The 118614-nt window shown below is 41.7% G+C and overlaps 6 protein-coding genes across 29 annotated transcripts; 3 read left to right on the top strand and 3 right to left on the bottom strand.

Moving 5' to 3' along the window:
• The first annotated feature begins 7335 nt into the window (after window positions 1–7335).
• On the top strand, window positions 7336–7802 carry LOC137783096 (gonadotropin subunit beta-1-like). Its single transcript, XM_068572880.1, has 2 exons — window positions 7336–7515; window positions 7596–7802. The coding sequence occupies exons 1-2, from the start codon at window positions 7351–7353 to the stop codon at window positions 7800–7802; spliced, it is 372 nt and encodes a 123-aa protein (XP_068428981.1). The 5' UTR covers window positions 7336–7350.
• Window positions 7803–14223: 6421 nt separating this feature from the next.
• Window positions 14224–20952, bottom strand: arl14ep (ADP-ribosylation factor-like 14 effector protein). Its single transcript, XM_068574833.1, has 5 exons — window positions 20790–20952; window positions 19498–19693; window positions 17587–17715; window positions 16739–16779; window positions 14224–14671 (listed from the first exon to the last, which is right to left on the bottom strand). The coding sequence occupies exons 1-5, from the start codon at window positions 20858–20860 to the stop codon at window positions 14443–14445; spliced, it is 666 nt and encodes a 221-aa protein (XP_068430934.1). The 5' UTR covers window positions 20861–20952; the 3' UTR covers window positions 14224–14442.
• A 494-nt stretch (window positions 20953–21446) lies between these two features.
• On the top strand, window positions 21447–35392 carry nr1h3 (nuclear receptor subfamily 1, group H, member 3). Of its 7 annotated transcripts, none has more exons than XM_068577422.1 (12): window positions 21447–21663; window positions 23161–23241; window positions 23774–23975; window positions 26275–26357; window positions 26719–26961; window positions 28564–28830; window positions 28913–29118; window positions 30004–30183; window positions 30479–30578; window positions 30871–30984; window positions 31146–31240; window positions 32047–35392. In XM_068577422.1, the coding sequence occupies exons 4-12, from the start codon at window positions 26315–26317 to the stop codon at window positions 32191–32193; spliced, it is 1395 nt and encodes a 464-aa protein (XP_068433523.1). In that variant the 5' UTR covers window positions 21447–21663; window positions 23161–23241; window positions 23774–23975; window positions 26275–26314; the 3' UTR covers window positions 32194–35392. The 7 variants fall into 7 exon arrangements, with proteins under 7 accessions (XP_068433523.1, XP_068433547.1, XP_068433499.1 ...); XM_068577446.1 differs by having other exon boundaries at window positions 23161–23291; window positions 23774–23970; XM_068577398.1 differs by having other exon boundaries at window positions 23161–23291.
• Window positions 35393–36231: 839 nt separating this feature from the next.
• madd (MAP-kinase activating death domain) lies at window positions 36232–83239 on the top strand. Of its 18 annotated transcripts, none has more exons than XM_068577302.1 (36): window positions 36233–36534; window positions 44216–44415; window positions 45466–46104; window positions 48793–49096; window positions 50115–50246; window positions 50702–50815; window positions 50920–51000; window positions 53194–53250; window positions 54046–54218; window positions 54523–54758; window positions 54844–55000; window positions 55446–55549; window positions 55658–55845; window positions 56097–56236; window positions 56601–56740; window positions 58177–58275; window positions 66148–66256; window positions 66373–66559; window positions 67239–67389; window positions 67684–67887; window positions 69251–69301; window positions 71027–71130; window positions 71232–71315; window positions 71995–72153; window positions 73068–73188; window positions 74080–74142; window positions 74933–75053; window positions 75150–75255; window positions 75348–75458; window positions 75538–75645; window positions 76000–76164; window positions 76262–76334; window positions 76892–76998; window positions 79485–79554; window positions 81565–81611; window positions 83098–83239. In XM_068577302.1, exons 2-36 carry the CDS (start codon window positions 44357–44359, stop codon window positions 83209–83211), a joined length of 4878 nt encoding a protein of 1625 aa, XP_068433403.1. In that variant the 5' UTR covers window positions 36233–36534; window positions 44216–44356; the 3' UTR covers window positions 83212–83239. The 18 variants fall into 18 exon arrangements, with proteins under 18 accessions (XP_068433395.1, XP_068433386.1, XP_068433403.1 ...); XM_068577258.1 differs by having other exon boundaries at window positions 56097–56353; window positions 71232–71312; XM_068577242.1 differs by having other exon boundaries at window positions 56097–56353.
• Window positions 83240–86248: 3009 nt separating this feature from the next.
• On the bottom strand, window positions 86249–106571 carry bbox1 (butyrobetaine (gamma), 2-oxoglutarate dioxygenase (gamma-butyrobetaine hydroxylase) 1). Its single transcript, XM_068572991.1, has 8 exons — window positions 106500–106571; window positions 105391–105836; window positions 102244–102358; window positions 91105–91303; window positions 90274–90379; window positions 89927–90123; window positions 89047–89213; window positions 86249–87782 (listed from the first exon to the last, which is right to left on the bottom strand). Exons 2-8 carry the CDS (start codon window positions 105793–105795, stop codon window positions 87622–87624), a joined length of 1350 nt encoding a protein of 449 aa, XP_068429092.1. The 5' UTR covers window positions 105796–105836; window positions 106500–106571; the 3' UTR covers window positions 86249–87621.
• A 1452-nt stretch (window positions 106572–108023) lies between these two features.
• Window positions 108024–110881, bottom strand: fibinb (fin bud initiation factor b). Its single transcript, XM_068577228.1, has one exon. The coding sequence runs from the start codon at window positions 110349–110351 to the stop codon at window positions 109728–109730; it is 624 nt and encodes a 207-aa protein (XP_068433329.1). The 5' UTR covers window positions 110352–110881; the 3' UTR covers window positions 108024–109727.
• Window positions 110882–118614: the final 7733 nt, after the last annotated feature.

Below are 118614 nucleotides of genomic sequence, written 5' to 3'. Positions count from 1 at the left end.
ACTTTTTTTTTTTCTCTTCTTCTTTTTTTTTAGGGGCTGCGGTCTCGACGTCTTTCTTCCAATTCAACAGGATCTATCTCCACTTCAGCCCCCGCTGCTGCTGCATCGCTCCTCGTACGCTGGCAGCAATTACCATTGAAGAACGAAACACACACACACACACACACACACGCGCGCGCACACACACACACACACACACACACACACACACGCACTCACACAAAGGGCAAACAGAAGCAGGTGTGCGAGCGGCGCGTTGGCGCGACAACGACGGCTCCGCGCGGCGGTCACGGCGAAGAGACGCGACGCGGCGGCAAAAGTTTATCCTCACGCGGGCGACAGGCAGCGGCCCCGCGGTGGAGTCTGAGCATCGCGCATCTGTCTGTCTGCCCGCCGCTGTAGCCCTACCTATACACCGGTATTCCTCCTATTGTGTGTGCGTGCGTGCGTGCGTGTGTGTGTGTGTGCGTGTGATTGTGGTGGTGTTGGTGATGATGGAGAGCATCGGTGAGAAAGTCGTCCGTGTACCGCAGCGCACGCAAGCGGTGCTCGGTCCTCCCCCAGTGGACGCAGCCGGTCACTGCATGCGCGCACCGTGACTGCAGTCTCACACCCGAGCCTGCTCTGCCCTTCATCATCACTGCTGGGTGGCAACCGGTGTCCTTAACCCCCCCCCCCCCCCACACCTAAGGTAATCCACTACACAATTCCACTATTCATTCCTCAAGTAGTCGATAGGAGCAGCTCACAGGAGGTTTCAGTTCCAATCTATCCTTCCAAAACAGTTGCAGTCTTTGTTTTACCTTTCAGAAATTCTAGAAGAAGTTGCCCAAAATAGTTATTGAGCACCTTTTTTTCTATTTTTTTTGTCTTTATCAAATATAAAACCCACACGACCAAACAACAAGATTTCCCCTGAACCTGCACGAGATATAAGATATAAGAAAGCTGAATACTTTTTTTTTCAGAATGCTTTATTCTTGAATAATATATTTAGGTGTGTGTTAAAAACATTCAAACATCTCCTCACATCTGCAATTTCCCCCACATTAAACAGGACAACTCAGCATAACTCGCGTGTTTTCTGTCACTCCTTTGATATTTGAAGAGTAAACAGAGCACTTAAACAGGAATGTCAACCATTTTAGGAGGAAGTTAATTAATTTGTTTGTTATCTTTTTACTGCGTCCCAGAAGGGTTTAGTCAATAGAAAACCATAAAGGAAAAACCTGCTGCTCAGATGAGTGTAACAAGCTCTTACATTACGCTGCGATGCAGCTTCATGTGTCTGCGACTGTGGAGGTTTTGCTTTGGACAAATCCTCAGCAGCATAAAACATGACAACGCGTGACCTTTAGGACACGAATAAGGCTGTCTTGCCCTCTTTATTCTCGCCCTCTTCATTTCCTCCCCAGTAAAACAAACGCCGTAGACTCCTTCTAAGATCCACCGTGATGAGTAGACCGCGCTCATCGGAAACAATACGAACAGTCAAGCTCCCTCGTGTGGCTTAAAAGTGAACTGCAGACTTGAAAACAACATAAAAACTAAATATATTTGGGGATGCTAATAATGCCATCTCCAGGTCCCTGTTTAACAACAGCAGTTTCAGGACGCCTTCAGTCTGTGTAATTTGAACCATATAATGTTTCACACTTTACTGACTGAGCTCTTTATTTTTCACTCAACGGAGACCTGAAATAATTGGACTTTTTGAGAGTTAGAAGACTGTAACGTAGTCGGAACAAATGACTACTCCCATTAATTAGTCAAACAATGCACTACTGTTGGAAAAGCAATGAAAACCACACAGACAACCCACTGGATTGAATATCATGGTGATTTGTCATTGATGTGGCCACTTGTTTGTACAGTTGGTCTGTGGCTCCGTCTCGTGGGAATAAGGACACTTAAACAAAAGGGAAGGTTGTTTTACTGCACGGATTAAGCAATATAATGATTAAAGACCAAACAATTACAGCGTGTGCCGAAGCGGTCACAGCCTTTTGCCGTAAAGACAAGTGAAGCAGAGATGTGTGGCTTTAAAAAAGGCTAAATATTACCATATATTGTCTTGTAATGTGACATGCTTGAAAAGCAAAAGCCAGTATTCCTGAAGCTTCCGAATAAAAAGAGAAATGATGTGAATATTCTTATTATAACAGAGAGGTAAGAGAAATATTCTCAGAATGCTGCGGAATAAAAAACAAGCAAAAGTGTCCACTGGTTTGTAGGTTTGAATGTCGACCAAAAATCTCAACCATTTACCCCTGTTAATATCAATTTGATTAAGTATTAGAATTACCGCTAGACCTAGCGCTGCTGCTGGAACATTCACCCCGCTGTTTGGCTCATGTTCTGTCACCAGCAGCATGAACGCGTGGCGGAGTATGCTAGTTAGCTGTCCAGCTAGCTGTCCAGCTAGCGAGCTTGTTGATTTCACCATGCTTTTATGCTACGCTAAATAAGCGCCGACCTACGCCGTGACGAGCGTGTGTGGATTGAGCATTAAGTTGTTAAATTGTATTAATTCACTCTCGTCACCTCACTTGCTGTAGGTCGGTTTTTTCCGGAAGTTAGCCGGCTACGAGAGTCGCAACGGGACGCATAAAAATGGCCGCCGCTCTGACTGCTGTGCTACGTCAATTTGGACGGGAGTGTCTCTTCCACTCCTGTTTTTTTTTTCTGTGTTCTGTCGCTTCCTGTCTCTTACCTGAATTCCTCCTGAGCCTGAACTTTTTTGCTAGAAATGTTTAGGCTAATTCAGGAGCTCCCCTGAGAGTATACTTTCAGATTTGTTTATGAATACGCCTCCAGATGTTTGTGCTGTTCCCCGAGCATCATAACTTCATCATAACATCATACCACTTTTAAAAACACCAAAAAAAACTGACATTTCAGCACCTGGCGAGGTAACTGTTGAGTCACTGTTATTGATCTAGCGCTCTTTTGCCACCACAGATTTATTTGGATCACTTTTTCCACGCCACGGGACGGTTAAACTATCATTCATTGCGCCTTTGAAACCACCCAGGTATAATTTGACTGTGCAGATGTTTTTTTTTTTTTCTGCAGGTATACCACCGCAGGGCCTGGTGCTGGGACACAGAGCAATCTGCAGATGAAACCTAATTCAGTCCATTTGATTCAGACTATCCGTTTGACTCCAAAAACTCTAATTAGGACGAGAACAGGCTGCTATACTCCAGAGCAGATAACGGATGCAACATTCCTCTAAGGAATCCTAATCATTCCCTCGGGTGCATTTGAAGCCTCTAGTTGTAATATTCCTGTTGGGATATTTCTGGTTCGCCTGTGCAAAGTCTCCTTCTAAACGTCTCAACCACTATGCTTCTATTTCATAGACCTGAAACAAACTGTAAAATCCAATGCGGAGGCTTGTGCTTGTGAAATAATCAGTACTGCTGACAGTGAAAGTAACACCCACTGGTTTATTTTTTAAAGAGCACGTCTTCTCTCTGTAGTTTATACTCAACATTAGAGGAGCTTCTTTTTTTTCTAGTCTGCACAACATGCACACGTCGTGCACACTCCACCACTTGCTCTTCACCGAGCATCCACCTCAGTCAGCACCAGGGGGAGTTGTGAGGTCGGTGATGATGAGAGGTGGTGGAGTGAGCATGGAGGGTGCCTTGTTGTGCACAGGTTTGGATGCACTTTAAACTGAAGCCAGAGCTGCTACACCACTGAGCATTGTCGACGAAAGCCTCCTGCATCTTATCGAAACACAACAAATCCAAAAGCGTAGGAAGATGCAAGAACATACATTTATCTCAAATTCGCCCTTGTTCGAATGTATGTTTACGTCTGCAGATGAGGCATTATCTACTAGTGAATTTAGGAAGAATCTACAAACGTGAATACACAAGTATTGCAAAATAAACACAAGTGTATGTTTTTGATGTTTTCTTACCACTCGTCTGAAAGGACACATGAGAAAAATAGCACACATTCTCAAAATGCATCATTGTATGGTGAACAATGTGTTTTTCTGAATACCCCCCCTAAGGAATCCTGCTGGGAGGAGGCGGGGCCTCACACTCAGGGCCACGGACAGCAACAGTGCATGCGACACGAGGAGTCTGCAGGGAGCAGGTGGAGGAAGTGAGGCTCTGCAGAGACGGGGCAAGGTTTGACTGAGTGGGGTCTGTGCATGTTGTCCACCCAGTTATCGCAGTGTTTAGTGTGAAGAAGGAAATTATATATATATATATATATATATATATATATATATATATATATATATATATATATATATATATATATATATATATATATATATATTTAAAAGCTTAATGACTGGTGACTCAAAATTGTGCACAATGGACATCTTTATGTGCAGCTCTATATAAAGCTTGTTTGAGCTCTCACACCCAAATGAGGTTCTTTTTTATCGCGGTGCTTAGAGTCATGAAGCAGAAAATCATCGTTGGCACAGAAGCCCTCACCTCGTCCATCACGTTTTACATTGACTCCTAGTGGACATTAACTTGACCTCAATGCTCACCAGGACGAGCTTTTTCAACGCCACCTTACTGCTGTTTTCTTGCAGAAACACAAATTCACTATTTTGTAAGACTTTTTAAAACACTTTTTAAAAATCCTATACCGTGCCATTTTCAGATTCCAGGCTCACTGTGATTAAGGTGTTTCTATAATTGACATGTTTTCCATTATGCTGATTAATCAGCAATGACAAGCAGTTCATTGAAGAACAAAATGCAGGCTAGTAATGATGCAGTTCAGTGCAAGGAAGTGGTGCCTATAGCGCACGAGGGTGGCGCTCTGGGAGAGCCTTTGTTTGAAGGGAAGGTGGAAGTGATGCTGAATGCTGCAACCTGGAGGCTATAGGCTATAGGCTGGACCCTGGATGCTGGATGCTGCAGGCTAGAGGCTGGAGGTTGGAGGCCGGAGGCTAGAGGCTAGATGCTGGAGGCTGGAGGCTAGAGGACGGAGGTTGGAGGCCAGAGGCTAGATGCTAGAGGCTGGAGGTGGAAGGCTGGATGCTAGAGGCTGGAGACTGAATGCTGGAGGCTAGAGGCTGGAGACTAAAAGCTAATAGCTGTATGCTGGAGGCTAGAGGCTGGAGGCTAGAAGCTAGAAGCTAGAGGCTAAATGCTCAAGGCTGGATGCCGGATGATGGCGGCTGGAGGCTGAAGGCTGGAGGCTAGAGGCTGGATGTTGGAGGCTGGAGACTAAAAGCTAATAGCTGGATGCTGGAGGCTAGAGGCTTGAGGCTAGAGGCTAGAAGCTAGAGGCTAGATGCTAGAGGCTGGAGGCCGGATGATGGAGGCTGGAGGCTGAATGCTGGAGGCTAGAGGCTGGAGACTAGAGGCTAGAGGCTGGATGCTGGAGGCTAGAGACTGGAGGCTAGAGGCTAGAAGCTAGAGGCTAGAGACTGGATGCTGGAGACTGGAGGCTGAATGCTGGAGGCTGTATGCTGGAGGCTAGACGCGAGATGCTGAATGTTGCAGGCTGGAGGCTGGAGGCTAGAGGCTAGAAGCTAGATTTTGGATGCTGGATGCTGGAGGCTGGATGCTGGAGGCTAGAGGCTAGAAGCTAGATGCTGGATGTTGGATGCTGGATGCTGAGTCTCCGGTGGCCACAAGGGCAGACGGAGCGGCAGTGGGATGAACCGTGGCCGCTGCCCAAGTTCTTCCATGGTACTGTCTCTGCAGACCGTCCGGCTCGTGGTGCAGTGCTGAACGTTTCACTGAATGCAGCAGAGTACGGAAGTCCCACCAGGAGCAGGTTTGGAGACTGATTCAGCAGTTTTGAAACACACACAAAAAATAACTATATTCACTCCAGGGCTGCACTCATGTACAATTTTTAAGGTACTTATACTTTACTGAAGTAGCTCTATTGGACATTAGTTCATACTAAAAGTATAAAGTGTTCTTTTCGGTTAAACTACCCGACAGTACACTTCAACCGACATTGAAAATGCATTAGTGCTAAAGATCCAGTAAAGTATGACAATATAATACTCTTTAATTCGGAGTAATTTTACAATTAATCCTTTCAATACACTTTGCTGATTACTTGTACTTTAATGCAGAGCTTCTTTTTTACCTGCTGGTAATATTGATTCAGCACAGAATCTTCCATTGTATCCAAGAAACTAAAACTAAAACCATCAATAACATTTTTTTAAAGTTTAAAATAAATTTTGAAGTTGTGAATTTAATACAGGAAAAAAGCTACTTATTTTTTAAACTTTTGCATCCCATCATGAGAATACTTTTTTTTTTGATATGGTGATGAATGGCTGCACTACTATACTCACTATGACACTCTCATCTTCCAACAAGCAAAACGTACTGACAGAATGATTTGTAATGACTTAAGAAATAGCATATTTAGGTGGTTTGAGGAATAAAAGTCATTTTATCCTCAAGGTGATTCATATCGTCTGCCACCAACAGCGTGAACAATTGAAGATGGAGCGTGGCAAGTGACTCACTTCTGCTGCTTATCAGTGTTTTCCATCTCACTGCGGGGGCAGATTTATTTTGGATTTTTCTGTGGTCCATCTAATCCTTTCACTCGTGTAATCCAAACAAGATGTCTGTCGATACCGACCCACTCCTCCTCGCGTGGAAGGAAAGGCCTTGAGCGGAGAGAAATCTCCTCAACTGTTGAGGGAAAGATGTGCTCGTAAATCTCAACAGGTGGGTGAAAGAGCACCAAGCCCAAGGTTGGATAGATTAAAGGGATTTATGAGCAGCACTATTTAAGTAGCGGAGGGGACAGCCACGGGTTGACAGCTGCTACAGATGTTGAGAGAGTGACAGAAGAAACCAGACGAGGTACGAAGCAACAACGGAGCTCGACAGGTACGTCTTTCTGTTGACTATCCATGTAGGTGACATGTAAACCGCTCTCGTTCTTCACGTTTTCATAATATCATGAGTTATGCACTTGATTTTTAAGTTTTAATAAATCAAGCTTTGAGCTGTGCTTTGAGCACCAATAACATGGGTTTTGGGTTGGACAGATATTTCTATTCATAGCCGTGACAAATGAAAGCAGAAATGGTGAGATAAGTATGCTTTAGGTGACCCAACCGTTTAAGTCCTGCAAGAAAGTCTACAGGGTGAATATATTGTGTGTGTGTATATATATATATATATATATATATATATATATATATATATATATATATATATATATATATAATCCTGGCTGTTCTACATGAAATCCAGAGATGATTTCAGTGTGTCCTTGTAACTGCAGAAGTATTTTAAATAGACGCGGTTTAAAGTACCTGACGCCCGCGGCCTGTTCACCTCCTCCGGCAGGCGTCTGCGTTGCACCCGTCAGAGGATGCAGCTGGTTGTCATGGCAGCGGTGCTGGTGCTGGCGCTGGCGGGGGCGGGGCATGGCTGCAGCTTCCGCTGTCGCCTGACCAACGTCCGCCTCCCCATGGAGAGCTGTGGCAGAACCGAGTACATCCACACCACCATATGTGCAGGGCAGTGTGAGAATCAGGTATTTAAAATGTACCGCCCACCACTCCCCACATAAACTCCATTCACATCCATGTGTTTAAACATCTACTGTCGTAACAGGACTCGGTCTTCATCAGCAAAATCAACTCGCCCGAACAAAACATGTGCATCGGGGACTGGGACTACGAGGTGAAACACATCAACGGATGTCCAGAGGGCGTCACCTACCCCGTGGCTACGAAATGTGACTGCAAGTCGTGCGACCCGGATGAAAACACAGACTGCGCGAGGTTCAACGGAGACGCATCCAGCTGCCTCTCCTTTTAAAAAAAGAAACCTTATTGTCTGTCCTACCTTTTTTTGGACTTAGTGTCTGTGTGATTTGGCACCGAAATAAACAGGTATCACTTTTGGGGTTTTGTCATATTTTCACGCGTTACATTATGTTTTAAATGTGTGCTTTTTTTTCTTCATATCTCGGCTGTCTCTCATCAAAATCACACGTTTTCATCTGATCTGTTCTGCACCTCGAAAGTGTTTGCCGACGCGGACGAAATTGTCTGTAGATGTTGCCTGCGAGATAGTGGCTTTAAAGTTGTAAAGGCCGATTGAGAGATAAATGTCCCACCAACTGTTTCTCTTTTCTGTCCTGACCACTGACCTCTAAAATTCAATAGTCCGGCGGTCCAAGTTTTCATGCTGAGAAAGGAAGTTTGTCCTCTTGGAAAAAGAGCAGGCCTCACCTCTTTTTTTCTGACAGGTGAAAATGAAAATAAAGAGTATGCAGTGTCTCCAAAAGCTCCAATAAAGTTACTGGCTCCCTCTTCATAAGGTGACACTCCATGAAGTGTTTCTGCACTTGAGCCATAATTAAAACAGGCAGCTGGTTTTAACATGTGTGATGTTATTGACACGTTTTAGTTTTTTTCATCCTGCTGTTAAAGGAAGTGTTTGTTCGATTTGTATACAGCCTGATGTTAGATGAGAGGACCTTTGCGAAGGATACGAGATTGGGAGCATTTTTTAATCGCTTCTCAACATGGCGGCTCGCAGCCAACACCGGTGCTGACGTCGCAAACAATGCAAGTGAGCTAACGTGGCGTCGTAAATAAGGAAAAGCTCTGATAACGACAGACAAAGAGAGAGAGCACCTTCATTCTCTGGTAGTTTTTACTGCACTGTAACCTTCCATGGACAAGAGCTGTTTGCTGCCGTATTAATGCCCTGAATACCTTACAATGTACCTTGGGTAATTGTTAGCTTAGCAGGAAAACAACTGTAGTTCAGGACATGACCCCCCCTACAACTCTTTGCTTTTACAATAAACTAACAATATCATGTTTGAAGTGAGCTTTAAAGGTGCTGGTAGTTTAGTTTCTTTACCTTTTACTAAGGCAAACTGTTTTCAGTCTTTACACTAAGCTAAGCTAGGCTAAGGGCTTCCGAGCTGTAGGTATCAGCCAACAAGCATATTCCCCAAACAGTACAGTACATTATGTGTCTTTTCACACTATATTACGTCCATACTAAGATTGTTTGTCCCTCATTAGCACTTTTCCCATAATTCTGTATGATTGGCCCTGTGGCACAGGTTCATGTTTAAGTTGCTTTAAACAACAGGACCTGCTAGCTGCCTTTATTGTGCGTTTTAGCTCGAAGAAGACTTCATACAAGCGCTCAACAATTATGTTAAATATGCTTTCATTTTGGGCCAAAGTCGAACCACATCAGTAAAACCAGTGCATGCTTTTGTTCCATGGCATTGCAAAATAAAAACATACACAACAATTATTGATGTTAGAGGGGAATGTCAACGAAATTAAATAGTAGTATGCATGTGCATAGTGCCAAATAAAACTAAGAATCCAAAAAGGCAGAGGTGATGAACATCTTTGCAGGGATATGAGAAGAATAATATGTCATCTCGCCAACCCTGAAGTGCCCTGCAGACTGTAATAGTTTCTTTAATACGGTCTGCTAAAGGCTTGTTTTTAGCCAAAGCGGGTGCAGCTTCAGAGTCCGCAGCTTGTTCGAGTAACGGCGTAATAATCCAGAGACATGGATAGACCTGAGGCCTGCTGATGACGGAGAACTCACTCATTAACACGAGAAGCTGCTAATCACCTCCAGTGTTGTGTGACTTGGCTACTCACCAGTTTTATCCTCACGTGATCTGCTTCAGCGTGAATCTAATTCAGGTGTAATGTGGTGTCAGCGGTATTGGCCTGAAGGAATTTCATTGAGAAAATGATCATGTCGTGATTTGTATGAGGCATAGAAGTGACTGCCGGGTAGCTGTTTCCGAGCAAGATGTCTTTTGTTGTTCTATGAACAGAATGAGGAGAAAATAAGAGCAACACCAAATGATGACGGTCATATTGACGGCACCCGTTGGTTTGTTTAATGATATTCTGAAGACTCGAGTTTGTCGATTTGTCCGTCGCCATCTTGACTTTTTGCAACCGGTGAACTGATGTGACCATATTTGTAATGTCGACAAGTGACGTAGAGACGCTGTCAATCACTTTGTAGCCCCGCCCTAAAGCATCCCCTGCTTCATGGTCTGTTTGACTCTAAATGACCATAAATTGACTAAATGAACATCATGCTGTATTGAAGAAGACTTGAAACTAGAGATTGAGACATACACTCATGTTTACAATGATTACTGAGGGAATAAATCAAGAGAGAAGCTTTAACACATGAAGCATAGACTTCTATACAACCAGGGGAATCGACCCCTTGTGGTCAGGAGAGAGAAAGAATGCCGCTTTAACACATGACACATAGACTTCTATACAACCAGAGGAGTCACCCCCTGGTGGTCAGGAGAGAGAATTCAAGTTTTAAGAAAGTTCCACGTCAGCTTCACTCGGCAGAACCATAGTTACTGTTACAGTTGTTTTTAATAATTCATCTTTCATTAGACATAATCAGGGTTATTTTTTATAAACTTTGGAAAGTTCTCTCTAGGACCAAAGAAGACATTCTCTGATTTGTTTAGCAGCTGAGTAGAACTCCTTATAACAAGTAAATTTAGTGCCCTGGTGGATAATTAACAGCTGTGCAATGTGTAACTTTTTTGCCTTTAAGTCTAATCTGGAGTGATTTTGAACGTGTGCAACTGGAGAAAAACTTGTATTTAAAGGGCGTCGATATTTCAGCCTGCCAGTGGTGCAAGGGTCAAAGCCAAAGTGCTAACAACTGAGACAATCAATGGAATGATTAATGACAGAACATAAAGAAACAGAGTGATCAATGGCAGAAAAAAAGAGCTTGTAAAAGAAACAAGATGCAAGTAGATTACTGAGTATTATTCGACTTTAAGACAGCAGCATATACCGAAAGAGTTCAGAGAATAAATGTGCTGGACGAGTTTTCAGATTGCGGTTTGGAGGTGAAGCAGTCGAGACTTGATGGAGCGATGACCGACCCGAGACGCTCGTAGGAGTACAAACTGGCATGTTGAGATGGACTGTGGTCCGAGGGCACTGCTTTCTTTGCCTTTGCTGTATCGCAACATCCATATTTTTATTTCACAAACACCCTGAGGTGCACAGCCAGCAGAGGGAGTGCAGGACAGATGAAGCAGAATAGTTCCTCTGCAGAAACACTGGCAAATAAAAGGCAGGAGAAGAGCAGAAAACCTCCACCGGTGCTAAATAATAATCCCCAAAGACATCATTTCAACCACTTACAGCTTTGGTGAAATTAAATTAATCGATTCCCAAACGCTGGAGCTGAAAAGCTGGATATTGATGTCTGTGTCGGCTATAAAAAGAGAGACATTGATGACAGGAATCCCATATCTTAATCGACGCCAAGCTCCAATGAATTATTCTTGATGGTCAGTAATGACCAGCGACTTTAAAAGGAAATCTGACGCGTGAAAATGTAAACTTTAAATGCTAAACAGACAGAACCAGGAGATGAACTGGTTTTAGGGCCGGACGTAGTGAATATTCAATTTAGTTTTTATCAAATTAAAAAGCAAAAAAATTGTTAAACAAAGACTAATCACAAGTTCTCATAACCTAAAACGAGATCTTAAGTGACGCCTTAAAGGTACCTTTACTATATATTTGATATCGTACGCAAATATTGTTTTTTTAACCTGGTGTTCTGCACCTTATTGAACTATATTTGTTTATTGTATATTATTTTACATTTGCACTGTTCCTATACTTCGTACTGCTACTGTTGCACAACACACAAACACACACGTATATACATATATATATACACACACACACAATTGTACACACACGAGTGAAGATGGAAAGCCCTGTTGCTTCCTCTTCTTTAACATCCTTCCTCCCTCTTCATACATTTAGGTCCAGCCTGAACTCCTCTCAGAGTCTTCCTCACATCTGCAACTCTGTGAACGCTGCGGGCTGAAGATCCGCTGACAGATTTCAGTGCATTCGGGTCGTCTTGTTTTTTTATATCCGGCCGCTCCCCTGGAGGTTTGGCGCTCCCTCCTCACTGATGGCTGCTGCAGCCAATATTTAGATAGACGTTTTATCAAGTTTATAGACGAGTGTGTCGCTCTGCTGGGGGGAGGAAATGGACTCAGCCGTGTCGTGGATTGTGTCAGGTGATGAGGAATTCTTCCTCGAGTTGAATTTCATAAAAACTATTAGAACATCGATTTTTTTGGGGAGGTTTTATACCTAACGATCCAGAGCAAACGTTTGTGTTTTATTAATGGCTGTTAAAGTCACACGGGGCTTTAAAGGAGCTCATGAATATAATGGTTTCTTTATGTTTATAGTGTTTTCTTGTTTTTTTTGGGAAACATTTTCACAAATAACTTTTGTGAATGAAAAACACCACAAAAGGGTTAAAGTTGTGAGACAAAAACATGTGGTTCTGACCTGTCAATCACAGTAAGCCCCGCCCTAAATTACACCCGGCTTTATGGTGTTTTTGACTCTAAATTGACCATAATAATAGTTTATTAAGAATGTTTGGTTTGTCTCTTCTGGGCTACTGTAGAAACATAGGGCCTGACTGTCTGAATAATATAAACTGCTATGGGAACAAAAACAGACTTTTATAATTATCCACTAAAAACCTTTAAGAATACATCCAATAGTTGCTGCACACGGAGCGTTTCCCACCGAGGAAAACACAAAGCTGAACTTGCAGTCCGAAACAGAACTTTAATGAAACGACTCATTGGCGTCGACTCCTTCTCTGCTCTCACCGAATTGGTTCTTATAAATAATAATGAGCTTTATTTGTGCATGTGGCTTCTTTTAAAAAGTGGCATATCACAAACACACATCTGGAAAACAGAACAGCCCACTAAAGTTATTGAAGCATGGTTATTGTGATTTACCAACAATCTACGTTCCTTTTAAAAACTAAAACATCCACCGTGATGACAATTTCTCAAAAGTTCCCCGAAAAATGAACAGGACGTTATGGATGTAACCCCCAGAGTCTGCATGATACTTGATCTCCAGCAGAGCTCAAGGACAGAAGGATGTGTATAAATGAGACATTACTGTCTGAGCAGGTTTGCAACTCTTTCTTTTGCCAGCGTGATGAACTGCTGTGTCACACTGCTCGTCTACTGCCTTTGGTCAGTGTGTGTGTGTGTCAGTGTGTGTGTGTGTGTGTGTGGGGTCCTCCTAAGTGTGTCCAGTCTGTGATAAACGGGCAAGAAATAATGACCCAGCTGAAGTAGAAATTAATTACATTTAAAAAAAAAAAAGGGATGACCGTACCGTCGCTTTAATTAAGGTCTTTATCAAAAGGCCTCCGTATAGCGCTGCACTGGCGATGCTTTATTATGACACTCATAATAGAATGAAGGGTCTGCTGTCATTTAGGAGGGATTACCTCCCCCCAACACACCACGGCCTCACGACTAAAGGTTTTCACCCCGGACACTTTAATTCCTCTGATTCATTCTGTTGATTTAACTTCGCCGCCCCGAGGTGGAAACTGCTCGTGCACGGCCTTCAAGCTGGAGATCGTCTGAGTTTTTCCTCTTATCAAGTGTCGAAACCATTTTTCTTTGAAATGAAACAAAACAAAACATTGTTTCATCTGACGTTATCTTTTTAGCGTTTTTTTTTTTGCAGATGAACAGTGACAATCAAACCCCCCGAAAATGTTTAAGTGAAGATAAAGCAAGAAAAGAGATTGACCAAAAAGGCTTGAAATCCCATCGTTATGAAGCCACGCCCACAATTATTTAAATCTAATTAATCTCATTAAGCAATGCAGGGCCTAAAGGACCTTCCTCATCTAGCTGTACTTTAAATACCAGTCCCTTACATGTGGAACACTCCGTTCTGAAATGGTAGCCATCTATAAACGTTCACAGGTCAACTTCATCGCCTCCCTGCTGCGCCCCCTATGGTCGGCCACGGTACTGGACAAATGGTTCATTCCCGTAAACGAGATATCTCAGGAACACCTTGAGCGAAACCTCCACCAAGAAGAACTGATTAAAGTTTGTGGCCAAAGGTCACCGTGACCTCAAAAAGAACTCAATAATTCATATGCTACTGATGAATATTCCAAACATTTAAAACTAAATCAGTCAATTACATGCATGTGTTGCATGTTGAAGCTACAAATATGAAAAAACATGAAGGATTTGATAAACGTTAAAATTTTATTGAGTATAATAAAAAAAAACACATGTATGCTTGCTTAAAATTCAAAAGTTATGCACAAAAAAAAAAATTGTAATTGTTTCCTTTTTTTTTAAAAACAAAATGATGCATGAACATATGACTCCTTTTGTTATTCAAAAAGGTCACAATAAAACCAACTGAGGAAGAACAAAATATAAATAAAGAACAAAATAAAACAAGAACTTTCAAAAAGGAAAGCAGATCATGTATTTACATCCAGCAGAAAACTTTCTACCACAGGCAGAAAATCACAGTTTTGAACGGCAGCTAAAAAGCAGAGGCGTTTTTGGCCTCTGCTCGCCCGCCGCTTCCTAAACGACAAACTTGTTCCGGATGATCTCTCCGCCCTCCACCTCCACCTGCTCGTAAAGCCATTTCCTGTCGCAGCGGCACTCGACGCCGCACTTGCGCGAGCCGCAGTCGGGGCACGGGTAGAAGCAGCCCATGCAGTCCACGTCCAGGCAGTCACACATGTCCTTGTTGTTGGAGATCAGTTGGCCTTTGCTGTCGTACACTCGGCTCTTGGCCCCCGTAGCCTGTCTGTGGGGACCAAACACACTCATCAAGCTTCAAGGACAACCGCACTGGATCCTACCGGATCGACACCATCAGATTGGGAAGTTACTCCAGCTGTTGATTTGTTGTCGACATCATCATCTGATGGCACATTAACTTCCAGGTCCCTATGCATTCGGAGTGGCGATAACTCAGAATACACACACTCATTTTGTATATCCTTGAGAGACAATGTGCTCTACTGCGCCCCCTGAGGACAGATGTGCTACTCAACAAACAAGCAGGAAGGCCAGAGGAGTAAAAGTAGAAACGACAATGGCCGTGTTTGCCAGATTCAATCGTTCTTAAGGACATAAGATGGGTTTGGCTAAGAAGGAGCGCTAAGATACGAGTGTTTCCCAGACGCGTTCTTAAGATCCTGCTGAAGAAGCTTTGTAAGGAGCTCTGGGAGCTGTCCACCCCCGTGTTGCTGAAACTAAATCAATCGATGCCAGGCAAATCAATCACCCACCACTTTATCAGCGCATAAATCACACACAACAACCTGTGGTCCCCACACACAGGTGCAATGAAGTTACGCGTGCGTGCGTGTGCGCCATCCACGACACTAACCACTCGGGGGATCGCAGCTGGCATGAAATCCACGGTAGACCTGGCGGACCTCGTGCCGTGTGGTGGGCATTCTGATGTGCAGGAGGGTCGGTGTCACGGCTGTCACACTCCGTGAAACCGATGCCTCGCTGAGGCCGGTGCCGTCCCCCCACCACCTCCAGGAAGCTCCCCACTGCGTAAAAACGCAGGCGTTGGATCTCCACACGGGGAAGCCGGTACTTGGACTGGACAACTTGGTCCGACAGCACATCGAGTGGGGAGAAGAGCTGACGCACATATGCATTCATGTAAACTATCTGGCTTTGCGCACGGCGACGCTGTTGGTTAGCAGCGAGAATATGCTGTATTGCAGCCGTGGTGTCTCACGTGCGTGGACTTCAGCAACGCCTTTCGACGTGGAGCCTCTCTTGATGAGGTTCCAGCCGAGTTCAGTTACACCTGTCAGTTTCCCTGATATCTATGAAATGCCACAGGGTTGTTGATGTTTTTATAGCTAATGTAAACCTATATGCAGATGCCGAATGTGTGTGAAAATGCTATAAGTGATAGTAATGATGATTCTTTTTATTTATGTAGCTACAGGAACACATGGGCAATTCTTTATTTTTATATGTTTTTTCTTTTCTTTTTCTTTTCTTTTTCTTGTGGGCTCACATTCATCATTACGCATGGTTTTAGTATTCGGCCGCAGTGAGCGTTTGGTCGCTAAGAAGGCTGTTAAGAGTGGGTCAGACTGATCTTACATGTCCTTCGACTCTGGGAACGACTCTGGGAAACACGTCCTTCTTTCACAGTGGTCTTAAGAGCACTCCTAAGAAGCTCTTAGCGCTTAAGAGCATCTTAACAAATCTGGGAAACGCGGCCAATATCGTCACCAATGTTTGGAACGTTACTGAAAATTTTAGTTATTTGTTTTTTTAAATGTAGAAATCAATCATGACACTAATTATTTGACACGATTGACTTTCTTTAGGAGACAAAACACTTCAGTAGAAGCTGTATTAAGAAATTATATGAAAAGATGCAAACAGCAAAACCTCCACTGAGAATCAAACACTTCATTCTATTTCGTTCATTGGGCTGAGAAGTGTACGAATATGCCTCTCCAGAGATGGATTTTTAACTGTTCAATGTAGAAAACTCAGCATTTGCTCTTTGATTTTAGATGTGACTCCATTTTTCTGTCTTGTACAGGAGCCGAGAACATCTCGGCGTACAGACGCTGCAAAGAGAAGAGAAGTGCGTCACGGGGAACATTATAACCCCAGAGATGTACGACCTTTTTTTTCCTTTTGTGTATACTTTTCTGTGTTTCACAACAGAAGTCGTGCGTTGGCCACATCACAAAGACGAAGCACATGTACCATCTCGAGCTCAAGGACAAGGACACACATCCACTGAATAGCAGAGAAGAAATGCTTCTATCTTACAGTTCAGCAGAACACACACACACACACACACACGCACACAAACACACACCTGTCAATTGGTTGTTTTCCTCCGCGTCCTCCTCGTCCACCCTGTGACAAAAGAGACAAAAAACATTTTATAAATTGGTAGCCAACGCAAATGATCCCCAATAATAGTTTCTGCATGTTTTAAAGAGACGTTAATCACAAGTACAAAAGAGGCATCTAAGGAAAAAGAAAAATGCCAGATTGTGTTTTAATGCTAGTGGGACATTTAATGATTCAGTTGAACCACTGGATGCTGGAGAATGTCGTCTCCTCTGAAAAAAACTACCTTTTACATTTTCACACATTAGACTGCACCAGATGCAACTTTTAAAATCCCTGGAGTCTGATCAACTATAAATGTATATTTACTCTGACATAAAAAAATGATATACCCATATATACAATCTTGGAACTAAATATTTTGCGATGCTCTGCAGTTGTTAATTACTTAATTACTCAGACAAACATACAGCGGACTTTAAAGCACTTTGTAACAAACATTATTAGACGCGTTTGTCTGTGTGTCATTCATCTTTTCTGCGTTTGTGTGTTGAGATTTATTCCTGAAAATTTCTGGAACTCAGGCTAATGTTTGCAAGTGTTAATGTATGTTATTGTGATGTTTGGTCTTCATGCAGAAATTCCCCGACCTCAAAGACAATAAAGTAATGAGGAAGGGTTAACGGTATTCGTAGGGGTGGCGGTGTGCAATTGCGGCCAGTTTTTTAGCTTGTGTGTCGTTTTACTGATTGAATGTTTGTTTTTTTACCCAATGTACTATTGAAAAGTCACCCTTCCAAAAATATTTGCATGCAAGGCAAAGCAGAAACCCCTAGTCCGATACTTTAAAACGGTAAACAGACAACTCACCCTCATGCCGCCTCTCTTTTCTCTGCGTAGATTGACGGCTTCTCTCGCTCTGTCTTTGTCCGCTTGTGTTCCGATTGGACTCACAGCCACCGCCTCCTTCGGTACCACCCCTCTTTTACGAAGTTCAATCTGGGGGACATTTAGATATTGAGTCAATTTGTGTGTGTGTGTGAGTGCGCGTGTGTGTGTGTATATGTATATAGATAGATATCAGTGGTAGGCCTGCTAAGCCTTCTCTGCAGGCCTAAACAGAGTCACAAAGTTATAGCTATTTTATCATTCTTTTTTTTTCACAGATACACTACATGTATTAGAAATATTTGTCATTGCACTGCTCCTGTCTTCCTCTGTTGGCCTGCAGCGCTGCTCCCAGTGCAGGTTTTTTAAGGAGAGTTCTTATCCAATCAGATTTCTCCCCTCTGTCTCTCTGGAAGCAGAGCAATTCAAGCTGGCCTTTGCAGATTAAAGTAAACCGGGGTTTTGTCGTGATTGTCAAAGTCTTCAACCAATCAGATCTTTAGTTTGACATGCTGGGTGTAGTCTTTGACCAGCAAACTGGCACTGGACATATGATTGGTCAGTGGGACAGCTTGACTTCTGTCAACAGAAAGTTAGTTGGCTGCTAGTAGAACTCAGTAGGGGGGCATTTTAGGATACACTGAGCTCCTCCTCTTCTTTCTCTCATCTCCTTTCCCCTCATTTTTTCTCTCCTTCTGGATATATTATTGTCTTTCAATGCGCATTACTAACTCCACTCCTTTCCAGGAGCCTCTGTGCTTCCTCGCCTCAAGTTTCCATGGACCATGGATGTCTGGAGCTGGTGCTCCCTGTACAAGGGTTTTTACTGTCTTTATTTGGGTGAGTTTTTCCCTGATCGATGTGAGGTACTGGGACAGTGATGTCATGTGTACAGATTGTAAAGCCCTCTGAGGCAAATCTTGTATTTGTAATTTTGGGCTAAACAAAATTGAATTGAAATGAGTAGTAGTCAGAGAAGTTAAGACATTATTAGTTGTTTTTTTTACACTCAATGGTTGAAGGAAGAGGAGAAATGGACTTGCTGGTGGATTTACTGAAGACGCCTTTCTCACGCAGGGTTATGGGCATGTTTGGTGGTGACGATCTTAATAGCAACCGCCGCTGTCGAGTCTCGGACATTTTCCGCGCTAAAACGGGAGACTCGACTGTCCTCACTTGCATGCATGGCCATCGAGAAGGACCCGTTCCTGGGACTGAAACGCACCGATAAACTGTACAAAGGCATCATTGAACTGTTTCTAACAAAGAGAAGCGGATATTCTTTGTCTTTAAGTGAGCAGCATCTGGTGAGTCAACTGCTTTGTATTTTTACATCTGCAATAGCGTTGTCTTAATGTGTCTATGATGTTTGTAACGAACCTCCGTTACCCCCGTGAGTCCTGGGCAGCACAAAGGGCAACACGCCAGGATTTGCGCTTTCTTAATAACTTTCATTCATCAGCTGTTGATGAATGGAAGTTCATCAACAGCTGATGAACTTTCATCCCAGACTCGCGTGCCCGCTCGTCTTCTCCTCCGACTGTAACAGCTGTTGCAGCTACGTCGCCTCTGTTCCCCGTTCTCTCCCGTTTCTAAGACGCTACTCCTGTTTTAACGAGGTGACATACACACACACACATTTGTGTGTATTTGCTTTTGCCCCCAGCTGAGATGGATTACACCTCATCTCGGCACATGTTCCCTGAACCACACAATCACCCAGCTCCCTCTGCAGCTGAGCCAACCCCGCCTCCACAGTGTGGTTTTTATTAACGATAGGAGACAGCAGAAAAGGCCTTAGCAGAAAATGCACGACCCGACACTGAAGCTCAACCAGGAAGACTTGTTTGGACTGAAAACCAACGGTTAAAAAAGGAGGCGTTCACACAACACCTTTGATGAATCATGGCCCTGGGTGAAAATGGTGGGCACCGCGTCCTCCCTCAGGAACTGTTTGCCGTTGTAGTCCCTGAAGCAGTCGGCCCGGAAGTGCTCCGAGCAGAGGCAGGTGTTGGCGGTGGGGATGAAGTTTTTCATCGCCAGGCTGTTCACCCATTTGCCGGCGAGTTGAGGCTTGCTGAGTGGGAACCTGGTGCACAGAAGACAGAAGAGGTGGTTTGGTTGCTAACCAGGCAGCAGGATGAGAGACTTCCAATCGCACCTGTTGAAATGACATGACAGCCAACAGCCTGACAGAAAACCGTGCGCCAAAGCAGATAATAACAATTACACAATACTTGATAAACAAATTCAGAGTATGTTTAAAACAATTATATGACACACACACACACACACACACCTCTTCTCTATGTTGAGTTGCCTCTCGTTAACCTCCCAGTAAATTCTGTCTTTGCACAAATGTTAAGTTGCAAGTATTTTATTTTCTTACACCTTGTGTGTTGTTTCAGTGTAGTAATATATAGCTATCCTGTTTCAGTCTCTTCTTGTCTGCCAATAGTCGCACATCCTTTTTGATTACTTTCTTTATATGAGACAATCACTTTGTCATCTGATGCCACAACAGGCGACCTTTACTATGTATTGTAGTTGTATTACAACTTGATATTTTTCATAGCTGCTATATATATATATATATATATATATATATATATATATATATATATATATATATATATAGCCATATGTATACACACACATATACATATATATATATATATATATATATATATATATATATATATATATATTTATATATAGCCATATGTATACACACACATATACATATATATATATATATATATATATACATATACATATATATATATATATATATATATATATATATATTTGCATATGGCTATTATAACAAAACTTTGCTTTCAGGTCAATTTAGCCACAAATATGTTTTTATAACAGGCAAATGTTTAAGCTCACTAATTGCACGACGTGGTATTGTGTCATAATGGACGGTAATGCCATAGTTGTATCGGTAAATAAATATATACGGTTATTATAGCTCATCTTGCCAGGAATAGCATTAACGCACGTGCATCAAGTTATACAACCGAGGAGCGACTTGTTTTAATGTTGCCTTGGAGGAGATTTCATATCAAATAGTAACCTGAATGCAGATTTATTAATGTCGGTTTCTCTGTTGTACTTTTTGCATGAAGTTTGCGGTTGTTAAATCGTTGGTTCCACCCGTTAAACCGGTGAAAACTTACCTGTAAAATCTGATTTCCGACCCTTTGACGAACTTATTGTTGCAGCCTATTGCAGCGCAGATGACGGGCATGGTGCCAAGGATTGCAGTTTATTTGTGAAGAAACAACAATGCAAGGAAAAACGAACAGACCAGTGGCGGCTTGTTATCGTTTTTTGGGTGTTTTTTTTTATTTTTTATAATTTCTTCCTCGACGGAATTGAAATGTGGCTCCGCTTAAACTTCCGGTTTTGTACCGAAAGCGGCTGCCCTCTAGTGGGGGTGTCCTCATTGCTGAAGATAGAGAGTAACCGTGAGCTTTATATTCCAGTTATCAGAACAAGCTTTAATAAACAACACCATAAAAATATCATAAAAAGGTCCTCACACAATCTACATGCGAAACAATGGATATATTTATATGATTGACACATCCGATGTACGGATGAAGATATGGCGATAATGATCCAATCATAATATGTACGAATAATGACAAGAACCATTCTTTATGAACATAATACTTTTTATGAGTGCATTTTGCTCAAAATTACAATTAAGTATAGTAAAGTCAATTCCTCCACTGTCAGCTGCCTGCGAGACCAACCACTGGGCCTTTTAACCTCATTTGAGTACTGAAATCCGCTTCCCGCTGCGCGCGCCGCTTTCTCGGAGCCGCCGAATCACGTGACATAACTCCGCTGTCCTGGCTCGCGAGCTAACATGCTAGCTCTCCGGTTGTCAGAGCCGCTGTCAACAGCCACCAACGGACGGAGCAGCGTCCCCCCGACTAACAAGCAGAGATAGTTGCAAACTAGCCACGTCTCTGGCAAAAGCGAACTGATTCCAGCCCCCGGTTTAATCGCTTGTTGCCGTAGCCGTTATGTGACGTTCGCTCGGTGAGTTGAACTTGTTTTAAAGGGTGTCGCTGTCGAGTGCGGGGGTGTTATAGCGACCGATATTGGCCTGGTTTGGATTTTGACTTTGGAGCTAATCTTACTTCACGTTTTTAACCGCCACCTGTACGGGGTTTGCGAGCCAACTGCTGGTGACGCACGTTGCGTCTGAACGTCGTCGCCGTTTGTTTTGTCGGTAAACTGAAGGTCGGCTAACTGTAGCACCGGGTCTGTGGCCTAAACGAGAGGCAAACCTCGTCAGTATCGACGCGAAACTCGCCAAATGTGTGTTGTTTTTTTGTTTTTTTTGCCGAGATGTGACATGTCGTAAAACAACACGATTGTGAAATTAACGCGCGTTTGACATGTGACAGTGTTTTTGTTACATGTTGTTGCAGCGTCTTAAATGTCCACCTACACGGTGTTTGCCTGAGTAGTCTTCTTTTCATGGGGTGTAACTTAACACACGTGACATATTCTGCACCTGTAATCATTTTTTGTTTATTTAGTTGTGCGGTTAATTCCCAGCAGAGCTTCCCCAGCGTTAACAAGGGTCTCCAGTCAGGAGAAGTGAAATCATCTGGGTGGGCCGTGAAAGAGGAGTGCAGTTCTTCTTCATCACTGGGTTTGTGTGGGAACTTTGACTCATTTTGTGACTCCTGAAAGCACTGACTCTTTGCTTTCACACCAAGTTGTTGCTGAGTAAGGAAAGTCCACTTTTGTGACATCCGTTGGTCCCCTTTTTGAGAATAATAGAAAGGGACGTTTCCCACTCAGTCAACCTGATCCGCGTTTTTATCATCACCGCCTGGGAGGCGTTTATGAACGCGTCTTTCTCACGATCACTGGCCTGCCAACGTGGTCGCTGACATTGTTTAATTTGTATTCAGGCTTTTGGCCGATGGACTTGGCAAAGTGCTAGAACTGCGACAGTGTCGTGTTGGTCTTTTTAAAGTCAGAAAAATGTCATAAATGACCCACCAACGTTTATATGTGAAAGTTGCTTTTTTTTTTTTTTTTTTACTCCAACCTGCGTCAAACAGTCTCAAGAAAACTTTAAACGTTCTCATTTGAGGAGCTGGAACCAGTCCTTTGAAAATGACGAAATTGTGTAAATGGTCATCTAACTTGTGCTGATAAATTTGCTGTGAATTGAGTAATTGATCTGCAATAGTTGTTAAACAATCTGAAATCGGTCTTTACATTTACCTTTGCTTGTGCGATCAGTTATCTATTTTGTGGTGGCACATACATTTGATTGAATTATGAATTCTGATGGAGGAAACTAGTTTGACTCGTTAAGACCGCATCTTCTCTTTTAAGCTTGATGCTAAAATGTAATATTGACTGAAGAAGATTATAATGACTAAACCTGTTTTCTGTAACGGGAGAGTAGGTGAGATTACTGTAAACTGTAGAGAACTTTGAAGAAAAAAAAGAGGCTTTTGGTGCCATTCAGTGCTTTATTGATTTGGTTGGTGCGTTTCGTTTCATTTTCAGCTTTTCAGGGAACACGCTCACGGACAAAGGTGACTGGCTGATAAGATGCAGGGGACATTGGACTTGTACAGAGAGATCAACGTGAGGAAGACATGAGCTCACAGGGAGAGTAGAAACGCTTTACGACTAAAGTATGTCGGTTCGACCAATAAAACACGATACTTCTTGAGTATAGGACCCATTGTGTCTGTAAGACGGACTTCAGAGCTTTAGAAGTCCAACAAGCTTGGACTGAACTTGCTGTGCCGACATGACATTTGATGTATTGATCTGTGGTTCCTTAATGTCTGAATTTTTTATTTGTTCTAAATCTGGGTCAATATTATATATCGTTTTATTAAGGAAAAAAGGGCTTTGAATGGTATCAAGCTTTGCAGATTCACGGACCACAGTGTTTAATTTAGAAGCAACTGGAGAAAAGATGGGGTCATCCTGAGGAGGCTGTTTGAGTAAAATGGGCATTTAAATTTATTTTTTTTTTAAAGTCTGGAGCATCACAGCCCTGTGGGGATTTAAGAGCATTGCAAATGACCAATAGTAACCTCTTGTGTTCACTCTCTCACCCCTCCCTCCCCTCTCTGTTTTCCCTCCCGTCTCCCATTGGGCTTTGTAGAAAGAGACTCGTCTTCTTCCTCTGCTCACTGTCTTCAAGATATCGAGTCATTACATTACCGTCCGATAAGTCACAGGGGCTTTGGCGTCCTCCTAGCACATCGGGTTCTCCATCAGCGACGGTGGTATCGACAGGCGGAGGTTGTGGACTCTCCTGGGCAGAATGGACGGACGATAAACCAGACATCGACTTCAGAGGTCAGGTCAGTCCAACTGTCACAGTCACTGATGCAAACTAGCTTGAGCTTCGTGAGGCGTGGTATCAAAATGTTGTCTTTTTTTAATTTGTATGGTATCCACAGCAAAGAGACTTGTAACAGGCTCGTAACAGGCTTGTGGTTTTTAATGGAAAGGTATTGGCTTGTAGGATTTCTATCTTTCTTTCCAGCAAATTTGCGTCTTTATATTTTCAAGACACACGTGGTTAAAAATGCACCGATTTGTCTCTTTTAATCCTGATTCTGATACCTTAGGGTATCGGCCAATGTGAGCATCGATCCGATCCTGGTGTTTAATCAGTAAACTGTTTGTCTCACTGTGTGGAAGAGACTGGGCTCATTCTTTTAAGTGTAAGGCAACATTGGGCTGCACTTAAACATTGCTTTCCTCACTCTGTAAAACGCATGACGGATATACATTTTAATTTAATGTATTCTTGAAATAATAAAACGTACAGCAACTTAGATAAAAAATAGAATTACGTTCCGACTTTTAAACCTCTTATTTTTAGTTCTTCAACATATTGGTCAAAACTTACACAGAAATTATAATTCCAATATATAATGTATGAATATACACAATGGTAGAATTAAAGTAATGTATCGGTGCGTTCATGAAAATAGTTTTGTACTTTGCCTCGTATGTGTGAAAGCTTTTATCTTGGACGTCTGGAACAACAACAACCGCTTTACTATTGTTTCTAGGAGCTTATCAGTTGGCTGTCACCGCAATCGTGGCTTATTCATGCATTTATTGTAGGTAATGGGGAAAGTCCTATTTAATCCCAGTTCTTTTATTTCCTTGTATCTGTCTGGTGTTGAGCTCCACCTTCATGCATGATTGTGTTGTTGTGACTGTCCAGAATAATCTCATTGGCAAGTTTTTGTTCCAATACCTTTTAACTTTCAATACTTGTATCATATTGCAGGGCCTGAGATTGAGTTTTATATATCGCTGCCTAGAGCTTTTGAGCTCCACTGTTGACACAGCACGTTTACATTGTTGGTGATCGCAGTGATATTGGGTTATTTGTGACGAAAAAGTGACATCAGAAACGGTTGCGTAATACAAACTGTGTTTTTAGTTCCCAATCCTCTGTCTCTGAACAAGAAGCATGCACGAAAGGAACGGGACCACCAGCAAGAAGCTTGTTGGGTAATAGTACCAAGTTTAGGTTGTGCGTTTTGAAGGCTAAATTATGAGACATGGATTAATTACATCCTGAAGCCCTGAAGTGATTCATGGTCTGTCGGCTGTCAGATTGCTGACATTTAGAAAACAAGGTAAATCCAGGAAACAAATGTTTTTGTTTTTTGTTTTTTAAAGAAAGTTTCAGACGTTCTGAATAGTTTTGTAAAAGAGTCGGAAGATTGTTCATATTCATAAAATATATTTTTCACACTTTTTATCTAATAAGCCTATAGTACAAAGGTGATGTCCATTAGTGGCAGCAGGACCTCTCAGACAGTCAACATGATGATGATGATCATGATGATGATGATGAGAAAAACGGATGCTTTCTTTGTTGTTGCAGGACTGCTTCATGGTAATAATCCATTAATAAATTACTTTAATTTTTCAGGTTTTTCATTCAGTGTTCTATAATTTTATCCACCCCACTTCTATCTGTTATGTATGTATGTATGTATGTATGTATGTATGTATGTATGTAGCATCCCCAACTACAGCCTCTGAAATGAGCTTAAAGTTGAATGAGCTCTGAACATTAAGACCTGTTGAAGTCGACTGCAACAGCCTTCGTTAGCTTGACACCATAAACTGGCAATTGTTGTAATAGAGTTATGAAGTTGTCATAATAAATACAATGTTATATTAATTTTCCATTTGTCACAACAAATTGCAAAAAGTCTTTATTTTTAAACCCGGGGTTTCTGTCTCGCTGGCGGGTTAAGAATAGCCAAGAACCAGGCATGTGTGTCTGCTGAATCAGTTTCCTGAAATGCGCCCATTTGTTGCACATGACAAACTTTCATTTCTGCTTTTATAGCCGGTCGGCTTCCACGCGCACACATTTTCGTGGCCCTGGGTTTATTCCAAGTTCTGAGATTTTGGATCTGTCCTGAGATTTTGGATCTGTCCAAGAAGCGGATCACACATTTTAAACTCTCGTCACGGTGATTTCCGTTCTGAATGTACACGCTCTTCACGCAGGCGGTTTCAGGAGCTCTACTTTACATTCCTTCCCTGTTCATCACCCAATTAAGACGCATGTCTGTACTTTTGCCACCGTAACGGAGTACTATTGTTTCTTTTGTCGCGCAGGTGCGCGTTGATTTCGTAATGACAAGCTGCTGTGCAGAAGATGTCCACGCTGTCTGTGACTGATATCCCAGATGTTGGTCATGGTAAGAAGAGCCGCTTCTGTGTTAGTCCAGTATGTGAGATCCAACCGGACGGGGGTTTAGTCACGCTTAGTTTTAAAACGCCATGAAGTTAGCATTCTTTTCCTTTTGCATGCTCCAGAGAAGGCTTTCTAGCCTAGGTTTTTTATTCCATCATCTATTATGTTGCACAAAAAAAAGATTTATATTGCAATCAAGACCATGCATGGGTTTCCTGAATGCCTCCACCTGTTTGACTTCTAATATAAGTGTATTTTCTTTTCCTGTGAGGATTACATTGTGTTGTGTAGCAGCTTCATATTGCGTTAGAGATGAGCTGAGACATTGTTTTGAATGCAAATGTGTTTTTTGTCCCCTCCGTCAGATGAGAGGAAGGTGTTTGTCGGGGCCTCTGAGCTGCAGCTGGACTGCATGGTTGAGGAGAGCGGCGGAAGCATCGCAATGAAGCACGGCGGCCTGCTGTCGCTGGCTGACCTCTCCCAGCCAGATGACTTCCCCGCCCCCCCTCACAACGGCCTGCCGCTGACTGACATGAGAAGCCCTCTGCCGGTAGAGCTGAGCGACATTAAGCCGGATCCGTCTTCAGGCGACACACCTGCCAGCTTAGGTGAGAGAGAACTACTTGCAGCTGAAATGTTTTTCTCCACAACTGACAGTAAATTTGGGATATTTAAATAACAGAATAAATACAGCATATATTAATTCGCTGAACCCTAAAAGCCGGCCGGATTGAAAAGCATGGGTTCTTCAATCGCCAAAACAACACCATTTGTTGGAGCGCGAAGCTGTAAAAAAAAACAACTGCAGAAATTTGTATCTTTCCGACCGTCCTTGAACACATCATGTTTGACAAAGGCTTCCATCAAAAAAAGCAGCCAAACTGAATTTTAAAATATTGCTCCATCAGTGGTAATACTCGTAGACTCTTACCAAAATGTTATATATATTCCAGTGCTTTCCAATTTTTGTAAAATGAATTGACAGAGAAATTAAACTTGATCTTTTTTTTAATTTTCTTTTTTATGAATTTATGGCATTCTAACTTTCACACAACACAATACATTTTTGAGTCCTGTTTTTTGTCACCGTGATTGTGTTGTTTCCATAAAGATGCAGGACTTTTTAATATTGCAGTGAAAATCTAGGCCATGGAGAGAAAAATTGTGATGGGAACAAAACAAAAAACGCCCCGAAACTGCTTTGTGGTGGAAAGGGTCAACCAAATAGCACACATCCTTTTTTGTGGGAGTGTCCAGTTTCATATCTGGAAAAACAGGTAGTTTCCAACAACAATCATAATTCAAGGACAGCTGGACATCACTGGGTGTGTCATTCTGAAAGTGAACATTCGAGTCCTGACTTTAATTTCTCTTGGTTAAATGGTGATCATAACATTTGATGAAGTGTGTTCTCCAGCACATTCCCAGTCTTTGACTTCTTCAGGCTCTGGTTGGTTTCTGTCAGTGAGTTTAATTGTAACTTCTACAGACCGGACAAACCAAACTCGTATTACATAGTTTCTCTTGCATTTCTTTGAAATCTCATTTCCAAGAATCTTAATTGCAGAATGAGATTTTTCAATTGAATTTCAATAGTTATATTTAATGTGCTTCTATCTATTAGCCCTGCAATTATTCTTTATTTTTATTACACATTTGCACATTCATATGGGACGTGAACAAAATACTTTTAATCAACTTCAATGCTTAGTTCCCATATAATTGGTTGAACCCTGTATAGTTGATTTCAGACCTCTGACGCATCTTTTTGAAGTTGAATTGGAATCAGATCGTATGAGAGAGTTGAATAAACCTGTAGCTTGGTGTGAATATTATGTCGCTAACTCTCTCAGTTGCTGAATACTTCATGTAGTCATGTGAATTTTAGCCACAACACTATTTCTTTTCATTTCAAAACAAAATGTCTGGATGCAATCCGTTATTACATTATATGTATGACAGAATGTTCTGGACTTAAGTTAGCGTTGCGTTTACAGTCTATGCCGTTATGTTATCTATTGAATGTTTTACATCCAGGCTTGTCTGTAACTGATCTGCCTGGAAGAACTTATCTTTTTCCTCATTCAAATAATAGACGCCACTGTGGACACAATAACCCTCTGTGTAAACGCTGCAGCTTCTGAGACTCATGGTGGAAAAAGTTTAAAGTTCTTGAAATGGTTCATCCCCTCTTTTTCTAACGTGTGCAGATGGGCAGCCGGTGAAGAGAAAGAAAGGCCCGGCGCCCAAGATGCTGGGCAACGAGGTGTGCAGCGTGTGCGGTGACAAGGCCTCCGGTTTCCACTACAACGTGCTGAGCTGCGAGGGCTGCAAGGGCTTCTTCCGACGCAGCGTCATCAAGAGCGCCGCGTACAACTGCAAGAACAACGGCCGCTGCGAGATGGACATGTACATGCGGCGCAAGTGCCAGCAGTGCCGCTTGCGCAAGTGTCGGGAGGCGGGCATGCTGGAGCAGTGTGAGTGTTATTTAAATAAATGTAATAAAGTACATTCTGTCGACTCCGAGGTCGAGCTGAGCGTCTCCTCTTTGACCCGCAGGCGTGCTCTCGGAGGAACAAATCCGACTGAAGAAGATGAAGAAGCAGCACGAAGATGAGTCGGCCCGCACATCGGCGGTGGTCACGCCCACGCCGCCGCAGGAGATGGTCTCGCTGGACCCACAGCAGCAGGAGATGATCGAGAAGCTGGTGTCCATGCAGAAGCAGTGCAACAAGAGGTCGTTTCTCGACCGGCCGAAAGTGACGGTCAGTGAACGTTGCGTAGGAGAGGACGAGAACCCGTCTTATTAGCCGGGGAAGTTATTGCGCCGTTTGGCCATGTCTCCGAGTCGGCGTACTGAATTTAGCAAAGACGTCGAACACGAAAACCTCAAATGAAAGTTGTCGTGTGAAAGTCGACGAGTTAGACCGCTCAGTCGACTTGACATTTATTAAGTCAGCCAATTTTAAAAAAAAAATGTATATAGTGTTGGTAATCTTGACAAACTAGCAAATAAGAGTGCACTGGATTTTAAATATCATCTGACATAAAAACAAAAGCCCTGTGTTCACAGCTTTAGCTCCAAAAGCTGCTAAACATAGCAGGAAACCTGCCAAGTTGGCAAAACAGAATGACCCATCAGTTCTCCTTCCAAAGCCACTCCCTGAAAATGATCAGATTGTAAACTTATCCTTATGATCGTGAACAATGAATTGTTAGGACTCAGTGCTGTCAGGATCACAGCTCGTGGAGAAAAAAAACTGACAATAACATAATCTTCACTGAGAGAATTTATAATGAGATGCTTTTAGTGAAGCTGTTTCTATGGTTGATGTTCTGTACTGTGACTGCTACTTCTCTCATCAATACTCTTTATTGGTTCGGCTAAATCAATACTCTTATTGATTCTATTTTATTACTGAACAATTGCCTGCTGTAGCAAATTTTCAAGATTTTTATTATAATGATAGATAAACTAAACAACTTTGCTACAGCCCGTTTTGTAACAATTAACTTTTAGCCGAGCTGGCACGCCGTAAACGTAGTCTGCAGATGGAGCAGAATAAAAATGCTACTTGTACATGTTTACATTTTTACTTTGTGGTTTTGGGCCTTCTATTTATTCATTGTTTTGTGTGTGAATCCATCAGCCGTGGCCACAGAGTCAGGACTTGCAGAACCGGGAAGTGCGTCAGCAGCGGTTTGCCCACTTCACCGAGCTCGCCATCATGTCGGTCCAGGAGATCGTGGACTTCGCAAAGCAGCTTCCTGGTTTCCTGGAGCTCACAAGGGAGGACCAGATCGCTCTCCTGAAGACGTCAACCATTGAGGTTCGTCGATGATTCCCGGGCAAAATGTTTCTTATAGCTGCTTAAAGTTTGAAGTCGACACTTCATTGACTGTTACAAATGCCACAACGTGAACAATGGACTTAAACATTTTTTGGAATGGTATTTGCAGTTTTCGCAGGCAATGTGCAAAATAAGTTCATAATACATTTTGGAATGGAGAGCACTGGTGGACGTTCTGCTCCTCAGTTATGCTGTTTGGAAAGCTTAGTATCTTCCTAAATGATTTCTGTCTGTATTAATATTCCACTCACTAAGATGTCTCCGTCTGCCTCAGATTATGTTGCTCGAGACGTCTCGGCGGTACAACCCCGCTATAGATAGCATCACGTTTCTAAAAGACTTCAGCTATAATAAGGAGGATTTCGCCAAAGCAGGTGCGTTCACCTGTTTCCTCTTGGATGTTTATGGAATATGAATTTCTGGCATCATTTGATTGCTTTGTCTTTTACGCTGTTATTTTCTTTATTTGCAAATGTTCTTTTTTCCTTACCAAAGCATGTCTAAACATACAACACAGAGACAGTCACCATCAAATATTAAATGAAACATATTAAACTCATAAATACTGGATTTTGAAAATGAGATATGTTTTAATATAGAAAAAGAAGCGCATGTTCTCCTTTTTAGAGTGTCTTTTTCTCATGTGTCCCCCACTTGCCTCCTCAGGGCTGCAGTTTGAGTTCATCAACCCCATCTTTGAGTTCTCCAAAGGAATGAACGACCTGCATCTGGACGAGGAGGAATATGCTCTGCTCATCGCCATCAACATCTTTTCTGCAGGTCAGAATTCCTAAACTACACAACAATGCAGAGAATCCTCAAAGTGAGAATGTATTCAAGAGTTGAAGAAGCTCCTGGAGATTCTCTCAGGGTGTGTTTACTGTTGCATTTGAACAAAACAATCCGTAATAAAAGTGTCTGTCTTGTAAATCTCTGTTCAGATCGGCCCAACGTGCAGGATCACGAGCTGGTGGAGCGGTTGCAGCAACCCTACGTGGACGCGCTGCGCTCCTACATCATGATAAAGAGACCAAATGTGAGTTTACGTAACCTCTCCTCTCTCATGGCCGATGTCGTGTCGGCACAACCTGGTACCCGATGTGCCTTTCACCATGAAAGGCACATCGGTTACATTAGGTTACTTTTTAATTTTTTTCCGAGGCCGGAGAGGAGGGGCTTAAAGAGTTGTATGATCAGTTGTTTGCCACACGGAAAAAAGTATGTTTTGGAGAAATGAATCTATTGTAATGCTTAGACTTGAACGCTGTGTTACTTTAGCACACGACACTGACAACAGAGCTGCAGTCCAAATTAACCCAAGAACACTAACGTCGGGTGATTTTCACTTGTGCGATTGTGGTTACGTAATTGTAATTGTGTTGCTTTTGTCTGAGTTTTGTTGGTGTAGCTTTATGCTGCTCACTGATGTTATTGAAGGTAGGCGTGTCTTATTGAAGGTGGGTGTGTCTCTCTGCTCCAATCCCTGGTTTATCAACAGACACATGTTCGGGTAAAATATACCCGAAGTTGGTGATAGAGGGTAGAAACATTTCGGATGGGTTCTCTTTTTTTCTGTCACAGGACAAGGCCCAGGAATGGGGGGACCAAACAACAAGTTCATAACTCCATTATTTAAATTTTTAATCATGTTTTATTGACCATTCCCTAATTTTCACCTGATTTTGAGCAGGTGTATCGGGTACATTATATCGGGTAAAATATACCCAAAGTTAATGATGGTGTTACTATTCATAAAGTTGGTGTTCTAGGGTTCAAAGTAGGGCAGGAAGGCTACGAAAGTATTGTTTATTCATTTAACATGTTGTCATGGTTTCCCCCCAGGATCATCTGATGTTTCCCCGCATGCTGATGAAGCTGGTGAGCCTCCGTACGCTGAGCAGCGTCCACTCGGAGCAGGTGTTCGCCCTCCGCCTCCAGGACAAGAAGCTTCCCCCGCTGCTCTCTGAAATTTGGGACGTCAACGAATGACTGCGGACCGCGATGTCGCACTCTTTGGAGCAGGCGACCGGCAGGAACACTGACTCCTCTCTGCCCGTGTGGTCAGGGATCGGATATTGCAGTGAGATTGTTTTTTCTTTGTTTTTTACTCTTGTGGGAGGAAGAGAAAAAGGAGAGCATCGTCGCCCTTTTGCTCTCAAACAGACTACAACATGTTTTTTGTGTTCACGAGGACAAACATGAACACCTAGTTTGAGCCTTTTTGTTGTCTTTACGTCTTGTGTAGATGCTGACATGATTATGGCGATTATTAAATACCAGCATAATAAGGCTCCTTAGCCAGTTTTCTTTGATTTGATATTTGCTGAGTTCTAGTGCAGTTCTAGTCACATCTTCTAACCATTATTATCTAAGCGGGTTCGTCAGGATCACAGCTGCACATTCAGTTGAAATAGTGATATCCTTTTTGTTTTGTTTGCAGTCGTGCAATAGTTGGAGATGAATGCAGAGTTGAGCAAGAGCAGACATTCGCACACGATGCTGTTTACTTCATTGGCGTTGGGTTAAAGTGGGAGCTCATCCGAGTGGCATTGTGGGTTGTGATCTGGCAACAAATAGTCTGTGTCCCTGTCGTAGTAAGTGCAGGAAAGGCAAGCGGTCGACGTTGTCGCTCAGGTAAAGTAACGTGAAAATGGACCTCTGGGCGTTAGAGGCTTCTTCGATCCCCGAATATTTTAGTTTCCTCCCGAGTGCATAAAGGGGCTTTTTGTTGGTCATTCTTAAATGCCCATTGACTTTCATGTAAATTGTATATTTATTTTCACAAGGAAAACAAACACACACTTACACACACAGATTGTACAATCACATACTTAACGCACAAGAGAGTAAAACCCATTAAGAGGAAACTAATGCTGCCACTAAGTCTTTATTTTACGCAGAGCGCTGGTGACTTGAAATCGGCGGTACTGACGAGTCTTCAAATTCCATGTAAAGATTATTTAAAAAACAAACAAAACAAAGGAAGTCAAGCTACCGTCTCTGTGACCCACCTTCTAAATATATAAGTGGAAAGAATCAAATTCACCTATAATGTCATTATTGTGTATGCGAGATGTACTTTTTATTCATTAATTATAAAGTGGTTTATATTTAGATTTTTTTGTTTTTAAGCATTTAATGGTGTGACAAATGTATAAGCGACGTTCATACAGCTTGAATGGGATGTAGAGGATGTGACTGCCTTTTTTATTTTTAATAATATTACTGTGTGAATGACGCTGAATGTCAGGGAGGAAACTATCTGGATCTGAAGCGTCTTACTGAGCACCAACAGCTTTAACTAGTCCGATTTAGGAAAAGCCTTGTTTAGAAACAAATGTACCAAAATCTCTATTAACGAGGAGCAGAGAAAACATTACACTTGAGTTATAATAAACTTTGTGACAACATAGACGGAGATTTTTGTGCTCATGCAAGTTTATTTAATGGTTTTAGGGCTGAAAACCAGACTTCATCGTGTGTGTGTGTGTGTGTGTGTGTGTGTGTGTGTGTGTGTGTGTGTGTGTGTGTGTGTGTGTGTGTGTGTGTGTGTGTGTGTGTGTGTGTGTGTGTGTGTGTGTGTGTGTGTGTGTGTGTGTGTGTGTGTGTGTGTGTGTTCCAGGTGCTTCACCATTTAAAGTGTCTGAACACGGCTTTTACCAAGTTAAAGTTCAAATCAAGCGTTTTACTAAATTGCATTGCTTCTTTTTTTTCACCATTTGCAGCTGCAATTTATTTGGGTTTTAAATTTCATAAACCGAAATGGAACATTAATAGAAATACAAATACGCAGGACTCTCGCAACAACAAGGGGCACACGTGACGTTCTTAATTATACCAGCAGCCAGGCCGAGTTTTGATTTGATCCAAATCAATTGCTTTGATCATTTTTTTATTTAAATCTTCTACATTTCTATGTCTCTCTTTTCATCCAATAATGGCTGTATTAAATATTATTTTAGTTTTAATTTATGACCTTTTGTAGATCTGATGAATTTGTAATTGCCAATTTAAATTTAAAAAAGGTTTACACAGCAGACATTTCAAACCCCCTCTTCAACATCTGTTTTTTTTTTTAAATTGTTGAGTCAGCAGTAACTGCCTTGGTTGCGTTTGCCATTCTAGAGTATATGAAATAGATTTGTTATTTTTCTTAAATTTTTACTCCGTCTTTTTTGCGTCAGTCTCTGTTCTCTGGAAAAATCACGGTGAGCGCCACCTATTGGTTGGTTGAACACAAAGAAGCAGAAGTTGTTCTTCCTCATTCTTTGTTGTAATAACCGGCCACAAAAACAATAGTAACCGGAGCGGTTTTCCTTCCTCTTTCTCAACCAAAGCAAGAAACGCCTGACAAAAGAACTTTTGAGAAGGTTTGTTTCTTTTTCTTCCTGCTCTCCAATTGAAAACTGTTTTTTATTATTTTATTTTTAAAAGAACGACGAGAAGATCCTAAGTTCCATTCCTGTCTTTAGCTGTGTGACAAAAGTTGCCTGATGAAAAGTCAAACTTAATACTAGTAATCTAAAAAATGACGCAGAAGAATTTCTTGAGTCTGGACGGAGTAAAAGAAGTGTTGTGACGTGTTTTGTATAGAGCGGTTTTTGCCTCAAAATTACATAACTTTATTGACGCTCAAATGATTTTATTATTGATTTTCTTAAAACCCTCTAACCCTTAACTAATGTATTTTTTTTATGACTGGTCAATAAATATTAGAAGCATCTGTGTGCAACATTTTCAGTGATTTTAGTTTTTTGGGAATCCTTTGTTTTTTTTCTGCTTGCAGTTTATCTTTAGCCAAACAATAAGCATTAAGTTGTTTTTTTTTTTTTGTTTTTTTAAAAAAAGAGAGAAAGTAGGTTCTGTATAATTTGGGTGAGTTTTCCAACATGCCCCAACTGAACCGCAGGTCTCCTGATTCATGGTGTGCTGTTATCAAACAAGAAGAAACAAAAACCCTTTTTCTTTCTTGAGTGTACATGTTATGTTAAAGCTGTCGGTATCAAAAGGTTAATTGTTCTGTATATACTGTAATTGTCATCTTTTATCTAATTTACTTCCCGTCTTCAGAGGGCGACACTGTAAACATTGTTGATGTATAGAAATGCAAACCTATTTTAATACTCGTAACTCACGAAGACCTTGTTTTGTATGTACAGTATAAATTAAAGCTATGCTGTAGTGCTGACGTGTTTGGAATTGTAATCACTTGAGATTTTTTGTATTTGGTCATAATTTAAAAATTAATTTGCTAATTTTAGATCGTGTCAGATGGGCCCTATTATAATATAGTTATTTGTAATTGTAAACCATGAGTGGATGCTGTACAAAATATGTGTACCAGTGTCTCATAACTGGTACTAGTATAAACGCAGCTAGTAAAAATCTTAAAATTTAGGTCATTTTAGACTATCACAAAACATTGTCAACAGCTCAGGGCCCTGAAAAACGGCTTTGCTTTGAGGAAACCGATGCAACCACAGACGCATTAGTCCCTGTCTGCATTTCATTTGTGGTTAGGTTTGTTTTCTTCTACACTGAATAAACATTACCAGAATTCCCATTTTAGGGTTTTTGGTGCAATTGAAATAATTGGGAGAGAAATGTTGATGTCTACACATAAGTTTTGAATTTTAAAATGATAGGACCCCTTTTACAGATTAATGTACCACGTTTAGAATATACAGATTAAACAGTATTGGCATTGGCTAGTTAGTACAAGTAATCGCAAAATGCAGTTTAGCATCAGACCTGAAGTGCTAGCTATATAGGGGAAATTAAATTAACACTAAGGGGATATAAATATGCTTAATGGCGGTATACCTAAAAAAAAAAATCATTTCACACTGATAATAGAAGTTGTGAATTATAGTTTCTGAGGTGGCTCTTTTAGGGCTGCAACTCCAAGAAGGGCTTCCTCCGGCATTGTGAGGGGATAAACACGACCCGCTGACCAGACTGATTATTGAGTGAACCGCCGCCACCACACGACGCTAGTCCCCGCGGAGGGAGCGCATTCACTGGGCTTCGTCCGGCTTGATGTTTGCTTCCGTTAGGTCTCGATATGCGGAACTCCCTGTCGAGCGACGTCGACGATGATGAGGAGGATGTTGTGAAGGCAGGTCTGTGACTGACTGAGCCGAGAGGCGGACACACTCGCCCGTTTTCGCATCACCTATTTACGCAGTGAGCCCGTGAGAGGAAGCCGCCGCCTCGTTTTCAGCAGACATTACGAACGTTACACCGGAGATATAGAGAGAGGAGGCTGGACGGACACCTCTGTGACCGCGGAGGGGTTCCCATCCCACCCGGGCCTGATGTGAGCAGGAGGTAGGGGTGTTCCCACCTAACGTCTCTGCTATTTAAACCAATTGAATGCATTCGTGGCCACTGCTTTTTGATGTTACCACTGTTGTTTTCACATTTGACAGGCTTTTATTTTACGAGATACATCGCTGGAGCTACTGTTAGCATCTCACGCTAGCTGCTAACGGTAGCTCGAGCGACTTATCTCGTCAGTTAACGCTAATTGGCTACTCTTACTTGGCGTTAGCTAGCTAACGTTAGATGCTAACCAGTAGCTTGATTGACATGTCTAGCTAGTTAACGTCTGTTCGTTAACGTAAGCTATCTAACCTAATTACGTTAGCTGCTAACAGAACCTTGAGCGATTTTAGCTATAGATAGGTCGTGACGTAGAAGCCCGTTAAGCTAGCTAGCTGAGTGGAGGTGAGCGGCAGCATCTTTTAGGGGTGAACGTGTAGGACGAGTTAAGGGGCCTGACAGCTTGTCATAAACTCAAGCTAGCTCTCCTGCAGCGACCAGGGAGGTGTTGACACCACGTTATCTCCGTGGTATCTCCCTCGTTGTATACTTCCCTCTAATCTCCACACACACACCTCGTTAGGTGGTAACACACTAACCTCGTAGCCTACGTCTAGCTGTAACAGACACCCGTTTTCTGTTGAAACCGTGTCGCTTTGCAGCTGTATTGTTTTACACGATGTCAAACCCAGCATCTCTCTCTCTCTCTCTCTCTCTCTCTCTCTCTCTCTCTCTCTCTCTCTCTCTCTCTCTCTCTCTCTCTCTCACACACACACACACGAGATAAGGACAGTGAATTTAAATCTAAAAAGTAATGCAACTCAATTTTTTGCAGCTATTTATGTATAATGCGTAGTATTTGTGTGAACAAGAGAGACAACACATTATAATGTATCATATTTATCCGCAGTTTTTTGCAGTAAATTGTATCTATATCGATATTATAATGTATCATAAATGTAAACATAAAACAGAGGACCATCCCACTTTGCACTGGTGGGGGACAAATGTGTCACCTAAAGTGCAGTGCTCTGTGATTTTTATATATTGAGTCAAAAGGCCTTCAGGTTTTGGGGAAAGCATGAGTACACTATATCACCACAATCGAGCAACGTCGTAAGCAAAACCTTCCTTGTGCATTCTACATTTTAACATGCTTTCAGGTCAGAAATATGAAAGGTCTATTTTTAGTACCAAATATTCAGACTCAATTTAAGCAGACATACATGTTGGATACTAGCTTTATATTTCTGACTTAAGACAAGATAATATCAGCTTCATTGATCCTGATGTGACATTTGATTTGGATAAGAATATATGTAAAACAAAACACAGCTTTTTTAATTCGGAGTGATGCAATACAAAGTAGAAAAGAGACAATAAATTTGACAATAAAACTGACATATACATCTATAAAAAATGGATAAAGTCGTGGGAAGAAAACATTTTGGTCCATTACCGTTCTTGAATAAAACAAGGTAGGCATGTCATTAATGTTATGCAATGCCTTCTCACTTTTATGTGACAGTTTGCACAATGTTACACGACTCAAATATTAACACATACTATTGTTTACAAATGAACCAGACATGCTTCTGTTTTGGGATGAAAAATTTGTTCACAAGCTGGATAAAGTTGAACGTCTTTTGTACATTTTCTTTCAGGAATATATATGTAACTAAGCGAGGGAGAGTAATAGTATGATTCTTTAGTCAGAGAGAGCCTGGAAAGATCCACTCATTTTGTGCTCGCAGGTTTTATTGACGGGAACCAAATGGTTCGCCTATCTGTTCAATCAGCTGTGGAACATTCTACGATTGGATCAATAAGGAACGCATTGTAATCTAAAAGGGAGAACGCAAAGGATCAATTTACTTAATCCACACTTCATCTCTCTCTCGTTTGTGTGTCCTCTCCATCTCGACATACTGCCGATCAGTGCAACCGTCAACGCTCAAGGCCCGTGAATCATATCTATTTCCTCTCAGAGCTTATATAAGCAGTGATGCTGCCCGTGGATCAGATTCATCTGCTGTGTTCACCAACATTGTTATCTTTCCTTTTGAAGATTGTAGCGATTTTCTTTTATCCCGTATTTCTTTTTATTAGAAGGGAGAAACAAAGGTTGAATACAAAGCTCGTTGCTTCAATCATTGAAGTGGCGTAGTCCGTCCACCCTCATCTAAAAATAATGCTGTGGTTCTGTTTCCTGGTGCTGGAAGAGTCTGCCTCCTGCTCTGCTGCCTCATAAAATAGCAATTTTGGCTTTGCACCAGGACGCATTTGTGTTGCCAGATCTGCATGTTGATTCATTGTCGTGTGTGTGCACGTGCGTGAGACGCATCCTCATCCAACAATATCTGCCTTTAAGTTATTATTGAGGTAAAGATTGTGAAATACTTAGTTAGGTTAAGGCAAAAGAACCACTGTGGATCTTCGGAAAATATCATTGTTTAGGTTCAAAATAACCACGGACGTTTACTGAAGTACACGAGTTATGTGACAAATAACATCAACGTTAAGTTTTAGTTTCACACAGGGAACAAACGCTCTCCTGGCTGAAAGATTGTCTTTTGTTAGACTTGATTTTTCCATCAAGTTGCTTGTATGTTATTTTAATGATGTTTGGAAAGACATGGTTTAAGTGAAGCCAGGTGTTGCCTTACGGATAAACAAATGATCCCAGTCTCTTTTCGCCACAGTGAGGCATACAGCTTATCAATTAAACACTGGTATCTGATCGGTACACGCTATCGGCCGACACCTAAAGACTAAAGTTTCTGTATCAGGACTCATCCCTGCTGTCCAACACACTCATGATATAGATAGAACGTGTTTCAACTCAATGGTACGTTTTATCAAGTCTCTCTGAGCAGATCTACTTATTTATGTAAAGTAACAGTTTACTTGGGTCTAGTTCATTTACATGCAGATAGTGTAGTGTCAGGCTCGCAGTATATTTGAATATTTAAACTAAATATGACGAGAGCTGACATTAAGCTGACTCAGTAAGACGTATTTTAAGCTCTCCGAGTTGTCTTATGGCACCGCACACATCAAATACTGCTGCATTGGACAGTGTTGCTCATTCATAGTTCTAAAGTTGCTCTGTTTGTATATATTTTGTTGCTATTGTGTCGGTGACAATGTAGCAATCGTCGGCTTTTCTTCTTCTGGGATCTATTCTGTAATTAAGTAACATTTTGACCATTTTACCATCGTGCTCCATTAGGAGTCTAATTCACTTCTGTATTATGTCCCTCTATGAATGACTCTCTTACTCTCAAGGGGAGCTATTAAACATAATTAGACCCATCATGCATCTGAAGCCCTCTGTGATAAAGTCACCCCTAATGGACACAGCTGCGTCACATGGCCGTGGCGTGGCTGCCAGGGTTAATGACGGACAGTAGGACGTGTGACTGCAGCGCCCAACTGATTACTTGCAAGCAGTCCGTTCTTCTGCCTCTGTTCTGCTCGTGTTGCATGAAATGTGACATTTGCTTACGGTTGACGTTAATTCAAATTTAGTCATGTATTTCACAAGTCACCCCCATTGGTGGTCTGAATGTGTTTTTGAATGTTTAAGACACCCTCACAGCTACCTTTCAGACAATAGGCTCAGTAAAGTCTGTATTTGGTCCAGAATCATGCTATCAATAGGCCTATTTATTTTTATGTGATACTATATTGATCTCATGCTCTGTTACAAATGGGTCTCCATGCTTTTTTCCAGATGTAGCCTCTATAATTTGGGGGAAAGAGTCAGAAAGAATGCAAAGAGAAAATATAAAACGTGCAAAAACACCAAACAAGATGCTGATTTGCGTATTACAAATAGTATCACATCGTAATTGCAATACTACTACCACTGTATGCATGGTAGGTAATTTGCGGTGGAATTTTTACTTTTTAAAAATGGCAACATATTCACACTATTTCAAATATTACAAATGACCAAAGGTTCCTGGGTAATACTAGTGCAAAGTACCTAGTTAAGTCTGTTATCTGTTTTTTATTCATGCAGCCATCTTGACCAGGACCCTCTTGTCAAAGAGATTCAAAATATCAATTGGATTATTTTCTGATAAATAACGGTTTGAATAATGACATAAAACACACACAATCTATTTTATAACATAGCCTAACCAGTGGGTGTTCCTCATGAGGCGTTATAGTTTTAGTTGTAAATTATCTCGAGAGAGAGAGAGAGAGAGAGAGAGAGAGAGAGAGAGAGAGAGAGAGAGAGAGAGAGAGAGAGAGAGAGAGAGAGAGAGAGAGAGAGAGAGAGAGAGAGAGAGAGAGAGAGAGAGAGAGAGAGAGAGAGAGAGAGAGAGAGAGAGAGAGAGAGAGAGAGAGAGAGAGAGAGAGAGAACTTGTCTAAAAACCATGAAGGATTGGTCTACTTATTCTGCCTGTGAAACACATCCAGGGGACAATGACACAACCACCAACATCTTCTATAGCAGCATTGAAGCGGTAGAGTTTGCACAAAGTCTACACAGATTCCATTTGAATAGTTATTTATTGTCCTTATTTTTGAGTATAAACCCTTAAGTCTTCCTACTAATTTGAATGCATTCTCAAATAAGTAAACATAATAATGCTTGAAGAGCAGATTTTAGTTTTACTGAAGTCGGCACATATTTGCGCTCCAGTCACTTTCCTCCCGGATTACTCTTTCAATTGGAATTTACTAAATAGCACAGTCTATGAACCACTGGTTAAATTATGCATCCATTATCTTATCAGTGGAGGGATAACAACCTTTAAGAGCCAAGGAAATGCTGCTCAGGGGATAGTGTTTGCTTTTCAGGGTGGAGATTGTAAATGCGGTGTTTGTTGGTGTTGGGTAAAGGCTGCTGGCCGTGGCATGAAAGAAGTTTCCTCTCACTCATCACATGTGCGTTACAGTTGCTAATGTGGGCTTATCCATGCTGTCAGATATGTTTCAACACCCCTATTGTCCCGCCTGTTATTATACTGCCTTGATGTTTGACGTATAATATCATAATGAACATACGTTTTGGTATTCAGCAGTCTTAACGCGTGAAAAGTCGGCAGTTTTTGGTGCACATCCCTCATTGACGTAGCGAGAGCTTTTCTTTGTAGAGCCGCCATTTTACGACAACGTTTAACAATCATGCTGAAAGAAGTCTGTTGTGGGAGAGACAGGCTGACCGCTTTCTCAATAAGCCAGACTTCACTGCAGAGATTAGTGGTTCTTTGTTATTAAATTGCACATTGTTTTGCTCTTCCGATGGCGCTTTTTTCCCCTGTAGATGTAAAAAAAAAAAAAAAAAGAAGAAAAAAACACATTGGTGGTTAACGAACAGACTTGAAGCAGTTCAATCCTGACCTCCTTGTTTGGGGGGCGTGGCAGCTTCCTTCTGCATTTTAGTAACGTGTCCCATTATTGCGGCTAATAACATTACATGAAAAAGTGTTGGTGTAAATAGTTTCAGTAACAGGTCTTGAGGCGAGCATAATCTCTCCCTTGTTTTAAATGGAGTGCTTTCTCATCACATGCACAGCCCATTCAGAGCACTGAGGCGATTAAGCACCTTTGCACAGCTGGCTTACTTATGATCATGTGCCGGCAACGAAGCAGCCAAAATATAGTTTTTTTTCTATGGTAAAAATGTTAAGTCAAGATGAGATGGAGAACTCCCTTTTTTAGGTCACAACAACATTCAGAAAAATGACCCTTTTTTATATTTTGATCAAAATCCAATCATCTTTTCTTAATAAAATATCCGCTAGCACTGACCAGTTTCCACCAATGATATCATGTGTGGGTTTCTCCTGGCAGCAAACCGACATTCTCAAAGTTCCCTGAGCTTTCACTGCCAATTCTCGTAGTTAAAAAATGTTGGATGTGCACAGACGGTCGAAAACTTGCCGCACATAATTAACGTAATGTCAGAAATTGTCCATCCGGCTGTTTCTAATGTGATGAGTACAGTTTCTTGTGAGTGGGATGATGCTGGACTGAGTAGCCATCTGTTGAGGAGCCAGTGGAGTCTGCTGCAGTTACCTTACAGAGATTAAAGAGCCGTAGTTCAAGCTATGAAGGGGGATTATTCCACCGAGGCCCCTCGGCTGCTTACCATGTCACTGAGCCTCGACAGAAAAGTCTTCAGCCTCTGACAAAAAAAAAAAGCAAGCGGCTACAGAAAAAAACAACACTAAAGCACTTGCAACCCTATCAAAGTTTTATAGAAAAGTACCATTTTACTTTGCTTTGTTTTTAGGGACGCATTCGCAGCCTTTATTATCTTTGGTTGACTGGACATGCTCGTGGTAGGCTTGTCATGTCTGACATCTTTTTTTGTGCATCCGCCAGCCTTGTCCTCACCGTCGGCCGTGTACCTGTCTGGTGCAGATGCTCCCTCTGTAGAATGAAAACGCCGATGTGACATCATTGGTAATTGTCTTTCATTTTGTGTGAAATGCAGTTGTGATATTTCAACGGCATTTTTCCAGCAGAGGCCAGAAGACATCTTGCAATATTAGCCGACTTTTTATCCTGGGACTAAATGAGTTCAATGGAATGAGTTTTTGTTTGGTTTTCCAAGAAGCCTCAATCAACCAGCATGCAATGCTGTTATCTTTTGTGTCTCCTACAATCTGTCATTGATAGTTTCGTACACATAAACCCACTTCCCCTGTTTTGAACAACTAGAAACTGCACAACGCAACATTGATCTCTGTCTGCTCTCATGTTTTATAACTGATACAATTCAGTTATAAATCTGTTCAAGGCATCAGTCCTCTTCAAACTTACCTATATTTAAACCATCAACTGTCATTTAGAGTTGAGAAGTAGTTTTAGTATTGGTACAGGGAAAGTTCAAACCACTTCTAACTTGAGTAGAATAATACGGCACACAACTTGTTTTGTAGTCCTCGACATAAAACCCGCCGCTATTAATCATGATACCACATTTGGCCTAATTTTGCAGCTATGTTATGCAGTGCTTGGGACCAGAGTTCTTCACAATGCATCCACGTTGTTTAGCATTCATTTACATGCAAATGTTTTTATCTTGATTTTTATCCTAAAAGTATGAATACGTGTGTCAGAAATGGCTTTGATACAGCCTCAAATGCTGGATTGGGTACTGACAAGGATGCAAGTCTATGCACAGATTTCCCAGTTATCATTTGTCAGCTCATTTGCTTTACACAGGAAGAAAAACAACAATGTGTTTCACTCGCTACACGATCCGTTCATTCTGACCGATTGTCTTTGCACATGTGCAAACTAGCACGAACACTTTTTTCTTGATAAGGCTGCATTTTATTCAACGGTAACGCTAGCTCTTGGTGAGCAGCACACAGCCCAGCTGGGCTAAATAATCGGAGCTAACGGTAATGGAAATTTTCATGAGCTCCATTAAGTAAAACTGAGTAGTGGGGGAAGGTAGATTATAACATTATCATGTGTTTGAATGTAATCTTGTATTTTTTAAAAACCTAAATTAATACAGTTGTTTGAAGGGTATCTTTTCACAGCAATATTAAATGGATATTCAATATACTTGTTTTAACGCTCTGTCATCTGATTGGTACTCTGTATCTACCGATACACAAGTACAGGTAATTCAATCTGTATCGGGAAGGACAAAATTCTATCAGAAGATCTTTTCATAAAAGAGTTAAGAGTCTTTTTCTTGTGTTACAGTGTGTCCATCACAATGATAATCAAGAAGCTGCATTTCAACTTTACACCCGGACTCTCCCAGATGTGATGGGAAACCACCACTGACTCAAAAGGAAACGTAAATCCTGGATGCTGTGACGTACGGGACGTGTTCAGCTCAAGATGGAGAAAAAGAAAATGTGCCCTCGCCTTCTGGACTACTTGGTGGTGGTCGGCGCACGGTCGGTTCCTACTCCAACTTCCAGAGGCAGTTTTGGTTTAATGGAATTTCCTACTCATTTTAGTCATGAGGGAGACTGTGAATATGCTTAGTCTTGGGGTCATACTAAATATAACACAAAATAGCACAATGAAAAATGATTGCACAAGTCCTTAGTTTGTGAGCTCATAAAGCACAACATTTAGCTTGAACCATGACTTTGTGGCAGTAAACTGTTCACCTTTTTTTAAGTATCGACAGTTTCCACAATTTACTGCCAAGAGTCGTACAAACCAGGTTCAAAGGATTTGTAAACCACTTTGTGGCGTGTTGGCGTTCGATAAGCAGACAAACTGGACTTCCTGGTAGTTAAATCATCTTCTACCTGTTGCCTGCAGAAGCTCAATAACATTTTGCCCATGTGCCTCTTTGCACTGTTTTTGTAAAAATCAAAAGATTTAGATTCTCTTGATTTTTCAGGCTCGTCTAGTAGTTTTGGAGCTCGTCATGGTTAAACGTTACGTGATAATGATACTCAGAGATCAACGTTTTTAAAAGATTAACATCAGCAGATTGATGCACTTAAACACTTCTATGCTACGCTAGCTAATAAAGGTATACTGAATGTATACACAGGATTGTATTGTCTAATCATACAAACAATACATAAAATAAAGAATCCTATTAGTGATGGACCTTTTTTGTTCAGAGTAAAATCCTTTTTAGTTTATCCAAAACAGCAGATTGACACATTGTCATTTCCACTGTCATTCCACTTTTTCAACAATGTCTGAATCTGGTTTGGTCGAGATAAACCCATAGTTTACAGCGTTAGGATTCGAAATATCGGATAAGGAAACCAGAGAGAGGTTACTATAATTGCTTTTTTGTTTATTCTTCAGAGTGCAGTTAGTGACCGTGTGAGCTCCACTGTCGCTTTGACAGTTTGACAGAGTAGCCCCAAGGGGCGGAGCTTACCTAAAGGGTCAATTAAGCAACATAATTAATGAATGGCGCAGTGCTACAACTGCTTTTCGAAGTCAAAACTAATGTTTCTCCATCCCTTCTCCAGGCAACCAAGTAGTGACAGTGTGGCCCAGACGCCTCAGCTTCTCCGTCGCTACCCGCTGGAGGACCACCATGACTTCCCGCTCCCGCCAGACGTGGTGTTTTTCTGCCAACCAGAGGGCTGCCTCAGTATACGCCAGCGGCGGGTCAGCCTCCGCGACGACTCCTCGTTTGTTTTCACGCTGACGGACAAGGACTCGGGAATCACCCGCTATGGAATCTGCGTCAACTTCTACCGCTCTTTCCAGCGAGGGCACCATCGCGCCCGCGGGGACAAAAGCGGCCACACGGAGGCGGCAGCGCAGGCGACGGAGACCACTAGCGACGGGTCTGATGGAAGTGGCGGCCCTGCCTCCGCCTTATCGCCCCCTAACAATGCTGACTCGGCAACTCCACCTGCCTCTGGAGAGGAGAGCGGACAACCGGGTGCTGAGCTGAACGCCGGCAAGTCCCCGCAGCACAGGCGGAGCGCCGCCAAGATGGCGGCCAGGAACCGCAACAGCACGCTCACCTCGCTGTGCATACTCAGCCACTACCCCTTCTTCTCCACCTTCAGGGAATGCTTATACATTCTTAAGAGGCTCGTGGACTGCTGCAGTCAGAGGCTAACTCAACGAGCTGGGCTCCCTCGCACCACCCAGAGGTGAGGCTTAAGACGGCACCTGCTGCTCTTCTTTAGTGCAGTTCACGGTTTTGGGTTTTCTTTCTTTCTGTTTACCATTTCACCTTTGGTGCACATTAAAACATGCATGTGTTTACGTAGTATGCATTTTAGATGGCCCTGCTTATAGCTATTTTGGTTTAAAGGTGGTTCTAGCAAAACAAACTGTAGCAAAATCTTGTTGGTTACTGTAAAAAATACTAACCACAGTCAAGCTTGCCAGATAAAGAATGCTTATTGCTTTTAACACGGCTTCACTCACAATGTCAACTCGTTATTGGGCAAATTGCTACGAGTTCATTCACATTACCAAGGGCATTAAACCTTTTGCTTTTAATGAAACCATGTCATTTACTTCTCGCCGTCGGTTTTTTAGTCCTTGAATTTGACTTAACGACCGTTTTTTATATTGTGGACTGTAATGAACTTGATAGCCTCTAGCAAGTTCGGGAGGGGGGGGGAGTAAGTCTCGGTCAAAGAAATTTACCCGTATAAATCTGTACATGTATGCACATCAATACATAAACAAAAAAAGAATGAATAACATGCTTAAAAACGCAAAAAAGAAGGTGAATACGGTTCATGCTTGATTCGTCTTTATTAAATAGCCTCACTGCGTTTGCTGGCATTGCATTCCGATTATTGACGACAAACACAGTCGCTCCTAATCCTTTTCACTTGTTTTCACTGTTCACTCAAAAGCTAGAAATGTTTCCAAAAAATAACAAAGATTTGTTTCTTCTACAGTGTTTCTCCCCCCCTGCCCTTCTCCCTTCCTTCCATCTGTTTCTCTCATTGTCCTCCTGCTATCTGTATGTTTGTGTTGCACAATTAATACCAGGGCTTGTGTCTGTGGCTCCAGGCAGTTTTGCAGGCCATCTGCAGTTTGTCATGTTTTCACAGTGCGCTTTATGCTATCACACTCCACCTCCATGATAAATACCGGCAAGCAAAATATCCACAGTGCTTTTAAAATGTTTTATATTCGAGCAAATTATATTTATTCAAATGCTGTCGCTTCAGCTTTGGTACAGAGGCAGTTTTTAAGAAAAATTACCTTTTTAATAACTGATACTTTAGCTGCTTTATAGTTGTGCACCCGTTCTATAAAAAGGAATGAGTTCAAATTAACTTAATGTAGGAGCTGCATGTTTCACCCACTTTATAAAAAGGAACGGCATCCAGCACAGTGCTGTGCTTATTAGACTGGAGAACCCAAGAGTTGATGGTTTTTGTGTGGTGATTTTTCTTCTAAATTAAACCGCGTTGATTGATTCCTATTTGGTTCCTGCTGCAGAAAACGCCCACAGCCAAACATACACTGTGTTGTGGCAGTATTACGCTCTTGGATATCCAGGGTGAGACAATAGATTGCAATTTTGTCACAAAGTGCTAATTAGGCTGTCATTTCACACTGGCTTAGGCCCAGTATGCTTGTTGGTCACCCAACGTGTTTTCCAGCCCTCTTATTTATTTATTCATTTATGTATATATATGTATGTATGTATTTATAGCTGTATAACCAGTGTAGCGTTTACCCTCATTATCCCTCAAATGCACAGATAATTTCATACCCTTCTTTCCTCTGATAAAATGCTGCAGCTGATATCATCATCAATATAGATTTCCCCGACAGGCTCAGAAAAATGTTATTTAAGCCATAGGCCGAGCAAAACTGAGAACCTTCTCCCTGTATATGGTTGGTTGAAAGGTTGCGTGGCAATGACAAAGAAGCAGGAGCGCCATTGCATAACGGCTGCGAGCACCTTTTATTCTATGGCGGTTCTGACAGATTGAGGTCTCTGGCTGCCTTTGGGTAGCAGCTGCAGTTGGTGGGAGGGCTCCAAAGGACTAATGATTTATCTCCCTCCTTACCACACACACACATACACACGCACAGTGTCATTATACCCTCTCTAGAGTGTATATTCTCACTGCGTGTGTGTGTGTATGTGTGTGTAGAATGGAGGTTTTGCACATCAATATTTCGGTGATTGCTTAAGAGCCTCTCGTGTATAAAATCTCATTTGTTCGTTATATTAGTGAGTTCGTTGGCCTCGTAGTGCCTGTTTGCTGCAATTAAATTAACAAATTGTTAATTCCCAAAAATTACTGTGGACAATACATTGTCATTTGTTAAGCTTAACATATTTTGCATATTGGTGAAACTGTTTTGAAAATAGGAGTCACTGTATATTAGTGCTATGTATTGGCAATAAGATACATGTGAAATAGGGGTTTTGATTGAATATATTGCGATACTTTTGGCAAACGATTTATTATCTAATTTTAGGAAAACTGTCGTAGTACAATAGATTAAAATAATATTGCAATACTTAAGTGTATTCATATTTTTCTTATACCTGTTCAAACTGCCACTATAATAGGGCCAAATTATGTTATTCATTCATCAGAATCTTAAACTATTGAAAATATTAGTCTTAAAGTTCATCCAACAAAAATGCCAGAAATTCTTATTCTCGCTTCTCAGGTTTGATGGTATATAGCTTCTCTCTGTTTTATATCATGATACATTTATTATTTTTTGTTTTAGATCAGTGGTCTGACAAAGGACAACTCTTGAAGGTGTCAAAAAAAAAATTGATAAAATGTCTAAAATAATTGCAAAGGAATCCCTCTGGATACACGCTCTGTTTTCATCCTTCACAGGGACACCATGTGGCGGGTGTTCACCGGGGCGCTGTCGGTGGAAGAGAAAGGCAGCCAGCTGCTGGCGGACCTGCGGGAAATTGAATCCTGGGTGTACCGGTTGCTTCGTTCCCCGGTACCAGTGGCTGGTCAGAGGCGTGTGGATGTGGAAGTCCTGCCCAATGAACTCAAACGGGCACTCACCTTCGCCCTGCCGGACAACTCCCGATTCTCCATGGTTGACTTCCCCTTGCACCTGCCCTTAGAGCTGCTGGGCGTGGACGCCTGTCTCCAGGTCCTCAGCTGCATCCTGCTAGAGCACAAGGTAAGGGACGGGCAGAGCGATCTGGTTCTTAATACGTAAGGTCTGAAGTTAACGGTTCTGCTATCGGTATTTTAGAAGTTAGAGAGTGAGATCTCGTTGTAAACTTCCTCTCTCCGTCTCTGTGCCCGTGCTTGCACAAAATTATGCTTTACGGCAACTAATACCGACTCAGCACAGCGCACATCATCGCAGAGAGAACACGCAATGTAGTTGAGTAGATTCTGTATTTAGTGCGCTGTGATTGGTCAGTCGTTTGTTATCGAAAGCAGCCTCATGTCCACACTTCACTTGTTCAAAGACCCTACTGCGAAATATCCTGAGTGACCTTCATTAGGCGCTTTCTGTTGGACGGAGGCCCACTAAAGCCATTTCACTTAAATGCAGACAAAGAATAATAATTGAGGCTGTGCATCAATAATATTTGATGCACAGCCTCATTTTCTAACTATTCCAAATCTAAAACTCAGCGTTGCAGCTTCAGTCACGATTGAAGTCCAAACTGCCTGTTAAATCCTGGACAATTTCTCTGCTTTTTTTGTTTGGCAGTGTTTCTCAAATACAGAATTTATCTGGGCCACCTAATTAAATAGATGTTCCATCAACCGAAACATATTTTTTTGTTGTCCCAGACGACCTTATATCTATCAAAAAGTCTTCCTGAATGGGGTCGACCACCGTGAATACATTCTCCACCTGTATGAAACGCTGCCATCTTGTATTCATCCATTTAGTCTTTTTTTCCCTTCTTTTTTTGAAGGTGAATTCAATGCATTCATTAAATTCAGTCAGGCTGAACTAAAGTGATGCCTGGAAGCGTTTAGAGTTACTTCACTTTCAAGCACTCTGTGCTACAAAATGAATTTTTCTTAAAAGCTCATTTTTTTATGTTGCAGCTGCAAAATTGGCTGTACATTTACTTTAGAGATCAAAAGAGGAAATATGGATCGATCTACTGAGAGATAAGACAACAAGGTATCTGTGTCTCTGTCAAAATAGATGTTTTTTTTATCTTCCTCAGGTCATTCTTCAGTCCAGAGATTACAACGCTCTGTCTATGAGCGTCATGGCCTTTGTCGCTATGATCTACCCTCTGGAATACATGTTTCCCGTCATCCCCCTATTACCAACGTGCATGGCCTCTGCCGAGCAGGTAAAACTTATGAATACATTTTGTGCTTTTTGGCAGCTCTCATGGTTAGCGAGGTTGCCTGCGACCGCAAGATTCACGGTTCGATTCCTGGTCTCCTTATAGTTCCCATAGTTCGCATGTTGAAGTGTCCTTAAGCAAGACACTGAACCCAGGTTGCTCCCCGGGAGCTTCTCAGCATCCCGCTGCTCCTAAATTCCTATGGATAGGTTAAACGCAGAGACCTAATTACATGTGTGTGTATGTAAAAATATGTAACATGCACTAAATCAACTAAACCAGCCTGAACATTTTGAAACCATAAAATTAGTCTGTCGAGCCGAATAGTTGTCGGACCCTTGTCCACTATGATTGGCCAGTCTGCGTTCAAGGGCGGGGCTTGGAGAAGGGTGAATTGCAAATGCTCTCCGGCGCAGTGACATGAAGTTGTGACTGACCGGTATGTTTTCTCCCCACAGCTGCTTCTTGCCCCCACCCCTTACATCATAGGTGTACCTGCCAGTTTCTTCCTCTACAAAGCAGATTTCAAAATGCCCGACGATTTGTGGCTGGTCGACCTTGACAGCAGCAAGGTTGGTGCATCGACACGCTATTCCGCAACGCCCTTCTGATCTTGTTTTGTCTGTTATTTTAAAATGTTTTTTGTTTTACAACTTCTTTATTTTCTTGTTTTCAGGTTATCGCACCAACCAACGCAGAGATTCTACCACCTCTTCCAGAGCCTGAAGCAAACGAGCTTAAGAAACATCTGAAGCAGGTACTGCATGTGATTTGTGTCGGTCCTCTTGAATTGTTACCGGTGGTGTATAGTTTTATTCTGCTGCTCTGTGGCAGCTGGGGCTCAGCACTAAACCAGTGTGTCTACTGGCAACCACATGAACCCAGGTGCTGCCCTGGAGCCGACCTTTCAATGCTATTTACTGATTGCTTATATGAATGTAAAACTTCTTTTTTCAGCAGTGTGGAGAGTAGGGGCTTCCTTCTTCATCACAGTTGTATGTATTGTAGATGAGTGTGAGCATTTGAAATTGGGCTTTGTGGTGCACTAACATAAACAAATGTTTTTCCTTTCTTTCCTGTTTTCTTTGCATGCTCAAGCTCTTGGAGGTAAAAAAAAAAATCAGACCCTAGGACCCCCCCCACCCAAGCTAAACATTTAGCAATGCTGCTAGTAACTAACTTACCCCTCCAACCCAAATAATCTAACGCAACTTTAGAACCTGGATCTGATTCATGGGAATATCTCACAACACGTAGCATTGAAACCACTGATGTGACGAGTCGGTGGGCGTCCAGTTACAGTTAGCCATGGCTGCACTTATAGTTGTCATTGGCTGTTGATCAGATTTCCAATTCATCCTTGTTTTTCCAGAGTGCAAACTTGGATGGATAAGAAGTTAATTATCCTAAACCCTTATCTGAAGGACTACGGGACCAAATGGTTCGAATCAAGCGTATTCTTTGCAGTGTGCTGCATCTAAACCACCAAATTGAACGCAAACCTTTAACAGAGAACTACCTAATAGTTCAGTTTAAACCACTTACCTGGATTCTCATGTACCGCACTAATTTGCCAATTGTGCTTTCCTGTTCAGATCATAGCTACGACAGTTGGCGCAGTTGTACAGCTTTACCCAGAGAAAAAACTTTTATGACGTTGGGTGCTTTTCTACTTGGAGTTGTTGTTCTTTATTTTTTTAATTTGAGGCGTGTAACTCGTTTCACCCTCAATTCAAAACTATTATAGAAACGGCTCTCCTCAAAGCCACAAGACTCCATTGACAAAAACAGAATTTTATGTTGCAGAACACTGTAACTGCCGGTGCACTTAATTGCTTGGTTTGTTTGTGTTACTGTGTGAATTTGGGGGACGCCACTAACCCTTTAAAACACACACATCAGAATTTCATACAACCCCACTTTAAGGAAAAAGAAATGTCAGTGAATACAACCAACACAGACCTTTCCTCAACCATGCTCACATACACCCATTTATTTTTATACGCCTTGAATCAGAGCCGGTTCATTCGCGCTGTGTGTGTGCGCGTGCGTATGCGTGTGCAAACGAGAAACATTACAACAATAATATCTGCGATTGGAGAAAATGTCGCTGAAGATAGTTTAAGTGATTATGGGAAGACTGTGATGCCAAAAGCAAAATGTTGCTCGTATGAGTGTCCCTAAAAAATACTTGCACTGAACACTGAATAACAAAAATAAATTGGTCCCAAACAAGCGACTAATTTATTTTACTTTGACAAAAACTGTGGTTGTGTTATTTCAGCTTTCATTTTGAAATGGGTGCTTTATTGTGCAAGTATTTTATCTGTGTTTCTGAAAAGATCTGCTGTTTTCGTATATGTCATCACCACTCCATTGTAACCACTGGCTCGTCCCAGCTGGTCACCATGGACGGCCTCCATGTGTCTTTTATTTTTCTGTAGGTGAAGTCTGGTTTTTGGTCACATGTGTGCTTGTCTGTGTTCCTCACCGTCTTTCATGTTGAGCATAGAAAAAAAAGAAATTTCTTCTTTCCTTATATTCCTCTCTTACTTTCTTGCTCTTACTGGCCATCCATCACTTTCTCAAAACAAACACAAATGTATATTTTCTTATCTCCTTTCTTCAGTGAATTGTAGAATATGAAACTAGAAATGCAGAGACGTATCTCGTCTGTGCACAAAAACAAATCGCAAATATCGTCAGCAAGTTTGATTCATTTGGGCGTCGCCAAAATGGACTTATTTTGCTGTCAGTGAAAACAAAGCACACAAATGTGTGTGTGTGTGTGGGGGGGGGGGGGGGTCTGCTGAAAGGAGACTAAGAAAAGAAAGGGAAAGGGCCGTGTTGTTGTGACCCTTCCATCATGTGCTGTTCCAGTGTCAGTTCCAAGTTGTCATCCCAGGCCTTCATGTGACTCTCCTCGCATCTCTCTTATCCCCCTTCCTAGTGTCTGGTTAGGTTGACCGTGATCACCCAAAAGCAGATCTTCTCCTCTGAAAATAAGGTTACTCATTTCTCCTCCTGTGGAATGTGTAATGCCCCTGCACGGAAATCTTCTCTCTCTCTCTCACATTGTTTTGCTTGTGACTACAACTCGTCTCCTGCCCTCGGAGGCTTGGGATAAACTGCATAATCACAGGAATGTTGTGGACAGGGTTTATATTTTAACACACTGCTTAGCTCTGGCTTGAGCATGACTGAATGTGCGCGCATCTATCTTGGCATCAGTTAGTGTTCTTCGTGGTTAAAAAAGAAAATTAAAACAAGATATGATGAAACTAACTACCTTTTTGACGGAGTTTTAACATCCATCCAGACCCGGCAACTAAATGTTCCATAATGCTAAGCTAAACATGTGACTCTTGAGTCTGCAGCAGTTTCCCCTTAAAGCAAACCATGCATATTGACTCCCTTCCTCTCAGAAGTGACACACCCACTGGAGGCATCAACATGCACAACAACTGAAATCCCTCAGCTGCTGTTTGCAAAGGCTAATTGTAAAAAAAAAAAAAAAAAAAAGGAATGTACGGGGGAGGAGTTACTATTTAGATTCATTTCATTGGGTCATCCCTTAAACCAGATTTTCCACGTTAAGTCCCCATCACTCACTCACTCTGGCCCTAATTATTTCCTCTCAAAACAAAGGGAAATATTTATATTATGTTACGTGTATAAATTTATTTTTTATCTAAATGTTGATGCCGATTGTGGGAGTGGTCCACTGTTTTGTTTTTTTGTTTTTTTGTTTTCAAATCCACTGCTGTGTTTCTTTAACGTGGGTCAATGTCACCTGTTCTAGGCCTTGGCCAGTATGAGTTTAAACACCCAGCCAATCCTGAACCTGGAGAAGTTCCAGGAAGTTCACGAGATGCCTCTGCTCCCTCCGGGACGAGACAAAGCCTCGCCGTCCTCCACGGAGTTCAACCCTCTCATCTACGGCAACGACGTAGATTCTGTGGACGTGGCCACCAGGCAAGATATGAACGTTTTTTTATTGGTCCATTGAATGAAATCTATTTTTGGATCCACCGATATGTAATTTTAGGGCCGCAAACTTGTTTGTATGTGCTCTTTACTGTGAAGCTTGTAGAGGCAACAAAAAAGTGTGTGTGTGTTTGTGTGTCATGTAATATTCGGCTGATTCCATTATTGGAACTCTCCTTTTATTACTTATCCGTCAGTATATCAGCCACCTATGTATTGTGCAATCCTAATTCTAATTCCATATATTTACAATAAAGAAAAAGATATTAAGCTAAACTAACTTTCTCTACAGGGTCGCCATGGTTCGCTTCTTCAACTCCCCAAATGTTCTCCAGGGGTTCCAGATGCACACTCGCACCCTGCGCCTCTTCCCTCGGCCCGTGGTGGCCTTTCAGTGCAACTCGTTTCTGGCGTCTCGGCCACGGCGCTCCTGTTTTGCAGATAAACTGTCTCATACCCAGGCGGTGGAGTTCTACGGAGAGTGGGCTCTGAATCCCACCAACCTCGCCTTTCAGAGGATACACAACAGTAAGGCTTGTACATGACGATGGTGTTCTGAACCGTGTTCAATCAAAGTTTTTAAAGCTTGATACACTTTACCCTTCTGTTTCAGACGTGTTCGACCCCTCCTTAATCGGAGACAAGCCCAAGTGGTACGCGCACCAGTTACAACCAGTGGTCTACCGAGTGTACGATGGGAGCTCCCAGCTGGTGGAGGCCATGGCTGGTCCCTTGGAGGATGAGGGCAACGAGTCTGACCCCACGGACAGGTAAAGCTTTGTTTACATTTTGTAATGAAAGAAGTAGAGCATTAAATGCATTATAAAGAGACGAATGATTAAATATCCTGTTAGTAATATTCTTTGCCTGCTAAATATTTACTCAAATGTAGATTAAGACTTCAGCTTTCTAAAGTATTAAGAAAAAAATTGTGCTTCTTTGTAAAAATCCTGTAACATGTTGTTATTGCTTTTATCAGTGAGCTATTTGTGATAATTGCATCTGAAAACAGGTTTACGGCTAAGTACCTCGACTACTTGCGTAGGCTGTTTCACTTGGGCGAGTATAAACTACCTTGAAGAAACCACAAGATGCTTTTTAATGAAAACATTCATTTGTTTAGTTGAGTTAATCATTTGCTGTTTCAGTCTTAGTTTCAGTGAGGCAGCTGTTATATTTAAGACAGAGATTATAGATATATTTTATTTGTTGCAGCGGCAGTGACAGCGAGGCGTACGACGACTCCAGCTCGTCCTATTCCTCACTCGGAGACCTTGTGAGTGAGATGATTCAAGGCGACATCCAGGGAGACACGCCGAGTGAGTTGTTGTTACGTCCCAAGTTCCGACTTCAACATATTCATACCCATATTCATATTCATACTCATACCATATTCATAAAATGCATGTTTGACGTTGATGTCTCAGGCTTGGACCCACCTACCCATGCTGCACTGGGAGACGCGAGCGAGGTCGAGTTTCAAGACCTTCGCGACTCCTCGGGTCCCCCAAGCGGGGACGCACCAGCCGAACCCTCCGATGGACAACCTCTCCGCTCAAGCTCCAGCACAACTGCAAGCTCAAGTCCCAGCACGATCATCCAGGGGGTCAACCAAGTGGGTGATTCGTTCAGAAAAGAGAAGAAAATTACAGTTTTGTTGTTGTTTTTGTTTGTTTCATATTGATGTAGAAGCTACATATTTTATATGTAGACAGGGCTTTATTTATTTTAACATGCGCTATACATTTTACAAGAATAGATATGACTAAACTAGAGGAAAGCAGAACTGATTTTAATGTATTCAAATGGAGAGCAATGTATTTAATCGTCCATAATTGACATTCATCTGTGTGTTCGTTCTTCCAGGAGCCAGGTGAAGCACCTGAAATTGAAGCATCAGCAGGTGCTGCCGTGTTACAGAACCCAGTCTCCGGACTGGCTGGTCCGCCGTTCCTCAAACCCCCGGTCGATTCTGGCCTGGCGGACTCCGCCAACAGAAAGCAAGAGTACGACAACCCGTACTTTGAGCCTCAGTATGGCTTCCCCTCAGAGGATGATCCTGATGGAGAGGAGCAAGTGGAGTCATACACCCCTCGATTCAACCAGAACCTCAATGGCAACAAGTGTGTTGAGCTTGTTCATCACTTGAATGAATGTGCTAATCATCATTCAAATGGGCTCTCTGACCGACCATGCAATGTTCTCCTATCAGAACCCGGCATGTCAGAACTACTTCCTCCATTCATGGTGGTCTTTGAATCTGTGGCGGTGTGGTGTGATGTGTGAATGCTTCAGAGTTCCCCATAATGAGTGGTTACGAATGTTCTGGTGTCTTTAGCAAGCGGTAATGTCTTTTGGTTGTTTGTTCAGGGTGCAGCGTCCTTTACGTCCCTGCAGCCTGAGGCTGCCAGGAGAGTCCGACGGGGAGGGAGACTCCCGCAACAGCTCGCCAAACTCCACCATTTCCAACAACAGCAATGACGGATTTGGAGGACTCATGTCGTTTGCCAGTAAGAACATTTGAATTATCGATTTGTTTCTTTTTCAGCCAAGTCCAGCTTGTGAAACTTGTGGAAGGGGACCCTGATTGCTGCGGGCTGGGATGACATGGAGCCGCCAAACCGATCACACCCGTCTGACCAAGTTCTTAAAGTCCAAGTGAAACCGAAGTTTAAACATGTTAAGCTTCTGTATTGTGACTTATTTCACAGTGAAACAAAACAATTGAGTAGCGTACAGCTTAGAATTTAGTATAATAGAGGCTCGTCGACTCTGCTTACACCTCCATCACCTGTTGTTGCATAATGAGGAAGAGGACGAAGTAAATGCACATACTCGAAAGAAAAAAAAACACTCCGAACAGTCGTTTTGCGTCATCCAGCGGAGATTCGTCTTTGTGCGGCAATGTTTCCCTTCAAGAAATTAGAGGAAGAAAATTCTTGCCCACATTTCTTCCTGTCTTCCTCCATGTTGCTCTGTTAGCTACTAACATACGCAAACAGTGAAGTGTGTTTTCATGAGAACGGTGTGGCTGATTAGTCTCGCATGGTTAGATGCCCCTGTGTGCAGGATGAGTCCTTAACCATTTGAAAAATAGTGTTTTTTTAATGTCAAAATCACTCTTTTTCTCATATATTTAGCATGCAACAGGAGATGAATAAACAAAAACACAGGGACACGGGATTAAAACTGTGAACATTTATTTTCCATGGCACTGAGTCTTTGAAGACCAAACAGCCAGCTGGAGCTTTAACACACCCCCTCACGAATCTGAAAAGGCCTTTTTAAATCCAGAGTGCGCTGTGGGAGTAGTTGCCTACGTGAGAGAGAGAGAGAACATGATGTTGCCTCGTCATGCAATGTTCTCTGTGCTTCTGACGAAACTCTCACCGCTCTTACAGTGTTGCTCACGGCGGCCCGTTGCAGGCCGCTGTTTTTAATCATGATAAAAAAAGCTCAGCACCAAACGCCTGACTGACAAGGTTGAAATCTGTTTGGTGAACTTGTTAGCTTTTTAGCAGCTAAAGAGCTGAATGTTTTCTTCAAAAGTTAGTGAGGATCCAAACTGGCTGAAAGGAGAGTAATTGCTCCACTTTTAAATTAATCAAGCCTGGTGGGAATTTGATCAAATTTGGCACAAATGTCTACTTTAAGGATGAACCAAATAGAATCTGGAGGTTAAAGCTCACTGCGATCTCACAAAACACTTTTTTGTTTTTAGTTATAACTCAAACGTCATTCTAGTGAGTTATACATCTGGACATTTTCATATTTACTCTTTCTGGGTGAGTTGTTTCTTGTTTAGACTGCCGAGACATGAGGCCAATAAGGGTAAACATCTTTTCCAAATTGTCTGTAAAGGGTAAATAATGTAAATTATGATACTTTTGTTATTGCATTTGAATTGCGTTCCTCTTTTCTCACTATATATTGTACTCTACTACAGGCAATCTGTACAAGAACCACGGCACCAGTTTCAGTTTGTCCAATCTGGCTCTTCCCAATAAAGCTGCGAGGGAGAAAACGCCGTTCCCCAGTTTGAAAGGTAGGAGGGCTACACGGCCGCTTTCACGTTTGTTCTGGATCCTCATGAGATTCTCTTGTCTGTCGTCATCTTAGTCAGTGGGATCTCTAAGGTAATGAGAAATGTTGATTTAAAAAGTAAAGAGTAGTGGAGAAAAAAATAGTAACTGTCTTTTAACATTTGTGTGTGACCCAATCATTTAATGTTTTTCCATCACTGGCTACATGTTTGCAGTCACATATCTATTATTAAGACGTTTTTATGCTTTTTGCCATTGAAATTTAGGTGACCCTCAAATACTAGGACTTTATTCTCTCGTTTTCTAATATACACTATCGGTTAAAAGTCTGGGGTCACCCAAACAAATTTTCAGTTTCTTCGCAAGTTCTCGCATGGAATAGCCTTCATTTCTAAGAACAAGAATAGACTGGCGAGTGGCCATTTTGAGAGTATAATCTAACCTGCAAATGTGATGCTCCAGATACTCAACTCGCTCAAAGGAAGGCCAGTTGTATAGCTTCTCTCACCAGCAGAACTGTTTTCAGCTGTGCTAACATCATTGCACAAGGTTTTTCAAAGGTTTTCTAATCATCCGTTAGTCTTCAAAGGCAATTAGCAAACACAATGTACCATGAGAACACTGGAGTGATAGTCGTTGGAAATGGGCCTCTGTACGCCGATGTAGATATTTATTTAAAGACCAGACAATTCCACCTAGACTAGTTGTTTACCACATTAACAATGTATATAGAGTATTTCTGATTAATTTAATGTTCTCCTTATTAAAAATCTGTGCTTTTCTTTGAAGAATAGGGACATTTCTAAGTGACCCCAAACTTTTTAACTGTAGTGTACTATTCTACAGAAAAATAATAATCATAAATATGTTTGTGGCCACTGCTTATCCACTAAAAAATTATAATCCATAAAATATATAAATTTGTCAAAACGAAAGAAGTAGAAATACTTTTTTCAGTATTTCTTTAAATTCCTTTTTTTTACTTAAGTATTCTTATTTAATTAATTTGTCTGTCCTTTGTCTTTAATATTTTTTTTGAATTTCTTTTTTTTGGGTAAAAGAATATTTCAATATTGATGTTGAGGAGGAAATGGAGCAAGCAGGTTTGTAGATCTGCTTTTAATGCTTGACTTTCTCTTCCCACTGGATTGCCAAATGGATATGGTGCTATTTTAAAGGAGACTATTGAGGATGTATCAAACAAAGTTTTTCTCTCAAGATTAATGGGAAAATCCACTGAAACGCAGATTTGATTTTACCACAGTGATTAGAAGAGATGATCAACGATTTCTCATGTGCTATTTTCCTCGTTAATTTTTCTTTTTTTAAATTATTTTTCTTAAATTGTTTTCCCCATTACCATTAGCTGAGAGTTTTCTAAGGTGTTCAAGCACTCATACAATTAGTAGCAGATAAATGTGGCAAGGTAGCTCAAGCGAACTGCACAATATATGGTTTTAATAAGGACTCAGATGTTGAGACATTAGATAAACTGCAGTTATGCATGAATGGAAACCTAAACAAAACAAAATTAATCCAATTACGGTCGCAGCCTTTTCTCAAACAGAGAACTGTTTTGCAGACAAAATCGGTCACGCTTTGCTTAAGTTAGAGAGACGGAACATTGCACTCGGGAACAGAGCAATTAAACTGATTAATATTTAGGATATTTGTTTTGTAATTTTTGGGTGAGGATGGTTTTAAGATGCAAATACAAATTGTATTCCGGCTGGATTTTCACTTTAAATGAGAGAAAAAACAGGTGAAGAAGCATGGCAATCTAACTCAATAGCTCCACCCCAAGTGGAATAGCTGCCATAGAAAATGTTCTGCCCCTTTTTGATTCTGATGTGTTTTGTCTTTGTCGTTCAGATGACCCTGAAAGCCCGGGTATGTCATGTCTGGTGTGATAGGTTTTATTTTTAGCCCCCTGACTAGGCAGCTCTTGATCCTTGAAGTGACCTCTACCCATATTCCACCCTTTTTCTCAGCATAGGACTAAGATAGAATACCTTTTAACGTCTTTCATAGCTCTCTATGTCCCTTCTGTTCCTTTGCTGTTTTTCTCTGTGTGACTGTGGGAGTCTTTATGATGCACGCATACACCGTCAAAAGATGTCTTTTTTGACTGCAAGTGGTGTGGCATCTGCACATCCTCACGATTACAAGAAGGATGCTCAGTCCATTTTTAACTGCATTAACCTAATTAATGTTTCTGTAGTGTCGTTTATGTGACCTTCACATAATGGTCTCTCGGTGAAAGAAGTGTTTTCCCCACCTACCTCCCGACTCATGTGTTTTACCTTGCTTGCTTGTGTGGCGGCTCCTGAGTGTTTCCTTTTACCTTTTGGGGTTTACTCAGCAATTTCACACAATGTTTTTCACAAAAATCTATTGACGATCTCAGGTTTTCTGATCAAGTATTTTACTGTGTATCATGATTTATTTTTTTGTGCTAAAAACAGGATTCCTGCCTGGCAACATGCACACATTCTACTTAATCCATTGCTCTTTACATTTTTACAGTTAAACTGGAGTGTTGAGCATTATTCACATGGTTCAGGCCACTGATGTGTAAATGTTGAATGTGTTGCCCATAGACGTAGAATAAGGAGGAGAACGGATATTTAACTTTTCTGTGGACTTTTTGACTAGTAAAAAAATAAAATGATTAGTTTTCACAGTGACAACCCGCGTCTTTGGGACTGTTCAGTGTTGCTGCTGCAGAGACGACTGGCTGGCTCGGTAGCTAGGTAGCTTGAGTGTGCGTGAGGCAAAGGGATTATTAAACCCAGCACTGCTGCTGGTCACCAGCCTGCTGTTCAGTTCAGTTACTGTAACCAATGTAGCATCAAAGCATGGTGGGATTAGCTGGTGAGCTAATACCACCATGCTTTGATGCTACACCGGTTTGATGCTTTGATGCTACACTGGTTACAGATAACAAAGGTAACAAAGTTGTCACTCGTCTGTTGATGAATGCAACTTGCTATAAGTCGGTAAGGTTTATACGAAAGTAAAAAAATGGCCACGACTCTGTCCCGCTATGTTGATTTGAATTGGGAATGTCCGTAGTACTCCTGTTCTACTTTTATGTCGTTGCAAAACACACTGCTTTATTCATCATATCAAACACACTCAGGGTTCATACCATCATCAGAAGATATTGTCGTCCTGTCTTTTCGGTCCGTCCCCTTTCTACTTTCTTATTTTGTTGTTCTGCGGCCATATTGAGTGTGCATGCCTGTTGTGTTATGGGTTGATGTTCAGACAGGTTGTGTCTGGGCCCTTTTTTTCGTGGCACTAATTCTGGGTTTTGTGTGCAGTATTTGGGCTAAATTCTCTAATGGAGATAATTACAGAGGCTGGCCCGGGGAGCGGAGAAGGTGGGTTCTGCCCTTTCATTGAGTGAGCTGCATGTTGCTCCAAGACGGTCAGCTACATCTCCCAGCATCCCCCTCTGTCTACCCACATTTCAGCCACCGTGTGTGTGTGTGTGTCCTCAAAGGTCTAGTGGAGCATTATGTCTGTTGTGTTATCAAGCTGCCATTCACAGTGACTTTTTCCCTTCCCCAGACTAACTGTTATTTAACTCCACCGTATGTTAGTTTATTTATTGAACTAGTGTTATCACAGGAAAGTTTCAAAGGACTTGTAAATATTAAAAAAATATACCTAGAGGTAACATCGGTCTTCTGAGGAAGAAGTAAAACAATACATCAAGCAACAACTAGCCACAGGGAAGCAAATGATGAACAAGACGCTGAACAGGATGTTGGAGATGAAGAATGAGAATACAATGTGCTAAAATAATCCCCAGCGTGCTTTGTTTCCCATTGTTGTTCTTGTCCTTTATGCTCCCACAGAGTATAAATGGGGTTGGACCCAATCATGCTGCGATTGTGCTGCACACAATGAGCAGTGACTACAATAAAAAAAGGAAGCAAATTCTAAACTTAACTGGTGTAAAATCTTTATTTGCCCGGCATGATACCGGTTGTCTCAATGTTTGTCATGCAAACTCCAACCTGGTGGATGATTTATGATTGTGTCAACAATGCAGGTGTTTAGATTAGGTTTTTTTTCTGTTTCCTTTTGAGTTGTTGGGGAAGATTGAGCTGAGGCTGTCACTGAGGCTTTGGATTAATGTCACAGTACTGAAACAATAATAAGTTCACCGGGGGCAGTGTAATATTTCAAAAATGGATCGAAAGGGGTTCCTAATTAAAGTAAATTTACTATTTTGAATTTCAATTGTTTCTCTATTTCTTCACTTGTACTCTGGGGTTTTTCACGGGAAGTTAATTATGTCTCTGGTGGTGTCATATTCATGAGGCAGTTGTAATGTTGTTTTTGTTACCCTACTGTGAAAGAGAGAGAAGTTTAATAATCCACAGAACTAGTCAGATGGCTCTCAGCAGCAGATGGCAATTAAAGACACAATGCAACAACAATAGACACACAATGCTGCAGGAATGAGTCGGCAAAAAAGCAAGTGAGGCACCTGAACACGAGACCAGTGATCCATGCAATGCGTCTGAGATTAAACCTCTCAAAGTATCAGTCTTAATCATCCAATGGTGCTGCACATCACAAACCCTTCTGACTAAACTCACAAACCAACACTAGTTATTCAGTCCTCGTCTGCGATGGCAGCACACCAGTTCTTCCTCTGCTTCTGACAGTCGCATCAGAACGTCTCCAATCAATTCATAAAGTAGGCCATCCCAGATAGAAAAGTCACCTGCAGCTCACAATACAATGTTCTGCCTCCCCGAAGGCTTTCCGTTTTTTTTTCTTGTCCGTGCGGGTTTCCAATTAGGTTTGAATCTAAACTGTTCCCTATCCATCAAGTTGATCATACAATGTTTCAGTCGCGTCTGCTCCACAGAAAGTGGGCAGAGCTGATGCTAGTCGATAACAGAAATGTGTGGGGTTTGAGTCCAGAAGTTAGCTTGATTATTGGTTGACCATCTACTCCATGAAGTAATCTATAATTGACGAGCGATAATTATCAAGTATTTCACGTCTCTTTTTCTTTATGAATGTGAACGGCGTAAGTGACCGACTGACTGAGGGATTCATAACTTCCCACCTGGACGGGTCAAAGCAGGCCTAACATCCAGCTGATGATACTAGAGTGATGCTTTGCTGATGAACTTCTTGTTGTTGCTGTTGTTTGCAAGCTGACCGGTTGAATTAAAGTTTTTTTCTGGTCCAGACTTTGGCATTGAAATGTGCTTCACTACAATCCCTGCCTTATTACTCAAGTTGACCAATCATTTGACACCAAAGGGTAAACATCATTTAAAAAGAGCTGCAGCTTCAAAGTGTCCTCCATTAATAGACCACTGGGCTCTTCTAACTAAAGTTAAAAGCTGCAGGCCGACCAACGAATAATATTGATGGAAACCTTCAGCCTGAGACTCCAGTGGGTTCCCAACAAACTTTTTAATTTATCCTGAGTTATGTCTGGCCACATTCATCTTTCACAAAATCCATAACAGCTTCTCCTGCAGTAATGTGTGGTCATAAAGAGCCATCGGGGTGGTGTGTCTGAGAACAAATCATAAAGTGATTGCAATATTAGCAAACAGCTATGCTTCATTGGTTTTCAAACAAAAAAACATGCCGAAAGATTTCCACTTGTGCAATCAAAGAACTGGTATTGGGAACAAAACCTTGTCTCTCGTCCCCATGACACTCCAGCAATAATAATAAACAATAGCTGCCCGCTGTCACGCAAAAGTGACAATAAACCAGTCTGTCGTGACAGATGTTGGATCAGAAAAGCTTTTCCGTCCCCTGCATGTAGGATGTTCCTTTCATGCCTTCAGAAACAGAATCCACCAGAAACTAAAAGGAAAAAGTGTTTCAGCTCAACCCTTAAATGTGTCTATTTTTTTAATGATTGTATAGTTGAGGTCCAACTCTCTAAATAAACATATGACTGTGTGGGGCTGTAGAGCTGTGGATCACTGTTTGCACCTAAAGGCAAAGTTTAGTACTTTAAGTTTAGTAAGTTTAGTGCAGGTGCTGCTCAGGATCCATTATACGGCTGAAGCTCGGTGCTTGAGATTGTGCAACATTTGCATAACAATTCTGATTGTCAAAAATAATATTGATCTGACCACATGACTACCATTCAGGTCCACTCATAATTCCTCTGCGTTATAAAGTTGAGTTGTATTTCCTCATCCTGAGAACGAGTGCAAAGGGACTCTTGCAGGAAGCATTCCCAACCAGGTTGTTTGACGTTCAAACTAGCGGGCTCATTGATTACTTTAACGATCAACAGTCGGATGATTGGTTGGATTTCTGGCACATTGGGGATTCTGGTTCTGCCGTCTTGCCAGTACAAACTGTAGCGGGGTTGTTTTGTAATTATTCGTGTAGTATTTCACGTGGTGCGTAATGTGTCTTGGATTCCAAACTAAACTTTTCTGCAGAACACTCTCCATATCGTCTGCATCGTCCAGCTTTCTGTGGCTTCATGTTTTTATTTATTTATTTATTTCTCATGCTGCGGTTTATAGGATATCCAAAAATAAATGTTTGTGAACATCGATGAGGACGAGGCCACCTTATATTAAACGCAGACCAAACGGGGATCTGTGTTTACGCGATGGACCGTTCATGAGAAGCGGACACAGTCGCATCGGGTTGTATTTATGATTGAGACGTAACCGATTTGTTTACTGAGGGATTAAATCAAGAGATAGACTTCTATACAACCAGAGCAGTCGCCTCCTGATGGCCAGTAAAGAGAATGCAGCTTTAACACATGAAGCATAGACTTCTATGCAACCAGAGGAGTCGCCCCCTGGTGGTGAGTAGAGAGATATATTTGATCATAATTGATAAGTATAGAATGAGTCATAAAAGTTGCAGGTTCTGGCCATAAAGAAAAGCCAATTTAAAATGTGTAGTGGGAGTTGACACAATGTGCATAGCCCAACTTTAAATAGAATGATTTAAACAAAGAAATATGTATTTATGTAATGTAATTTATGAAATGTATTTAACTTTACGTTTAAGTCATTAATAGTATGAGGAAAAATTGACAGTGCCTCTTAAGTATAAAAAAGAGTTCTTCTGCAACAAGATATGACTCATTAATGAGCCGCTTCATTAAACGCTGCAGTGGTTTGGACTTAAGTCTGGGTTAAGTCTCTTATGTAATAATTTGAGCCAAAAATGTTTAGAGCCTCATTTATCATGATATTCTAATCTAATGCTAAAAGCATTGACGCTGTCCCGACTCGTGGTTCCCTCTCTGATGCCGAGCATCATTTTTACAGCGAGTTGCTACGTGAAGTTGGTTTGCAGCTCCTTTTCCTCGTCTCTTTATTTTCTTTCATGCATGACCTCACCGATGTAGTTGCTGTACACACTCTCCTCCGTCTGACCTCACATCTCTGCGTGTGATGCCAACACCAAAAGCACCATTTAGACTCCCGTGTGTGTGTGTGTGTGTGTGTGTGTGTGTGTGTGTGTGTGTGTGTGTGTGTGTGTGTGTGTGTGCGTGTGCGCGCGCGCACACTGTGTCCCCGTTTGCTTTGTCCTTCTCCTCCTTTGTTGTAATAATAGACTCCAGCAGCTCAGTGCTGCAGTAGATAACCTTCAGTAGAGTCCAGGTGTGTCTGTCCTCTTCACACAGTGATGTCAACGTTGATGTGGTAGCTTTAAAAAAAACTAAAAGACTAGTTTAAAAGTTGATTACTGTCCTGGTTTACTTTTCCTGGTGAGCTTGTGTGTGTCCAGTTCTTGTCTATTGTGTGATCTTCTGTTTAGTGACCTTTTGTGTGTGAGTTATTTTGGTTTGCTTGCTATGTGGCGTTCAGGAACCTCATTGTTCATGTTTCTTGTTCCAGGCGCTCGTGCACCTCGAGCCCTCGTGGACCAGAAGTCTTCGGTAATCAAGCACAGTCCAACCGTGAAGAGGGAGTCGCCCTCTCCCCAGGGCCGAGTCAACAACACGAGGTAATGACCTCAACTTCCGTCTTGCGGCGTGACAGATTCGGAAGATACAGTCACGCCATGTATTTACATTTTCATCCGTTGAACAGCTGTTGAATGCGACTGCTCTTTTGATTCAGTGAGAACCAGCAGTTCCTGAAGGAAGTGGTGCAGAGCGTTCTGGAGGGTCAGGGAGTCGGCTGGCTGAACATGAAAAAAGTGCGCCGCCTGCTGGAGAACGAGCAGCTTCGCGTCTTTGTGCTAAGCAAGCTGAACCGAGCAATCCAGTCGGAGGAGGACGCCAGACAGGAGATCATACGTGATGTGGTGAGATGCGTGTTTGTGCCCCCAAAAATGTAAACGGATGAGCCAGAAGATGCACAATATTCACCTCAAAGCCAGAAGAATCAATGTAAAAGTTATTTAATACTTTATTTTTTATTTACTATGAGTAGCAAACTTATTTGCAAATACTGATTTTGTGCATATATAGGATAATGTAGTTTTTTTGTTTGTATTAAAACATTTTATTATATCTAGCCTGCAACTATTTTCATTGTTGATTATTCTGAATAATTTCACGTCATACAATTTGGTCTATAAAATGTCAGAAAATATTAAATATAATATCCTACAGCTTAAGTTGATGCATTCAGGTTGCTTGTTTTATTTAGCAATGAACAAAGATGTTCAGTGTAAGATCCCATGTGATGGGAAAAAAGCATTCCTCCCATTTGACATGTTGGACTCTGTTTGAACCATTTTAACAATATCTGAACTAAGATTTAAACCAGATCAAAACAATTACACTCTTATCAAAATGGTCTGAATGCGCATACAGTGTAGTTTTTTAGCTGTAAGTTACTTGATTCTTAATCTTATCGACACACTGTTGGTCACAGTCAAGTGAAGTCGCTGACTTAGACTTAAATGTCAAAAGTCACAATCGCCCTCGTTGTCTTGTGGGAAGTCCTCGTAAACCTTGTCATTGTGTTTTTGCTTCAAGGAGGTGAGCAGAAAGGTGTACAAAGGCATGCTGGACATCTTGAAGTGCACGGTTTCCAGTCTGGAGCACTCTTACACCAACGCAGGACTCGGAGGAATGGCCAGTGTCTTCAACTTACTGGAAATAGCACGCACACATTATCAAACCAAAGGTACGTCCCACACACGGGTTCCCGCTTTTCTTGCCGCATTGTGTTATTTATGCAAAGTAGAGAACCAAAAGTCTGTCAGCTTATTTATTTTAACGCTTGTCCATGTCTTCGTTTTGTCTTTGAATTAATACTTCGTAAGCTGCTGAATTCACTAAAACATTAACTGCAATTTTCAAGTTTTGTCTAAAACTACTAACCCTCTCCCAGTTTAAACCTCCTCATATTTTGTTTTTCTTCAACGGCGATGAACGCTTGTCTCTGGCCCCTTCCCTTTTCACTCTGGTAAATTGGTAGACCCAGAAAAGCGCAAACGAAGCCCCACAGACAGCGCCGGCAGTCCAGGGAGTAAAGACAGTCCTTCTGGTTGCACGGAGCCCGCCAGACCTCAGGGCCTCCTGAACGTTCCCCACCTGCAGCTGCCGCACCACGCGATGGGCAGAGGAGCCCGCCATTTTGATACGCGGAGTCTGAATGAGGAGAACTTTATTGCCTCGATTGGTGTGTACATCACTCCGGCCCCGGTTGCATGTGCACTGTGAGATCCCCGACCCCACACCCCCTACAAGCTCATGAACCTTAATACTAGTCCCCCTTTCCTCCAACCTTTTCAAAGAAAGATCCCTTCACTTGTCCCCAACAGATTCAGGATATTCCACACACTTTGACCTGAAATACTGGAAATAATAATTGGAATTGACTTTATAAAATAAATCTGAACGAAAAAAGAAATGTTACCCTGTGTCTGGTAACCATTAAAAGAAAAAACCAAAACAAATTTAATTCAGAATTTAGCCCTGGTTGCAGTGTTGAAAAGTGTGTGTAATGTTTCCCTGTTTTCCAGCCTGAACTGCGTGTGTTTGTCTCCCTCCTTCCTCAAACATCTGTGCCCCTGTTTGCCTCCTCCTCCTCTCTGGACCCCTGTCGTGAGCCTCTTAGCACCGTGAATGCATGTCTTTTTGTTTTGGTCTTCCAATACCTAAAATCTGCAGTAGCGGACAAAAGGGAAAAAACGGAGGTATGTGCATCGAGAAAATCGGTGCCCGTCTGTGCCTTTACTGCAGGTTTCTGCGAGGCGTGCTGTATGAAAAAAATATATAAATTGCAGCTCCCTTCGCTCTCAGCATGGCGGGTGGAAGCAACACTCCCCAGTAAACAGTCCCAGTTTCCCCCCCAATTTTTTCTATTTAGTCAAACTAACTGACTCAGAAAGTCCGTAATAATCTCTTCACCACTTAATTTCCTGAGACTGATTCTGGGTCTGTGTACGGGGGACACTTTGAGTCGCCCACCCTGACGCCTCTCCCACCCGCACCCCTTCTCTTCCTGTTAGAAAAGTTGCACCTTCAATTCTACAGTTTTGCTGTGAGACTTGCATCCCGGCTTCTGCAACTGCTCCATTTCACCCGCTGGCTAGTCGGCCTTTCGAATACACACCCCCTCGCCCCGCCCTCCCTCATCCCACGCTCTTTTCCGACTCAAACATCTCCCGCCCTTTTGCTCTGGAGAGCCAGACAAATGCAGTCGATGGCCTGCGATCGCAGCCGCAGCTCATGCCGACGTCACTGTGTGGCTCCCCAGGCTGGAAGGCCGGGAGCTCTGGGTGTGTTGTAATGTTACCGTAGCAGCTGTTGCACAACCTTAGCTCCAACTCGACAGCAAAATACTTTTCATTTTGTCCAGATTGACGCGCAGCTGCATGCGAACATTACAAAACGCCCCCATTCAACAAATGACAGATCCTCAGTGCTTACTTTTGTTTTTGTTTTGATTTCAATGCTCATCCCCCATACATGCCTTTTCAAACCAGCTCTCTGACTCTCTCTCTGTCTTTCTCTCCTTGCTTGCAATGCATCTTGGGTAGAATTGTGGAGCAAGCACCAGGATAAGCAAAAAGCTATGGAAAAACCACAGAGTAAGAGACTTTTCACACACGAAAAAAAACAACAAAAAAAGAGATTGAGGTGTTAAGCTGTTGACCTTTTTCCACCCCGTTCTCTCCCACCTTTTCAAACTTACTAGTGTCTTTATACATGAATAAATAAAAAGACTCCTAATAAGAATGTATGACTGGGTTACGAATAAAATTGTAGGCATGGATTGGATTCTATATGTTCCACTAATAAGATGTCGATCGAGTTAACTTCAACTGAGAATGAGATACGCTGATGTTCTAGCTTTGTACTGCTCATGACACTGCATTCCTCTAACTGCAGTATATTTTGGTATCCTCTAGTGGTTTTATTGCTGTATTTAAATTGAGGGTCACATCATTTCTCACAGATTTATTGCTGTGAGAAATGAAGCCCCTGTTAGAGCTCATGTGTTTATTCCAGGCTTGAGATGGCAGCCAGTCTTGGTATGTTTTTTTCAAATTTTTTACTGTTCTTCCAGAAGGAATTATTACAATATGTGCTTGTTTTACTATGATACACTATTTAATGATCTCCAACCAACTCATGCGGGAATGACTATATACTATAATAAGTATGTATTTATTCATTAATTCTCCCTGGCGACCGTTTTTAGTTTGCATTATTTTATTCTATATCATTTAAAATATAATTTTAAATGTTATAGATATGTTTCAGGGTTTTAGGGCTGAACAATTAATCCAATTAGTTTTTAAATATTGTCCTGTTGCAGAGATCTCCTGACAGACACATTATATTCTACAGATGTAAGAAAATACCTTGTTTTGGTACAGATCTCCCACAAAAACCACATAATAATTGTAATATGATTTTAGAGAATATGATGTAATATTCCCTCTAATATCGCAAATTGTACTGCAATTAAATACAAATTTTAAAGTTGACTTTCACATAAAAACTTTCTTTCCAGTGTTTTTTTTTAAGTTTATTTTGACCCCATGCTTCAAGATGATCTGCACTTTAAACTTTTTCTCCCCCCCCAGTTTCAAGTGACTTGCTGTTCGTTGTGTATTTACAGCTTGTAGTTCACAGTTGTTGACACATTTTTTAATTTAATAAATGGTTTGCAAAAGTTAACGATCACCAAAATAAATAAAAGAACAACAAGGAAGCGTACTGATCTACTCGTCAGCACGCCTGTGTCCGCCGACGCGACGAATCCCAACGTTCAAACAGAAAACGTCTCCTTTTACGTCCACCAGTTTGTCTGCATGCCTAACTGCTTGTGTCTGATGGTTGGTTTGTTGTCACTTGGGCCACATTTGCTTTGAGACTTGAGAATTAATGTCACGCTCTTGCAGTTTTGTTTATTTGTAATTTCTTTTCTCCCAGTTTGATGGCGCTCTGTGCTTGTAACTTCCCTGTGATCTTTAAACCCCTCCATCTGTTGATGCTCATTGTATTCAGAAAGGTGTGATAACATTCTAATAAAACATGTTTTCATACCTCTTTTTAGATTACATGTATTATAGTCACTATATTTCAGTTAGAGCCAGCTTAAGGCTCTGAGTCTTTGCTCTCAAAAGGCAGTTGATGCTTTGCTGTGTAATGCCGTGTTTAAACGGAGGCTTTGGCACTAAAGATGGACGTAGCGTCGGTGTTGCTGTGCTGTGCTGGCTTTGAGTGAGGCGACTCCCGGTAAGGCAAGAAGATGATGACGTCCCCGTCCATGGAAACGTGCTGATTGTCGTGGTTCTGTCCTTCAGGGTCTGACGGGACGAAGCAGCAGCGCCCCCAGGTGGCCGACGCTGAGGAGAAGAAATCCCAGATCAGTGCCGACAGTGGCCTCGGGGTCACATCTGGATCTCAGGTCTGTTCGTGGAGTATTGAAGTGTGATTTTTACTGCTGCTACACTAAAGTATACCAATGTATCCCCCGCTGTGTTTCTTCTCCTCCTTTTTGGTTTGCAGAAGAGCGACACAGAGTCTGTAACGAGCTCGGAGCCTCCGATCCTGACGAGAAGCACCAGCCAGGACTCCGAGGCCAGCACAGTGGTAGGGCACGGCCAACCCGGAGGACACGCACTTTGTGACGCACTCCTGTCTATACCAGCTCCACTGGACCTGCTTTTGCTTAAACTTGACTGACCAACTAGCGATAATATTAATCATTGTGATCACAATGACATAATAAAAATGATGACAATAGTTTTTTTAATATAGCACCTTTCAACGTTGAGCACAAAGTGCTTACCAGATCATTAATTTTTTTAAATAAAATGCCTGAACTACAAAAATAGTGATAAAGAGAGAAAACAAAGTTTGTAAAGTGTAGACTGTCTTTTAGTGTCATTACGAACTCACAGTGTGCAACCAAACTTTTATGTCAAATTCTAGTGGAGAACCTGCAATTATGTCTGTTTGGATTTCACTGTCACTCCTTTTTATTGATGACACGGTTCTCAGACCTTCATCAGGTAAAAATCATGAGAACAAGATGTGATAGTGTAACCATTAAAAAAAAAAGGAGTTCCCTGATGCAATAATTCACAAAAATATATACTGTGTGTGTGTGTGTGTGTGTGTGTGTGTGTGTGTGTGTGTGTGTGTGTGTGTGTGTGTGTGTGTGTGTGTGTGTGTGTGTGTGTGTGTGTGGAGCTTTTAAGCCAAACCACCTGCTCTTTAAACATCGCTCATGTATTGTTCTTACACCTATTTTTTCTTTATTTTCTAGATAAGCAACAGCTCTGGAGAGACTCTTGGTGCTGACAGCGACCTGAGCAGCACCGCCGGAGACGGCCTCGGCGGGAGAATTGCCGCCCACTTAACTCAGTCCAGAGGGACTCTTTCTGACAGCGAGATCGAAACCAATCCAGCCACCAGCACTGTTTTTGTAAGTATAAAGGTCCCGATACGTACATTAAACTACTTTAACTATTAGGCAGTTTAATTATAAACATATTCAATTCAAGCTTTAAAATGGTGTCTGTAGTCAACGGGATCTCGGGGTTCCCCATGCACACTCGAGGAGCTGGACGATAGCTGACTGGTTTTCCTCCACTTTAAAGAATTAAAACATCAACTTAAAGAATTAAGTCTAAATAAGAACTGCAGATGCGAATTAGCAATAGCTAAAGTCTGGTACTGTGCATCAAATGGTAATACATTTATGTTTTAACTGTACGTGGTCCCTTTCAATTAAATATATATATAGATATATAACTATATATCTATAGATAGATCTTTATTTGAAATGTGTATGTATGCATGCATGCATGCATGTATGTATGTATGTATGTATGTATGTATGCATGCATGCATGTATGTATGTATGTATGTATGTATGTATGTATGTATGTATGTATGTATATATATAAATAAATAAAAAAAGAGGCGAGGGTAATGTCAAAACACTTGGCCTCAGGAAACCCCATCATTCACTCATCAAGATCACTTCAACAGTCCTTCTATGTCGGCAGCAGTCTGGTGTTGCGCCGATCAAAATGAGTGCAGAAACACGTGCGTTAATACTCAAAACACATGAGACTGTATGGTTTATATATTGTTCAGTTAATATATTGTTCAAGTTAATATATTGTTCAATTTGAAGAAAGAAAATGGCCTTGGCAATAAAAAAAGTATCGGTTCAGGCACCGTTTAGGCACCAGTATCGTTTTAAAAGTATCGGTTTAGCACCGGTATCGGAAAAATCCCAAATGATACCCATCCCTATGAGACTGTATTGTTTTTGAGGGGTCATTGTTCTAGCTGTTGAGCCACAAGCATGACAGTGTCCCGTCTCCACAGGGAAAGCCACACACTCTGAAACCGAGAGCAAAGGATCCAGCGCTTGCTGTGGCGAAGGGGCCGCCACCGCCGCTCGTGGAGGACCTCAGCATGAGGATCTACCTTTGTGAAGGCCTGCTGGGTACGTTGAACCACGACCGCTCTCTTCACCGTCCAAGCACGAGCCGAGCGGCTGACATTCACTCTGATGAGTCGACGAAAGGTTTTCCTTCCTGTTTTCTTAAAAGCACTGCATTGCTTCACAAACGTTATCTTGGGTACTTCCACTAGTGTTGCTTTATTTTCTGTTACTCCAACTTGCGTTGGCTCTGAACCTTTACTGGCTGATATTTTATGGAGAAGAAAAAACTAAACTAAAAACAGAAGTGAGACGTGATGACCGAGAAGTGGTGTAAAGTTCTTTCATTATGAAACGGTGAACAAAGCATTTGTGAAGGTCAAAGGTTGCGCCCTGATGTTTGTGTCACCTGACAGTTTTACATTGAGCTGAATTAACACGACTGATTGAAGAGGGAAGTTGCTTTTATACGCTGATTCAGAAACCTGAAACGGTTCATGGTCATACTGGGAGTCATGGTAAAGTACTTTACACATACTGGGAGTTTGGTGATCGGTGTGTGACATTGAACACAGTGAAAGACGTCTTTTAAAAAAATGGAAAATACGAACATTTACAACAAAATATTAGCAATAAACAAACAAAGTGACAAGTGTGTATTTAAAGAGTAACTGTTGTCTGAGAGGTTTGGTAGACTTAATTTAAATGCAATTAAGACATCTGGCAGATCTGCACAAAACAAAAATGAATTAATTTGAATGACACTTTTTAACTATAATTTTGACTTTGGTGTTGAACGGATCACAACCATTCAGCGTCTCCGTTCCTCCTGGGTGGATCTCGGCTCGCTCTGCTCTTGTTTATGCCATTAAACCCTCTCGCCTCTCGCCTAACCCCCTCCTGCTCTCGCTGCTTCTCTTCTCTCCTGCTGCTCCTCCTGGGAAATTCTTCCAGGCCGCGATAAGAGCTCCGTTTGGGATCAACTAGAGGATGCTGCCATGGAAACCTTTTCGCTAAGTAGGGCTAATCTCTTGCCTTTCGCCCTTTTTTTTCTGTTAGTGTGGGTGTGTGTGGTGTGTATCCGTTGCTCATGCAGACTGGCTCTGTTTAATCTTTGATGTGATATCATGTGGGTGTCTCCTGTCTTTTGGTGAGCAGCACATCGGTTTTGAACGTAAAAAAGAAAAGAAAATATACGCAGTCCAGCAGAATTTGTTTGCAATATTCTCACAAAGGGAAGATCAAAGATTTCAAAAAGATTTCAATTTGCTTTCATGTTAACTTTTAACATTTATTTCAATTTCTGCTCACTTCTCTGTTAATCTTTCACCCAGGTTTCTGACTAACTTTCCCATGAACTTACAAGCTTAACATTTCACGAGTTTGCTTGTTCACTTAGTGCATGTTGCCTTCAAGTGCTGTCGTAAATGTAGTTAAGAGGTGAGCCCTCAACGGCCAACCAGCTTGTAAATAGTGTAAATGTTGAGATCTCTATTAAGTTACCACAATGTGAAGTGGAAAGAAAAGCAGCTGGCTCTGCCACTGATATTATATCTGAAATATTTTCCCTTATTTTTTGCTTTTCCTGTGAACTTTGTGTTATTTACTTCCTCCTTTAAAGTTGAGATGCTTTGTTTGTCTTAAACAATTTGACTCTGAATGAACTAGGATTGTGTGTCTGAGAGACTTGAACCGTACGTATTTATATCAAAGAACGTGTGCTTGTGGCTGCGTTGTACGTTTGAGGTAATGTCCACGCTGTGCACGTGTTCGGAGCCACATGTGTTCTGTCTGCATGTGTTCAAAGGTAAGGAGCGCTCAACCCTATGGGACCAGCTGCAGTTCTGGGAGGACGCCTACTTGGATGCAGTGATGTTGGAGCGTGAGGGCATGGGCATGGACCAGGGACCACAAGAGATGATTGAAAGGTTCAATATGGACACACATATACACGTATATTAGATTACTTCATCATGATGATATTTGAAACATGGACAAACCTTTTGTTTTGTTTGTCAACACAGATACTTGTCTCTCGGCGATCATGACCGCAAGCGTCTGGAGGACGATGAGGACCGACTCCTGGCGACCCTGCTGCACAACATGATTGCCTTTATGCTAATGTTGAAAGTACGGTGGCCTGTTTGTCAGCTTAATCATAACTTCACTTTTTTTTTTCCTCTACATATCTCAAGTTTTATGACGTCTTTTTGTTTTATTAGTTGGACAAAAATGACATCAAGAAGAAAGTGAGACGCTTGATGGGGAAGTCCCACATTGGCCTCGTCTACAGCCAAGAGATCAACGAGATACTGGACAAGCTGGCCACCATGGTGAGCATCTGGCTCCCGAAGACAGCGAGCGCCTCTTCCATCCGCCCTACTTCTACTGAACTATACATTTTGCTTTTAGAACGGCCGCGAGCTGTCCATCAGGCCCAGCGGCAGCCGGCACATCAAGAAGCAAACATTCGTCGTACATGCAGGCACCGACACCACGGGTGACATCTTCTTTATGGAGGTACGACGAGTCTGTGGTTCATAATGCTCCTACACGAGCTCATGGGAGTAGTCAAAGTCAGCTTTATTGTCAATTCTGTGCAAACATACTGAAAAGTTAAAAAAAAAGTTCCTCTCCTATCCAATATATAAAGTGGAAATAGATCTTTTTTTAAAGAACATTGAGACAAGAAAAACTATCAGTCTGTATTATAGCAGCAGTCAGACATAGGAGTCTAAAAAAAGGAGGGAGTGGAAGATTTCAGTTTCCTGACAGCCTAGTGGACGAAGTAGACTTTGTAAAAAAATTAATTAAAAAAAGTCCTCCTCAAATGTTGCATCTCATTTTTCTGATTATTACTCATCGCTGCTTCAGGTGTGTGACGACTGCATCGTCCTGCGCAGCAACATCGGCACCGTTTACGAGCGCTGGTGGTACGAGAAGCTCATCAACATGACCTACTGCCCCAAGACGAAGGTGCTGTGCCTCTGGAGACGCAACGGCCAGGAAACGCAGCTCAACAAGTTCTATACCAAAAAGGTCAGAGCGGGGCTTCTTTTTGATCATGTACTTCTTAGTATTATGATTATTACTTTACTTCAGATGTTAAAAAAACTTTTCCCTCTTTGCGTTCTAGTGTCGTGAACTCTACTACTGCGTTAAAGACAGCATGGAAAGAGCTGCAGCGAGACAGCAGAGCATTAAACCAGGTGAGTCTCTCTCTCTTTCCGTCTTTCTGTTTTAACGATGATTCTTTTCGTCGGAGAGGATTTTAAATTGTTCTTCATTTGTTGCCTGTTGGGGTTAGAGACTTGGATATTCTCAGTGATTATAGTTTAAAGGTTTTTTACATTGTTTTTGTTCAAAGGAACCACATTGCTTCACTTGGTGGTTCACAGTGGTGGCACCTGGTATGATTCAGTTGCAAAATTATGACTTTATAATCTCTTAAAATACAAATTGAGTGGATAGCCAAGATTTTTCTCGGAAATTTACAACAGCGATGTCATCCTTTTTTTCTCACTGAATATTGCAGTTCATATTCTTTATTTTCTTTACTTGCAATGACACTGATACCACGTCATGAAGATGTCATCTTTGTAGTCTGCTTAAGGCGTGACAATAAAAAGTCTCATGGAGGATAAGCTAAAACCTTTCTGGCCCACATCTCATGCCAGCAGCATGGAATGTTTTCAGCCTGCTGAGATTCAGGATTACTTATCTTCACTAGCTCTAAACTCTGTTTTCTTTTCTTTTCTTTGCTCAGGCCCTGAGCTGGGCGGAGAGTTTCCTGTCCAGGACATGAAAACTGGGGAAGGTGGACTGCTGCAAGTCACACTGGAAGGAATCAACCTTAAGTTCATGCACAGCCAGGTAGGAGGCTCCTGCCGCAGCAGAGAAGCTGCTTCTCATCTCACACACGGGCATGGAAATAACAAAAACTATCACTTATGATGGTTGACAGTTCATCCTGTCCTTCTGTTTGCTTCATTTCCTTTCATCTCGTGACGTCTTCCTCTATTGTAAAAAAAAAAAAAGTCTGAAAATCTGTGACGACGCGTTTGATTGGCATTCACCCCGACGTCTTTTCCCTTAGAGGAAGAATTCCTGTCTGTGCTTTTGCTTTTTTGGATTTGCGTGTGTGTATGTGTGTGTTCGTATGCATGCGTTTCCCTAAACCAATATTAACACATCCATCCACACAAGTTTCTTTTTTGACATCCGTGGTGCTCAAACCTCATTGTTCATTTACTGTGTGGGAGGAGACCAAGTGTTAATGTGCGTTTCGTGCATCAGCGGTAAGACGGGTGACCTTGAGCAAAGACTTTTCATTAATAATTGGCTATTTAAATAGCAACTTTTCACATTTTCATTTTGGACCCCTGAACATCCCCATGTGTTGTCTTTACGTTGTAGTCAAGGCGGTTCGTATACCTCCTCAGGGTTGTTACAGTTTGTGTGTGTGTGTGTGTGTGTGTGCGTGTGTGTGTTTGAACAATGTCCTGTAGTGAGGAACAGAGATCTGGGAGCTACTAACAGACTCTTTATACATAATAATCATCTTCACAAACAATTAAACAAAAGAGGGTGAGAAATATATCCTAAATCGTTTTTTGTTCAAGCGTCTTTCATCTCTTTGTTTTTGAGTTTTCTGGCTTTACCTTCTTTTTTTTTTTAAATTCACTCTTTGTGAAGAAGCTCTGAAACTCACTTTCCACTTCCTGCACAGAACCAAACGGCAGAAAGGCGCAGTGATCATAGTGGAGCGTTAGGCAGCCAGAGAGTCAGATATTTCCCTCAGTTGGTGGAGACCAAAACTAGAGCTAAAAACTTAGTGAGTATTGGACAAGATTCCCGATGTGTGGTAAAGTCGCTCAGCACCACCAGTCTGTGTGTTGTGTTTTCTAGCTTGATTCTGCGGGTTTGAATATATTTAGTTTGTTGCTGTGAGCACCACAAATAAAGTTCTAATAATCTCTAGAGTAGAAACTCCAAACTTTCGGCTCAGCCTGATGCACGGTCGTTCTATAATTTGGGTGAACTGACCCCTTTAGCTGGGTTGTTGCTTCACTGAGACACTGTTTTAATCACTGCTGGCTTTTCCTTGCTGCTTCTGCCTTTTTCTACCTCAGACTCCTTGGGCTCCAGTTGATTTTTATTTTTTAAGATTCGTCATCATACAAATTATTACAATTAACCTTTTAAAGACAAGAGTTTCTCAAAAGATGCTCAATGTAGAGCCCCGCAGATTCTAGAGGCATTAGAGATGTGAGAGTTTTTGGACGATCAGCCCGAGGAGCTTTACTCTTTTTAAATGACTCAACGCAAACACACACACACACACACACACACACACACACACACACACACACACACGATGTGAGTGAGCTCTGGGTCGGGGACCCGGGATTGGCCCTTGTGTACCTGTGCTGCTGTGTGAGTGCGTGGTGTTGGTGCCGGCCCTTGTTGCTGGAGGAGGAGGCATGGAGGGCTCTGGGGGACTGAGATGTTTAAGTCCAGGAAAACAAAGGTGAATTCAGCTCTCGATACACTAGTCAAACCTCTAGTCCTCTTTTTTATTTTTTTATTTAACCCCCTCCCCCTATTCTTTTGGGGCTGAAGCCTCTTGTGACCTTTTTTTGTTGTTGTTGTTATTTTTCTTTTCACATTGGCTCCGCTAGCTTCTTAGCTAACGGTCGAGTTACACCCGAGTGAGGCTCCCGTGGATAAGCGCCCTCTCGGAGTGCCGTCGAGTGTCTGTGCTCTTCTGTCCGATAATAATCCAAACCATTTCTCTCCCATGCTCTCTCCCCCTGCAAGGAGCGGAAGGTACACAACCTCTGCTGTGTTTGCTTATTAGCAGTTACATCTTATTGGGTTCCTTTTTGTTTGTGTTTGTTTTCTTCTTTTTAGTTTTTTACTGTTGTAGCTGTCCGGCAAATCTAATTTTGTGTCATTGTCTACATTTTTATATGGAACTTCCATGTATGCATCATATGGGCCATATTGCATCCCTAAGCATAAAAATACATGTTTTTTATATATATTTTTTTAACTACCTTTGCTGTTTACACCCCAAATATAAATGCCAGTTCTGTTATGAAACATCATTTAACCGTCGCCCACGTATGCGTTCGATCATGGAAACTTCTCATTGTGTGCTTTTTCTTTTCTTTCCTTAGCTGTTAAAAGCTTGCACTTCATTGTGTATTTTTTTTTTTTAATTTAACCTTTCACACTGAATAAAACGAGTTTAACATGTTTAATTTAGTTTTCAAATATGAAGTGTTAACTTTTCATCCAGTGTTGTTGAGTTAATAATGTTTTGTTTTGTTTGTGTTTTTTGTTTGTTTTTTTAGGTTTTCATAGAGCTGAGTCACATTAAAAAGTGCAATACAGTGAAGGGAGTCTTTGTCCTGGAGGAATTTGGTAATTACACCATCTATTGATTCTAGGCCTGTACTCGGCACGGCAGTAACTCAGCGTCATGGCAAATGTATTGACGAGGGCTAATAAGGGTTTCGCTAAATTGGATACTCGCTCACCTCGAGGAACGCTGAGACTCTGAAGTCTGCAGGTGACTACGTGAGCGATGAATTCTTCACACCATGTGTTTTTTTGCTCGTGTAAAATTTTAGAGCGAGCCACGTTTTTAGTGTGAATAGGGACGGAGTTGCTGCGAGAAATCAAAGGTCTGTGCAACGTAAAACAGAGTGAGGAAAGTGTGAGCCGTTTATATGTGCAGCGTAAAACAGGAGAGGGAGGAAAGTGTGAGGCGTTTATATTTTACAAGTAGGCACTAAGCGAAAAGCTTGTAAGAAAGAACGTTAGTTCTTAACAGGTAGATGTGTCACTTATAATAATATACCACTGCCTTGTAAGAGAACCGCATAATCTATATATGTATATATATATTTATCATTCATATTTAGGCGACTCTGCCTAATTGGACGTTTTTTTCGTTCTTTTTTTCTTTTTTGTTTGCGAGTTATCTTGAAAATGTCTTTAACAGACTTGAAAGGAGGCGGCGCTACCTGATTTATTCACTCGTTATAGTTATGTTGTTATAAGATATAGTGACAGTTTGAGCAAATATAACAACATGATTGTTATTTAAGTTACAGCAATTTAAGTTAACTGCAGGTTTAAGCGAAGAATAAGTAGTACTTACCAATTAGACTCTTTTTGTTTTGAGTCTGAAAAACACAGGATTCATCTAAATTTGCAGTAAAAAAAAATATATATAATTTTTAGGTGTTAATGCGTCAACAAAGGGCCTATTTCACAATGCAAAATGTTTAATTTAAAGCAAACCGAATTTAAAGCCCACATTTTGATTTCATCGTCAACATGACAAACAACTTTATTTTAAAAAAAAACATGAGCCTGACAGAGAGAAGCGATACAATGATTTGTGCAGTAGTTCAGGCTGTGTCTGTTTTTAGAAGAGTTGGTCCACGTTTACATTGGTAGGAATAAGTCATGACAGACTCTCGGAGCAGGAATATGGTTAAAGCTGATGCCAGGCTGGGTTACTGTCGTGTCTCTGTGCTGCTTTTGTAATGTTGCCCTCATCTTTGCCACTATGAAAACCTTCATTCTCCAGCAGGTAAAGTGTTGTCACCTTTCTCCTTTCTTACCCAAACTTAACTCTGTGCAGAATATTTTCCTCACTCCGATCCTTTTCATTGATTTATTCTTTCTGTGTTATGAGTCTCCCCCCTTCTGCTTCCCTCATCGCTCGCTGTTCATTTGGGAGATAACCTGACCTCAGACTCCCATCACTCATTCTCCGGTAGTCAGCCTCTGAATCTCAGCAAGTGGAGATCTTTGGTGGGACTGTTTCTTTTTTGTTTTTGGGTTTTCACATTTCCAGACCTCCGCCTTCTCATGTCCGCTACGGGTTCACAGTTACTAATGAAAAGTCCATCTGTCCTGTGCGCAGTGACGCGGTCCCGGGTCAAAGGTGTTTGTCCTCTCTGAGATGTTTTTCTGTGATGTCTTTTAACTTCCAGTTAATTGGTCTAATTCAAGTTATTCTTGATCAAATTTTTCCCATCTCAATGTTTCTTGTTTGTTATACAACATTTTTCTATTTTTATTTGACCATTTTGTGGGCCATGAACGTCTCACCAAAACAGTCACAAGTTCAAATGTAATAACCCCAAACCCCCCTTTTTGTAAGATGTGATCAATACGCCAGACAAGGACCTTAATCATTAACATGGATTCAGCAGCTGGTGAGCCACTGTTGCCCTTGTCACCTCCCCTGACGGCCGCTCGATGTACTCCTGACTGTTGTGGTAGACTCTTCTTGGCCCACATCTCATGTTACACCTTGTTGGAAGTCCACCTCCCTCCCCCAAACCTCTCAAGTATGAACTCATTAAGGTTCCTGCTGCCTTTGAATTCTTTGTTTTGTCTCTTGCACCGGCATAGTTCCTGAAACTAAAGAAGTGGTGATCCACAAGTACAAGACCCCCATGGTGAGTCCTCGCTCCTTCTGTCAGAGTCCATACTTGCACCGGTCACATGGTCACATGGTGCACACTGCAGAAATGTGCCTCCCTTTACCCTCCGATAAACATTCCCGCTGTGGAGGTGAACCACTTAACGCTTTATAATGTGTGAACTTAATCACTACGAGTGCAGCGGTTTGATTCCCTCTAGTGATTAACAGATTAAAGCCCGTTCTGAGGGTTGGCCCTGTGTTCACCTCACTCTGTGTTATGACTCCACTTCATCTTTCAGGATGTGCAGCACTGATTAAAAGCGCTGAACGTAACACGGCGGCTATTTAGACCCTGGTGGATATGCTACTTACTTTAGCAATAGTTAGCTCGCCGAAAAGATTTAGGAGTATGAAGAGTAAGTGTGTTTAGGTAGTCTGTTCTCGTGAATTAAGGACTCTTAATTCGACAACAATGCTACTTTTTGTGTTTATGAAATGGGTACATGCATACAGTACAGAGTGTGCTCGGGTTGGTTGCCAATATTATTGATGACTTCTGACACCTTATGCTAAAATCATCTGCCTTTGAATAGAAAATAGTTTACTCTTTGATTAATACATTCATACATTTGTGGGCTCATTAGATGCAAAGATACTGCACCGTGGCTTAAAATTATATTAGAGAGGATTTTAAAAGCTAAACAAAGATTTAACTGAATTTTCTGAAAACCTGCAAAAGAAAAAGCTAATTTACACACAAATATTGGCACTTTAGTTTATAAAGACGAGCAGCAGGTGGCGCTTGTCCTCCAGTGAGATGCTGTTAAACGCTCGAAGAGGAAGAAGTAGAAGAAGGCCCAACCCCAGATGTGGGGAAAAACCTCATCCCCACACAGATCAGTGGACGCTTCAGGTTTCTTCCTTTTATAGACGGACCAACTTCTCCACCTCAGCCAAGCGTACGCTGTCCGTTTGCTTTTTTTACATTTTCCAACGCAGTGTTTTTCTCGATGCGTTTTCGGAGAAGCCGTCGTTGGAAAAGGGTCGGCTCTTTTCAAAACGATACGTGGCAGGTGATTGGATGAACCATCTGTCAGTCAAACGTTTAAAGGGAAGCAAGTCGGGAGAAAACCCTTCAGCGCTGATTCTTTGAAGAAATACACCGATGTAACTGACGCTGTAGCCGCCATTGTGGTTTGAGAAGGAACAGTCGGTGCTCGCAAACCTAAACCCCACCCACATGTAAGCCACACCCACAGGTGCCAGTAGCTCCTCGCAGGACGCCGATTGGTCCGAGCTCTGACTCACCGGACACGAACGCGCTGCCTGAAGCCCAACGAGGTGTTCTTCAGTTGACTTGTTGATCTCGTGAGCATCATGAACCCGGCGGGTTCCACGGGGCTCTTTAAAATCTCGCAGTATGTTTATTATTCCTGCAGAGAGCCTCGTCTCTGTTCCTGGTTTGTAACGTCACATCTGGGTCGTTATCCTCCTCACCCGTCGTTTCTTTCCTTCTGCAGGCGCATCAGATCTGTTACTCCGTCCTCTGCCTTTTCTCCTACGTGGCGGCAGTGAAGGGGAAGGACGCGGAAGGAAAACCCAAGATTCTGTCACCGAGACCCCTTCCTAGCTAGTCTACACCCCCTCCACTCCCACACCTCCTCCCCCCACCACCACCACCCGTCCTCGTGCCTCTCTTACTTGAAAACGGCATCTCCGCTCTGAAAAGCAGAGACTTCTGACAATCCCCGACTCTATTCTAAGCACACCTCGCTCCTCTTGTGTACATACCGGCTTCGGACCCCTTTTCAGACCCCGTACGTGTCGACGTGTTTAGTCCGTGATGTTGTGTAAATACTTCCGCCGCTGTCGAACCAGCTAGCTAAATGTTTGCCTGCTCCCAAACGCGGGAGAAGTGACTCCTTCAATTGTTCACGGCGCCAAGATCCCAACCGTTCTTACCGTGAGGGGTCGGCCCGAGGCACAGAGTGCATGCTGGTCCCGTGCACAGCCTCGACCCCCGTCTCCATTTGACTGCGTGAGTTATTCTGTGATTATGTGTTTACTGTAAAGTTCCAGTCTGTCTAAGTTTAAACTGGTGAAAACTCCCAGATGCCCTCCTCCGTGTCGTGCAGGTCGTCCCATGTTGAAAAACGCAGCTGTGTCCTGGAGCGCCGCATGTAGACGCTTCTTCAAAGTGTTTGAACCCCAAAATGCCGTGCGTGTTCTCAGATGTGTTGCCCCGTAGGCCGGCCCGCCGGCTGAAATTACTGTACTAGTTCTGCTGTAAAACTTCTCGTCTGTGGTCTGCTGTTATCAATTGCATGTTACTATGAGGATGACAAATAAATATTATATATATATATTTCTATATATAGTATTTATTTAATATATACATATATTGACTGTACATTTCTCTGGAAAAAAATAACTTGTTCCAACTTGTTAATTTGCTAGATGTGCAATACTTAATGAGTAGTTAGCCATTGCCATGTCTCCTTGAGTTAACTGGCTTCCACAGAGTGAAGAATGTAAGAGAGTTTTTGTGTTTGTTTCTTTTTCTGAACGTACACATTGGTCCAAGTGAATATGACGAGTTTGACTGTTTTTAAAAGTTTGTATTTTTAAAAGGTACGCAGTCACATGGAAAAGAAACCCGCTGCCGTCTGTGGTGTGATCCATCCTTAAAACGGGTTAGCAATTTCCTTTTTTAAAATTTCAGTGTAAAGGATCATGTTTCATGTGTAGGACGTGAAATCGTAATGAACACAAAGTCAGCCCAGTTTAAAAAGTAGCTACAAATTGTTAGCGCTACGTTTCACTCCTTAACAAACCACTTTAAATGTTTAACGCAACAAAAGAAGCTAACTATCCTTCATTTGTGGCGTGACTTGAAGGCCCGGTGGGCTTAACCAGAGCTGCTCCATGATGGTCGTCTTCTCTCTTTTTTTTATTCCAATTTTCAGGTCCAGGGTCATGTTTTCTGATGGCCTTTGTTAGAAATGTTGCCACATCCTCTGCTGTGCCTCTGTGGACCTGGACCTGGCAGAAAAAAAAGATATATATATATATATATATATATATATATATACAAACATAGACGCATAAAGATGCACTAAAAACAAAACCAACATTTCTGTCATAGTCCGTCAAAAAATATGTATCTGGAAATAAAAAAATATTAAAAGCAACCACTTGACCAAAGTGACATCAACGCCTGGATCAATAGCTTTGATTGATAGTTTGGTCCTAACATTTATTAAAAAAGGAGTCTTTAAGATCGATTGTTTTGTCTGTCTGCGCAACAGAGCAAAATCCAAAGCAATTAAATGAACTATTATAGAGAATTTGCATATGAGACTCTGAAACCAAAGTAGAGATGTTACTTAAATGATTAAATCTGGGAATGAAAATACAATTTATAAATAACTTTGTTTCAGATGAATTCCCCTGTAACGCCGGCATGGTCAGACTTTGGCGTGAACTCCATAAGCAGCCAAATAAAATCTATTTTTTAAACGTACCTGTTTGGACATCACAGACTGGAGGATTTTAGTTTTTAGTCTGGACTCAAACTGCTCAGCAGCGGGTTTCATCCTGTGGTCCACGGTTCACACGTGATGAAATATCCGGTGTTAATGTTGTTTCTGTTCCGTGATCGTAAACAACGGCTGAATCTGGTCCGTTAACTTTCACTGTGCATGTGTGTGTGTGTGTGTGTGTGTGCGTGTGCAAATATGTGTGTGTGTGTGTGTCTGTGTGCGTGCGTGCGCGTCCATGTGGTGAACAGTTTCTTCAGATCAGCAATATATCGGTACAGCTATATCACTGGAAAATGTTTCTTTTTGATTCTGACATGCTTGTATTTTTAGTGATTTAACTGTGCAAAGGAAAAATAATCTGTAAAATATTCAGAAGATTCTGTTCCACTGATGAATATATTATGAATAAATAATATATGTAGAAGACCAAACTCGATTTTGAAGCGTCTCTAAAACTGGTTCTGAATGGGGCGCCGTTCTAAAAATGGTGTTGTTTTTTGAAACTGGAGTATTACAACTCGTCTGTCATTGTACGAGCCGGCTGCTGTCATGAGAGGAATACATGAATTAAGATGCTAGGCGTGAGTATTCCAGTGTTTGAAAAAAAAAAAGAAAAAAGGATTTATAGACTATGTACAGCTTTGGCAATAAATTAAAATGATCGCAAATAAAGCTCATGGTCTTTTTATAAAGAAAGAAGAATGAGGTAAAAAAAAACAAGTCCTTATCAAACATGAAAGTATTGTGACTTCTTTTTGACCTTTTACTTATTTTACTATTGCATCCTCGAGTATTTTTTTGGGGGGAAATTACAATATCACTGACAAAAAAGATAGATATGTACTTTATTAATCCCCAAGGACAAATCTTTTCAAAAAGTGTCAGTTAACGATACTATTACTTTGTATGGCCAACTGACTTTGTCAGTATTTTTTCATACTATACTATGACTCGCATACCGTAACATGAATGTTTATGTTTTAAGACTTTTTGTTTATTTTTTTACATGTTCATGTGTTGAAACATGAAGACACTGCTGCTTAATTACCTCATAATAAAACCCATTTCATCAGGGATCAGTTTCACTGGAACTACAGGAGTCTGTTCGTCCAGGAAACATGCAGATAGTTCTGTATCGCGACAGGATGGAAGCAGGAGGCTCGACACAGACGTTGCATGCAGACCTACCAGCTGTTTATTTCACTAACAAGTAATACAAACATGACCAAGGGCGGCCTTCCACAGCCTGCCGCGAGGACCTCGACCTCACTTCAGTACAGGTAACTCTGACATCACATTTACCTCTACAAGAAATACATTCAAATACCTTCAAATGCCCGAATGTCAAGCTTTATTCACGTTACACGTCACCATAGAGATCAAACACCGCTCCACGATTTACCACGTGGTACTTCCCGGGAGCCATAAGTTGGTGCTCAGGCACCCCGGGGACTCCTTTTAGGCCGAGCGCCCTGGATATGAGACGCATCAGAGGTGAACACATGGCATCTTATTTGACTGCACAAACAAACGTTTCTACCCACGCTCACACATGTAATGGACTTAGTTGCAGTACCTTTTACCTTTTTAGTGGAACTTCCGGGGGTAACTATTCTCTGGGCAATCCACAGAACCAATAGTATTCACAGGAACTATTTTATTTCTTTGGTTTAAATAAAAGTAGTTCCCTAGTGACATCTGTGTATTATCCAGAGTTGCAATTTTTCACTTTTTATTTATTTTTTATTTTCTTAAAAAGCACATTGTCCCAGTCAACTTGTTATCAGTGAAGACAAACGGGTTGATTTTCAGCTGTAAGTGTTTAAAATGGTTTCATTGTCTTAAAAACATTGGATATGGAAGATTGAAAATGGATAAAGCAAAACAGGTTTGTTAATTAGAAAGTACATGTCTTTATGATTGTGTTATCAAAAACTGCATGTAGCTTAAGGCAACTTTCAATTTAAAGACGCCACATACTGCAGCAGGAAGAAAAACACTTTGACATGTTAAAGCGCTTACAGTGTGTAAGATGCATAAGGAGTGAACTCAAGACCCACCAGGGTACTGGGAATGATTTCCTTTTAAAAAAAAATATATATATATATATGTTTATATATATTATATTATAATTGCACAATGATACTGTGGCTTTATCAGAACAATTCATAAAAGTTTAATTTAAGCTTATAAAACTGATAAATACAAAAATTCAGCGTTTTTCAATTTCTTTGCATTGAATTGTTGCACTACATGTTTGCTGGCATAATATGACTTATTTATTTCTTCATTTTTTTGATAGCATCCTAGCTCTTAAATCACTATGCAATTCATCAAAAGTTTTAAATGCTCAGGCTGACGCGCCGACGAGAGATTTAGCTCTCGACCCGCCATCTGATTCTTTTCAACATCTTCACCCTCAGTGCGTTTTGAGAGCAACAGTCAGCTTAACTCGCCGCTTTTATAAAGCTGTTAAAACCTGCTTGGCTGCGTGTCCGCAGCTCACATGTTTCCGTGGACAGAGCTGCGGAGTATCCGGAGGCGAGACATGACTTCATCCCAGTCCATGTAGGCGCCCTCGAGGTGCCGCGGGCTGTCGGGCCGGCTGCGGAAGGGCCTCCGGGTGTGCAGCAGGCGCCAGTTATCGAAGGTCAGCACGTCTCCTGCGATGCAACAACACCGAGACATCAGTCACCAAACGTGTGCGGTGCATTTCATTTTGACCCGGAATTTAATTTGATCAAAAAATAATGGCGTTCATGAGCAAAGAATGCCTTTTGAAGTAATCGGTACTCAGTTACTCGACGTGCCAACGTTTGCGTCTGACCATCTTGCACGTTTTTAAAGAGGTTAAGGGAAGACCCCGTCCCACTCACCCGCTGCACGGCGACACTACTGATACCCTTCATCTCTGTCGCTTCACGCTGCCGTGATTATTTAGAAAGGGCGACGCCCCACTTGAGGTCATTTGATTTGGTCCGCGGTGACGGGGACGGCGGTGACGCGCTGGATGTTGGCCCTGATGTGTCTGGAAGGCTTTTCTCCCATCAACCTTGACCAATTTCTCTTCAACGATTTCTACTTCTAAATCTTCTACCTGTCTCCTGGACCCCATCCTGACGAGGTTGCCTGAAGAAGTTTTACCTTTTTAATTAGCACTTCTCTATAAATTATCAATGTGTCTTTACTAACAGGTCATGTACCACAGTCTTTCAAAGCGGCTGTAATTAAACGTCTTCTTAAGAAGCCCACTCTCGATCCAGAGGTGTTGGCTAATTACAGACCTATCTCTAACTTTCCCTTCCGCTCAGTTGTGTGACTTTCTACATTACAATAGTTTATTTCAGGAGTTTCAGTCAGGATTTAGAAAACACCATAGCACAGAAACGGCACTAGTAACAATTACTAAAGACCTTCTAGTTGCATCAAATATCTTATTACAGAGACTAGACCAGTTGATTGGTATTAGAGGTACAGTGTTAAGCTGGTTTAAGTCGTATTTGTCAGATTGATCTCAGTTTGTATGTAAACGATGAAGCCTTGATGACCACAGTCATTCGTCATGGAGTTCCACAAGGTTCTGTGCTTGGACCAATTTTATTCACCTTATATGTTTCCTTTAGGCATTATTATCAGAAAACACTCCATAAACCTTCACTGCTATGCCGATGATACTCCACTATATCTGTCGATCAAGCCAGATGAAATCCACGAGGTCGCTAAACTTCAATTGGTCTTAAAGAAAAACACCTTTTAAGCTCTTCAAAGTAAACTAAATTGAATTAGATGTCATTGCAACATCAGTCGGCTTGCTTGCTCGAACCCAGCGTCTCTCTGATTCAGAGGCTTTAAACTTTAAAGATGCGCCTTCTGTTTGTTTTGTTTTGTGACGTTACATCGGGAGAGTTTAGGGAACCGAACACTGACCTGGCGTCATCTTGAATGTGAACATGTTCTCTGGCCGGTTCATGAGGTCCAAGTAGGTCCTCAGTGCTTTGTAGAAGGGCTGGACCTGGTGCACCGGGAGGTCCAGCACCGAGTCTCTGGTGCAGTTGTTGAAGTTTATCCTCACAACTCGGCCCTCGGCGTCAACTCTGTTCAGCGAGGAAGATGGAGGAAGGAGGAAGGATGAATGTCATAGCTGAAACTATTTGTTGATCAGCAAAAGAAATCGGCAACAACTTTAACAACAAATAAATAGTTTGAGTCAAACATCAAGGGCTGCAACTGATGATTGTCTTTTTAATTATCGATTAATCTGCCAAAATCTGGATTTGGTGCATCAAACACATTAAAACACATCCCTTTGGTTTTAATTGGTTAACTGTTGGTTGGCTTGTCAGGCTTCCCAGAACCCAAACTCTCAAGATGTCATCAATTAAACAAGACGACAATCAATGGACTCATCAATTATGAAAATTATTCTGTTCCAATTCTTTCACCCAGAGAGGACTTTGGCATCTTTTATTTACTGGACAGATTATTTAAATATCAATTGATCTCGTCATTTTATTTTGAATGCCTAAGTTACACCACATAGTCAAAATGGACATTAGAACCAAACGTGGTTGTGAGAACTAATACAATATTCCTTCTCCACATGGTTTTGCCACATAGAGAATATTTGGACATAACTCTGACCAGCAGATGGCAGCGTCCCATTTCAAATCGCACACAAACTCCACTGCATCCATTTCTTTCTTTCCTCCTTTTTTTTTAAACACACGTCATTTAGATTCTTATGAGGTCTGGGCTCCAACACGGAGAGAATAAGTGTGTACGTGTGCGAATAAACCAGCTGTCTTACTCGATGATTCTCTTCTTGGACTGCAGCATGAAGTCGCAGTAGTCCGTCCCCGTGTCGGTGAAGTCCACCTGGACCGAGGTGAGCGTCCTATAGGCCTCCGGGTCTTCTCTCTGCAGCAGCTCGGCTGTGTGGAAGCCGTCCACCATCTCGCTCTCCCCGCCTTCCTCGGCGTCGGTGATGCAATGCAGTAACTGCACCTACAACACACACAAATGCTTGTTTTTTACACCTCTGAGGACATGAAAGCCAAACGCCAGGCAGTCCAAACCAACCTAAAAAAAAAAACAGCACATGAATGCGTAAGTGACACCACATGTTTAGTGTCGTTTTAAGACCGTTTTACTCACTCCAGGTGCAAAGTGCAATGCCGGGTAGTCTGTGTGGAGGCCGAGCTTTCCTGAGGTGTAGGCCACATTGTTTGCCATGGCTTTGTCCTGGACCTGCCACGTGGGCCTGAAGACAAAAGATAACGTTCAAGAACAAACATTATTGTGATTTGACTTTCAGCAGGATAAGCAGCGACAATTAGGAGAAAGAGCATGGGAACTTCAAGGCGATCCCCTCGGGGGGCGGGGCATCATCACTAGAGTGTGAAGGTAAACTTCATTGGGATGCAGCAGTAGTCGAGGGCTAATGAGGTGAACTTATCTTCCAGGTTCAGTTTAGATGCCCGACCCGTAGAACTAGTCCGGTTTCTGTGAGCGTTTGGTCTTTACTTTCAGCCGTATGAGCTCATCCGCTGGCAGCGCTGCGGCTTTACGCTCCAAACCTCTGTTCTGACTGAGTGCACCAGGTAATTCCTCTGGCTTAGAAAAAAAAAAAAAAAGGTGGAATGCTCTGAGGTTGTTTTTCACCCGTCTCCGTCCTCCAGTAATCAGCACGGCGGTACGTCAAAGTGATGAACTCTGGCGTGATGAAACGGCCTACAGACACTCTCTAATCTTCACCATGGAAACAAAATGAATCAAAGCTTACAGATAATTGACCCGTGGGGACATTATTTTTTCTTTCTTTTCCTAAACGTTAACGTTGTTCAGTGGGGAAGCTGAAAAAAAACATTCATCCAAATTTCTCTGCTTCCCTGGATGAGGGATGTAAAGGCTAATAAATCTCTCTGGGCTGTGCTCCAGCTGAAATATGATCTGTGGAAACTATAGCTGCTCAGGACGGCCTCTCACCCGTAGAACGTCATCCGGACATAGCCGAGCCTCTCGGCGAGCCTCGCCACGACGCCCTGCTCTGCCGCCGCCCCCTTTAGGTGGACGATGCCCACGCGGCGCAGGTCCGAGAGCCAGTCCAGCGCGGCCTTGTCGTCATGCAGGACCTCCTGGTAGTCGGCCGTGGGGATGCGCAGCTTCGAGTCCCAATAGTGGCGCTCTGAAATGAGAGAGGACTATTTCTTTAGCTCAGTGGAGACTCACAAACGCACAACAAAGAGTCAAAGCCACACACCGACAATAAATGAGCCAAACATCACTGTAACTGTTTCATTTATTAACCTATTAAGAGAATATTTGGCGGGTTTTAGCACACGTTCGGAAATCGCAGATACCAGTCCGGACTCAGAGAAAGACCTGGCTTACTGATATAGCGGGATCATTTCCAGGATAAGATGACGTAGATCAGGGTTTTCAGTTCCACAAAGCCAGTTTAGATCAATCACCATAAAAACACATCGAAATGCCCTAACGTGCTCCAGGGCAGGTTTACTGAAAGTTCACTGCATAAGCTGGCCACTCCCACAGGAAAAAAAGCAGCTTCCTTCCTCATTGATGGAGCGATATTAATTATATTAGTTTCATAGGAGAGAGTTCTTCCAGATCGCCAAGATCCGTTCTCACATCATGATGACGTCATACGAGCGCTATCGATTCTGCCGACATTTATTGGGGAGACTTTCTGGAGCCGTACACCACATGGCGCAGCCGAGCGCTGCCCGTCTCACATAATGTAAACAATACATACTGTATGCAGACCGGATCACAGAAGGATTGTGTAAAAAATAAAAAGTCAGGCCACAGCTCGCTTTTTTGCGAGTGGTACATGATTGTGTCGGCGATGTGGAGAACATCGAGAATGCCGCTGTATCCCGTGCTGTTTGTAACGTTTATTTAGCGCTTAAGAAACTTATGGATGTGTTGAAAGCACTCATAATTATATGACAATGTTATTAGTGCACCATACATATCTTTATTGTAGAAAATGATAAGAATACTTATCACTGCTTCCATTGATTGAATTTCTGACTGTGAATAATAAGAATAATACATTACTGATTGGCCCATACACATATTCAAATTTCAAGTCTCATGGTAATCTACACACATACATGAATATACACATATATAGCACATAATGCATATGTGCATACAGTACATCTTCATAAGTATATATTTGTATACCACTACCAGCAGGAACATTTAAATCCATATAATCTGATTGATTTGGATGATGAGACACTTAAAATTAGCCGATACATTTTTGTCTACACTGACACATTTACTTGTCAGATATTTTGCGATGCTTATATGTGAGTCTATCCCGACCAGCGGAGGCGGTGTTACGCTGCGTTCACAACAGAAAGTGTTGCGAACATTCGCTACACTTGAATGTGAAAGCAACATTAGATTTTGTCATGATTATGGACTTGAATTCATCAAATGTAGTCATGATCATCTTCTGCTCGTCAGTGGAGAAAAGAGAAGCTCTTTCTCTGATCTTATTTGCCATTTTAAAAAGAGAACATCATGAATTTGGGGTTTGACTTTTTACCCTTATGAAGAGGAGCGGGAAAGCACAATTATCTTGAGGACTGACGTCTGATTAGAATGAACGAGACCGTTTGAGGGAGGATCCACCTTCATGGAACCGACATATCCTGACGTCAATCATCTCGTTAGGTTAAGCTGGATAACAGGACGTTTGATCGACTTTGTTGAACCACGTACGTGGAACAGGGACCAGGTGTGCAGCAGGGATGAGCGACAGTAGAGGGAGCGAGCCCACAACTTCATGCCCCCTCCCACCCACACACACACACACACACACACCAACCAACCATGTGGCCTCTTTGTCACGGGTGACACCTAAACCTGAGGAAGCACCTAATAAAAAAATGATTAAAAAAACATCCGTATCTCGTTTCACAAGAGCAAATGTAACATTCAGGCTTGACCTTTGCCCCAGTTCCTGACTTTCCCCTCCGCCTCCTTGACGAGCCTTAACAAGCAGAGAGGAGAAGGGTGGGGGGGGCTTCCCCTGACCTGCTGAACTCGTGCGGCCAGAAGCTGATGGCTTGTGACAGCAGCCCGGAGGCCTCGGTGCAGCTCTGCTTTGAGTCCTCTTCACCCGTCTGTCTGCCTGCTGTGAATCTTCACGGCCTTCAGAGCCTCGTTCCTCTCGCCGCGCGTGGGACGCTCCAGGAAGATGAATTAAGCTTGACGTTAAGAGAACCTGCCCGTCTCCATGTGTTTTTTTAAGTGACACCAACATCAGGCTCCTCACCTCGAGCGTCTCGCTCCTCCTGCGATGCTTTTAGCAGCTGTTCCTGTGGAAGTCACTGGAGACGGACTGCACGGAAAAAGAGGACTGGAGCCAGCCGGGTGCAGGATTTCTTTTTCTTTTTTCCACTTCTGTCTGTCTGACGGAGACGGGCGAAATTTTTATTTTTTCCCAGTGAGCTTTGTTTTGCAACCAAGTCCGTCAGCTTCTAATATCTTTCTTTTTTCCAAATTATTTTTATTTCAGCTTGAAAAAAATGCTGTGTGTGTGTAAATGTATTTCTGCCCTCAGCAGACAGCTCCTACCGCACATTATTCAACTTTCTTTCCATCATCTTGGTGTGTGTGTGTGTGTGTGTGTGTGTGTGTGTGTGTGTGTGTGTGTGTGTGTGTGTGTGTGTGTGTGTGTGTGTGTGTGTGTGTGTGTGTGTGTGTGCGCGCGCACACATCAGCTGTGTCCTGATCTCATCCCTGAACTCAGGGATCGGCTCCTCTGTACAAACAGAAACGCTATTGACGAACCTGAGATGTGACCACAAGACGTTCTTAGAACGAATAACTCAAACTGATGTAAATGTAGAGCCGACGAAACGAAGTTGATTTAAATATTGTACCAGTTTTTCAGAAGGTCCTGTACTTCTACTCCACCCCAAAGAACATTAATATGATGGTGATGGAGGCGACATGACATCATTCACCCATTCACACTCACTCACACACTGATGGGAGGAGCCACCATGCAAGGTGCCACATCAGTATCATCAACCATTCATACTCCGTAGGCGCAGCTACGCGAGCAATTTTAGGGTTAAGTGTCTTGCTCAAGGACACATCGACATGGGCTAGCGGTCCACCAATCGAACCACCAATCCTCTGATTGAAAGACAATCCTGCTCACCACTGTCTCCCCACATACATTTTATTGATTATGAGAATCTGCTCGCTAACTAGCCAGCTAGCAAGCTTGTCACTAACTAGAGGTCCTGAGACAACACACACCACCTCTGTAAGTAGACCAATCCAGGTGATATCTAAATACTCATAATCAATAATGTGTAATGTGCCAAAAAACTCTAAAACATACTCTACACTCCAGCGACTGACGGGCATCGCCTCACATCACCTGGCCGGCGCTTTTTCTGGCCCATCTAATAAATTACTAATGAGTGTTCATGTTGGAACAATGCTTTATAAATGATTACTAAGTAATCATTCATAAGTGGTGGAAAATAAGTGTTTACTCGTGCGTTACTCATGTAAAACAGTGTGCCGTTATTTTAAAGTGCCGCAACTGTTTGTTTACGGCTCGTTTCAACTGCTTCTGATCTACAGGTTGAACTTCATCCCAGATCAGCTCGCTGCAGCGCGTCTGTGGAATGCTGAGCTGAGCGCTCGGAGCACGATGGGCAGAAACAACCCTCTGCTTTTGGTTCACAGAATAGGTGTTATGAAGCTGTCGTTTAGACCAAAAGCACATTTTAGACTGAAGTAAAGGGGAATAAGATCAACTGAGATGCATTTCATCACTAAAATCTAAAAGGTACTTCACCTTACAGACTTAAGATACTCGTTTCTTACCCTGTTTTTATTTTTGGGCTATTCTATACTTCTATTGTACTTTTTACACCACTACATTTACTTGACAGCTGCAGTTACTTTATACAATAAAACAACAATCATATTAAATACGATGCTTTTTAATAGATTAAACTCCCAAACGGGAGCCGTATAGGACATTAACATATTTAAACTGCAATGTTCCTCAGTAATAATAATCTAAAAGTACAAGACTCACAGAGAGCCACGGTTCTACATTAGTAGTACTTTTACTTTTGATATTTTAAAACACAATAAACTGTTTCAATGCGGGACTTTTACCCAAAATATTCTTATCTTGCATTCTATTTATTTTGATTGAAGAAAAAGCTCCGCCCACTTGTCCCACCACTAAATAAAACATCTTCTGACCGACTTCAATCACAAGCAATAACTCATCTGCACCGTTTCATCTCCGTTGATACACATTAAGAGATTACAAACGACTTCAACCAGCTTGTTTTAGTTTGTTTTACTTCCAACTCAGCTCGTCAACAGCATAAGAAGTCTGCTCAGTGATGAGTGTTCTCGAGGAGACGGAGCAGCACATCCCCACACTGCCAACATGTTGCATTCATTACTGTTCATATGTTACACAACAAACTCAACTAGATGGGCCTGTCCAACTGCAGAGCAATTAAAAAGAAATGACTTGTTTTAAAGACGCAGCTGCACCCGTTCAATAAACACACCTTTATCAGTGAAGCATACCTGGATGACAGAGCAGCCAACCTCTGAGCTCCCAGTTTGGAGGAGACAGAGTGAGCAGTGTTTCCTCACAGGAGAGCTGACGTCCCACAAAAACACACACACACACACACACCTTTCTCCATCAGCAACTTTAGCTTTCCAAAAACTCTCCTGAGCCTTGCAGTAGTTTGTCAAACGACGTCTCCGTTTTGCCAACTTACACTCCATGCTTTCAGCTTTATTCAAAGCGCCAGGCGGGAGGTCTGGCTTGCCAGAGAAACGGAAAAAAATCCAAATCACTATAATCACTGAACTCTCTGTGCGGTTTGACGTAAAAAAAAAAAAAAAAAAGGTGTTCAAATTTCAAAAAGGACGACAAAGAGAGGATTTAACCCAAACATAGTTGATCCGTGAAGGAATTACAGGAATACACTGAGAAAAAAGAAAGTGTGTGTGTGTGTGTGTGTGTGTGTGTGTGTGTGTGTGTGTGTGTGTGTGTGTGTGTAAAACAGTGAAATTTTGTTCAAATGAGCCCTAATTTCTCTAGAAAGAGACAAAGAGACATCTGTTATGCAGACGCTTTAGCTGGTCGACGGTATGTTTGACAGATCTGAATCTAAAGCGGCTCAAAGCGATAAAACCTCCTTTGGACTAATGAACGTTTACAGTTTGGAGTCCTCACATTCCTTGTGCGTTGATAACATGTGTGTGTGCGTGCGTGTGTGTGTCCGTCAGTGTTAGCGCGCGTTTGGAAAGACGGTTAAGCCCAAGCTGTAAATGATGTGTGAACCGACCGTCGGCTTTGGAAAAAACAGTTGTTCCACGGATGGACCTCCGCGGCTTTGTTTCCAGGGAGCCTTTTTCTATCAACTGACGAGTGATGACACAAGTTGGGTTGAATGCAGACCAGATGGCAAAAAAGGAGAGAAAACGCCAGTCGGACGGAGCCGATCAGCTGCTGCTTGGCCGAGTCAGGTCGCTCAAACTTTAGCCCTCCGTAGCGGGCATCTGCACCGGTATGCGCATTCAATCAATGCGTTAAAGCCGAAGGTTTCAAAAGAGCAACACAAATATTGTGACTGTGATAGATCCCAGCATGCACCACTTCCAGTTTCCCTGACAGAAGGTCCTTGGGCGGGCTGTCCGAAACAGTAAATCTCAAAACACGTACACGGAAAGAAGAGATCCTCGTGAATACGACCTTCATGGCTAAGTGGCTGCGGAAATTATGATTTGAGCTTAATGGTTTGGAACATTGGAGCTAAAAGCTGCAACACAAAATGCTTTCATCAAAACAAAACTATTAAAGCTTCTTCAAAAATACTATTCTCCATGGATTTGTATTTAAATCTGCTCAAAAACAAGCAACCTCAGGCAGCAGCACTGGATACACAGGAACAGATGGATGACAGATTCAAGTATTACGAGTTGTACGAGTCTGCTTTATATCATCTTCATCCTACTGCAGCACCATAAAGCACACACACTCCTGTGGAACATCTTCCACCTTGTATTTAGGGCAGGTGATGGCCATTGTCAGACCTCCGACTTCACAGATTCTCAACCTGCGGCTGAAAGATTCCATTTTTTTCCTCCATGTTTTTTCTTTTGGCTGCAACTAGTAAAAAGAGCTGTTTTTTTGTTTTTTTTTGGCAGGGCAGACGTAACAGTAACAGCTGTTGAGAGAAATCTCATCGCACCTTCAGTGTTGACATCGTTTTGTAAATCTAAAAAGATAAATAGGATTACTTTGATCTGTCCTTTGCATTTAAAAACCTGTTGGACTAAACTACGCTGTGAGGACTGTCAAACTCCTGCGTCAAAGGTCAAGAATGTTATTCATAAATCTATTACTACTGTACTGTTGACTTGTGCTGATCAACACTGCAGCTGTAATGTGGAGCCACAAGTGCTGAAGCACCAAGGAAAGGAAACCAAGACCAACAACTAGAACTAGAGACCGTCTTACAACCTTCATTTTGAGAACTACAAACCTGTTAAGTTTGGCTTTGTCTCCAGACAAACACACAGACTCACAGAGTGATGAAAGTGATAAGGGGGATAACATCTACTTTATTAAACATCTGCGAACATCACAAAACATGGAGCACAATTTCAGTTTGTGTTCTAAAGTACTAAATTAGCAATCTACTCGAGGGAAGAGAGATTCAAACATCTGCAAATGACATAAATAAACAGGCGAAACCGGTTAACTTTGACCTGCAGAGCAGAAAGACGTGTGAAAGGTGGGCCAGGCTGTAGTACTTAGGAGCATTAGTCCAACTTGATGCAATTACTCTGAGTGATCGCAGCAAATGACTCAACTTGTCGCGGAAATGAGATGCCATTATAACTTTATGAGGGCCAGCGACTCAAACAGTTTAGTCAATTGGAGACGGCAAGAAGACAAACTCCTTTCACAAACTACCGGCGTGAGCCGGTGGATAAGTGTGTGAGAAACCGCTTTGAGGGGGGGGGGGTCTACGTGTTTGGGCATATTTCTACAAAGTCTGAAAAAATCCATTTAACCTGTTTCACGTCCCTCTTTTCAATACCAGTCACATGAAATTAGTCATGATTCAGTCCTAAATATACATGACAAGCGCAAAATGGGAGGCCCCGAAACGACGACATGGCCCAAATATGAAAAGCATCTGGGAGGCTTTTGCGTAAAGCGCTGGCAGCTTTCTTGGTCAAGGGGAGAGTCGCAGCAGATAAGGTCGTGAGAGACACAACGTAGCCGTCGTGCGGAAAACCTTGTAAGTCCAAAACCACTATTTTTCAGGAAATATGACAAACTGTGTTGGTAACAATCTGGTTGTATAGAAGTCTATGCATAATGTGCTGAAGCTGTGTTATCTCTCCTGACCACCAGGGGCCGACTCTTAGGTTGTATAGAAGTCTATGCTTCACGTCTTAAAGCTGTATTCTCTCTCCTGACAACCAGAGGGCGACTCCTCTGGTTGTATGTAAGTCTATATAAAAGACTCTAATTCTTCTTGATTTATTCCCTCAGTAAACATGAGTTTATGTCTCAATCTCTAGTTTTAAGTCTTCTTCAATACAGCATGATTTTCATTTAGTAAATTATGCTCATTTGAAGAGACCATAAAGTATGATTTAAGGCGGGGTTACTGGGATTTTTGTCAGTTTTGCAGTGATCATTTAGCGTCACCCTCCCGTGTCACTTTGGCTTGATAAAAAAACAAGATGGCGACGGCCAAAATGCTGAGCTTGCACCTCAAGATAGAGGAAATGTGGCCAGGGAGGGTCAGCCAGCACTGGGAAGAGGTCTCATGAGGTGATCCTCCCACACCGCCGAGCAGCTAGTCGAATCCCCCGGGCAGACTGCCGTTGTGTGAAAAAATGTACTCAATGAAACTGTGGGGAACACTGCTCGGAGGAAGCCAGGTTAAATATAGAAGTTCAGAGTATCCATGTGCACTCTGAACCTTTTGGTTTCGTCGGCAACCGACGGAGTAACAAGGTTGTGGTCACAGGCTCTTTTTCATACTTTTCATTGGTGAAGTATTTATAAAAACCCACGACCCCGAGCGCAGGTACGCTTCATGTATTCCTGAGAGAAACATTATCACTCCAAGCAACGTTAAAGGTTCAGAGTGCACATACATGGTGACGAGAAAACCAGCATGCGTGGGTTCCAAAGGTCGTGAACGGATCGAAGACGAGATGTATCACCGCTGTTGACGATTACAGGGATGAGGAGGGATCTCACAGCACAAGTGTCACATAGTAATGGCTGTACTGTAATGCCAAGTGTATGTTGGGATATTACAGACTTAAGGAAATGTCTGCGAGACAGCAGGCAGTTTGAGGTTAAATTCCTGGTTACACACACCTACAGGCTGAGGGATTTGTTCACTCCCAAGGAAGGAAACACTGACAACGGTGAGCTTGTGTTTGGTAAGAACATGCAGACCTGTTCTTGACCCTCACTCTAAAATCAGTTTTCCATATGGCAGCGGCAGAGGGGGGTCTGAATGAGACTCGCATTTATACAGATGTACGTCTTTCCACATGCAGACACGTGCAAGGACAATAAAATATGCTATATATATATATGACTGGATGGTTAAGATAAATGGGAAGTTGTTTAAAAGTGTCCGAGAACGGTGGAAAACACGTTTCTAAATCTGGGACTGTGCAAAAACAGATTTGAAAGTCTTCAATATCATGAAGTAAGTGTCCTTGAGCAGTACTATTTCCATGTCCCACTCCAATAATAGCTACCGCTGAACTACATACCGCAGTTTGAATTACACAACTCCATAGAAACGGTAAAAGCAGAGCAGAAAACATTAGTTCGAACATAAAAGCGGGAGGTATAGTTCAGGCGGGATCATCTCCCCAGAGCTCCAATTTTCACATTGACCTCGCAGTGTCCCGCGTGCACTTCACTTTTCACTGTTGCGAGCGCTTTCACAGGCACACTCGGGCCATTAAAATGTAGGTGCACTGCATGAAAAAGGAAACGGAAACTTAAACTGTGGCCTACGCTCCAGCGAGTCAACGTCACGGAGAAGTAAAGGAGCGGGAAGCGGAGCCAACCTCCTGAAGTGAACGCCGTCCATCATCCATCTTTGGAGAAAGTAGACCTTTTTCCCCCGGGTATTTTTTCGGTGTGAGGAATTTTAGGCTGGAGGAAATAATTGAACCCAGACAGAGTGCGTGTGTGTGTGTGTGTGTGTGTGTGTGCAACATCATCTTGTGTTGTATGTTGGCGTTTGAGCCTAATGGCTTCTTCCAGGAGCACTGTAACACAATCTCCTCCATATAATGACTATCTGTCTGTAAGTTCTTATGAGGGGGATCTGTTTACACTTCAGCATGAATGGAGAAGTTATGCAACACATGCACACGTTACTCTAATCAGTCTGGACCAGAGTAGGAGCCTCTCAGCCCTGTGGGTCCTTCAGGACCACGTGTGTGTGTGTGTGTGTGTGTGTGCGTGTGTGTGTGTGTGTGTACACAATCCAGACTACGGTCCATCCCCCGCACCGCTGAAATGCTGCTACCTTGTTCCACAGCTGAACTTTCTCCTCTGCCGTCTGGCAGACTGTAAAACATACTGGGTCATTGTAAATGTAAAATTAGTTTTCTTTCCAGTCTTTAGAAGAAGAAGAAGAAGAAGAAGAAGAAAAAAAATGTCCCCCTTAACGACTACGTTAGGGTACCGAGAAAAGAAAATGTGTTGAAAGAAGAGTTCCAATCTTCTTTTTTTTCATAGAAAAAGTGAGCAGAGAAATTGTTTTAATTCCAAATACATGTTCTTTTTAATTGCCCCTTCTTGACGATTAAGCATGAAACACACCGAAATTAAAGAATTGTTATATCTATTTCATTACAGTATTCCTTATACTTGCAAATCATGAATCACAAACTACACTTTTTGTGATTTTAGGTGGAAATTCATTGACATACTTTTAAAAAACAACGAGGGATTCAACGGCAGAGGATTACACATTGTGGACTGCTGCTTCGAAGCCTCCAGTTTGTCACTTTGGTCGTCTACTTAAAAAAATTGCAAATAAAGGTGACACGAGATGATAGAGCGAAGTATAACGAATGCTAAATAAGACTATTTTAGGTGACCAACATCACACAGTTAAGCTTTCATTAACAAAAAGCACACTGTGAAAGGGGTTAAAGTTGCAAGACGCCTCTCAGACTGGACAACGCCATGGTAGAGATCTGTCAATCACAAGGTAGCCCCGCCCTAAAGCATATTTGATTCTAAATGGGACCACAATTTACAAAATAAACATGCTGTATTGATGAAGACTTGAAAGAGATTTAGACATAAACTTATTTTTACTCTTTTTCTCAGACTTCTATACAACCAGAGGAGTCGTCCTCTGGTGGTCAGTAGAGAGAATGCAGCTTTAACATGTGAAGCACAGACTTCTATACAACCAGAGGAGTCGCACCCTGGTGGACATTGGCTTCACTTTTGACAAAAGGTGTGTATGCAGTGAACTATAAGATGCATAACTATGAAGGTATCACAGTATATAAAGTGTACTCTGTGATGAGTTTCAACCTGCTTGTTCGCTGAATGTGAAAGCAGGTAACACTCGCTGCTTGCCAGGGGAATAAATTACTGTTCTCAGATACCACTTTAAGAAATGCAGTAAATCATTAGAGTGTTTGTTCATCCTGTTAATTCGAAGACAGCTGTGTTGTGATTTATGGCCTCCTTTATAAAAAAAAGCCCATCCCTTTGATCAACGGGGTAATCAATTAGAAAGTATTCATTAGTTTCAGACCAGTGCAGTCCAATCAGCACAGGCCCTTTTGTCAGCAGTTTGAATGCTTTATGTGTATTCATTTTTAATTTATTAGTATAGCACCACTCTCTCGCCAATTACATACACATTATAAATACATTTGGGAGGAGATGAGCACATTGTGGTTTTCAGTTCGCCTCCTCAATTCATTCCATTCCATCAAATTCTAAAATGCAGACTTATTCCTGAAAATTTGAATTGACAATATTCAAGCTGGACTCACCATTGAGGAAAAGCTCTTCTTTCAACGCTTGTCTGGCAGCAGCAGAAAAGCAGCGTTTCTTCAGCCACTCTGCATCAAACACACTGGCGTGCTGGTCGGGCCACGCAATGGACACCTGTCGAGAGACAAACGCTTACTGATTCCGATTGACCCTTTGCTAAGCTCCGCCCCCTTGCTGCAGCTCGGTCAAGCTGTCGGAGCCGCCATGGAGCACCAAAAGCTATTTATACATTATATTTAGCTGATTCTTTGATCCAAAAGCGACTTACAATAAGTTTGATATCACAGCTTATAAAGTTGTATATGTAGTCATATGTACAAAAACTATAGTTTGGTGTATTTATGAAATTATAGAACAAGAATAAAGACAATTATTGACATTGCATTGCTATTTTAACTGTTTATAACTACCCGACTCAAATGTGTTGGCTAAATTGACGTCAATTATCATGAGTACTATCTGGACTTTGCTTCCTGCCAATACTTGTGGGTGATCTGGTAGAGTGTTTATCATTAAACCGCAAAGTAGGAACTTTGATCGCCATGTGAGGTTTTCTATTTTAAATGCATATCTTTTGCTACGTTAACGCTGAGCGTGCACACAATGCCGGACTTCTAATCAGAATCAGACTCGTTTAATTGCCAGGTCAGTTTGAACAAACGAGGAATTTGTCATGGCGGACGGTGCATCATATCAGTGACTATAACAAGAGCACCTCAATCTGTTTTTACAGACGCCTCACTGTCTCATGAGCTGCAGAACCAGCAGCAGTAGTTCAGTTTGGAGAGTTCATCCACTTCCTGAAGGTTTATTTGTTTTTGCTCTTCGCGCAGTTGAGGAATCGCTCTTCTCCGCTCATCTGCAGCTTGATACTGTTCAGCAGATGCTGTGTGTTTGTTCTGGAAGAGTGTTTCAATATTAGATATTTTGTTTGCTAATTTCTCGCCACATATCAAGCAGACAAGTTCAACAGCAGTGAAAGCAAATGAATATGTCCACGCAGAATTAAACTCTACTTTTCTCCCAGACATTTTTATTTATCTGTTGATAGTTTAGCGAGGGCGCGGCTCTGCAAATCACAAGTAGCCAGCCGCAGGGGAAGAAGCTTGGCAGTGATGTAGCAGGGTGTGACGCACATTTTAGTAAAACAAATAATTAGTTTGTATTTTATTTTCAGTGACCCAATATCACTTCAAACTCCAAGATAAGAGGAGTTCCCTTTGAAAAAGCGTCCGCTTGACAGATAAATAAATAATTTTAAAAAGTTATTATTTTTTTTCTTCTGCTACTCCGGAGCCGCGGGTTGCCGAAAGATTAATACCTACTGGAGAGATATTGCATCAGGACATCCAACAAGACCCCTCAATAGCACTAATTGGGAGCGATACCTGAAGGCCTTCTAAACATAGTACTCCTCGCAACGATGAAGGCAAAAACTGTCAGATAGTTAAAACCAGACGAACTGTACCTGAATATTATGTGTACCAAGACAACATACAGCTGAAAAATGGACAAAGTAAGTCTGAAAATGCATGTTGTTGAAAATAAATAAAAAATAAGTTAAAAAAAAAAAACTACCAATGACAAGATACATTTTAATTCATAAAAATACACTCTGTTTTCCCTAATTGTGTGTTTCCTGAAGGAAAAACAACTAAATAGTCTGGAGCCTTGTAAACCAGCTATCCTATGACAACAACAAATGGATCTGCCAACATGATCATCAATGATCGGTGGCAAAAAACGTGGTCAGGGATATCTAAATCCACTAAACCGCCCAAAAAATGTGAAACAACAAATGCATTAAAAAGAAAAAAATCTAAATTGTTTTCTACTTTCCAAGTAAAAAGATTAAATCGGTATGTTCACCATCTGCTTTTTCAAAACGTGTGTTTTATTTATTGTTTTGGCCCATGCAGCGATCTAATCTTTTCTACAGCCACAGGCCAGCAGGAACACATTGCTGTGGTACCTAAAACACATGTTTACTATAACACTAGATCATCCAGTGGTACAGGAAACATGATTGCATTATTTTCTTGTCGACAGAATCAAACGACACACAGTAGCTTGGCAGCACTATCTTGTCCAAGCAATCTGTTGATAGCGGTGTCCCACTTCAGGGACCTCTGAAGGATGCTGCTTGATTTGGAGACCTTAAAGGTCAGACTGAACGTGCGCTTCAGACAAAGCTAGATCATCTAACCTCACAGTTTATCACCGGGCAGTTGCCCTCAAACAGCTAAAGTGTATTTAGTTAAACTGGAACAAGTTCCATGAAACTTTCACACAGTGTGAAATACAAACAGTTTAGTAATAACCTTAGTATCAGCGAAGTATCATATATTACAGCAATTATGGGATTGGTTCAGAAATAGTGTTGGGTGAAAATTGTTTGGTCTGTGAAACATTAGAAAATAATGATCTACACCTCAAGGTGATGCAATAAAATGTCTAAAATTACAATTATAAAATGTATTTGCTGCAAGAGAAGGAAAGACAGACAATTCTTTAATTTAAGAAGACGGAAGACTCAAATGTGTCTTTTTTTTTATGGAAAAAAACTCACTACTACTACAGACTGCTTATAGATTATCAAAACTATTGCAGATTCATTTTCTGTTATCATTGCAACTCTCATGTCATTAAATCTTGACAGTTGAGAGTCAAACCCGTAACTTGGTTTACATGAAGGTTGGCAGTACGGACAAAGATATCCGGGATCTGACACGTGGATTTGAACGGGAATGTCGGATCTAGGTCAAACCGTATCTTGCATAAATTTGTTTTGTGAACTTCCATGGTGAATATTTGGAGAATCAATTGTTTGCGTTGGTGGTGGGGACGTGTCAATTATCAACACCGGAATTAAAAATAAGACTGCAACACAAATATACAAGACGCGGCCCTTTACTGCAGCACTAACTATGTACAATCTTCCATAGTGAGGACAGGCTGTGCTTTTTGAGCTCATCTATTTGTTCCCAGTGAGAAGAGATAAGATGCCACACAAATCTTACCTGGTATCGCTCCAAAAGAAGCTAGCTTTTTGGGTAATAAGTCATTAAAACATGTATCTTTTTTCTCTCATAAAAGGTCCTTCTGAGCCTGTGAACCCTGACAAACCAGCCTGATAAAAGCGCTACCTTGTTGTCGTTGGTGACCTCCACAGCGTCGACTCCTGTGTGGACGTCGAGATCCAACATCAACAGCTTCCGGGCCCGAGCGGAGTCCAGGGTGCACAGCGGACACTGGCAGTTGTCTCTCAGCCAGGTGAACGGGTAAAGACTGTGGCCTCCGTCCTCCCACTCCACCTCCACCATCCGCTCCTCATCCAGAGCGCGGACGTTCCTCACCGAGTGTTGAGCCAGCAGAAGGGAGGCGGACCCCAGGGTCTGCTGCCCGCGGAGCTGCATTGACGTCGGGCAACAGGGAAGCGGACTTGCGGCCCGTCCCGGTCTACGACAAGCCCCCAGAGCCCAGCAGGCCGTCGCAGAGGTGCTCCTCTGCAGGGCGGGCAGGGCCAGACGTGAGAATGTACTCATCCACATTTCAGCCAACTTTGTGTCCGGATCAGAAAGGGCCACCAACTCTGTAGTTAATGAGAAAGGGAAGACATCAAATTAAAAAAAAAGGGTGTATAGTAAATATATTTGGGAGTAACTTATTAAAGCTAAATTGACTTTTGTCACAGTTGTCACTCAGCAAATAAATTGTCAGTATGTCAGTAATTAAATTATGCAGGACATGAGAAAATGGGGAACAAAGTTATACATCTTTCATTATTGAATAATAGGCTTGACTATTATGCATTTCATGATTGGGTTCTCATACTTTATAAAGCATCATTTATAAAGTAATAATAGATTATTCAGAAATGATTTAAATGTCATGTATTCATGCATTTATTTATACATATAATGATCATGTAAACATGTTTAAATACTCATGTTTAATTCAGTAGTTACTACTCGTTAGTAAAGTATTAGTTAAGTAAGTTCTGTGACCTCATCTAAAGTGAAAAAGTGCATTATCAAACAATTAAATCAATCAGTACAGATGTCAATGAATCACCAAATTCGCTCCAAAAAAGTTAAGTGAATCCCAAACCACATCCTCACTCACAGATAGCGACCTCTTTGATTTTATATCCCTCTTTCAAAACTTGCCTTCCTTCACTTCCGGGTTTCACTACTTGAATAAAAGTGGCATTTAAAAAAAAAAAGCCGGCCATAACCTCAGTGTTTAAGGTTACCTGTATGTAAATATGTAGTTTAGTTCTTATGAGGCTTCTTCTTCCCCTCGAACGTCGCTCCGTCAACAACACGGAAGCTGCTGTGAGCGCGCGCGTCTCTCGGGCGGAAGTAGGTGAAAGGTTGATCCCGCGGGATGTCGTAACCACAGCGAGTGTGCGCGACCGTTGTTCCACTTTCCTTGATTACGTCACTGCACGTGAATGTTGTAATAGACAGCAGCGATAAAGAACTACAGAAAATGGCGCCGCCCTGCAGTTTGAATTCATCTCAGGATATTATATGTGTTTCAGTGTGTATCATCCACATCATTTTACATTTTAACATGTTAAAAAAAATGCTAAATAGCATTGAAACAATAGCAATAAACCGCTTGGCTGACAATAAGCCCCAAATCCTGAAGGTGTTACCCGAATGTGTTACAGGGAAGCGCAGTCAGGGATATGAAAATTAAAAAACAATGAATAATAAAGTCGAATAAATATTAATATTTCTCTACTGATCTGTGCTATAAATGTAATTTCAATATGATCATTTTTATTTTTAAAAAAAAACCCTGAAATATTTTCATCCATACTAATCTACAAATTAAGGTAACGCCATGCATACACAGCAGTAGGCCATATAGCCTGCTTTTATTTGTACAGAATGAGTAATGAATTGGGATGGCAAATTTAAAGCACACAGAGGGTGCAGAGGAAATGCGCGCTTTCTCTGAGCTGCTATAAATTGAGTGGAATTAAATATGTAACTTGAACGTGATACAAACTGTTGTAAATCTGTGTTGCTGTTAATAATAATAATAATAATAATAATAATAATAATAATAATAATAATAATAATAATGTATTAATCCAAATATCATCAACTGTCGGCATTCCACATCATGTGTTTCCTGTGTCCTTCGTGTTGCCTCATCATTTGCGCAATCAGTGGGCTCAAAGGGTCGAAAGTGGAAACCGCCACGCTGTACTTTTTGGTGTGACGCCTTTGACACTTTCTTGTGATGTTGTGGATACTTGTTATACAAGGTCAAAGTATCACAAACAAAAGAATCTTGTTTGTAAGGCGCTCAAAACCACTGACGACACGGCCTCCTCACATCTCCACTCCTCGTAAATACCAACAACTTGCTTCTGTCCTTTCAAAGGGACCGCAGGGGGGCTGTCCGTGTAATCTGCAGCAGACCTCAAAGCCTTGTAAAGCAAGTGTGTAGGCGCACTTTGCAATCACGCCGCACGTGTCAACGTGCACACCAATGTTTATTGAGGAATATCTCCATCATATCGACCATTTCATATCATATAAAAAAAAAATCATGCAGCAACACTTCAAACACAAACTGTTTATTTAAGAGGACACAACACATATTACTACATGGAAGTCCTTGAGTGCTGCCTGCAGTCTTATCTGTCAATGTTTTTACAATCCTTAGAAAAAGTTACACAAAGAATAAAGACATATATATATATATATATATATATATATATATATATATATATATATATATATATATATATATATATATATATATATATAAATGCGGCTCTGTTTCAAAATGTTATATGAACGATAAAAACATAATATGGGTGTATTTTTGGAGGGTTTGTAATAAAGATATTAGCACTCACAGTATTTTACTTACTTCTTATAACACGCTGTACATTTTCCAAGAGTACACTTCCTGTGCAGATCAGCACAACACAAAAAACCCACATCACAACCCTTTAGCACCAGAACAGTAAAGAGTTTTGCTTCTTGCCTATAAAGCAGAAAAAGATTTACAGAAATAAAAGAAAAATACAACGCAGGTGTCCATATGTAAACTTTCGTTGATATTCTCAGAAACATTCATACGACTACACAAAGTCCAGCCCTGCTTTGATGCGACAGGACCAAATATGCAGAACTCATTTCTCAAACTTTTTGGGGTGAAAAAAAATCAAGCACGTACACATTCGCTAGTGAATATGGACTCAGACGCACGGGTTGTTTCAACGTGTCAAAACACTTCATCTAACTAACCGCTCTCCCTGTGATGATCTGCTGACTTTGCATCAATATGATGAAGTTCTTTAATTCGTTTGGAGTTTAGTTTGCATGGTTATCCCAAAAAAAAAGTTTTATTCTTTAACAATATTCTCAGCTTACCTTTTTGCCCATAGAATTTCCCATATTATCATATAAAAATGTAAATGTAGCAAATGATAGAGAGGATATGATCCATATGACCCACTCTTCGGTGTCTGTAAGATGTAACATTTTCTCTCTTACCACTTTATTACTTACTACCAGTTGTTTTTTTACATGATCCCTTCACAGAGATGCATGCCATTAATGCAATGGGCATAACTGGAATGTGTTTCTTCTTCTGGAGCACAACTTGTATGTTTTTATACGGAATATGGATCACATGAGCACAATATCAACTAAAACAATAAAGGGCTTCTGATACATAACAGGGCTGTGAGATTGGGCAATAATGAGGGATCATGGTTGATATTGTACTTAAATACCAAAACCCCATATATAAACGCAGTGAACCTACGGGGCTTTTTGGCAATGGAGCTTTGGAAAAATGTCACATGACCTGACGTATTCCACCAAAAACGTATCTGCATGGCAACATACCTCTACAGCAGTAGATCCCAAACATTCCTTTTTGGTTTCTGACCCTTTAGAGTGGAGCAGTGTACCTGCAACCCCTCTTCACTACGAGTTGTGTGCAGTGAAAATCTTTCCTCACACAAAAAAACACAGATCAGAGTGTTTGATTTGAATACTTTACAGCAACAACCAAAAAAGGGGGTGAACTATTAGGCATTTTACAAGAGAAACAAACCAAAGATAACAGAAAAGTGAGGATTCCATTGAAGTGTTTTTGTTTTCTCCTTTCCTTTCCCATTAAAGTAAAATGTGAAATTTGTCGGCTATTCTTTAGGGACCCACAGCTCTAGAGAATTTGATTACTTTGTAATTGAAGTGAACTGACCCTTTAAGCTTTGTTTTTATCCCTGATATAAGTACACTCTCTTTATTGATGTTTTACACCCCTGTCATCTGCCTCATGCTCACACACACACACACACACACACACACACACACACACACACACACACACACACACACACACACACACACACACACAATATCAACCATAAAATAAAAAAATAATAGTATATTTAAAAAAAGTAGTACACTACTGCAAAGTGCAGGGGGACTACTTTCTCTCAGAACTTCATGTATTCGTTCTTCAGCCGGCTCAGCCTCGTGCCGTGGCTGCGGATGATGAGCGACAAGAGCTCGTGCTTGTCCTTCAGTCCCAGGGAAATGTCCACCGTGTCCTTCAGGACATCCCGCGTGTGCACGACCATACTCAGAAAGTCGTCGTTGAGCCGGTGCTCCTCCTTCAGCTCGCTCTCCTGGCTCTGCTTGAACTTCACCTCCAGCTCCAGCAGCGCCTTCTCCGAGCTCGTGAACGCCTCGCCGATCTGAGCCGTCTCCCTCCGCAGGTACCTCCCGTAGTCGTTCTCCCCGTCCAGGTCGTATGAGATGCTCTTCCCGATGCCCTCCAGGACCCGGGCCGAGTCCTCGATCTGCCTCTTTATGATGGTGAAGTCGTCCTTTATCACGGAATCGTGGTCCTCGTCGAGACCGCACTTGCGGTCGTCCGTCATCTTGAAGAGCATCTGGCACTTCTCCGGGTCGTCGTTGTCCTCGTAGTCACCGTCCGGCACGAAGTAGTGATGAAACGTGCCGTTGGACATCTCCGGCTGTAACGGTCCGCGGAAAAAGGCTCCGCACATCGGCAGCGATAACATCCCGGCACACAGGAGCCATTGAAGGGCAGCCATTGTGCACTGTGCCCCCCCAAAAACAAAACACACTCACGAATAACAAATACGCCTTTTAATTAATTAAAAAAAAAAAGTTATCTCAACAAAAAAGTGTGTCCCCCTCCTTGACGGGCTATTTAATCCGCAGCGGAAACATTTCAATCAGGCTAAAACGTCCAAACTGCGCAGTTAAATCGCGACGTCAATATCCTCTTTTGTCTAAACAGATAAAAGAAACAGCCTCACTCCTTCGTGTGTTAACCGAGCCTGCCAGCGTCCATCGCTACCGGTGAAATAAATGTATGAAAGTTTCAGCGTGGAAACAGCCGGAGCTCAGACTCCCGACTTCGCTCGGTGCCGCGAACGCAACATCTGGACGTCTCAGGAGCCGTGCTCCGGGGTCTTTTTTCTGTGTGGCTAATAATACCTCTCTTTGCTTCTCTCAAATTACAGCCTCTCCCGTCCCTTTAAAAAAGAAAAGGGGGGCTGCATCCAGCCAGGCCGCTGAAAGCCTCGCAAAGACCCCTGCGCTAAGTCACGTAAACCGTACAAATGGGGCGGAGATGGTTAGAGAAATTATGAGACTGTAAACAAGTAAACAAAGTGTGGCCACGTGGATGCAACTTCAAACGCAATCCAGCTCTGTAATTTCCAGTGCTTTGATAATTAAAAAAAACCCTCATTTTAGAAAAGTTTACCTGACGACATGTGGCAGAATATGTGAAGTTAGAGTTTTATATTAGGCTACATATTTATTTTATTTTTTTTGTGTGGGTGGACAACCTATTTGAAATGCCTTCTAAAACTAGGGAACTATTTTTTGTATGTGTTGTCTTTTGATTAAACTAATACAGCTATGCAAAAACACAATATTATAGAATAGAATCCTTCTCAATAAAGTGGAGCCAATATTCAATAATGCACATCCTCAAACTGACACATTGGAGAAGCAGAAATAAATATATATTAATATATTAGATTGCAATGTTCTCCCCCCTATTCCTGATACTACATCCATAGTTAAATAAGTCACTAATATTTAACTTTCCTGTTACTTTAATTCCACTATATTGTGGTATATCCTAATAATATCGTATGATACACAACATATGAAACTGCTCAACAGTGTGGAAAGTTCCAATTTGTAACTTGTGATACTTTAACTACACTTTGAGGGTTTTCACAATATGGTATAATCATATTTACTCAACTAAAAGATCTGGAAACTTCTTCCTCCGCTACCAAAAGTATAGCCTGTACAAAATAGGTAACATCTGTTATTTACCGTAAGAAATATTGAATCCACTTCATCCCTCCCAACAGTTTAAACACATCAAAGAACACAATTTGGATTTAAAGGTTTGAATTACTTTTTTTAAGCGTAAATCAAGTTGTAAAGCGTTTGTGTGTCCTGCAGCACACAGCCTACCATCTGAATGCAGAAGACATAAAACATGTTCGCTGACCTCCCTTCAAACACAGTGACCACCTGTTCTTCAGTCGCCCGGTGGCTTCAAATTACAGGTCTACTTGAAAGGAGGTAGAAATGCACGTGACGGTTGGGTAATGAGGGTCAAAAAGCTTCAGTTTAGACCTATACTTTGTCCAGATGCTATACCTCTGCTGCACTGATGATAGTGTGACCTTCTTGGGAAACACAAACAAATAAAAAAGACAACACAAAATGTTTTGCTGTATTGAAAACAGAACGCCAGCAAAGGGTTAAAAGGCAGATGACACATTTTTATATCTTGATCCAAGAAAGGACATCCAGTGCTTTTTCCAGTTTACGCTTCAGCCGCTTTAGTCAGGGAAAAGCAATGGGAGTAATAATAATGTGATCTTAAATCTCCAGACAAACATGTTGAGGGATCTAATTTGCTTTTTTTTTAAAACTAAACAACTCATTTCTTCTTAACGTGCATGTGCAGACTGTTTCCAGTGGAAACGGCAGGATGTTACACCATCAACTTCCTCCGAAGAGTCCTGCTCTCATTTTTCCACTGCGTGAAATTAACAAGTTTAAAGTGGTTAACTTGTTTAAAAAAGAGGTTGGATCTCTGAATAATAATTCATAAAACACCAAGACTTATCCCGTGGCAACACATCGGTTTGATTCTGATACAAATCAAATATAATAACAGAGCGACCGTGTTACATAAGTCTTACATAAACCAGGGTCTGCGATGTGCATCAGTCTGCTTCACTCATTTAATCTCTGCATCTAAACCTCAATCACAACGATTGGAAAAGAGCGTAATGTGACGCCGTCGGTCTCTGCGTCAACGTTGCTCTCGTCTTTCTGAGGTTTTCACCTTCTCTCCTCCAACAGCAGTGCGATGCTGGTGGCAGCATATTGTATCAGTGACATCTTCTGCAGAAAGAATTTCAATGTGGTGTCCGAAACAAAAGGTGAATGAAGTTGGTTTCAGGGTGTCTCACTATTTTTTTTTTCAAATTATTCATGTTATTTTGTATTAATTTTATTATTTAAAATGATTCTATTATGTCACTCTTTTATTCAAATTATTTATTTAATTTAAAATTATTCTAAATTATTTTTCGATTTTGTCACTCTTTTTTCAAATGATCTGTTTTATTTAAAGTGTATTTTAGTATTTTGAATTCTAATACATTTCTTATTCTATTATTATTGTCGCTTTTTTAAAGATTTATTTCACTTTTAATTATTATTCTAAGCATTTTTGTGGCATGTTTACGTTTGACATTGTATCGTTTTAAAGACACAGGACACCTCAATTAAGTTCATGGTGACGCCTCCTCTTCTTTTCTTTTTTTGCATTAAAGCTAAAACATAAAACACAGAGCACATATTGTCTTGTTCTCTGCAGCTGCTGAAGCATGCACTCAGTTTGGATAATGGAGGACATTCTGTGCAATTCATATCAACATTTAACGACTTCATCTGTGATAAAGGGCCTTCAAAGTTGAGCTAACTCGACCGAGCTGGGCTCGGGTCCCGGTTTGGCAAACCTCTGCTTCCCAATCTGAGCGGGTGCTTCGGCTCAAATATCGAAAAAAAAAAAACAACAAGTTCATGCGACTTCTTTTTGGGACCAACTGAGTCTGACTTCTGTTATTGTTATTGAAAACTTTGCGCACGCATATTAACAGAGCGTGCTCATTGTCACAGTTGTGCGAGGTGTTTGTGTGTCAAAAAGCCGAACAGAGATGCAGAGCAGGCGACATTTAACTGGGTTTATGTTCATGTCGGCGAAGACAAGCGGGTCCAAGTGGGAGCAGACGGACGAAAGGCGACCTGTGAAGGGCACGTGTGCATCCGAGTGGCTGATGAAGGAACGAGGGACAGGTGGGCTGGCAGGTGATGTCGTACCGTATGGAAGTCCATTTCTGCCACTGTGATGGGAAGAATCTGCAAGTCATTATACTGGGAATCACAAAATAATGAGTATGCGTCGCAATAATTAAGAACTTAATCATTGTTTTGAGACAGGGTCATTATTTTGAAATCCTAAACACATTTTTTAGATACTAAGTCATTATTTCGAGATATTAAGTCGTTATTTTAAGATGCTTACACATTATTTAGAGGTATTAAGTCAATATATCCAGAATTTTCTTTTTTTTTAAAAGGGACAAAGTTATTATTTTTGAGATACTTAGACATTATTTTGAAAAAAAATGTCATTATTTTAGGTTTAGTTATAGCTATAAATGCTGTATTTGCTGTACAGCTAGACCTCCATCCAACAAAGGTAAACTAAGGGTGATTGTTATTATTTATTCTAAAGAGTCAGTCATATTTTTTTAATCATTATGACAAGATTTTCTTTCAACAAGACCTTTAGAAATCTTGCAACGTTGTGTATATGTGCCAACAGCTCCCATGAATTTTGTTACATTTTCTTCTTGTTTAGTTTTTTTGTGTTCATTGCGAAGAAGAAGAAGAAGGGAGGAGAGGGAGAAGGAGGAGAAGGCGAGGAGAGGTGGCAGAGGGAGGAGGAAAGGAGAAGAGGGGAGAGATGAGAGAAGCTGAGCGAACACAGCGAGAACCCGAGGCTACTCCACTACCCAGCATGCTCCTGGCTGTTTGATGTTCAGTCGCTGGAAAATAAGAGGGATGAAAGCGGCGGGAGGTCGGTGACCGTTGAGTCCACGTCTTCAGAGACCTGATGCATCGTGCTCCAGGATCAAGCTGCACTGGAAGGGCAGCAGGACTCTGTGTTTACATCAATGACGCTTTGGTGCTCAGACATCAGTCATCATGAACAATGTTGAATTCTGACGGTGAAGATGTCGGCCGTACCTGCTGAGAGGATTGTAGCTGTTTAGATCCTTGTGATGCAAAGTAAAAAACGCTCTTCAGGGATGTACGAATGTCTCGGTTTCTGTTTTATTTGTCATGAGATTGTTTGTTGTGTTGAAAATGCTGCATCTGAATTTCATGTTCCATTCTGACAATGAATGGTCCTTGAATCCTTGAATGTTTATTATACTGCATGACATATGCAATTAAAGTATGTGATTTTAAATGTTGATTTAAAGGCAAGAAGTTTGTATTTTGTAAATGTTTATTTTTGTCTCTTTGAGCCCTTTATGCCACAGTTCAAATAATATATATCCAGACACCATACTTTGCAACTCTGTCTAGAGCTGTGCTCCAAGCCCCGCTCCCACACAAAAAAAGAAAATGATGACCCAGCAAACCCAGTGACTGGATGGTGGCAGTGACATCATAAATCATGCAGAGTCTGTTTGTTCAGCAACTCAGACTGTAAAATGTAACACAAAGAGAACTTCCAATATTCATCCTCATCCTTTTTCATTTTCATTCGTTTCGCCTCGTCAGCAAATCCATTGTGTTTCCAGACAGATTGTGGGTCGAGGAAGATTTAGATAGTACAGCAGGAAGACAGCCAATGCTGAAGATGCACGGCCTTGTCCGCAGAGCCTCAAACTATGTATCTGTAAAAACCAAATGTCCTTTGTATCTGCAGAGTCGACTCTCCTGTCAATTCCTCGTGTAAAAGTGTATCTGGTGAGGCAGAGCTAACGCATGAGCTTCTCCCTTCTTGCAGCTGTGATAAATGTTGTCCAATCCCCGTTGGTTTAGTGTCGTCTTTTATGTGTGACTGGCAGAATCTGTGGAGCCAAGGCGCATATATACACGGTCGTATGCAGAACACATCAACTACCTCATTCCCATACGAGCAGATGTGCCGGATCATTGTTCTGGATCTCTCAAGGTCTTTCAGCACGGTTCAGTGTCGGGTGGACATCTCAGACAGGCAGCGGTTTAAACAATGTCCACAATAAAATGTTCTGCAATCTTTTCAGCAATCTTTCAGTTTGGCTCAGTGGAAATAGACTTGAGGAGAGCACTGCAACTAAAGTGCTGTTTTAACCACGTTAGCTCCTTTTGGGATGGTACGTCTGGCGCAGGGGGCAACCTCTGGTTGTATAGAAGTCTATGCTTCATGTGTTCAAGCTGCATTCTCTCTACTGGCCACTAGGGGGCGACTCCTCTGGTTGTATAGAAGTCTATATAAATGACTGTACTTCTCTCTTCAGTTATTCCCTCAGTAAACATGAGTTTGTGTATCAATCTCTAGTTTCAAGTCTTCTTCAATACAGCATGATCTTCATTTAATAAATTATGGCCATCTACAGTCAAACAGACCATAAAGCAGGGGATGCTTTAGGCCCCCGCCGTAAAGCTGGAAGTTGATCGACGGGTTGCTACAGTTGCCACGGGAGTCACGACTCCGCAGTCCAAACATAGCCTCTTCTGTTCACTTGTTGCAACAAAAAAAACACAAGATGGCGACGACCAAAATAACAAACTTCAGGCTTCTAAAACACTCTCCACGAGCTTTATTTGTGCTATCACTCCTTTTTTCAACCCTCTGTTCTTTTTTCATCCCTCCACTGCCATTTCCCACATGAACCCAGTATAAAGTAAACATGTGCAAACATGTTGTCTCTTGTCCGACATATAAAGTGAATACAGATAATAATAATAATGAAGGTTAAAATAGAAGAATAAAACAAAGGTACCAACGCTGAGCAACGTCATATATCATTACAAAACTTAAAGGCTTTAATCTATCTCCCAGTCAAACATTTTTCATGACACTAAGGCCAGACAGAATTTGACCTTTAACCTCTAATGCTGCAATAGGCAAATATATGCAAATGAAAGATTCTGGATGCACACATAATGATGACATGAATAAATAATATTTGGCACAAGCGACACACGTTGGGGTCTATCTTCTAGAATACAGAATACTGGTTTTATATAAACAATATATCTTAGTATATATTAGTCTCAATAGTGTACACACAGCAAACATGCTTTTAAAAAAAAATGTATTTCCAATTGTTGATTCCTGCATGTCTAATATTGTTTAACTGTTTAAGTTAAGTCTACTTTCGCCGAATGTATTCCGTCCACATTTCTCCTCCACTCCCTTTCCTGTCCCTGCGTCCGTCTTCTCCCGCTCCAGCAATCCAGCTAATGAAGTTATTTCTTCTCAGCCCGAGATAATGACCCAAGAACAAATCCATTTGTCTGCACACTCAATGTCCGTGTCATTACAAAAGACAGTGCGGAGTGGTTTGTAATTCAGTTTTACTCGGGAACATTTCGTAATATATGTGTTCTTTTTTTCTTTTTTCGCTGTGGTTTGAGCCTCGGGGTCAACCTGTGTGCTGACGTGGATCCACTTTGGATTTCTTCTTCAGGGAAGCAATTTCCACACCGGAGGATGTTTATTGCAAGATTCCCTTCAAGTGTACGATTCCTTTAGGAAGTCTGTTTTTCTCTTTTTTTAAAGATGAATTACTGTCCCTGAGAGCCTCGCAGGATTTTAAAATGAGATCTTTGTCGGTATGCAATTTCATCAAAGAGTAAATGAACAGTTAAACTTGTTTTTTTATAGCTGTAAACTAAATTATGTGACGGTGCTGTGATGAAACATTCAATCCTGGCATTAATATTGACTTTTCTCTCACTTCCTTTAAAATCTGCATTTAATGGCGAAAAATTGCTCAAAAATAGCTGTTTTAAATCAGTCATAATCTTGCAAGATTTGAGACAAATCTACTTCATGAAATATGTTGAACTTTAACACCCTCTAGTTAGAGCTGCCTCCTTTCATACATTTCAGGGCCCCATTGCTCTTTTCCAAGCTACTGTACCGGTCATGTCTGTCGGCGCTGCCGACATTATATTCTGATGGTCACATTTGTTGACACACGGCAAATGTCCTCATAACATCCTCATGCGATGAATCCAGTGGCGGGCCGTGCCTTTTTCGACTTATGCCTTCAGTAAGTGCCATATAGTCAACATCGCGGATGGACTGGGGGAAAAAAGTGTCCCGGGAGTTGTTGTCACAGCCCGACACACTCAATACACGCCGCATTCATACAGTCCACCACGTGTGGACAGCAGACACCCACTCCGGCACACACAGCACCACCACGAGCATGGAGGAAGCTCACACGGGGCGTGGGGACCGACCCTTAGAGCCACTCCACCACCAGAGGACTCCCCCGCCGAGCAACGCACAATTACGCAGTGTCGGACGCCTCGAGGTCAAACGCTTTGAGGTTGGAGGCGTCTCTACACGTTTTCTGTACACATGAAAACACATGAAGCTCGGGTCACCTACAATGAATCTTGTCCAAATCAACAACCAGTCACATTTAATTATAAGAAAACAATCCAACAAAACTAAAACACACTGCAACACACACACACACACACACACACACACACACACACACACACACACACACACACACACACACACACACAGGACATTACCAGCACAGCGGTTGCACTGTGGCAGCAACAACAGCGCTGCGGCTTGTTTGATTAAATCCAACTGTAGATGTAAAACAGTAACACAACCAGCATTTTACTCACCGCATGCCCGTAACCCTCTGTGGGAAAGGCGTCATCTGTAAATCCACCAGCAGGAAGAGAGGTAAAATGTGATTTTATGAGATGCTGTTAACCAGCTCCCAAGCAAGGCAGACCAGAGGCCTGAAGGAGCAGAGGAACAGATGAAGGCAGCTGTGCAATGAGAAAATATGCTAATACGCAAAAATAATTATAATACATTTAGTGTATTTGTGAAAAACCATTACATTATAAAATAGCTTTAACTTTTAATTGTTCAAAATAATAATAACAGTGATTCTGTTTAGGCCAGCAGAGAGGGCTTAGAAGGCCCTGACGGCTCGCCACTGGATGAATCGTCAGATCAGCCTCTGAACCAGTTTTTTT

The sequence above is a fragment of the Clinocottus analis genome, unplaced genomic scaffold (assembly GCF_023055335.1).
Source record: "Clinocottus analis isolate CAN_PGR_092001 unplaced genomic scaffold, fCliAna1.0.p SCAF_1, whole genome shotgun sequence".
Classification (NCBI taxonomy): Eukaryota; Metazoa; Chordata; class Actinopteri; order Perciformes; family Cottidae; genus Clinocottus; species Clinocottus analis.
The sequence above is the reverse complement of the archived record's forward strand: the minus strand, read 5'-3'. Positions and strand labels throughout refer to the sequence as shown.

Excerpts from the sequence above, each read along its gene's own strand:
- arl14ep (XM_068574833.1), bottom strand. The coding sequence starts at position 20,860 with ATGCCCGTCATCTGCGCTGCAATAGGCTGCAACAATAAGTTCGTCAAA. Across the intron at positions 17,716-19,497 it reads AGGGCCATGATTCATCAAAG|ATTGAACTTCGTAAAAGAGG; the intron begins GTGTTGTGTGAA and ends AATGTCCCCCAG. Across the intron at positions 14,672-16,738 it reads GGAAAACAACCAATTGACAG|ACAGGCTACGGGGGCCAAGA; the intron begins GTGTGTGTTTGT and ends TGGTCCCCACAG.
- bbox1 (XM_068572991.1), bottom strand. The coding sequence starts at position 105,795 with ATGTGGATGAGTACATTCTCACGTCTGGCCCTGCCCGCCCTGCAGAGG. Across the intron at positions 102,359-105,390 it reads AGGTCACCAACGACAACAAG|GTGTCCATTGCGTGGCCCGA; the intron begins GTAGCGCTTTTA and ends GTCTCTCGACAG. Across the intron at positions 89,214-89,926 it reads TCCAAGAAGAGAATCATCGA|AGTTGACGCCGAGGGCCGAG; the intron begins GTAAGACAGCTG and ends CTCGCTGAACAG.
- nr1h3 (XM_068577406.1), top strand. The coding sequence starts at position 26,315 with ATGTCCACGCTGTCTGTGACTGATATCCCAGATGTTGGTCATG. Across the intron at positions 28,831-28,912 it reads GGCGGGCATGCTGGAGCAGT|GCGTGCTCTCGGAGGAACAA; the intron begins GTGAGTGTTATT and ends TTTGACCCGCAG. Across the intron at positions 30,184-30,478 it reads TGAAGACGTCAACCATTGAG|ATTATGTTGCTCGAGACGTC; the intron begins GTTCGTCGATGA and ends CGTCTGCCTCAG.
- madd (XM_068577242.1), top strand. The coding sequence starts at position 44,357 with ATGGAGAAAAAGAAAATGTGCCCTCGCCTTCTGGACTACTTGGTGGTG. Across the intron at positions 53,251-54,045 it reads TCTTCTCCTCTGAAAATAAG|GCCTTGGCCAGTATGAGTTT; the intron begins GTTACTCATTTC and ends CACCTGTTCTAG. Across the intron at positions 75,646-75,999 it reads GTGACATCTTCTTTATGGAG|GTGTGTGACGACTGCATCGT; the intron begins GTACGACGAGTC and ends TCGCTGCTTCAG.
- LOC137783096 (XM_068572880.1), top strand. The coding sequence starts at position 7,351 with ATGCAGCTGGTTGTCATGGCAGCGGTGCTGGTGCTGGCGCTGGCGGGG. Across the intron at positions 7,516-7,595 it reads CAGGGCAGTGTGAGAATCAG|GACTCGGTCTTCATCAGCAA; the intron begins GTATTTAAAATG and ends CTGTCGTAACAG.
- fibinb (XM_068577228.1), bottom strand. The coding sequence starts at position 110,351 with ATGGCTGCCCTTCAATGGCTCCTGTGTGCCGGGATGTTATCGCTGCCG.